The sequence below is a fragment of the Dermatophagoides pteronyssinus genome, unplaced genomic scaffold (genome assembly GCF_027571235.1).
Source record: "Dermatophagoides pteronyssinus isolate colony J.1.1.1.1 unplaced genomic scaffold, Derpt_VIB-CSIC_2022.12 sq0046, whole genome shotgun sequence".
Classification (NCBI taxonomy): domain Eukaryota; kingdom Metazoa; phylum Arthropoda; class Arachnida; order Sarcoptiformes; family Pyroglyphidae; genus Dermatophagoides; species Dermatophagoides pteronyssinus.
The window spans coordinates 1-141,549 of record NW_027461569.1 but is presented as its reverse complement, the minus strand read 5'-3'; the positions used below and the strand labels follow the sequence as shown (position 1 = coordinate 141,549).

Here is a 141,549-nt window from a genome sequence, read left to right as displayed (position 1 = left end):
TTCAATCTGATGATAATGATATTATAAGATGAATGAATTTATTTATAATTGATTTATCCTTTATTATACAACAAACAACAAAAAAAAACTACTTACAATTTTTACATTTACATTTTCGTATCAGTTTTTCATCTTTAACATCATCATGACAATTTTTACAAAACCAAAGTGCTCTATAAGTGGTTTGGTAATTAATAATTAATTTTAAAAGAGAATTTTTTAAAGAAAAATTTAACTAAATGAAAATGAAAATTACCGTTTAACTTCATCGGCACTTTGTGCAATAAAAAATCCTTGCGTATTTTGCTGTATACGAATAGTACATTTTGGATTAATCACAATCTGTGTTTGGCCATCATCATTATTGACTTCAATGGCTAATAATAATAATTTTAATTTAACAAAACAAAGTTCAGTTGCTTGAGCAAATATCATTCCAACAAATGCTGTGCTCAAATTTTCCGTATACATTTCCATACCGGTACCACAAAGATAATCATTTTGCCATTGTGGTGTATCCGGTGACTATGTTCAATCGAAAAAAAGGATTAAGTTTTTCAAAACTTTAACAAAAAAACTAACCGTTTTGAATGAACGCATAGCAAATAGATTGGCCATCATTGTACTGAAGCCAGGTGCCAAACAAGATTGAGCAATAAAACCTAATTTTAATTCGCTAACACAAATAACATCATCACCACGTTTCCAATTCCATGATGGTATGTTCAATAGATAGGCTTTATTATGATATTGCATCAGTTGGATAATGACACGAATATCATCACTATAATTTTTAATGGAAATAACACGCATAATATTTGCTGCATCTTCTGCATCCGGATCTTGACAATATTTATTTGATAATACTAAACATGCATCAGCTTCATGTACTTTAACACGATTCAGATCGATTGGATTCATAACTGAACCTTGAAAAAATGCAACCGTTGTAAAATGTCTTTTAATTAAACCTTCCAATTCAAGATCAGGTGGTTTACGATGTAAAAAAACAACTTCAACATCAACATCTTCACGATCTTCATGTAGAAAATCTTTTAAAAAATGGCTAACACTTTCATATGTGATATGACCACAAACAACGATATGCCTTTTTTTTTGGGAAAAAAATTTGATCAAACAAAATTTCAAACAAAAAAATCTTACTTTTTGGCGGGATTTTTCTGATAATTTCCGGCATATTTAGATGGATGGCCAACTAGTTCGGTTATTTCGGGTACCAATGATGCAAATACGGCCTATTTGATTCAGTCAATTCAATTCAATCAATAACTAATAATCAAAAAACCAAATCATCAATAAACTTACCAAACCGACCAAAATAAATAGAACAATAAATGTACGACCTAAAGTTGTTGTACAATGAATATCACCATATCCGACCTTGAAGAGACGGAATCATCAGAAGAACGAACCAGACCAAACAACAGAATACTTACAGTCGACATGGTAACAATAAGAAAATATACACATTCCCAATAGGAAATAAAATGGCCATTATCAAAATTTAATGGATCACCAGAATTTTCAAGCTAAAAATTTTTTTAAAAAGAAAAGAAAAAAATACATTGAGAAAAAAGCAATTCATTTTGATTTGGATTTGAAAAAAAATAACAAACCAAATGTATAAGACCAGCAGCAGTTAACCAAACCGATACAACAATCGATACTAATTGTGCTAAACGTATTGATGATGATGTTTTCAAAACATTTAAATATTGTAAAATATCTGGAAATGACATTAAACGTAATGCACGTAAAAATCTTAAACCGATCCATGTACGATCAACATAAATCGATACAAATGATGGTGGAATAGTAAAATAATCGACAAATGAATAAAGCTCTAACATGAACCAAAGTTTATCGGAAGCAGCTATAAACTATGTGTTTTTTTGAAAAAAAATTTTTGAAAAAATCTTTCAAATAACCAAAACAAACAAACCAAAAACTTACTCGTATAAAAAAATAGACCATAAAAAAGATGTTTAATGCTAGATCAACTTGTTGTGTTGGATTTTCATTCCATTTTTGACATTTTTCAACACTATCACTGTTGTTTTTTTGTTTGTGTATTTTTTTTGATAGGGGGAGAGGAGTGGCAAAAATATTATTGATGGGGGTGTGTGTGTGCAGACAACAACAACATAAAAAGATAGAAGGAGGGAGAAAAAACACACATATAAGGAGGAGACAAAAACGAAAAACAAATAAAAATGAAAAAAAAGAAGAAAAAGATGATGAAAACAATATATATCTGACATTATTAGTAAAACAATAACAAACAAAACATAATGGATGGGGGATGGAATAAATAAATAAATAAAATGATAATAATAAGCCATACCCAGCACCAGGTGGACCAGTACTGTTATAATCAAATTAAGAATTAATAAGCAAAGAAAGTTTTTCATTCAGGATATGGATGATAATAAATGGTTCAGTAGGTGGAATGTTATAAATAAATTATTTATGACAATGGTCACAATGATAATGATAATGTTTATTTGAAAAATGGGAGAATATTCAAAGTGAATTCGGTGTGGAATGAATGGGGAAAAAAGAAGAAGAAGAAAAAAGTATAGAAAATATTTATTAGTTTGATTTTGTTTTTTTTCCAGATTCAAACTACATGGAAATTATTTATATTAGCTCATTTTTTTCAAAGAAAATTATCATTCAAAATGGATGGGTTGAGGAAAATTAAGAAAGAAAGGAGAAAAACAAATGTATTTTTCATTCACTTACTTGGATGCATCCAAAAAATAAATAACTAATGATGCAATGGATAATAAAAATACTAATACAACTAATATACGTCCAGTTGTTGATTGTCCGGATATTAATTCACCTGCCCAATCTTTTGCTTCGGTCATCCATCCTAATTCTTGTTGTATTAATGGTTGTGAATCGGTAAGACTATGTGATTTGAGATCTTTTAATTCAACCAATGATGATGATGATTGTTGTTGATGTTGTTGTTGATCTAATTGATGATGATCTTTATGTTGACCTTGTTGTTGTTGTTGTTTATTACCGGGACCTTGTCCTCCCGGTTGTTGTTGTAATGATGATGTTGAACCAAATATTACACCAGAAAATATGAATTCAAAAAATCGATATATCAAAACAATAAATATACCGGCTAAAAATGTAAATATACTGGACAATAAAAATGCCCACCATTTACGATCTTTTAAACATGCTGCTTCATCCGGTGAATATGTTGGTAATGGACCAACACGGCCAGGTATTTGGCCATCACGATATAAATCATATTCAGAATAGGCAAGTAGTAACATTTTATTTCAATTTTTGTTGGTGTTTTGTTTGAATAGTTTTTTTCAACGAAAAAAAAGGAAGAACACACACACAAAGATGGCTGTAGAATTTTGTTGTTTTACATTTCTGCAGTTCAAATTAGAATTCTGAATGAATTATTGAGAATTGAATGAAAGGAGAATATTCACAACCAAAAAACAAAACAAAAAAAGACAACCCAAAATACAGGGCGACAAAAAAAATCAAAGATAAGACACATAGATAGATGTAGATGATGATGATGATAAATTTTTTTTTCTCTCTGTTTTTTTTTGTTTTGTTTAATTATTTAACAAACGATATGTCCACCTTGTGATTGATTGAATCAATCAATCAAATGTCCCAGAGAATTGTTGTTGTTGTAGATGTGATGTAGGGGAAGAATTATGAAGAAATCATTTTTGAGCATCAATTGAAATATGAAAAATTTTAAATTTTGGGTAGAAAAATTTCTTCTTTTTTTTTGTGTGGGTAAAAATTTTCCCATTCAAATTAATATCGATCCATTCTGTCTTTTTCTTCTTCTTCTTCTTCATTGATCAAACACAAATTCCATTTCCAACAACATTATTGTTGAAAAAAATTCTGCGAAGAAAAAAAAACAGAAAAAAAAGTTAGGAAATTCATTTTTTTTGAAAGGAGAAAAAAAACTTTTAAAGAAAAATTTCAATGTCATCATAATCATCATTTTCACTACTTTATCATTGTCAATTTGATCATTTGTGCTTGCACTCTTCTTCTTTTTTTTCGGCATTACTATATTTTATCTTGAAATCATTTTGGATCGATAGTTCTATTCTATTGATCGAATCATGGATTCCATTTGTCAACAAAAAAAAGCTTCCAAACAGCAAAAGAAGATATTCTTTTTGAACATCCGATAAATTCAAATAATGTTTAATGAATAGAAAAAAAAGATTGTAATTAATTTTCCTGCAACAACAACAGGCCAAAAACTTGATCGGATATTCTCTAAAGAGGAGGAATTCGTTTTTTCATCAAAATTTATTGATTTTTTTTCTTATCATTCATTCATTCAATGGGGATAAATAAGAGATAATTAAACAATTTCCTAATCAATCGATCAATCGATAAAGTCAAATCAAATAAAAAAATTTGATAAATTTTCTTGGGAAACAGACAATGAATGGAAAGAATTTCCGAAAATTCAATAATCCAATGATAATGATGATTCACTAAAATGAATGTTTTATGTATGGAGAATGCTCAAAACCAATGATGATGATGATGATGATCCTAAAGATAGTAACATTCTCCTTGTTGTTTTTTTTTTTTGTTGTTACTGTTTTCGGTTAGCATCATCATTTTACCACAAATATTCTATTCAATTAAGGCAACCGAAAAAAAAAAATAATATTATGAATATGAAATATGAATGAATACCAAAAATAAATATTCTGGAAAGATAAAAATAAATGATATTTTTTTTTTGTAGAAAAAAACTTGTAACAAAAATGTGAATTTTATCAATTTTTTTTAAACAGAGGTTTTCCCCGATTTGTTTTTTTGATTTGAAATCCATATGGAAATTCAATGATGATGATCGAATCTATCAGATTTTTGTGTTTAGATATTTATTTTATTTTTTTTTTTTTACAAAATACAATTCGATCTATTTTGGTTTGTTTGTTTTCCAATTACTCAATCGATTGATTGATTGATTGATCGTTTGCAAAACAAAAACCAAAGAAATCGATTCAAATCGATGGGATAAACAAAACACAAAAAACATTTGTTTTTGAAAGGATTTTCTCTTTGTTTTTTGTTTGAACAGAATTTGATATCATTCAGCAAAGAGGGGGAAAAGAATTTTCAAATTGGCAATGACAACATGAAAAACATTTCCGGAAAATTTCCAAAATTTCTGAAAAACATCCCTATTTTGTTGTTGTTGTTGAATTTCTAAAAAACTAAAAATCGAATGTTTTTTTTGCTGTTCATGTTTACGTGGGCGTTTTAGTTTTCACTATAAGTGTCATTGTCAAATGAATGAATTCCGAATGACGATGATGATCATAGTTCATACGTCATTATTAACCTCGACCACGATCATCACCATCAATGATTTCGTAGATTTAAGTGAAAAAAACCGAAAATTCAAACGAGGTCAATGATAAAGATGACGATGATGATGATGATAATGGTGGTGGGAAAATTATTATGATATTTATATATTCGGATGCCGAACTAGCACCAGAATATTCTTTATGAAAAAAAAAATTATTATTCTTACCTTTTGAGTATTTGAATAGAATGAAAAAAATGAAAAATAAACCTACGCATAGATTTACCTGAATTTGCAAATGAATTTTTTTCGATTCAGGTGATGCAAATCAGAAAACAAAAATTTTCTCTTTTTCTTGGCAAAGATGTTGATGACGAAACGTTCGATCGAATGTTTGTTTTTTTTTGTGCTCGAACTAACACACAACACACACACACCAACACCGTAGATTGATAATTAAGTCATCGTTATTATCGATATGATGATGATGATGATCGGTAATCGATTAATTGAATTTATTGATTTTTTGTCTGTTTTGGATTCATCGAAACTCAAAATAAGTCACATACACACACTGAAAAACAGAATCAAATATAGCCAACCAACCAACCATTGAAAATTAAATTATTTTGCGATAAAACAAGAAAAAAATCATATTTGAAAATTTGATGATGGAAATTGTTCATTGGAAAATTCATTCATTTAGATTAGATTTTCGGTGAATGATTGAAACTCAAATCATCATTTTATTCAGAAGAAGAAAAGGAAAACATACCGGATATATGATTGGTGAGCAAGAAGAAAAAGGAAAAAATTCCTCAAAAGGATGAATCTTTTTGATGATGATGATGATGAAAATGTTGATGTTTGATAATGATGTCGATGTCGATGATGATGATGATAATAATGGTGATGGTAAAAGACACCAAAACACGCATATAGTGAGAGGAATAGAGAGAGAAAGCAAGGAAGAGAAAAAAGAGAAAAAAAAATCGAACAAACCAACCAAACAAACAAACAGACAGACTCTAGGTCCAAATTCTATACACACACACACACAACATCAGCGAATAAGAATGAGAATTCTGGTTAGACGCAAACAGCAACAATCAATAAGATTCTGTTTTTTTTTTTTTTTTTTTTTGACTAAAGGTAGTGGAATTAAATCATGTGTGTGTGTGTATGGGGAGAGAAACCAAACAATATCCGGGAAAAAGATGAAAAAAAAGGGGATGGAGAATGATATGAAGTTAGTGGTAGTAACAGTAGTAGTGGTATTTTTAGAATATTCTGTCGTAACGACAAAAACAATGTTCCCAATTCTTTAAGGTAGTGGTATTGAAAATAACTATGATCTATATGTAGGAAAGAACTCTGAGAAAAAAGGTGAAATTCTGGATTCTGTTTTGTGTGATGTAATCATCATCATCATCAACCACCAGAAAGAAAAACCCAATTCCAAAATGATTTTTGGGAATTTTTTTTTCTTTCCTCAAGAATTGCATTTTTTTCCATCCATGATAATGGAAAGTTTTATGTTGCGTGATTCTATATTTTATTTTTAAAGAAAAAAAAATTCTTTATATGATTAAAATTATATGATGATGATAACATCCATATAGTACACATTCATATATGGATTCTGGAAACCAAGGAATTCTCTCTCAACATTCTCTCGCTGATGGATCATATAGCGGAACAACATAATATGGTTGTTTGGTAAAATATACCTTTACCAATGTATACCTGAGGTTTGTCGATGAATGTCCTTCAAATTCTATGTTCCACGAATTTTTTCTGGTTTCTGACATAGATATGACCAACAAAACAAAAAAAAAAATATTTCCGTATTTGATTCGAATCGAAAAAATGAAATGGAAATAAAATAATTTCACTATATTGAATTGGTAGAAATCAATCTGTGTGGTTTGTTTGTTTGTTTTGCTGTCTTCCTTGCTTCAATTTTTTTACCATGAAAATCAATAAACAAAACAAAAAAAAATCGTTGTTTTTTTTTGGTTTGGGAATGATAAAAAACAAAAGTGGGCAAAATAATTTGATTAGTTTTTCTGTTAATCTATGTTGATGGTTGATTGACCGACCGAAACGTTTCAGATTTGAATGTCAATTTCGGAAAATTCTTTTTTTGCAAACGTTATTTCGGCTAGTAGGAGGAGCAGAGAGAATATATTGCCCGAATAATATTTTTTCGAATGACTAAATTTGTTGTTACAAGAGATAAATCATTCACGGGAATCATCATCATGATAATGATTCCTGGAATCCGGAGAGAAAGCGAGAGAGATAATGATGATTGTACGGCATACCAAAATACCCCATCATTATGGATGACCAAGAATAAATTTGTTTGGCTGAAATTTTCATCATTCGGCTGAAAAACAATTCTCAAAAATAAACATTTATCAAAATAAGCTGTCAGCATTCCATTTTTTGAGGAAAAAATTTTGAAAAATTGAATTTTTTTCAAAAAAAGAGAAAATGTTCCCGAAACCGGAATTTTCTCGAACAAAAAAAGTTTACCGGGAAACAGAACAATAAAATTCATTTCGAACGCACCGAATTTACATGTTTCAATTTTTTCTCATTATCATTATTATAATCATCATTATCGTTTTTTTTCGGGAAAAATTATTCATCATCAACATTGCATAGAAAAAGTTTTCCGTTCATCATCATTTGTCATTATAATCACCATATTTTAGAATTAAAATGACCATTTTTGCTTTTGTTTTTGTGTTGTTGTCCTGCACAACAAAATACAATTAACATAATTTGATTTTTGTCAAACGAAAAACAAAACAAAACAACAAAAAAAATGTCCTGCATGCATAATAATAAGATTAAATTTTTTGGCCAATTTGAATTTGGAATTTGTTTGCTGTTGTTGTTGAACTTTAACATTTGACGAAATTGATTGGACAATATTTTTGCGAAAACAACATCATCAACGTTAATGGATTTTGATTATTAGGGATACTGCGTGCTTTTATAAGGTTTTCTATATAAAAAAACATTGAAGATTTTCGAATGTCAACTAAACCAAATCAACGAACCACAATCATTGTCGCCCCAAATTGAATCCGAGATCATTGTTGTTGAACAACAACAATGTAGCTAATGATAATCATTAATGATGATCGATTGATCATTATCTCATTCAATCAGATTTTTTTCCCAAGAAATTCGATTCTTTTGGCTTATTATTCTTTTGGTGAGAGTAGGAAGGAGGAAAGGCTTTATTCTTTTCAACACAGTAGCCATAATCGATATTCTCTTTTTTACGCCGAATCAATATTGGCTGTGATAACAAATCACAAAGTCGATACATTTATCATTTAATAATTATCATCATCATTATTATTATCTTCGACTCAATATCATTGATAATGGAATGAGGGTGACATTTCGTCATCAACAAAAAAAACTTGATAACGATAATGATGATGATCGAAGCAAAAAAAACGAAAATTACCGAATCGATTTTTTCTTTTTCAAGTCAATTCAGCAATTTTATTCGAATTCGAAACTATTTCGACCTGATATTGACGGAGTGTGTCTATTTTGACTATAACATAGCGGCGGCTTAAAAGAGCATTGTTATTTTTTTTGTTTTTTGTTCGCGCTACCCATTTGCTGATTTTTGTTTTTGAATTTCAATTTTTTTGAAAGTTTATTTTTTTTAAAACAACGAAAATGTCAATCGGTGTACCAATTAAAGTATTACATGAAGCTGAAGGTCATATTATTACATGTGAAACAATTATGGGTGAAGTTTATCGTGGAAAATTAGTTGAAGCCGAAGATAATATGAATTGTCAGATGTCAAACATAACCGTCACATATCGTGATGGTCGTGTTGCACAATTGGAAAATGTTTTTATTCGTGGTTCGAAAATTCGTTTTCTAATATTGCCGGATATGTTAAAGAATGCACCAATGTTTAAGAAAATGGTCAAAGGTGGTTCCACAGCTAATCGTGGAAAATCGGCTATATTACGTGCACAAGGTAATGATTTTTTTACCTGAATCAATCAATTTAATTAATCTAATTTATTTATAGTGGCACGTGGTCGTGGTCGTGGTACGGTTAATCGAGCACCAATCATCCCAAGACGTTAATCGTTCATTATCGAATCATCATCAAAATAATCCATTTTTTCAAGTAAATTTCATCATAAAATGATTTTTTTTGTATCAATTTTTTTCGTGGTAAAAACACAAACAAAAATAATAATAATAATAATAATCTTATATAAATCAAGAAAAATTAATAATTTCATTGGGTGAATTTTTTTGTTGTTGTTTACTTAGAAAATTGCATCTTATAAATCAAATGGAATCCAAAATTGTTAGGTAAAAGTGGGGTGAATTCTTTTTCTGTTGTTTTCATTTTCCTATGGAAAATTGTCCAAAACAAAAATGTTATTTTTCCAAATTCTGTTGTAAATGTTGTAGAAATTCATAATAACTAAATGCTGATTCATTACGATCATCGTACATATATTGTAGAAATGAATATCGTAATCGGCTATCCTCTCTGTTTAAGAAAAAAAATTAATGAAAATCATCTGATGGTGGACAGAGCTTACCTCAATATATGAAAACTTGGTTTGAATGGTCGATCATTTAATAATTGTTCAATAAATTCATGAATATTTCTTGATGTTTCATTATCCAACAATGGTAATGTTATTAATGGACATTTTTGTTTTCGTTTTACCGGTGTAGTTGTCGTTTTCGCTTGATTATCATCAATATTTGAGGCTACATCTGCCGCTGTTGTTGTTGTTGGTGAATGATCATTACTATTTGTATCAATCGATGTTGTTGGTGATGATGATGATAATAATGGATCATCATTCGTTGTCGTAGTTGTATTCGTTGATGGAAGTTGATTAGGAATAAAACCATTCATTTGAGCATTATGATTATGATTAGAATGATTTAAATTAATATTCAATATTGGTGGTGGTGGTGGTCTGGTCATCATTGTTGTCAAGGCAGGTTGTAATTGTTGTTGTTGTTGCTGTTGTTGATCACCTTCATCCGGTATCTGTGACCATTGTGTTACATTAAAAACATCCGATAAAAATTGTGGATGTACCGATTTACAGATATAAATAAATAAATGATCATATGTATCCAATAGATAAACACCATTTCGATCAATATTAGCAAATGATAATTGTAATGGCATTGGTGATGATTGTTTCAAATCAAATGAATAATGTAATGGATAAAGATGGGGATAGATATAAAGCATTAGATATTTTAATGGCATCGATTTCATTTGTTCCATTGCATAAACACGTTCATCGATACGCGTTGATATGCCTAAACGAAAAGCCGTCTATAATAATGGTAAAATGAAAAGAATTCAAGATTAAAAAAATGAAAAACATCAAAATTACAAAGAAAAACATACATTTTTCAATAATGCCAATGAATATAATGGCAATAAACGTGTATGATATGAAATAAATAACCCTGGATATGGTGGTGTATGTATTAAACGGAATGCACTAATCAGATCAATATTTGCATTGATTAATGCTTCACGTGCATCCTGTATTGATGATTGACATGAACGATCGACAGCCATTTTTGTTAGTAATGATGTTATTGCATTATGATCAGCTGAATCCATTATATCGATTAAATCAGAAACAACAGGTAATGCTATTGTATGTACACGTATACGACGTTCACCAGTTGAATTTGTATATAATAATGCAGCTTGAAAACAAATTTGATTAAAATCACGTAAATCTTCCGAAATACTTAATTGTATTCCATATGCTGAATCGGGATTAACATTTGGCAATGCAATCAAATCGGTTGAACGAACAAAAAAATTTCCATGAAATGTATGTATTGTAATACCACGTGTAGAACGTAAACGCATTACAGCTTCAAAACCGATTGATCTTGTTAGATAATGTTTCATATCTTCTTCAAAACGAATATTCATTGTTGATGATGAATTTGTTGTTGCTGTTGTTGTTCCACCACCAGTACCGGTACCGTAATATTTGATTGAACCTCCACTATATTTGGATATTGCAGCTACTGTGGCCAGATCGGAAAATGATGGTGAAAGATTGAATAAATCGACTGTAATTTGATGTTCCGAACATTCTAATGCTAATTTTTTGAAAAAATCTGTTGCCGGATTCAATAATGGTGTTAATGCTTGATTCGATTGATTCGAATTAATTGTTCGTTGATTTGGATCTTCACGATTCTGTAATACACAACCATCGGATAGATTACCGGCACTTGGCAGACTAGTTTGTATCAATGTTATTCGTCCACCATATGGTGATATTAATTTCACTGCAACTTGTAATGCTGGACCTAATGCTGATTGTTGATCGGCAATTATTTTACCCGATTCATTTCCATTATTCAATGAATTGCATGGAAAATTTGGCAATGTTTCACGTAGAAAATATTCAATCTTATTTCGACATGAATGAAATTTTACCAATAAACAATCGGCATGTGGTAGAAAAACATCTATATTTTGATGAAAAATTAATCAGAGAAAAAAATTCAAGTTTGAAAAAAAAGTATACCATGAATATCAGGCATAACCATATGAACAGGACGATCATCATTTAGATTGAAAAAATGTAATTTCGAATCAAATGCAATAAAACCGATTAATGTTCTTGAATCACCCGGTATCTGATCTAATGATGACAGTAAAGCTGAAGCAAAATTTCTAATATAACCTAATTGTATTGCTGATGATGTACATTCGAATACAAACAAATAAATTGCTGGTTGTGGTGGCCGTACCATATATTCAACACTGGCAACAAATTCAATTGATCCATGATTAAGCTCTGGCCTAGTCATTATATCAATATGTTGACGGCTATGATAATCATAGATGAATTCTTCTGGTACTATTTTAAGAAAAAATGATAAATGAAAACCAAAACAAATCAAATTCAAATCCAGATACAAACCTTCATTAATACGATGACATAGATTACATTGCCAACGTCTTTGATCCAAAAGTCGTACATAAGGATTGATATAAGTACGACATGATCGACAACGTACAATAACCGTATCCTGTATGACGGGAATGTTCTACAACATTGAAAAAAAGAGAAGAGAATTTTATTATTTGAAAAAATCATTTTCATTATTCAAATACGAACCGGATCATCTTTGAATGGATGCAATAAAACACCTAATGGTAAACGTGATTTTTGTAATAATGATGCTGTTTCAGGTATTTTATTCATTGTACAACGCATTACATCTTTATCACAGCTTAAATCATCACGTTTTTGTTGTTGTTGTTGCGGTTGCGATTGTTGTTGACGTTTTTGTTGTATAGCTTTTGTATAGATATCTTTTTCAGCTAAAAGATTTACCGCTTCTAATCGGCTAAACATTTGATTCCAACCTTGATTGACAACCATTGAACCCATTTTTTGTGTTATTTGATCCATTCCTGAATGATTATGATGTTGTTGTTGTTGCATTGATGATGGTGATGGTGGAATTTGCTGATGAGATTGGTTCAAATTTTGATTCGCTGTCGTTGGATATTGAGGATAATGAGATAATGTTGATGCGGGAATCGTAGATGGCTGACGCTGTTGTTGTTGTTGATTATTCATCATCATCATCGATTGAGTAAGACTTCCATATTGTTGTTGTTGTTGTTGCTGCTGCTGCTGTAGAGGTTTTTGTGGAAAAGGATTCGATTGCGGATATTGTTGTTGTTGTTGTTGCTGTGGTTGTTGAGGTTGAAATTGTTGAATATTATTGTTGTTGATAGATGGATATTGGCCACTATTCGTCATCATTGTCGATGATGATGATGATTGTGATTGCGGTGGAAATGCATTCGGATACATCATCTGTGGTGGTGGAAAACGGGACATGTTTGTTTTTGTACTAAGGAGTTTTACGTAAATTACAATTAATTTAGCTTCAAGGTTTTTTTCGACAACAACAAAAATTTAAATAAGAATTGATGAATGAATGAAAATGTGAGAAAAAGAAAATGAATAGAATAAAATTGGTCGAGCAAAAATGAATTCAGTTGAAAATTTTAGAAAAAAAATCCAAATCGAATAATAAACCAAACAGAGTAAAGACACGTTTGCTTCTTTAATTTTTTCCTCCTTCTGCTGCTGCTGCTGCTGTACTCAAATCCAAATTCACAAGTTGAATGTATCATCAAATGATGGAAACACAATAAATTTTTTTTTAATAAAGAGGATGATGATGATAATCGCAATCAAATTTATTTACAAAAAACAAATGAAAAAAGTGAGCATCCAAAAAGGCCATAAGCTAACGTGTATTTCTTGTGTGTGTGTGTTATGTGTCGGCCTTTATAATTTTTTCCATCAACATTCGTCTATTGTAACTTTGATAGGCTCACCAATGTGTATTTGGATCGAAATTTATACAGTAATTCTTTGGAATCAGAAAAAAAAATTTTTTTTGTCAAATTTTATCGTTGTGTAATTTCTGTTCCGAGAAAAAATTGCAAAAAAGGGGTGAAATTTTTTTTCGAAAAAAATTATTTGAATGAAATCGTCGCCATCATTATCATCATCATTATCATCTGTCAATCGATTGGATCGATTTTCACAATTTTTTTTCCGAAAAATATCGATTGTATTGTTTTGTTTTCTTGCTTCAATTTGACAGTATATTTACGTTTTGTTGTTGTTGTTGTTATGTTTTTCAAATGTCAACAAACGACAAATTGATGAAAATTTTCATTTTTTTAAAAAATATTTAATTTGTCATAGTAACCAAATGGAATAAATCAAATTTTACAGGAGAAGAAAAAAAGTGTTGATCTTTTTTTTCAATCAATCAATCGATCAATATTGAATCAATATCGTTGAATTTTTCACTATTCGAATCGAATCGGATGACCACACCTTCACCATCATTATTATTCGGAGAAAGAAAAAAACTGAATTTATTTTAAGAAGCAAATGTATGTATTCGGTTGTATCAATCAGTTTGTTTATTTAATAATAATTTTTCATTATCATCATTGATTTATGATTAGATTTTTTTTTGGCTTGTTTGTTGCTACTCACTATCCTTGTGTGTGTGTGTGAATGTGAGTGTCAAACATTGATTTGGTTCAAGTTCATCATTCGTTGGATTTGATTCTATCGAAAAAAATGGATCGAATAAATGGGATATGGAATTTTCATCTAGATTCATCAAATGAAAATATCCGGCAAATGAAATTCTATTCCACCGTTACCGGTGCTGTTATTCTACATATGTTGATCGGTGCCGTTCAAATGGGTAATATCATCACCTATATAACATCATATATGCGTTTCTATGTTTCAAAAGATAATAATTATGGCCGTAATACATGGATATCATCAGTTATAGTTTTAGCATTCACTATATTCACTATTATCAGTGGCTATATGACTAGAAAAGTTTCATTTCGTGCTGTTATTTTTCTTGGTGCCTTATTGATTACGTAAATATTTTACCTAAAATCATTCAAATCAATTTATTGTTTTTTTTATACCAAAAACAGATTAGGTAATTTTCTTGCATCATTAGCAGTGAATGCATCATTCGAATATCTAGTCGTTACATATGGTTTTATTCAAAATGCTGGCTGTGGTCTTATCTATTCGATTGTTATTGTAACATCAGCAAAATGGAAACCTGAATATCGTGGTTTTATTGCCGGTTTGATTATTGCAATGGATTCAATATCAACATTCATTACAATGGAATTACAAACAATGTATTTTAATCCAGATAATATTCCACCGGATGATCGTGGTTATTTTACCGATCCAGATATTCTTGAACGTGTACCACATTATTTTCGTTTTGTTACCATAATCTACATTATTATGGGTGCCGTTGGTACTTTATTAATGTTTGTTCCACCGGCTGATGTACCACAACCATCACAAATTAATGTTTCACAACAACAAACAACAACAACAGCGATGACTATTAGTGAAACAATCGATAATAATCAATCATCATCAATAATAAATGATGGACCACAAGGTCTTCATCATCGTCATTTACAAGCAAGAAATATTGATGATATTTTATCCAGTTCATCGGGAATTTTTCCATCAAGTTCATTAACCGAAAATCTTATTGAAAATGATTATCTTGGCATTCTGAAAGAACAATTTGATCATGATGAAGAATATCTTTCAAATATAAATGCTAATCGTACAAACAATTCATCCGATAAAGATTTAACCGATATGAATAATGAACGTCGACCAATTGTAAAAAATTATTATGGTGTACGAAAAGCATTACGCACACGTATGGCAATGATTCTATTGATTACGTTCGGTTTGAGTACAAATTCATCATATTTTATAGGAGCCATGGGTAAACCATATGGTCAAACATTCATATCGGATGATCATTTTCTTTCAACAGTAATTGCTTTTGCCAACATTGCCAATTGTTTTGGTTCATTTTTTTGTGGCAAATTATTGGATCGTTTTAAATTCAAACGTACAATGATATTTATCAATTGCCTAGTATCAGCATCATATTTTAGTTTTATATTTTCCTATTATTTTGCTCATAAACTTCTGTACACCATATGGATTATGGTTATCAATTTTGCATCAATAGGTTTTTTCAGTTCACATTTACCTGAAGTTATGAATAAATTTGGTGCCAAACATGCTACAGCCATTTATGGTATCATTCATACTGGCCCGGTAATTTCATCGTTAGCATTGAGTCCTGTTTTTGAATTATTAATCAATTATTATGGATGGTTTCCAACATTTTTAACTGTTGGTTTTCTGAATTTTATCAGTAAGTTATTTTTTAATTTTTGTTTTTTCAAAAATTGACTTTTCATATGTCAAACAGGCATGGTAATCATCATGATTTTCTATCGGGCTCATACGGTCATTTAAAAACACAAAAGGTTCGAAGCTATCAACGATCAATGCACAATATTATTAATAATAATCTAGGGATTTTTTATTTAAAAAAATTTGATTTATTTTAAAATATTTTTAACTCGTTCGCTACCAGCGCTTGAGAAACAAATCTTTAACCACAGCCCATGGAATTTTTTATAATAGAACTTTGAATGGCAATGATTTTAAAACCAACGCATATTTGTAAAAGTAATTATATAAGAAATTTGAAAAAATCTAATTGATAAATAAATGTAAAATCTTAAACGACGAGTATTTGCATTTATGTAAAAACAAAAACGACGCAAATTTGATCAAATGTGAATACAAAAACCAAGCATATTCGATCAAATGTAAAAACAAAAACGACGCAAATTTGATCAAATGTGAATACAAAAACCAAGCATATTCGATCAAATGTAAAAACAAAAACGACGCAAATTTGATCAAATGTGAATACAAAAACCAAGCATATTCGATCAAATGTAAAAACAAAAACGACGCAAATTTGATCAAATGTGAATACAAAAACCAAGCATATTCGATCTAATGTAAAAACAAAAACGACGCAAATTTGATCAAATGTGAATACAAAAACCAAGCATATTCGATCTAATGTAAAAACAAAAACGACGCAAATTTGATCAAATGTGAATACTAAAACCAAGCATATTCGATCTAATGTAAAAACAAAAACGACGCAAATTCGATCAAATGTTAATACTAAAACCAAGCATATTTGCTTAAATGTAAATACAAAAACGACGCATATTTGCGTCGTCGGGTTCAAAATAAAGAACTAAAACGACGCACATATGCGTCGCTGGTAGCGAACCTGTTAAAAACGTATTGCGATAATAAAAATAAATAAATTTTGTTAAATTTCGCGCTGCATCTAAAAAGTCGACTATTTATACATGAGCAACCTTAATCGGTTAATATTGGTGAAATGAATAAAATTTATTTTCGATACTCACGCGGTATTTGTCTTCTTTTGTTTGTTTGAAAGTTCTCTTTTTTTAGTTTTTTTTTGACATTTTTAAAACTTTCAATAATGTCAGACGAATTGGAATTAGCACCACAAAATATTGAACAAGAATTTGATGAAGATGGTAAGCGAATGAATTTTTTTTTTTTGAAATAATTTTCAATCTAACTTAATGTCAATAGAAACTGTAGTGAAAATTAAAGAAAAAGCAACAAAACGTAAAGGACGTGGATTTGATGAAGGTAAATTGAAACCCGAAACATTTCGTTTTGATTTGAATTTTGATTTTCTTGATTTAGAAACGGTAAATCGTGGAAATTATGGCCAATATGAAAGTGTCGAAAGTGAAGGCAATGAACCAGGACCACAAAAATGTAATGAAATCTTTTTTGAATTTATTGTTAATCACATTATTTTATTAATTTTTTTTCAGCTGTCGAAGGTTGGATTCTATTCGTAAGCGGTGTGCACGAAGAAGTTGATGAAGATGATGTTTATCAAAAATTTGCTGAATACGGACAAATAACCAACATACATATCAATCTGGATCGTCGTACCGGTTTCTATAAAGGCTATGCATTAGTTGAATTTGAAACATTTCGTTCAGCAACAGCTGCATTAGAAGCATTAAATGGTTCGGAATTGTATGGACAAAATATATCCGTTTCATGGTGTTTTGTAAAAGGACCACATGGACGTAATTATAAACATAAATAGATCACAATTTCATCATTTAATCATCGAATAATTTTTTCCACAAAACAAAAATTTCTCATCCTTTTTTATTTCATTGAATACAATAATTATAATTATAATAATGCAAAAAAATTCAACCATCATAGACATACGATCAATTTTGATCAGTAAATATAATCGATATATGTTGAAATGGTGTACGTAAATTAGAATGATCAATATATTTCATAAAACGTTGACATTGATAATTACGATAAACAATATTCAGAACATTGTTATTTGGTTCAATTTCTAATACTTGTTCATCGGAATCATCGGTTATATAGGCAATATAACCACCACCTTTTGCTGTTGTTGTTGTTGAATGATGATTATCATCACCACCATGTAGATGACGATAATGATCATCCATTTCATCTTCGTCATCATATTCTTCATCATCCTCATTATCTTCATCTTCGTCTTCGTCGTCTTCATTTTCTTCATCAAATTCAATGTCATCATCATCTTCGCTATCCAATTCAATCAGCTCTGGTTCTTTTATCGAAATTTTATTTGCTTCCGATTTTGATTCATTTTCATTTTGTTTTTCTTCTTCTTTCGGCTTGTTTGTTGGATTATTTGATTCTTTGGCATTATCTGATTTATTTTCTTTTGTTGTAACCGGTTTTTCATCATCATCTTCACTTTTACCATTATCATCATCATCGGAAATATCAATAATTTCTTGATCACCAAATTTTTTCGTACTTTTCGCCTGTAATCTTGGCACATTGAAAAAGAAATCCAAATCCAATGCACGTTCATTAATATCAGGGTTAATATCCGATGATAATGAATAATCACCATGATCCCATTCGATTATTGCACCACGAGTTTTATAATCAAATTTTGTTTTCGTTTCTGATGTCGTTGTTGCTGTTGTTGATGATGATGATGATGAAGTAGATGGTTGTTCTTTTATCAATTGAACATCCTCATCATCATTGTTGTTGTTAGCGTTTCCATTTTGATTTTTTGACGACTTACGTTTGTCAACAAACGTAACACCAGTCATTGTTGTGATTAATTTATAAAAATTTTTTGAATTAATTAATAAATAAAATTCTTTAAGAATATCGGGTAATTTTTGAAAATCTTCATCATGACGAATAATATGATTACGAAAAAATAATGGCCGATAATTTTTATGCCAAAGTTTCCGTACCGATTCGGACGATAATGCCGATTGAATTTGTTCATATTTATCTTCATTTAAAAAATTTTTCAATTGAATCTCGGAATTTCTTTTAAAACTTAAACGAATCTGTTTTTGTATGAAATTTTGTAAAAATATTGGATTTATCCATTGCGGAAAATGTTCGGTCAGATCATCTTCAAGAATTTCACTTTCAGGAAATGTTGGTAATTGTGGATAAAGAAAATGCTGTTCACCAACAATAACATCGTCCGAATGAAACCAACCATTCAATGACCAACGTGGTGATCGATCAGTTAGTATTTCACCGACTTGATGAAATGATGAACGATTTACTTCGAAAAATGCCAATGTATTTGATTTTGGTATTAAACGGGCCGCTATTTCGGATGGTTGCTGATCATATTGTTGTTCATCTTTAGATGATGATGGGGTCGATTCGGTTGCAAATAATTCCAATTGACCACCATCAACATCGGACCATTGTTCATCGACTAGATATAAAATGAATGCAATTTTACGTTGTTCAAGTTGATCATCATGACAAAGGAGATAATCTATAGAAAATTCGAGGGAATTAGATTTTTGTTTACCAAAATAGATCTGTATTACCGTTTTGTTCATATTTTGAAAATGTTAAGGCTACGTTATTGTTTAGCTGTAATCCGGTTAAATTTTCTAAAAATGATTTTACTTTAATCTGAAAAAATTCAACAATATTTTTCAATGATGGATAATTTTTTAAATCACGTGATTGTTGTAATGAATAAAGATCATTCGAACGTCTTTGTAATGGAGTAGTGTTAGCAGCATGAAGAATTTGTGGCAAAATTAGTTGATCATTTTCGATGAAATTATGAAATTGTACAACTTTGAATGGTTTGTTTATGATTGTAGCAGAATGTTCAGATTTTAATTCGGTAGATTCTTTGTAGGATTTTCTCAATTCATCCAATTCGTTCAGAAATAATGAATTCAATTCAATTGAATCAATTTTTATCTCTTCCAATGAATCATTTGATGATGATGATGATGGTATTGGCTGATCAGATTGATTATTTGTTTTTAATTTTTTATTCTCATCACCCGGCTGTTGTTGTTGTTGTTGGTGTTCATCAAGTTTTCTTTTCAAAGTATCGGATGATGATTGATTGTCTTCGTCGTCCATTTCTTTAACACAATAAAATTAACTTTCAACGACGAAGACGACAACAACCAAATATGCGGAATAAATCAATGAATTTTGATTCAGAGAAAAGGAAATATTTACCGATTTTAATTTGATTGAAAATTGAGCGTGGGTGTGCAGCAGCTTTGCTATATCAACATGAAACACTTGTTTAGGTTAAAATTGATTTTTTTTTTGAAATTTAAAAAATTTTATGATTTATATTCGAAAAATGAATGAATGAATTTAAAAATTACAAAAAATTGAAAAATGGAATGATAATGATAATGTATTTTTACAATGAAAAAGATAGTCAAGTTTCAGACAATATTGCTATGATTATGATGATGATGATTATGATCGGATGATGATGATAATTTAGCCTGTATTAAATGGATTTTATCTTCAGAATTTTTCGACCATAAATGATGTGATCGTAAATAAACAATAATCGATACAAATACAATAATCGAACAATAAAATGATGGTACACGTGCACAATAAATAAAGCTTGTTAGATAGATTAGATTCAATGCAAATGCATATATTGTTAACATAATTTTATGTCGACGTATAGCGGCAACTAAACCAACAATTGATAATGCGATTACCGATGAATAAATGACAACATTCATTAGGATTGCCGGTTCTAAATCGAATGAAAAATGATAAAATTAAATTAAAATCATTTGAATTTTTAGAGAAAAACAACACATACCATGTCTTTCCAACATTGAATGTGCACCATTTCGTAATGGTTCCCACATTAATTTAGCGATGGATGAATTTTTACCAATCCAACGTTGATATCTTGAATCTAATTCTTCAAAATCATCGGTCAATCGTTTTAATAATTCCAATATTAGATTTAATTGATAAACAGATATGATGATTAATGAAATGATCGAAATAGTCGCCATCGAACGAATAATATTATATTCGAATGTTTGAAATTGGATGGCCATTTTTTTGAGTTCGTCGAGTTTGTTTGTTTGGTTCGTTTCAAAACAAAATCAAAATAAAATAAAAAATTTCACAAAGTAACAGATTTTCTTGATCAAAATTGGTTCGTCAAAATTATTGATCGACGATGATGGCTTATATATGGGAGAAAAACATAAAAATGGTCAGCCCATTAAAGGAAATTTGTTCGTAAACTACCCTTGTGATGTGATTTGTCAGTAGTGATGATGATAATGATGAAAACTTGATACTTTCAAAGTTTTTTTTTGTTTATCACTTTTTATCAACGTACTAATCATGCTAATCATTGACGCTAGGATATTTTTCTGAAACAAAAATCAATCAATCAATCAAAAGACTTGAATTTGAAAAATTGTGATAATGTGAAAAAATGTGGCCGTATGGATTTGATTTTGATTGATTGATTTATCGATGAGTAATGTACATTTGATGTTTGAAAAAATGTTTCTTTTTTTAGTTAATCGAAATTAGAAATTAGAAGAAAAAAGATGGAAAAAACCCGATGGAACATACTTCCAACTCACCAAAAAGAGGAAAAAACAAAATAATTTGCTTGTTGACGACTTGTTGAGTGGAAATAGATTTTATTTGTTGGCAATGGATCAATTTTGGTATTTTCTTCGAATTCGAATGTCAACAACAACAACGTGAAAAAAATTATTGATTTCATGTGACACTCGTGGGCACCCAAAAGATGATAATTTAAATATTGAAAATATTGATGGTCGTCGTCGTTAAGATCGAACAAAATGATTATCATTAAAGATGAACGAATTTCACCAATTTTCTATCGCTGATGAAATTCGTCATTGGAAAATTATCGATTTGATCATTTATGGTAATTATGCTGATGATTGATTGATTGACAATGTACCAATGTATTTCATCATCATCAATTTAGAAAATCATCTCCCTCTCTTCAAAAGTACATTTTCTTTCTTTTTTTTTCATCGACAACGAAGAAAAACAAATCCTGTTCAAAGGCCAGGATTCATTTTGGCAAACAAATTGATCGATCAATCAAATCAAATCAATATTTTTTGTTCACATTCTAATTATTAATTATTAATTAGGCTTGTTGATTTCGTTTCTTTGACGGCAGCGATGTTGTTATTGTCGTCGTCGTCGTAATTAAATGTGGTAAATAAGATTGTGACGAATTAACGAGGATGATGATGATGATGATGTGACAAATATCAAATTACATCACCATTGAATATCACTAGCAGACTGAATGATTTGACTGGAAAAAACAACAACAACAACGAAAATGAGAAAAATTGAAAACTGAAATTTTTAAAACAAAAAAAAAATTCATTTCAACAACAAAACAACCAGGTTTGTTTTTTTGACGAAATGAATATGTTTTGTCTTGTCTCGTTCTCTTTCATTTGATTTGCACAAGATTGTTCCACCAGCATTGTAACTGAATCCTGCCTTTCTCTCTCTTTCGTTGAATTGAAAAACAAAATTTTCCGGAATTCCTTGGTGGGAAGAAATTTGTTTTGTTTTGTTTTCTAGAAAAAAAATATCATCAAATCATTTTTGATTGATAATAACCAAAAATTTTCTTTTTTTCTTTCTTCATTTTAGGATTTTGTTCAACATGATTGAACATTATCATCATCATCATCATATGGTTGATTGAATCGATTGACAAAATAAACTAACTAACTAACTGACTGCTGCTGCTGCTTGAGTTTAAGATGAAATATTGATATGTCAATAAAATACAAACAAGAGAAAGAAAGAAAATTGGATTTCTTTCTGATATTCAATTTGTCATTGAAGAACGAGGATAATCATCAAATGAAATGAAACAATTTTTCTTTTCTTTTCAAAATCATTAATCAAGGCGTTTACCATCAACGATGATGTGGATGATAATTGTATCAATTTTGTTTTTTTAAATATGGAGATTGATTTTTTCCAATTTTCGAAACAAAAATTTAAATTAATTTTTCTGAAATTCTTTTGTCTTTTTTGTCCGATTGATTGATTGATGGAAAAATAATGATATTTCAGCCCAGTCGGTTGTTTTTTTCAATTTAACCAGCTTTTTGTTGGAAAAATTACTTTTTCTGTTTTGTTTTTAGATTTTTTTTTGGTTTCATTTTCATCACAGACAAAAATATCCACAAAAAAAAATCTTAAACAAACTAAAAATATCTAACCAAACACGGCTTTTCATCAATCATCATCCTGACTATCGATTATTGAGTTTTAAACATCGATTGTCATCGATGATCCAAAGATCGAACGTTTTTAAAATGTTCGAAACCAAAAGAAAAAAGCAAAAACATTCAACACATTCATTGGTGAATTGGTCACGAGAGTCGATGATGATAATGTCAATGTGGATGTGGATGGCCAATATATTTTTGATTAAATCAATTAAAAAATTGTTTTGTTTACATGAAAGTATGCAGTGTGTACTTTTTTTTATTTTTGCTTTTCTCGTTTGTCAATCTTATAGACATGATGATGATTGACGAAATTTGTTTCGTCGCAAGCATCAACCAGCCACGAGATCGATGAATGATCAATAATATCAACATTGAGAGAGCAACAAATGATGATTTATTTTTTTCATCAAAAAAATGTACAATTCTATAGGCCATTGAATTTGGATTTGTTTCGTTTTACCATTATATCATTACTTCATGTGCGGTTTTTTTGACTGTTTCATTTTTTTCCAATTTTGTTGTCATCATTATCATAGCCATATCATCATATTTTTTTCTGTCGTTAATGATGATGATGTGTGACCGAGGCGAAAATAAAATTCATTTTTGACATTTTTTTTCTCTCCAAAAATATATGATTTTTGAGGAAATAAAATATTGTACATTTTTGTCGGTTTGTTTGTTTGATGCCCGTATCGAATATCATCAACATTTGGAAAAATTAATTTTTAATTGTATAATTAATTAAGTTGCCAAGTATAAGGGTCATAATGATTTATAGTTGAGTGAGGTTAGGTTAATGACTATGCCTATGACTATGATTCATAGTTGAGTGAGGTTAGGTTAATGACTATGCCTATGACTATGATTCATAGTTGAGTGAGGTTAGGTTAATGACTATGACTATGCCTATGATTCATAGTTGAGTGAGGTTAGGTTGATGACTATGTCTATGGGTATGATTCATAGTTGAGTGAGGTTAGGTTGATGACTATGTCTATGGGTATGATTCATAGTTGAGTGAGGTTAGGTTAATGACTATGACTAATTAATTAATTATATTTTTTAAAAATTTTCGAATGATTTTTTTTCTAATTTTATTTACTTATTTCAGTAAAATTGTTAAATTTTCTTTATTTTTGTCGCATTATTTACCACTCATTCAAACCGTGATCGATTTGATTTGATTTTCGTATGTGCCGAAATATAAAAATATTATCAACAAAAAGTGTAGAGGGCCAAAATTCAAATTTCTTTCAAACATTAAAACATTTTAACGGTTCAAATCACTTTACATTAACCATCATCATCTTCATATACATTGTTTACCTTGGAAAATTTGAGTTCAACACTATATGAGTGTGTATAGTGAATGTACTAATATAATGAGTATCACGAGTTGAGCGGGTGATTTTATTTTTAAATTTTGAATTTTATTTTTCAAATATTTTCAATCTTTTTGAATTGAACACCATCTAGTGACAAGAATAAGTATCAAGATTATTAGGTATCGATTCTATCGATTAGATTCGTCCTTTATTGGTCAAAGCTCAATGTGTGTTGTTTATCAAACGTTTTTTCGGTTGTTTTTTTCGTTTGACATTTTTTAAAAATTGTGAATAATACCTACCGATAAACAATCATAATCATGGGACGAATTCTAATTAAAGGTGGTGTTTGGCGTAATACTGAAGATGAAATTCTTAAAGCAGCTGTAATGAAATATGGTAAAAATCAATGGTCACGAATAGCATCATTATTACATCGTAAATCGGCAAAACAATGTAAAGCACGTTGGTATGAATGGTTAGATCCAAGTATTAAAAAAACAGAATGGTCAAGAGAAGAGGAAGAAAAATTGATTAATCTGGTACGATTAATGCCAACACAATGGCGTACGATTGCATCGATTGTTGGTCGTACAGCATCACAATGTTTGGAACATTATGAACAATTATTGGATCAGGTGCAGAATAAAGATAAAAATGCAGCAGGTACAAGTTTAGATGATCCAAGAAAATTGAAGCCAGGTGAAATTGATCCAAATCCTGAAACAAAACCAGCACGTCCTGATCCAAAAGATATGGATGAAGATGAATTGGAAATGTTATCCGAAGCACGTGCACGTTTAGCCAATACCCAAGGTAAAAAAGCTAAACGTAAAGCAAGAGAAAAACAATTGGAAGAAGCAAGACGATTGGCACAATTGCAAAAACGACGGGAATTACGTATGGCCGGTATTAATCTTCATATAAGAAATTGGAAACATCGTCGTCATATTGATTATAATGGTGAAGTTCCATTTGAAAAAACAGTACCTGCCGGTTTTCATGATACATCGGATGATTCATATGAACCAGGTGGTTTAGATTTCAAACGTTTACGACAACAACAATTAGAAGGTGAATTACCTTCGGTACGTGAAGAACGTGAACGTAAAAAAGATAAAGAAAAATTAAAAAAGAAAAAAGAGAATGGCATACCATCATCATTGAATATTGATGAAAATGAATTTCAACGACCACGTTCCAAATTAGTATTACCTGAACCGGCAATATCGGATCAAGAAATTGAACAGGTAGTAAAATTAGGACGTGCAAGTGAATTAGCTAAAGATGTTGCCGAAGAAACGGGTAATATTGCATCCGAAACATTATTAGCTGATTATTCGATTACATCATCGGCAGTAAATTCAATACGTACACCAAAAACAGCTGCATTTAGTCGTGATAATATAATGGCTGAAGCAAAAAATTTACTTGCGTTACAAAATGTTGATACACCATTGTTGGGTGGACAAAATGCACCATTAATCGATGTTGGTGGACAAACACCGGCAGGTATTCGAACACCAGCAGGTTTTACAAATATTTCATCTACTGGTGGTGCTACTGGTGCAACACCAAATACAATGATATCAACACCATATCGATCAATAACTTCAGGACCATCATCATCATCTTCGGCAAACAATGATGCTTTAGTTCCATTAGTATCGAATACACCTGGTACTGGTAATATTCAAGATGGTTTTACACCACTTTCAACACCTGTACGTGATAAATTATCAATCAATCCAGAAGAATCATTAGCATTAGAAGCACAACAAGATCCTAAACAATATACCAAAACGGTAAAGGAAAATCTTCGAAAAGCATTTTCGAAATTACCACAACCAAAAAACGAATATGAAATTGTATTGAATAATGATAAATCAATCGATGATGATGATGGTGAAAAAAATCAAGATCAAGATGGTGATGATAATGATAATAAAATGATTATTGATCAAAGTGAAATTGATGCTGAAAGTCGTAAACGTGAACAAGATCGTATAATGAATGAACAAAAATGGACACAAGCTGTACGACGTAATTTACCACGACCATGTGATGTTCGTGCAACATTATCAATAATGCAGCAGCAGCAACAACAACAATCATCAACAGGACCATTATCACAGGCTGAAGATCTTATTCGACAGGAAATGATAAAAATTCTTCATTTTGATGCACTAATGAATCCAACTGATGATCAATTGACATTTGCTGCGATCAAATCAAAAACAGCAAAATCTGAATCGAAAAATTATGAAACACAATTGGCTATGTATTTGGAAAAAAATCCAATCGAACCGATTGAAAATGAATATCTATTGAAAGCAAAACAAATTTTGAATGATGAAATATCTTCATTGAAAAATGGAATGGAACATGATGATAATGATTTATCCGTTGAAGATATGGCAAAAATTTGGGATGAATGTTATTCACAATTATTATATTTACCTGCACAGAATCGTTATACAAAGGCATCGATGGTATCAAAACGTGAACGTATCGAATCGATTGAATCACGTTTAGAACAGAATCGTCGTCATATGACACGTGAAGCAAAAAAAGCAGGTAAAATTGAAAAAAAATTATCCATTCTATTGGGTGGTTATCATCAACGTTCACAAGAAATGTCCAAACAATTTCTTGAATATTGGCAACAAATCGAACAATCACATTTGGAATTATATTCATTCAAAGCATTGAAAGTACGTGAAGATAATGCTATTGAAAAACGTTTAGAACAATTAAAACAAGATGTTAAACGACAAGAAGAACGAGAGAGGTCGCTACAGGCACGTTATGCTGAATTATTAAAACAACATGAAGAATTACAGGAATAACATTAGATTCGTGATTTCGTGATAATCCATATTGACGATAATTCCAAGTCAATCATATTTTCATTTCATTTTGTGATGATTCTTTGTTTTCATTTTTGTCCTAGAATAATATGCATTAAGAAAGAAAAGTAAAAATAAAATTATTATTTCAATTTTCAAATTTTTGTTTTGAATAACATTTGTGTTTCGTTGGGATTTTTGTTTATATTGGCCATCGTCATGTCAGACAACTTTTTGATATGGATGCCAGTAATGATTTTTACCAAAAAAAAGAATCTGGCATAAATTTGTAATGAGTTTGTTTCTCCCAATATTCAAATTGAGTTTGAATCATAAACATACACAAAGATAATATAAACAATCGATGATGATGATGATTGAAATAGCGGTAAAAATAGAAATGTATGGATTATTTTTTTGATGGTAATCATTGTAGGAAAAAAACCACTACCGTTGATGTTGAATTTTTGCATCAAAAAATATTGATCGATTGATCATCATCATGGTAATCATCATTTGATGATTCGATTTGAACATTTCGAACAATTTTTTTTCGAACATAATCGATAAAACCATCCGATACTACTCGTTCATCAGTTTCACAAATATTCGATTTGATTGTCCACTATTTCAACTCGTTCATCATCGATAATGTAATTTTTGAGTTTCCTTTGTTTATTTTTTTTGCAATGTTTCTAATTTTATTTTGATTATTTATTTGATCGACGATGAATACATTCATTACAACAGATACGGAACAACGAACATTTGGATCATCATCATGATGAATCAAATTTCATCACCCAACATCAACAGCGGCAGACAGTGAACGTCAATGATCTTATCAATGATATTTTTTGTTTGTTTGTTTTTTTATTGATGTAATTTGATTCGATTCCACTGTTTGGCATCAAATTTCATAAACATCTGTAAATGTAAATTTAATTAATCCATCAGCATCCGCTGGTTTGTTTTCGTTTTTCTGGTAATTCTGGGTCACAAAAACAACGAAAATGAAAATCGATAGCAATAATTTAAATGAAATTTTGGCCGAATTGGCACCAATGAAAGAGTTAAAATTTTGGCATAATTTTATTGCTAATCTGATGGGTGTATCGACAACAACATCATCATCATCGGATCTGATTACAAATAATGATAATAATCTTCAAGAATTTCCACCCGCATCAGTTTGGTTGAATGAACGAAGGCCGGTAAAACAAAAAGCTATACGAATATCATCACCATTACCAAATACGAAAAAAGAATCACAATCGACAACAATCAAGCCAACAATACCACCAAAACCTAAATTCATTCAAGTAAGTTTTTTGTTTTTTGTTGTTACCTAAATAAAAGGGGCGTATGTATAACGCGTGTTTAATCGTTTTTGTTCTGATGATAATCGTGATCATCACATGTTAATCATTCATTATTTTGACAAATTGCATGCGATTAAATGATTGAAAAATGAATGAATGAAAAATGATTGTTAACCACGAAAATCTAATGATGATGATGATGATGATGAGCAACAAAAACAACGGAAAACCAAAAACGAACCTTTTTTAGTAAAAATAGCTTTTTTTTGGCTCACAAGTTCTGTCGAAACAGATTGTTTTGGTTTTTTTTCATTCGATTCTGGGGATTTGGATTAGAGATTCTTGTTTATTGTTTGTTTGATGATTGACGATAATTGAATTGGACATACCACCAACAGGATTCTATTGAAACACACCTTTTTTCATCCATTCATTCAATCAATCAATTAATTTCTTTTTTTCCAGATTCCGCGACCAATATCGTTACAATATCCAGAGAGAGAAAAAAACCCATCAAAATCTATGCAATAATCACATTATTAAATGTGTTTTTGGTAACAAAAAACAACATAATGATCTGCTACACTCATTGAGTGTACTAAAATTCAATCTGGTTCGGTCTGGTCGGTCTATTGCCCAAATAATGTAATGTTTTTTTTTTTGCATTCAATTCTGCTGTATGTTTCACGGTGGTATGTATTCGCATAGCATCAATATTTATTCGAATGAAAATTAGATTTAAGAATTCTCGATTGAAATTGACTATACACAGAATAATAATGATGATGATGATGATCAAGTCGACGATTCACTATGGTTAGTGTGATGTGCTGTACTGTTTGGGATAATTTACATTGTAATAGATTTCATGCCACCATTATCATCATTATGATGATGATGATGATCTGAAATGGATTTTTTATTGGATTCAATTTTTTTTCGTTGTAACTTAACAAGATTGCTTCATCCAATTCATTCATTCTGACATTCATACACTGTATCGATATATGAAAATTCCTGTTTTTCTGGAACACAACTTAATTGTTTAGCAATTTGACGCGCCCGCAATTTTTATTTTTTTACAATGTTTGCGTGCATTAACTTTTTTGTTGGGAGAAAAACTGTGTTGTATATATGGTGTGTCAATGAATTTGATATGCTTGTCTTTTGGTGATATTTTCTTTCAAATGATATGATTGTTATTGTCGATGCAAACACGTTAGAAACGAAATGTAAAAAACACGCGTGTGAATTTTTCCCAATGATGATGATGATGATTTTTAAATTGATTCGTTATGGAATTATTTCGGTTTTGCCATGATAATACTTTTGGAAATTTTTCCGGAATTTTTTTTTGTTGGCTATAATTTTCCGGAAAATTTTCCCAAAGTGTGTGCACCGACGACGAGATGCATTAATTTTCCCGAAACGATCGATTCAATAAGCACAGCAAGCAAACATTGATAAAATTGAATTAATTTGAATGTGTTTTTTCACTTTCTATTTGCATTCAACAAAACAAAACAAAATCCATATGGTTCATCCGAATAATGATAATTTTATTTACAATTCTCAATTCAATGTAGATTTTCACAAACAAACAAACAACCCAAATAACACATATGAAAAAACACGTGTTATTTCAATGAAAATATCTTTGTCAACCCGCGAAACAATCAAGTTGATTGTATCGTTGGAATTTCAATATGATTTACGAATGAATGTAGCAAACGAAATCACATACACACACTGAATTCTTTTCAATCAATTTGAATGAATGAATAATTTTTCTCTTCTTTATTCTATGTCAATGAACCAAAAATGTTACAGAAAGAAAAATTCATTGACATTATCACAATTTAAAATGAGGAAATTTTTGATGTTATCATCATCATTGATGATGTTGTTAATGACCGTTGTTGGGTTGTTTTTAGCTTAATTCAAAAATAGAATTACAAAGTTTTCTTTTGAAAAAATTTGTAAGAATTTTCAAGGTTTCCGACAATTTTCAAGATTTTCCTCTAGTTCATCATCCTATTGGGGGAAAAATTCTAGGAAATATTTTTCAAAAAAAAGATGAAATTTCTTTGAAAAGAAAATCTGTCGATTGATATTTGTCTTGGTGTTTTTTATTTTTTTTTTCAATTTTATTTTTGGCATTTCGTTTCTTTCGTTTTCGGTTTTTGGCAAGCATCTTGAATTGAAATGAAAGAATTTTTTTTCGTAAATAGAAAAAAAACTGTGTTTTCATCATCATCAAAATAACCATTCATACACAGTCACAGAATAAATATGAAGAATATTCTATAGCAATATGATATGTGTGTGAGTATTGTAGATGTTTGTTTTTTATTATTGATGCTTAGGAATAATAATCGTAAAAAACAATAACATCATTCATTTATTCTGTTTGATTTTTATTTGGTTGCCGCATCATTTCCCGAAACAAAGAAAACGATTTTTCTTTCTTTCTTTTTTACTGCATGTCATTGTTGTTTGATTGTTTGATATCCATCATCATCATCAACAACAGCATCGATTTTTTTTTGAATTCAAACAAACAATCGATATAATCGGTGCCAATTCTAAATTATCATCAGCAAAAAAAATTGTTGATGCGGCGGCGGCTTCGACGTTGATGATCATATGATCGATTATATTGGTAGCACTTTGTTGTTGTTGTTTTGCTCTTGGATTTATTTTTAGTTTTTTCTTTTCTAATCCTTTTTTTCCCGTTTTGTTTTGTTTTTGTCTAATCATTTACTCACTTAATTTACCGAAATAAGACATCATTGAATAACACTTCTACTACAACAAAACCGAATCTATTTCAATATCAGTATTTACCGCCACCACGTGTACGGATAAAATTTGGACGTAAAATAACTAGTAAACGAACTTGGATTCCACCACCACCTCCGCTATTACAACGTATTGAAATTCAACAACCAAAACAACAAGAAAAAGAATCATTTTCCTTACAACCACCATTATATTCAACAATATTTTTACCAACAAATAATCAACAATTTCTTCATTTTAATCATCAACAATATTTTCAGCCAATTAATAATCCAAATCACCAATCAATTGATAATCATTGGTGGTTATATGATCAAAACCCTGAATCAATTATGAGTGCCGAACAACAAGATCCAGATACATTAACACCAACAGTAACAACAGCTACTGAAATATCAACAGAAACTATTACACCAAACGATGATCAAGATGATAATTTAAATATTGATGCGGATAAATCAAATTCCGGCGGTGGTGATAATGTTGATGTTGATGGTAAATCTGCAGTGGAAATTGAATGCAAATCATTCATCGATAACGAACAACAACCAAAATGTGAATCAAAATCAACAGAAACGACACAAACAACAGATAATAATAATAATAAACCACCATTACAACGTAGCCTTTCGGAATCGAATGCCGAGGCAACACCGAAATTGGATGAAAATAATTTTTCATTACAAAAATCATCAAGTCGACCGATATTTACATCATCATCATTTTATGATCCTGAACAGCATCCAACATTGGAAGAACAGGTAAATTTTCTTATTTTAGCTTTCATTCATTCAATATCATTAGAGAACTTTGGATGCTGGCCAAATTCTATTGATAAAAAAGTGTGAAAGTGAGAGAATATATCACACATTGTCATTATCAATGAATTTCGATTCATCAACAGATTTTCTCATTTGATTTGAATTCAGAGTGGGAAAGAACGAGAACAAGAATTTCAAGAAGAGTTTATTTTGTTTGTTTAAATGTTAATTAAAATTAATTGATCATAAAGAAAGAAAGAATTTGAATTTGAATTTGTTTTGCTTGTTAAAATGAAACATTTTTTCTATTTTTTGCAAATGTAAGCAAAAGAATATTCTTTCAAAGTTTCATTCAATGGCCTTTCGTTCATTTGATGATCTAGATTTTTCTTATTCTTTTATCGTTTTTTCATTTCGCCATTGTCATCGGTAATGACAAAAAAACGATTTTTTTAAAAATTCAATTTTGAATAGATTTTCTTTTGGTGGTTTATTAATTTGTTTCAAAATTGACAATGTTTTGATTGTTTGCAAAAACTTTAAAAAGATTTCATCCAGAAAAATAGTCATTCAATCTCAATTGAATTGATTTGGGCGTTGTGAAATGTTTTTTAAAAAAGTTTTTTACACAAAAAAAAACAAATTTGGTGTGGTATTTAAAACATTTAATATGTTTTTTTCTTCTGCAGATTGAAATTCAATTGAAATTTGATTTTTTGTTGTTGTTTTTCAATGTCAAGTTTGTTTGTTTCGTTGTTTTTCCCAATTTGATTTGATTTTGATGACAAAATTCAATTTGCCGTTTTGTTTTTTGTTTTGTTTTGTTATTCTTTCAATTTACCTGTCTATCACCATCATCATTATGTTTTATTAATCAACCTGGTAATAATTTTTTTTTTTGTTGTTGTTGAAAAATTTTCTTATTTCGCTTCGAAAAGAAATGATTGATTGATGATAATGATGACTTAAAGATGGAAAACAAAATTTGAATAGGAAATCTTGGGTGTAAATAGCCTGTGACTATTTTGACCCGACCCATCTTTTTTGGAAAATTGAAACAAAAAATTTAGGCGCCAATTCATCAATCGATTCGATTGTATACATTAAATTTACAACAACAAAAACAACAACAAACAATAAAAAAAAGAGTATGGCATTACATCCTAGTTTTTCTATAGTCTTACTATTAGTTAAAATAGATGATATGGTTGGTTGATTAGTTAGGTACAAACACAGGTAGCCATCATCTAGAGCAGAATGTTGACAGAATTTTTTTTCGTTTTTTTACCTTTGTTTTCCTACCCATTATATAATGATAATAATGATCATCAACCTTGCAAGGTTGATGTCACCATTCACCATTTTTTTTACTATTATGATGATGATAATGATAATCAGGTTCACTGCCTTATCGAAATGGAATGGATGTTTTTTTTTTGTTTTGTTTGTTTGGTTGTTTGGGATATGGATATGGTTCGATGGATCCGAATATTGTTTTTTTGAACGAATGATGATCTCGTTTGTTTGATGCTCCCATCATTCCCAAGAAATAAAAAAGGTACCATCCATGAAGATGATGATGATCATCATCATTATGGATGATGATGATTGGCGTCATGCATTGATGGCTATTGTGACAATCGAAGCGCGATTCCTCTTTTTTTTCTCTCTTCTTCTCTCTATTTCATTTTCCTGTTGTTTTTTGATTTTCATCATATTATAATTCACCATCATCATTTCTTTGGTTTTTCTGGTTCAAACAAAAATGGCTATTTCCACCTGAATTTCCACTGTTGTTTTTTGTTGTTGTTATTGTAGATAATTCATTTTCGGATGTTTTTTTAATTCTCTCAATGTTTGAATGAGAATCAGTATTTCAAGGTAGATTTTTCGTTTTGTTTTGTATGGATGTTTTTTGTTGTTTGAATGTCCATTGTGTTTTTCATTGAATTTTTTTTCCATTATGGTTATCGGTTTTTTGACTTTTCATTCGGGAACAATGTGATACCATGATGATGATGATGTTTTGTTTTGTTCTGTTTTGCTTGTAGAATCCATATTCGATTCTTTTAAATTTGTTTTTGGTTGTTTGTTGGTTGTCATAATTGTATTTTCAATTGACACAATGACGAATGATTAAATTGAAAATTCAATTTGTGATGGATGGGTGGATGGTTGTTTGGTCGGTTTCGGTGGAAATAGAATGAATTTAAACAGGTGATGATTGGATATATTATTAACGATAATAGGTTCAGGTTCAATTGCTTCTTTTTCCAAAAAAAAAAAATATTTTTTCAAATTAAAATTTTAAAAAATTGTTAAAAAATTTCTCAATTTTTTTTTGAAAACACAGGTAAAATTATGTCGTGAAATAGCCAAACAATTAGTATCGGATAAATGTGATAATAATCAAAATAAAGGTAAGTTTTTCCCAAAAATTCAACGGTTTCTCTTTTAAATCACTGATGTTTGCGCTTAAAACAACGGTCATCACAGCCGCCGCCGCATCAATATCTGCTTGACCGTTTAATAATTTAGCAAGAAAAAAATAGGAAAAAATTAGCGAAAGTTAATGATAATGTCATCACACCTGCCTGCTTACCTGGACCCTGTGTGTTTGTTTTTTTTACACTTTAAGATTTGCGGTTGATTCATTCATTTATCTGGACATTCCATGATAATGATGATGACGCACCTTTTTTTCACAACGGCTTTTCCCCAAAAAAACATTTACTTTCAAACGAACAATGTTTCGAAAAACGTTTATTTTCGTAAATTTTCGTTTTTAATTTTTCACTTCATTGATGGCACGTGCCAAGTGAACAAAAAAAAATCGACGAAGCATTCAACCATGGTACGTGCCACACAATGATGCGCTTTGGTACGCACAATGAATAACCCTCGAGCCATTTTCTTTACCCAAAATGATCATCATCAATGTGATCAGTGTGTTATCTTTTTGCGCACGTTTAGCATCTGTTGTTGTTGTTGCCTGTCATCAAACTGATGCTAATTCTGTTCGATAATGATAATGACCTTTTGTTTTTTCATTATTTGCATGTTATGTAACGGTCATTGTAGTGATGCGGTGGTTGTTTTTTTTATGACCCAAAGAAGCATTTGTTTGTTTCAGAGATAAGATTTTTTTTATTAATTTTCTTGTTTTTTTGATTGTGAAAACAAAAAGGACGAAAAATGTTTGAAAAACGTGTTGAAAAATCAATCGAATGGATAACCGAAAATGAAGATTCATTTCAAAATTATATTGCTAATCAAGATGATCATGATTTTCATGAACGGACAATAACGGATGGTTTGTATAAAAAAGTTTTTTTTTGCTGGGTTTTTCAAATTACCAATTTTTTCAACGAACAAACAGGTCCAGTTAATCTACGTCTTGTATTGGATCCAAGACATGTCGATGTAAGTGATTGTTCGATTGATTGATAGCTTTATTTAATTTTAAAAGTTTGGGAAATTTTCCCGGAAAAACCAAATAACTTAACATTGAATTTTTTTTCTTTTTTTCCGAAATATTTTCCTGATTAATAATTTTCTTTTTTTTCCTTTCTTCTTCCTATTTGATCAATTAATTTGCTGAAAACCTTGAATTTTGGTTGAACAATTATCCGTTTCAATTTGGCCAATGACATCCAAAAACAACATTTAATTCCGATTGATAATCAATCGATCAATCAATAAATCGTTAATAACCTTGATTTTTTTAAATGGCAAAACCAAAAACCAATGAAAAAAAGGACATCAACACCGTACAAGGCGTTAACGAACACATAATCATTACACAGGAAACAAATGCACGTGATACTTGTAAAAATATTGTCAATGATTTGACATCACCTGAAGGTAAATTGCATTTGATTTTGATTTTTTTAAAAATTTTTTAAAAATTTTTTCAAATCGGATTTTTATTCAAAAAAAAAAAATATGATAATGTTCTCGACACTGAATGTCATTGAATATTTCATTCATTCATTCATTTTATCCAAAAATTAATTGGATGGATAATGAATGTTTTTGTTTTGTTTTTACCTGAGGATTTACCATTTTTTTTCAATGTTTATCACATTATCTTTGTAATTTTGTTTGTTTGTTTGAAATGGCCATCAATCTTACCAATTTTTTTTCATTACAACTACTACTACAACCGCCCAACTTTCAGCAACAAAAAAATTGTCAGAAATTATTCTCATCATCATCATCATTATTTAATGATAATTTTTTAAAAACTATGATTTCCGGTAATCTTTCTCCTGTAGATTTCTGTAAATGTTTTTTTCTTTTCACTTTGCTGTCTGTTTCGAAAATAATAATGATTTTTATGATTATTTCCGGCTAGCTTTATACAAAAGAATCACACAAGATAATAATCTTACTATCTCTCTCTCTTTCTCTCTGGTCTCTGGGTTACTACTTACTACTACGGTTAAGTCTTTTTCGTTTCTTTCTTCACCCAAACACACACATTCGGTGTATTTTGTTCATTCATTCATGTTTTTTTTATTGTTATTATTATTTTGCGACAATCTGGCTACGCACAGGATGATGTCATCAACGATGATGATGATGATGACAATTAATTAACTTTTTTTGACTAAAGTCTTGAACACGTGTTTTGACTGTGCTAACCTTCTTTCTATTTTTGACCATGTTGAGAGATAGAAAGAGAGAGATTCGGTGAAATGATAAAAACATTTTCGGTTCTGTTTTTCAATTTAGAAAAATGAAAAAAACAATTGATTTTACCTGTGCGCGTGTGTGTTTGAGTAACGGAAACGGATTATTATTATTATACCGGGACAGGTATTCTAATCTAATGAGATGTTTTAGGTCAAACTAAACAACAAAAAAAAATGAATTACCTGAATATATTTTGATGATGACCTGGTTGATGATCAAAATCAAATCAAATCTTGAAAGTGACAAACATTGGTCGTCGTCATTTCTTTTCGTTAAAGTTTATCACTGATGGTGTGTGTGATGCTCTACCTATGTAATTTTCTTTCGTTTTTTTTTGTTCTTGATTGAAACTTAACAACTTCCTTTCAGGTATATAAAGGTCAAATGACAAAAATGAAATGAAAACTGAAATTGGAAAGTTGTTTTCTTTTGGCCAAATTTTATCGAAATTTCGACCTAAAGCAAAAGAAAAACTCTTTTTCAGGGAAAAAAAATTCTCATCATCAACAGGTTCTCATGGTTATCTTTTATTACTACTACTAGACATTCAAATCAATCGATCGATGACAATTTTCTTAAAAATAATCAACAACTACAGGGTGTTAACTTGTTGTTTCAATGGATGATGATTATAGATTTTCATTGAGAAAATCTATAATCATTTTTTTTTGATTATTGATTATCGATCATATTTAAAAAAATTGAACATTTTTCAAACGAACAAAGACGAAGATTGAACAACCTTGGCAATTGGAATTATTATTATCATTTTCTTTTTTTGATTTGGTTTGACCTTTGTCACTTTTTTTCATGATCTCATTTTTTTCTCGGTTGTTCCATCTATGTCATTATTATTTTACTACGGTGTGTACGATGTCCACAGAGGCCATAGGTCAAATTTGATCTATTTTCAATATGAAAAAAAATCAATCATAATACCAGATACAGATGTGATGCTGGTTTATATTTCATACATTTTCATTCATAACTTGTTCATCATCAATACAACCGAAATTAACCTAAATAAAATACGGTAGCCAGCTATTTTGGTGTCCGGTAATTTTCTACTAAATTCATTTTTTTCTATTTTTGTTTTTTGGATTTGATTAATTTCCTTGTCTGTTGTTTTGTTTTTACCTGTACTATTTTTGATTATGACACTTCCTCTTTATTTTTCTACTATTTTCGATCCTCATCATCATCAGACTTATCATTTTTTTGATATCTTTGTCTAGTCCTAGTCTATCAACCTTTGACCTTTTTGTTTTTGTATCGGCTTTTTTGGGTCTTCATCATCATCATCATCTGTTGTTTGTTTGTCGTATTTTCTATGAATAATTATCAATTTGGTTGAATCGAATGTTTTTTGTTTTGTTTTCATGTTACCAAATAGTATATATTTAGTGCCAGCAAGACAATGATGATGGTGGTTGACATTATCTTTACCATTGTACCTCATATGGAGTAATGAAATGAAACAAAACAATGAAAAACGAATATCAATCTCCGGTCATCACTGGCTGTGTGTGTCAATTGTGTTTCGAAAAGTTTGTTGTTTGTTGGTGTAGGTGGTGGTAGAGATTGACAATGATGATGAACTAGTAAGGGAGAGAGAGGGAAAATGTCAAAATGTTGGCATCAATTTGATGACGATTTTCATTTCCTTTTTTTTCGTTGTTTAAATCACATCATCATTTTCTTTGGTCTCTTTTTGTGGCCCCTGCTGCTGCTGCAGTAGCAGCTACTTACTTTTTCTATTTCTTCTTTTTTTCTTCTTCAGGTGTGTAATTGAGTTGTAATCTTTTTTACTGTCTCTTATCAATCTTGACATTTTTTTCCTTGGCTTTCGTTTCGTTGATTATACATTTCCGATCTATCCATCCGTTTCATTTTCTGTTTTGTTTAGGGTTTTTTTCGGCTGTTGTTGACTAATTTTAATTTCCGTTATTATTAACCATAATAATACATAACTATTTTGTTTTGTTTATTTCAATTTTTTACTAGTTTTAAAATAAAAAAAACTTAAATTAATTTTAATTTATATTTTTTCTCTTTTTCACACAAAACACAGTGAATCCAACACGTGGTAAAGCATTATTTACAAAACGTGCACAAAAATCTGAACAATGGATTGTTGATAACAATAATAATAATGATGGAAATTTAACCGATACAATAATCGATGCTGCACGTGATAAATTATTCCGTAATGTTAAACAACAACAACATCAACCAGCATTTTATGGTTATGGCAGTGGTTTTCAACAACAACGATCATCACCACCACAGCAACAACAATATTGGACATCAACATGGCAACAACAACAACAACAATGGTCAACACAATCATCACCGATACCGATGCAATCATTTACAAAATTACAGATTCCTGGTCCAATATTTGCACCGCTATCATCTGCAGCAACAACACCATTATCATTATCACGTCCATCAAGTTCATTATCATTACGTTTACAACAATTTCGTGATTTTAACGCTCGTCCTAAACCATTTTGTCGTGCATATTGATTTTTTTTTGTATGGTGGTGGCGCCTTGAAAATCGGTACAGTTTGATTGATCACAGAATTGGAAATTGCAATCAAAATTCTTGTGCCTGAAAAAAATTTCTTGTCGTTATTGTTCTACCTTGTGTCCTTCATCTTGATTTCTCGATTTCCCAATTCAAGATTCTGTTATTTTTTTTTGTTTGTTTGTCGTTGTCTATTTTGATTTGATGAAAAAATAAATTTCAAATTTTTTTTTTTGACTAACCGAAATTTTTATCGTTATCATTCTCTATCATCATCAACAACAAAATTTCGACCTTTCACATCTGTTGTTACCAAAAAAAAACCAACGACTACCACGATGATAATAATGATGATGATGATGGAACGGTATCTAAAATAATAATAATTTGCTAAACCCTCACGCACACGCGAGGTCATCGTCATTTTTTAAAAAAAGTTCGTTTCGTTTCAGTTTTGTTCCAAAATTGAAATGAAATAAAATTTTTTTCTAAAAAAACGTTACAATGTCTAATGATAAAATTTTCAAATTGAAACAACTATGCTCCATCATCATCATCATCGTCGTCGTCGTTGTTGTTAATTTTACCGCCAGGTAATTACCTATCTACCTACCTATGTAGCTAACCACACGCGAATTGATCACAGGTGGAAAGCGTACAAACTTGCAACGGACAATTTTTCTCCCCCTCCATTTCTCTCTCCCTTGCTGAATAACAATAATAATAATAAAAACTTGCGCAGCAATGTTTCTATTCCGTTTTTTTTTCTCTCTCCCTATTTTTTCGTTCCAAAAATAATGTTGATTGCTGTTGTTGTTTGAAACGATTGCTGGAACATAAAGGTTTATTGACACCGTTGATGATCCGAATACCTTTATGGCTAGTCCATCAGATTATTTTCAACTAATTTTCCAATTGGAAACTAGTAATTATTAACCACTACCATTTTTACTTTTAACCATATACTACTTTTATTCAAGTCATTTATTACTATTATCATATTATTTTTTATTGAAAAAAATAAATAATGATTAATCATTTTGAAAAATACCGATGCTTGTTACATCATCACCATGATCACTATTAACGACAACAACTAAAAATTGGACAAAATGAAGGCGGCAGGTAAGCTAAGAGGACAGCCTCCATCAAAAACCTCGAAGCTAAAATACCACCACCACCACAGCATCATTCTATTTATACGATATACCTGCCTATATTGGGCGTTAATTTTACTTCACACACGCACACACATCTGTTGCACATCCATTGACGATGATAATAATATTGGCCAGGTAGAATTCATCTGAAGCAGAAACGAAAAGAGTCAGACAACCAACCAAAATGCTAACTAAGCTTTGGAGAACAAAAAAAAACTAACCGAACCAGATCCTGATCAGATCTAATTCGGCATTCAGGCAACTGGTGTTTTTGTGTGTATGTGATGTTTGATGTGACACTTGTGTGTTTCATTTGGTTTGGTTTGATTCACTGAGAAAAACCTGTTAACCAGTATTTTTTTTTTTTGTTTTGTTTCTCTTTTTCGTAAAAAGTTTCTATCTCTCTCTCTTTCATCTTGGTGATGTTCTTTTTTTTATTGGAAAAAAAGGTGGAGAATCCAGTATGTTGACAATGTCTTGACAATGGTGACAATTGTTTTTTGGTTTGGTCGATTGTTGTTGTTGTTGGTGAGAAAAAGAGACATTTAAATTTTTGTTGTTGTTGTTATGTTGTTTCATTCATTCATTTGGGCATTTTTGATTCAATCAGTCGAATCAACCATTCGAATCCGATAATAGCAACAACAACTACCGAATGGCGACAATCATCAATTTGATTTGATCCATTGGAGAGCCAGTCAACCAACCAAACCAAATGAAAATCGATTAACGATAATTTTTTTTACCACCAAATCAACCAAAGAAAATAACCAAATTGTGTATGTGTGTGACTCTTTTTTTTCTGGTTGTTTAAATTTTTTTTTGATTTTAATTGATTCTATCGATACCTGATTTCGATGATGATCTCTTTTTTTGTTTTGTTTCCCTGATCACTTCCTTTGACCTCGAAAGTTTTTCATCAATGTCAAATATATTTGTTTCTAATCACGTGTGTTGATACTAACCAACCAAAGAAAAACATCAAAAATGAATGATACATTAATACATTCGGAATATATTACCTCGTATCCTATTGCAGGTTCATCATCATCATCACCATCAGCAACGTCACCATCAACATCGACATCGATATCATCATCATCATCATCGTTGTCATCGACAACAACTTCGGTATCAGCAGCGGCAGCAGCAGCAGCTGCTGCAGCTGCCGCAATGATTGGTTATTCAACCACAACCGGTCATCAATATCATACACATCCGCATCATGTATCGCAACAATTTTCCAATCATCAATCACAATTACATCATCATCATCATTCAAATAATAATAATGATAATAATAATTTGCAACATTTAAATCAAAATGGTCATCATAATCAATATCATTTGAATCATAATGGTGGTCATCATTCACATCATGCATCATACAATGATATAATGAGTCATTCAGATTCGTTATATCATTCACATCAACAACAACTTTTTCAACAACAGCAACAACAACAACCACAAATACAATATCATGGAACAATAATGCATCATCATCCACATCATCCTCATCATAATAATCATAATCATCCAGATCTATTACAACAAGCAACAAATGGTTTATTAGCAAATGAAGCACCTGATCATGGTACATTATTGATGATGAATCAAAATCAAAATAATTTATTAACATTAACATTAAATGGTAATCATAATCATAATAATGCATCAATGTTTTCACATCATCATTTGTTACCATCGTTGCCGCATTCATCATTATCACCGTCATCATCATCTGCATCATCATCAACGACAACAACACTAACAACATTAACCGGGGCAATACCATCAACAACAACATCCACATCGATTCAACAACAGCAATATACACAACTTGATTCACCACAATTAACAACAATTCTAATTACAACTAGTAATGATAATAATAATAATAACGATGATGATAATAATGATAATGATAATCAAACAGCAACAAATATTCATCATCATGGATCATCATCTAAATCTTCATCCACAATAACAACAACAGCAACAACGTCGTCAACAGCAACAACATCATCGACAACAACAATAACGGGAACACCATCAACACCATCACCAGTATCTAGTAAGAAAAAACGTAAGTTAGGGACCTATCGATTAGGGTTAGATTAGGTTAGATTAGAGATGTTTTGTTCGCCTGAAATGGAATGTTGTGGTAAGCATTGAGGGTGGAAAAAAACATCATTTCAATGAGATTAGCATATTATTACTGACCTAGAATCTTTTAGAATATTTCAATTTCAAAATTGTCACTTTTATTTTTGATGTTTTTTTCTTTGATGCATGAAAATGATGATCTTGATGATAATTCGTGTCAAAGATACGGACCATATGATTTTGTTTACCTTACTTTTGTTTTGTTTTGTTTCCTTATTTGAACCAAAAAGAAAAAGAAAACAATGAAGTTAACCAGGCAAATCGTGGTTAACAACAACAACCAATCACGATCATAACACACAACGATGATGCATGACGGTTACGGACGGTTTATCCATCCATCCACACGAATTTCCATTCAATAAAAAAACTTCCTATTTTTTTCACTTTCAATCAGGCCAATGTCAATGACAAATAAGAATTTTATTTTCTGGAAATTTTTTTTCCCTTTTTCAAAAATCAAAATAAAGAATTTTATCAATGTTTTTTTCTCGTTGACCAAGTTAAATGAAAACAAATTGATGATGATCCAGTTTTTTTTCTCTATGTTTATTATCGTAAGGTTTAGTGAAAAAAGGAATCCATGGTTGCGGAACGTTAATCACAGTCATTCAAGAAAGAATTCTATGAAGTTTGTCTATGTGTGTGTGTGTGTGTTCGTCCATCCATTCATCCAGATCTTTGAGCAAAGAGGGAATACGAAAGTGAAAAATCGCCAGTATAGCAGCAGTAAAAGAATTGAAACCATCGTTGTTTTATTTCGATTGAGACATTTATCGATTTTTCCAATTTCGATTTTCGATTTTGGACGATGATTATCGTGATGGTAGAAAGAACGAATTGGTCATTTTTCCGGAAGGAAGGAAATAACATTATCAAAACAAAAATGTGCAGCAGAATCAAAATAATCATTTTTTTTATATTTTTTATTCGAATGGTCAAATTTTATGTTTGCAGTTTTAAAAAATAATCTATAGGAGAAATTCATAAATGAAATGATTCGTAACGAATTGTAATTCTTAGACAGGCCTGAATTGAAATAAAATGAATGAATGAAAAAAAAGGTTTCCTTCACATCACATCATCATTCGTTGAGAAATTTTACAAAAAAATTAGTCATCATCATCCAATGAAATGAACATAACATTTTTTCGTTGTTGTATGTGATACATTGGCGGTACGTTCAAAAAAGAAATTGTCACGTGTCCTGTTATAATTTTATTTTCGAGAAAAAAGAATGAAATACACACAGCAACCAAACACATCAGACGCGTGTCTTATAACAATCATGATGACTTTTTGCTTTGTTGCTCTTTACAAGTCAATTTTTCTTCAGACCTTTAGAACTTTGACATTTTTTTTTGGTCGCTGTTTTCGATCCATCAATGAAAATGGTTGACCTATCACAAAAGGGATCCACAGTTATGTTTCGAAAAGAATTGCAACCGGAAAAAAATTTTCACATTTCACTTTGATTATGATGAACCGAACCAAAAAAGATTCAAAATGAAAGAATAGAATCAATTTCTTTGTTCTTTGCTCAGTTTATTCTCTTGCTCACTGCAAAACATGATGTTTTTCGAATCGATGTTTAATGATTTTCTTTTCTTTTTTTGTTGTTGGTTTGTGTGTTGTCTCCTACCGAGTGAATGAGTAGTGTGTATGTGTGTTTGTTTGAAGTTTATAAATAAGCCAATTTCCGTTCAATTCGTTTGAGTGAATGGATAAATAAGTGGCTTGAATCTAATTCATTCATGTTTTCATTGATTGATAAAGTCATCATCGTTTTGAGAAAATGATAATGATCGTTAGCCAGTTAGTTTGACTGGTTTGGTTTGATTTAGTTGGTTTTTTTCTCTGATCCTTTTGACAATCGGAAATGAATCAATTAAATTCTGTTCTCAAGAATTGATTATTTTGTTCGTTTGACTAAATTTACCCTTTGTGTGTTTGTTTTTCGATGAGGCGTGAGAGAAAGTTTTCCGAAAACAAAAAATCAATTTTTGTCATTTGAAAGCAATTTGAATAGATATGGATGAAATTTTTTTCAATTTTTTCAAATTAATGGTTTTTTTCATCGTTGATGATGATGACAGCCTCTAATTGATTATCGTTTTTCTTTACCAAGAATAAAAAATGATGAAAAACTTATTGAAAAAAATTCTTCTTTTTCAATTATGCTATTTCCCAAGTTATAATTCTGGGTTAACAAAATATTTTCACCAGTTTCCTAAACACAAAAAGTTTCGGGTAATAAATTCCGAGAATAATTCCCAATTGTATGATTGGGAATTGAATCAGAAAAAAAACTTTTTCAATTTTTTCAATTTCAATTTCATTTTTGTTTTCAAACAAACAACAAAAAGAAAAATTTTTCAAATGAAAATTTCAATTTTTTGTTTTGTTGTTTTTTGCCATTTCCATTGAATCCATTGATGGCATCATCTTTGAATTTCTCTACCAAAAAAAAACAACGTTCCAAATGGACCACCCACACCATGTTAATCATCTTCGATGGACCACCATCACTGAAATAATTTCAAAGGTGATATCGATGTAAACTAGATTAGATTCATCACTCAATTGACACCTTGTTTGTTTGTTTGTTTACCGCCGCCGCCAACGTTGAAAATTTTTTCAAAAAAAAATTTACCTGAACCTTGTTTTTATTCAAACAAACGAAAACTCGTTGACAAATTATCACACGCAAACCACACTAATCAACCAGATCAATCATCATAGGTTCCGATCATAATCATTATTGGTAATTTATAACCATTTTTCTTCAACAAGGTTATTATTAAGTAAAAATTTCTTCTTATTTTTTGACCATTACTAAATATACTGATCATGGTAATTACTAACCTTCAAATATAATCATTATAATTATTATTTCTAAGTCGGTTTTTTTACCTACAAAAAAAATTGTGTGTGTCTGGTTTCAATCTGGATTTTTTTCCACAAAACACGTGTGTCCAGCAAATCCAAACAATAACAAAAAAAGTTTCTGGTCTTTATCATCATCGAATCAAATTGAAATAAAATGAACATCATCATCATTAAATTGATTACAACAATGTTTTTTTTTTTCTGTTGGTTGCTGTAATATCTTTTGTGATCAACTAAAAAGGCAATGACATTGATAATAATGATGATTATGATTATGATCCATAGAGAGATCTGAATAATGTTCCTGCAATAATAGTAATTTTTTTTGAACAAAGATTCAGGAACAAGGAGTGGTGGTGTTCAGGTTTCTCTATTGGGAAATAATGATGATGATGATTCCATTTACTTAATGAACAAATCTTATCATCATCATCATTATTTTCATTATCATTATACAACGACTTTGGTAAAATGATGTTTTATTTTTCGCAAAACTATCATTTTTTCCATTCTTTGTGTTTCAACCGGTAAATTTTCATGCTTTTTTTTGTAAATAAAAAAGCTAGGGTCAAGTGAGTCAATCTGTTCGTAATGGAATCCCATTGTTGTGATGATTAGAATATCCAGAATTATTCTGTGACGCCATATTCCATACTATACCTTTACCTTACTACTACTATCATGATGATAATAATCATATTGTATTTTCCATAGTCAAACATATAAACTATGGAGAATCTGTAACAATGATTTTCATTGAATGTATTTCTCTCTTTACCGAATTAATCATCATATTTACCACTACTACCATTACTCGGTTATTATATATTTTTGTGAATTTAATGACAATTCTAAATATCAAAAAGTGAGCAGATTACACTGATGGATGATGATTTAGATGATTGGGATGATGGGAAGATCCATAGATCGTTGCATCCCACATTTTATTTCATTCAGATATACATTACGGACAAAAATTCTACGTTTCCATGACATGTAATGATGATGATACACATATATATCAATTAAACGCATGCGTATTATGCTTAACAATTTTTCAACAACGAAAAATTACAAAGGCGTATTGCACATATGAATGTTATATATAATAATCCACCATCATATTCAATTGGTTTGTTTGAAGTGAAGAGGAAAAAAATCGGTAAATGAGATATTTCATACAGCCAGAATATGAATTCTGAAAATGTTGAAAAATAAAATAGAAGAAAAGAAAATGAAAAAAAGATGCGTCAAACGATCGAATCAGTGAAAGAAATTATTCATCCATTTTTATCCATGAAAAAAACAACCAAACCAAGTTTCAAGAATATTTTTTTCAAAGTTTTTGTTTTCACTATTTTCTTTTCAGTTTGAATTCTTGTCTTTAGAGACACAGAAAAGAACCCGATTATCCTACACCAGTCTGTTTATTGTTGTTGTTGTTGTCCATTCTTCCGCATCTTGAATTTTGTCGATGTTTTTTGTTTGGTGTTTGTCAGTGATGTCAATTTGATGATTTTTTTTGCAAAAAAAAATGAAAGGGGCAATGTTACAAGTCGTTTCACACGATTGACCACCATCACCACCTACACACACAATCATCATCAACATCAGTCAACCAAACCAAACTAAACCAAACACCCGTTACAGGACAACAACCCAGAAATATTTGGTTGAAAACTGTACATTTTCACTTTTTTTTTGGTTCGGCTATTTCAACAGTGACTGACTGGCTGACTAAACCAGAAAACCCCAGAAGATGACAATGAAAAATTCGGACAATTCAATGAGATGAGATGACGTTTTTCCACAAAATCCGACCAACCATTCATCCGTTCATCCAGATCCGATTCGATCCAACGATCACTGTTGATGGTGAATCATTTTGTTGTTCTTTGTTCGGTGTTGAAGAATGCACTAAACCAAATAATTTTGATCATTCAAGCTTTACACGCAGAAAAGGTGATAATCTTACCGCTACTACCCGCCATCAAGACAAATCAGTTGACCATCATTACCAGTGCGTTTTTCTTTTCTTTTTCTGTTTTTGTTCTGATTGAATCGCATCTTTTCGCACCAACTTTCACCGAATGATGATCATGATCATTGAACAAATCAACCGAACCATTCATCCAGACATGTGAATCGATGTGAATCGTTGTGCATCCAATCCAATCCAAAACATTAACCAGCCAGCCATCCATCAAGTTTCAATCCAATTTTCACTTTTTTTCTGATTCAACCGAATTGAACCGAAACAAATTCTTACCCTACATTTTGTTCATTATTATCATCATCCCAGGAAGACAGGTCATCATTTTTTTGAATGACCCTGGTTGATTCTGTGATTCTACAATTTTTTTCCATCTCTCTTATCTTTTACGTTGCAGAATTTTGTTTTTTTTCTTTTCATATTTTTTTTGACTTTGATGTTGTGTGTGTAAATCGATTGATTGAGATAAGAAATTGAATTTGAACAACAAAACGACAAAACATTTATATAACAAAACTAACTGAAACACACGTGATCAATCAAGGTTGAATGATTTTGGATGATGATGGTTTTTTGATCTTTTTTTCTTTGTCCAAAGTTAAAAATAATCAAAAAAAAGCCACGTGTATGTGTGAATTGAACTTGAAAATTTGTCCAATTATCATTATCATCAAACAAAATCATCATTTAATCATAACAAAATTTGTTTCCCAAAAACAAAAACAACAGTAAAAATCATGGATATTTCATTATATCGTTATAATGCATCCATGATGGAATATTATTCTTGTAATTTTTTTTCCTTTTTTTTATAAAAATTGATTTTTTTAAAAAGTTTTTATTTTGGTTGATTTTAAATTTTTTTGTTCTTTTAATTTTCTGTCAATTCAAATAGGCCATGGTGGTGTTAATCAATTGGGCGGTGTATTTGTAAATGGTCGACCATTACCGGATGTTGTTCGTAGTCGAATTGTTGAATTAGCTCATCAAGGTGTACGACCCTGTGATATTTCTCGACAGCTACGTGTATCGCATGGATGTGTTAGTAAAATACTTGGAAGGTAAGTCATTTTGAAATAGATTTTTTTTTCTTATCATTCATCATCTTTAAAACATTGAAAACGCAAACAAAATGTTTGCGTTTCGCATGAAAAAATTCTTAATGTTTTTTGATTTTGTTGCCAAGAATAATAAGAAATTTTTCGCAATTCCTTCTTATTCTGGGCGTTGTCGACAAATTTTTTATCGAGTGAAAGTTTTTTTTTAAAAAAACCAAAAAACTCAATGTTATTTGAAAGAAGCGCATTCACTTTTATCGTCATCATCATCAGAATGGTGGTATAATACTTCACTTGAATGTCCATCCGTGTGTAACCATATCACGTATTTTCTCCCTTTCTCTCTTTTACCCTCTCTACCCCCCAATCTGAATATAGAAGAAGAGAAGGACAATCATTCCATGTTTGAAAAAAATGGAGAATTTTTTTTTGAATTCATAAATTTTATGAATCATAAGCCATAGTGAAACAGAATGAGTTTGTTTAGTTTTTGTTTTTTGTTTGACCATTGTATATAGACTCTATATATTTGCTATATGTTTTGGGTTGTTGTATCAAAACGAAAACAAAAAAAGATAAAAAGATAAAAATTCCAAACCATTCAAACACAGAGAAAAAAGATATAGCTTGATAGATAGTGATCATGGAAATGATGATGATGATAATATTAATAACAAAATTAAGCTAATTTGATTCAATGTTTCCAAAACAAAAATATACATAAAATGTTTTTAGTGAATTGAGTGAATTTTTTCCACATAGAATTCATTTCATGGAAAAAATGAACTTTTGCATTGGCAAGATTTTTGTTTTTGTTTTGATAAATTATTCAATATTTTTGTCCATTAACAACATCTAAAATTCTTTTTTTGAAATTCATTTTTTATCTTACCATAGATATTATGAAACTGGTAGTATAAAGCCGGGTGTAATTGGTGGATCGAAACCAAAAGTAGCAACACCAAAAGTAGTTGATGCTATTGCTAATTATAAAAAATCTAATCCAACAATGTTTGCATGGGAAATACGTGATCGTTTATTGGCTGATGGTATTTGTGATGCTGATAATATACCATCAGTATCAAGTATTAATCGTATTGTCCGGAATAAAGCAGCTGAAAAAGCTAAAAATCATCATCATAATCATCAAAATAATCATCAACATCAAAATGGTAATTCTAATCATTCATCATGCTCATCATCAACAACTGCAACAACAACAACAAACGGAAATTTAAATCTTGTTAATTTAGCAAATTCACCACAATCTGGTTCAATTTCCTCATCAAATGTATCAAGTCCATCAATGATTAGTCCAAATTCAATCAAAACTGATGATTTAGTTAATGGTAGTGGTAATAATAATAATAATGTTGGTGATATTGGTGTTGGAGGTGTTAATAATTCATCATCATCATCGAATCAAACATCGGTAATTGTACAAGCATCATCATCCTCAACATCATCGATAGCCGCATCATCTACTTCTTTATCGGCATCAACAACATCTGCATCATCGTCATCAACAACACCAATGGCAACATACTCAATAAATGGAATTTTGGGCATTGATTCAGTTTCACCTGATTCACATCATCATCCGCATCATCAACATTTACATCATTTACATTCACATCATCAACATCATCCGCATCATCATCATCCACATCACCAACAGCAACAACAACATCATCATCAATTTTTACAGCAACATGCACATCCACAACAACAGCAGCAATCAACACGTTCAATGAAACGTACATTACTTGATCTTGATGGTAAGTTCTCTGATTGATTGAAAGCCAAACAAACAAACACACAAAGCACATTAATATTGTGGTGGAGGTGCTTTGTTGATAATCTTTTTGTTTGATAATATTTTGGTTTGATGATGATAATATCAACAAAAACATAAAATCAAAATTGACAATTCAATTCAATTGGTTGAAAAGTGTGAATATTTTCCCCATAGAGATAAACCTGGATTGAATTGAACTATTTTGATCCAATCAATCATCATATCATGTATCAAATGTATATTGTTGTTGAAATGTTCTGTTTTTTGCTTTCGCTATTTTAAATTAGATTTAATTTTCATTATTTTTCACTTTCATTCTTCTGGTTAGAAAGAATATTGTTACCGAAAACAAAAACAAAAAATAATAATAATAAATTGAAGTGACAAGATTGAATTGAAAAACGATATACGATACAACGAATGAGGAAAATGAGCAATAAAACCGACATTATTACAAATATAAAATAACGATTGGTATTTTGCTAACATTAGGAAAATCCCCAATAGAATCATCATTATTATTGTTTGATATTCGGTAGCAGCTGAATTTTTTTTCCAGTTTGTCATTTGAATGAAATTCGGAAACATCTGATATATATTCTGTGATTTTTCTATTCAGCTCGCTGCGCTAGCTAGCTTGCTCAGTGACATTTTTGTTGTTGTTGTAGAGGGGGAACTTTTAGTAATAACACAGTCTGGTGGTAGTTAGCTACTAGTAATGATGATGATGATCATCATCATCATTATTGATGACATTTTAATGGATTCGACATTTGATTGAAAAAATGAAATAAAATAAAAAAATTCATTGGCTATTTTGACATTGTCATCCAACTCCTCGGCTTCGTATAAATGAAGCCGAAATAGAAGACCCTGCTTGTTCATTTTTTCACAATGAATACTATGTGGTGTTTTGACAATTCAAAAAAAAAAAATATGAACCACATTTGGATAGATGAAATGAACGGGACACGTGTGTGTGTGTGTGTATGTCACAAATCTAGAAATTGAAATCGAAAATGAATTGTTTCTTTGACTCCCAAGAGTCAATTTAGTCATCATCATTTGAATTGAATATGACCTTTTGTATGTTTGTTTGGCTTGATTTTTGGTCCCATTTGGTTGTTTTTGAAAAACATTGAAACAACCGATTTGTTGTTGTATTTGGGAATCACTTATTTTTCTGGGATTTTTTCTCATTTTTTTATTCTTATCATTCCGATTGCAGACAATCAAAACAATACGGTTGCCAATACGAATTCAAATCAATTGAATGGCGTTGCATCATCGTTATCCAATGCTGGATCCGTATCACCAACCAAAATAACGAAAACATCATCATCATCAACAACCAACAATAATAATAATGCCATACATGATGATTCAGGATCCATATTAATTCTTAATGATACGAACAGAGAATCTATAGCATCCGCATCATCATCCACGGCATCATCTACAACAACAGTATCGATGATTGGTTGTCCAAATAAAAAATTATCATCATCAACAACAGCAATATCGCCAACGACAACAACAGCAGATGTGTCCACATCATCATCATCATCATCTGCATCAACAACATTATTACCTCCATTTTCTGTTACAGTTTCAGCTATTTCAGCTGGATCTCAACAACAACAACAAACATTGTCCACATCAGCAACAGCCAATAATAATAATATTGTTCATAGTCAACAACAACATTCGCATCCTCATTCACATCAACAGCAACAACATCCGCATCATTCTCATCATCATTCTCACCAACAGCAACAACAACAATATCAATATTGGACTGTATTAGATGGTGGTGTTGGTGCTCATCATTCACCGGATATGATTAATGAAAATGGTGGAACGACAACAACACCCACGCATCAACAACAGCAACAGTTACTCAATGATCATCAACAACAACAATTATTAATTCCGGTTTCGCAACATCAACAGCAACAACAGCTTTCTCAACAATCTCATCATTCAACTAATGGTATTGGCAGTGGCGGCGGTTGTGTTCCAATTGGAACCGGTGCAATTGCATCGATACCAGGTGGACATCATCATTATGAAACAACAACTTTATATACACCACCAATTGGTAAGTTTGTTTTGGAAAATCCTATTTTTGTTCAAAAAATTGTTGTTGTTGAATTCAATTTTGTTGGACAACAATAACAACCACATCATAATAATCATCACATAAACATCTTCACCTTATTTGTGTCTATCGGCCATTCGATAGTAATTGTCTTCCTTTTCTCTCTCATGAACTTTAACCTTAGACCGCAACACTTATTTTTGTATTTCTTTCAATGAATGAAGCGCCGACCTTGTTTCATTTTTTGTTGTCCGTCTATGATTTAATAATAATGAGAATTCTTGATGCTGATCAGAAGGGTCATTATTGCCAGGTAGAGACCATTTCGACCCTAGTAGTACCTTGATTTTTTTATTTTTCCATTCAGGAAAAATTATATTTTATTTTTGTGAATGAGGAAAAACAAGAGAGACGGATAGAAATTGCTGGCGGCCTTTTGTCGTCGTCGTCATCATCACAATCATCATAATAATCATTGTCGGTGTTGTCTATGATTATCATCATCAACTACCACACTTGCTATATCCACAAAAAGACAATTATAACAAATGCTGGTGTTTATTTTTCCATTTTTTTGCACTTCATTCACAACATTCATTTTTATTTTTTCAATTTCAAAATATCATTTTTACGATAAAATAGTAGACTAGATGTGTGGATAGAAACTCCAGGAAACGAACAATTTTGAATTTCATTTCAATATTTCATTACGAACAAACAACCAATTTCATTCATAGTTTTTCCATTTCTAATTTCAAATTGTCAATTTCAATGATAATGGTTCATTTCAGCCTTCTCTCTCTTTTGATATCCTTGTCTTGCGTTTTTTTATCTTTCTTATTTTCTAAGTTTAAGGATTGATTTTTTTTGGTTAAAATTTGCAATTTCATCTCTATGTCAAATGTAGCTGTTTTAATCTTTTTTGGGGAATCTTATTTTTTCAGTTTTCTTAATTTTCAAAGTCTGTCAATTTTTGTTTGTTGCATAGAAGCTTCTAGCAATAAATTTTTAATTTATGAAAAAAAACTAGCTGATGGCTTTGATTACTTTGAAAGCCAATAATTGTATCGAGGTTACTGATCGGATTGTTGTTGTTGTTGATGTGAATCGATTCAATCGGATCGGAATCATAATTTGATTTTCGTTTTTTGACTGTGTTGATTGATTGATTGATTGGCAATGGCAATGGCCATCATCATTATCATCATCATAATTGTCTTTTATGATTTTTTTTGTTCAAGGAAAATCATTGATAGAAAAGTATTGTTATTGGAATTGAATTTTCTAAATTTTTTTTGCTGTTCGTGGAAAAAATTTCAAAAATGAACTTTTTTAAAAAATTTAATTGTCTTCTTTGTCGGTAAATCAACTTGTGAGGTAGTGTAAGGAACCTTTGATAATTTGTGAACTTTGACCCTTTTTTTCTCTCTAATTCAATTCATTCATTGTGATGATGATGAACCGGTTAGCCAAAAACAAAAAACATAAAAAGGGTTTTCAAGTGTTGTTGTTCTACATTCGATAAAAATCGTGGGAATCGATTATCGATCGATCGATCTATCGACAATCAAAATGTGTCGATGATAATTGATCTTTGCCAATTTTTTGCCCTTCCTAAATAATAACAATAACGATAATTTTCAATTTTGATTCATTCTACAACAAAAAAAAATTCACATTTTCAAAATGAAATTTTGAAAATTAAAAAACAAAAACAATCGAATTGATAATTACAGAATCCCACACACATACACACACATCGAATAGAATATTTAGCCTATTGTTTTGACTTCGACGATGATGATGAGTTCTCACGAATTTGATTTTATCTTTTTTTCAAGAAATTTTTCTTAATTTTTGTTCAACTTAAAAAACTATTGTTTTTGTTTTTGATTGTGTAGTTGTAGTGGCATTGAAAATAGAAGTTCTTTTGGTTACACTTGTAGTAGTGGTAATAATACTAATAGTTGTAAGAGATAGTAGAAAAAAACTAAGCATCTTCTTCTTATTGGATCGATCAATAGTTTATGGTCACGCCTCATTGACTTTTTTCCATCTTTGCAATTGGTCCATGTTCTTTTCTTGTCTTGCTTTCTTATCTTTCTCTCATTCGCTCACATTGTATTTGGCTCCTCCTTTCGACAATGATTCGAGTCGGTTGATTGGCTGATATGGTTGTTGGTGTTTATAAAAACGAGAAATAACCATGATGTTTATGATTGTAAAAGTAAACAGGACAGTATCTGATGATGATAAACTTTTTTCTATTTATCATCATCATCATTTTGAACTTTTGTGTGGGCGCGTTTAAAAAAAAGTAAATTTTTGTTTGTTTGTTTTTTGTGGGTAATCTTTTCCTTTTTTTTTTTGCTATTTATATCTGATGATGATGATTTAGTTTTTGAAAAGTTGAAATGAAAAAATTTTTTCAAAAACCGAACAAACATCATTTGGAAAAGTCAAACGAATGAAAAAGCTAGAATCATTTGAAATTGAAATGAACAAAATTCTATCATGAATTTTTTTTATGAAATCGGTAAATCTCTTGAGGATTTTCATCCTGTATGATGACGATGATGATGTGGGTATATTTTAAATTTGAAAAAATATTTCCATTTGAATTTTCGAACAACAAAAAATGAACGAATGAAAAATCCTGGGGAAAAAACACGCTAGGCAGGGCGCCATTTCTGAATAATCTACCAAGAAGGCAAAGAACACTATTTTAACATCGATAATGTCTTTGTGTGTGCTCACAACAACAACAACCATAATGCACACTGCAAATTGCAAAGTTTTTTCTCTGTCTTTATATTCATTGTATGTTGTAAATCGAAACAGAAAAGAAAAAAGTTCACTTGCCTTTCTCCCAAAACTTGAAATCAAGAACTCACAGTATGGTTGTACAGAATAAACTAACTGAAAAGAATCATTCATATACTACCCAAGTCATAATGATGATGATAATAATAAAATGAACGCATCACTGATCATCATCATCATGTAATGTGTTTGTAGTTTGTGTATGAATATAAAGCAAGACGAGTTTTTTATTTGAATTTGAGTTTGATAGTCAAAGATTCATTATTCCTGTCATTTTTAGAATGTGAATAAAGTTGAGTGAATGAATGAGAGAGAGAGAGAGAGAGAGAGAAAAGGGTTAATAAATAAACGAGGATGCAAACAGCAATGAAAAAAACCGATTTGATTTTCGTTCCGTTTGTTTCCACTATTTCGACTTTCTCCTTTGAAGCTATTTCCTTGATTGCCTTGGATTTTTTTTGGGTGTTGGATTTGATGATGATATTTTTCTTCGATTCCCTACATCGGATGCGGCACAAAGTAACTGTAATTAGCTTTCACTTGTAGTTGTTGTTGTTATTTTATCCATTATTTATAGAGTTTGTTTTTTATGGAAAAATTGAGATTCCTAGTTTGCCTGTTTTTATGAGCTGTGAGCAAAAAAAAGAAAATTGATGTTTCATTTCGTTTGGTTTTGTTGGTGCAAGAGAGAGAAAATTGATTGTAAATTGGCCATTTTATTTTTCTCATCTCTATCTTTCGCAATTGGCAAATTATTTCACTATTTGATTGAATCGATCAATTTGAAATTGAATTCAAGTTCAATTTCGAATCAAAAAAAATCATATAGATCACGGAACTAGATTATCCTGATTATTATTGGCTGTTTGGGTGCTTTCACGATCACATCAAATAATGGGTCATCATCATTGTTTCCAAACAAATTTTCTTCTGAATTATCTCAAAAAAATCCTGTCGAATTTGATTTTTTTTGAGATAATTGTGTGTAACAGCATCGACAACTATTATGCAATTTTCAGCCAAACAAACAAACAAAAAACATGACAGTAAATAATGGCAATTTTGTTCCATTGAACAAACAAAAATAAATAAATAAATCAGGTTAAAATAATAATTATCTTGATATTTTGATTTTCTTTTGGTCATTAATCATTTCAAATGACCTACTACTTTTTGAATTCAATTTAGAATGTTGTTTCGTATGTAATTTTGGATCGATTTGATTCTAAATGTTTCACAGCGATGTTTTTTGTTTGTACTGAGAAAAGGGAGGAGAAACAATAAATGTTTTTTTTTATTTTGGAAAAATCAAATCAAAAATTGTCTCTCTCTTTTTTGTTTGTTGATTATGTTGCAATCACTGTCGGTTTGTACATTTGCCGTTTGTTTATTTGGCGTCATTATTATTAATATTTTATCACTGCTGTTAAATTAAGTATCAATAGTCACGCAATCAAACTATTTCAATGAAAAATAAATAAATAAAACCAATTTTTTGATGACACGCTCGCCCAAGGTAGATCATCGTTTGTTATTGATTTGATTTTAGATTGCGTGCATTTTTGTGAATTCTCACTTGTTGTTGTTGTTGTTTGTCATCCATCAATTTGGTGCAACATAAGTAACCAAAAAAAAGCCGCCTTCATGTATTGAAGAAACTTGATTTTTATTTTCTTAAAAAATCACATTTTTACTAATCGATTCTATTTTGTTTTGATCTATTCAGGTGCAAATACAGCAACCGGTGATTATTATGCAGCCGCTGCATATCATGGTTATTATGCAACATCAAATTATGGTGCAGCAGCAGCAGCAGCTGCCGCTGCGGCTTCTTCTGTATCAACAGTTTCAACAACAACAACATCACCATATTCATCACAACAAGGAAATAATAATAATAATCTTGGTGATTTATCATCACCGAATGGTGGTATTGTCGGTACACCTACAACCAATCAAACGCTTATAAGTATGCTTCTATTTTAACCCTCCTCGCACTTGATTCCAATTGAATTAACTAAATTTGAAATTTTTTTCCAAAAGATCCTTATTATTATAGTGCAGTAAATGTTGCCGCAATTCAACGATCATCCGCATCAGCTTCATCATCATTGACGCCTGCATCTCCGCAATCAATAACCGGATCATTAATGATTGGTAATATTGGTGGCGGTGGACAACAACGTGGACAAACAACAGTTGCACTTTAAACCAAAAACAATTCTCAATTGAAATGAGAAATTCTGCCTCAAAAAAAGTCAAATCAATAAGACACACACATAGGTCAAGGGATCTTTTAAATACATAGCATTTTAAAAATGTCAATTTTCTTTTCTTATCGATTTTGATTGATTGATTGTCAGATTTTTTCATCACCTTACATTTTGATTTAATAACAAAGAAAAACCAACACGCCCATAATGCCCTGTTCTTTTTAATGGCATCGTTTGAAGAGATACCGGTTTAAACATTTTTAATTTTCTTGATTTTTCTTCTGAATTTTCCTACAAAAGTCCAAAAACTATTTACACTCACACACTCTCATATACATACAAGTATCCAGCATCATTTATATAACCAACCAAGTAGCCATATTTAAGAAACGAAAAAAAATCATCATCATCATTGTTGTAAGCCAAAATTTAAATTTAAAAAATTTAACAAACCAAAAAACAACGAAAATGTTAAATTCTGTTCATTTTGTTTTTTCCCTACCGAAAAATACACCAAAATACAAAATGAGCGCCATATTTATTATATGAATTTGTTGTTTTTTCCAAACGAAAAACCAGGGGGAAAAAATTACGAATCACACACTCCCTTAATCATCATCATCATCATTGTCCACTCCCACATCACACAGAAACACCCAATAATTAATTAATTATTTTCTATATTTGAATATTTCAATTCACACTCACTCATCATAGCCATCATGATCGTTGAATGAATTTGGTCATATTGTAAATATTTGAATTTTATCAATGGAGATTTAATCATCATCATTTATGATTATAATAATAATAAAGTTTTGTCCAATTTTCAAAAAAAGTCAAGCCCATTTTGATTTCAATTTGAAAAGCAAAAGGCACCACTCCCATTCGCATTGAATTAATTAATTAATTAATTATTTTTTTTCTTCGCTCTTTGTTATTCAATTAAATTGATTTTGATTTTTGGGAGCCAAACAAAGAAAATCTCAAACAACAATTATGATGACACCCTTTTTGCTGTTGTTGTGTGGTCCTTATCTTTTGAAATATAGTGTAAGGCGTCGCTGTTGTCGTCGTCATGATCAATTTATGTGGCGTCATCATCATTTGTGTGACCCTCACCATTAGTCAGTCAGTTTTTGTTTTGTTGTTTTATAGGAAAAGAAAAACCTGATTGAAAGACATTAGAAATCATCAAATGATGATGATGATCAAAGTTTCAACTTGCTGAGCAAGTTTTTGTTTTGTTTATTCGGGTTTAAATTTCAAGTTTACTTACACAAGCAGACAGTGAACAAACAGAAAACATCAATGATGTTAAGCAGGGCAATAAAGAAATATTTAGAAAAAATCTGATTGGACAACTAATATTTTTTTCAACGTTGGAAATATATAGTTCAAACAAACACCGAAAAAAACATCGTCATCGTCAAATAATTAATCTTTGGTTGAACAATGAAAAAGACTCTATATATTTTTTTCTCGAAAATTTTTTACCATCATATGATAATCTTTTGGTCTAATTTTGTTTGTTCTGTTATGTTTTGCATTAACATTATTATTATATTGTGTGGTCGTTGATGATAATTATCATTAAAATAGGGAAAAAAGATGATCATCATAATCATAATCATCATCAACAACGCCAGCATCAAAATCAACATTTGAAATGATTCTTTTTTGTCGGGCGTCATGGTTCGTTTGATGCTGGTTTTTTTCTTTTCAAACTTTATCTGAAGAAGATGATCATCATTATTATTATTATGATTATCATTTTTAGGAAAAAAAATCAGATTCATCATCATATGGTTAAAAAAGTTTATTTTTTCAAAAAATCTAAAAGTTCAGTTACCATATTTAGCAAAAATCTCTTGCGCAACATGGCCACCATCACCACTATCGATTGTCACTATTGACCGATTGTGATTGTGAGGATGTTTTCTGTTTCTGTTCGCTAGGTTGTCATTGCAAAAAAAAAAATTTCTCATCGAAAAAATTTCACATAAACTTTTTATTTTTCAATTTCAAATTTTTTTCCTTATAACTCTATTTTTAGATATGTTTTCATCATCATCATTATTTGGATTTTGGTTAACAACAACGACAACGAATTGTCATTTGCTGCTTGCAACTTTTTCTCTCTTTTGGTTTCTGGTTTTCAGTTTATGACAATTTGCCAATCTTTTTCTTGAATCATTTTTATTTTCCTGTTAAAAAAATGATGATTATTTTCTTTCTCTCTTGCTTTCTCAATCTCTCCATTTTTTCAAAAATCCACTTGTGTCTTGTTTATGTCAACAGTTCGTTTCGGTTGGCTGATATTGGTTGACACTGGATATTGGGAATAATTTTTTTGATGTTTCAGTTCACACCCCTCCTCCTCCTCTTCCTAAGCAACTAACTGAAAAATTACCTTTGAAAATAAACTTACCTGATGAAGATTCATCATTTAACATTTGAGCGAAAAAAACACTGCTGGTTTTTTTGTCTTCTTCTTTGACAACAAACTTTATTCGATTTGTGATTATGTTTGTTTGTTTGATCAAAAGTTTCTATTTTTGATTATCTCATAAATCAAAACCCACCAGAGAAAAAATTATTTGTTTAAACGATTTTTTTTTCATTTGAATTTCGTTTAATATTTTGTTGTGATTTTTTTTTAATGACAAGTGTTTCTGGAAATAAAACCCAGAAGAATATTCTGTAAAAGATCAGTCTATGTTTGTTTTTCTTGCTAGAGAAAAATCGATTCTTATTACTTTTTTCACTAGCTTAACGTTTTTGATTGAAAATATCGATTCTGACGCGAAAATCAATAAGAATGATAAGTAAACAAAAAAATGAATTTTTCATTCCTCAATTGATTCTTTGATGAAATCATTTTTTGATCATTACCATAAGGTAATCTTCTTGGCCTTCTTGATTGACATTATCATCATGGTAATGATCATAAAAAATATAATGTCTAAAAACAAAAAAAATGAAGATAATCATCATTATCTATTAATAAGTAGTTGTTGTTTTGTAAATCTACAAAGATGAAGAGAGATATATCCTATATCTTTTTATTATTTCCGAAAAAAACAAAATCGACATATGGAAAGCGGGAAAATAATACCTGATGATGATTACATAACATAGTGATGATGATTACTGATGTAACAAATTCAGCATTAATGATAATAATGATGATGAATATTTCGGAATTTGTTAAGGTAATTTCCAAATGCATGTGTTGTGAGGAAAAAAATTTGTTTATGGAAAAGTTTTCTGGAAATTTTCTGGATAAAAATATTTTTTCTTGTACTTAATCCTCATTATGTTGAATGATATTTTTTTCAGTTTGGATTTAGTAAGATAAACATTATTATTATTGTCATCATGAAATTATTGGTCGATTTTTTTTATTACAAATGTCCATTTTTTTCCGCTTCAAAAATTTTTAATTTTTTTCTGGGTTCAAAATGATTATAATGTTTTCTGTTTTTTCGATAATTTTTTTGTATGTGTGTGAATTTTCGGTTTGGTTTTGGGTCAATATTTTCTGTTTTTGTTGTCAATTTTTTGTTTTTTGACAAATTATCATCCACTAAAATAATATCTGGGTTAATAATAATCATTTTTTTCTTCAACGGGGAAAAAGGTCAAACAAAATTTCGGTAGAGAAACCTTTTTTTCTGGTAATAATTATTAGTTTAGTTTAGTTTTTGCAAAAGATAGGACAATAGACGTGGACGTTTGTTTGACACTTTTTTAGTTGAAATCTTGTCATATTTGTAATTGGATTTCTTTTATTTTTACATAAAGTTTCTTTCCTTAAATTCTCAGCTATTGAATAATATCGGTTGCTGTTTTGTTGTTGTTGTCGATGACCTGAATATGAATTTTTGTTTTGCACTCAAAAAAATTAAATAAATAAAGTTTTTGTTGACAAATTATCAGGTCATTTTAAAATTTAGCCCAAAATGAATGATTGATTACATACACTCATTTTGGCATATTTATTTATTTCTTGTTCAATTCAAACGAAAATTGTGTTTTTTGGTTTTTTTCTTGAAAAAAATTATTTTGCCTTACGACTGGAGAAAGGCAAATCTTAAAAAATCTTTGATAAGAGATAAGAATCGCAGAAATTCTAAATTATTTTCAAGAATCAAAAATAAAAATATTCTCCACATTCCAGACAGAAAAACTATTCATTCATTCAAAAGAATGATAAAATAGCATCAGTTTTTGTTGCTAATTCATCCAACCAAATCAAAAACTGAAAAACGATGTTTATTTTAGTTTCACTACTAAGATGTGGTAATGGAAACAAAAAAATTTATCATCCAATGTCATCAATACCACCATTTTACATTTGCTCAGCAAAAAGATAATGAATCCACATCAAAAATTGCTCAATTTTACAATCAGCAGAAAATGATGCTTATTGCAATTAATTAGTCATCATCATCATCATTATCATTTTAATTTTCGTCAGAAAACTACATGCGTAATTTCCATTATTTTTTCAAATTGATGATGCCGATGATAAAATTCAGAAAAAATTGCAAATAAAGCACGACAAAAAACAAGATGTAGATGTAATCTTTTTGAAGAAATTTTAGAAATTTGATAATTTACATATTTTCTATCCAATAACAATAACAAAAATTATGGAAAGTTTCTCTTTCTCTCTCTCTACATAGATTTTATGATAAAATATGCGTCTGACTTGTTTGTTTTGTTTTGTTTGAATCATTTCGGTATGGATGTGAAATTTTTTTTTCATCAACAATAACAATACTGTACAGTGTTTGTGATGTATGTCACCTATACATCATCATCAGCATTGAATTAAACAACAAAAGGAGATATTCAAATAAATGTGATGATGAACAAGGACAAAAGGTGAAAAAAGTTTTTTTTCATCACTATATGAATGAATGAAAACAAACCTGAATCCTTTTTTCATTTTGCTGTATAAACAATAGAATTGATCATAATTCTACATATGATTCAAAGTTTGATGATGAAATATTGTTTAGCCTATAGAAAATCAAATATGACAGATGAATGTATATTGTCTGCGTGTTTGCTTGTGCATTTGTTTTGTTTGATTGAATCAAATGAAAAAAATTTGAATTTTTTAAAATCAAAAAATGAATAAACGAAAAAAAGGGATGCGCTTTGAAAACAGTTCTTTTTTTGACAAAATAAATTCAGGTAGCTCATCACTGAAGAGACTGAGAGATTGAAGAAAAAACTCATCAAAAAGCTTGCGCACACAGGTGTCAAGTGATGATGATTCTCATTCAACCATGTCCACAATCAACCAACAAAAGTTAAGAACTTTGAAAATTATTATTATCATCGTCATCAGTTTTCTAGGGTCTTGAAATTGCATCGGAAATTTACCTATGTGACATCAAGGATAAAAAACAGGTATCATTATTACAGTAGCATCACAATTGAATGATGATCATTACCAGATTTTTGATTTGAATTTCTTCTGCTGTTGAATCATCAACAAAATTAATGATTATTATCAACCCAAACAACAGATGGTTGATGGTGACAATATGGCGTGATTATTATTATTACTATCAAGTCGGATGGTTCATCATGGTTTCTCATCAATTCAAAAATTTGAAACGAAAATTTGATGACATGATGTCATTGCATGTTGTCAATCTTGTTCAGTCATACTGTGGCTTTGAATGAAAATTCCAATCACAAACAGGTAATTATTGATTGATTAATTACCGACCAAAACTAACTAACTAGAGATAGGTTTCTAATTTTTTCCCATTAAAATTCAATGTTTTTGTGTTCAAATCGATAATCAATCAATTTAATCATTGAAAAATAATGATAATTATTAGCTATAAATAATCATCATTGTCTTTTCCTTTAGATTGATTGCACGCAATCTTTTTTTCGGAAATTTTCCATAAATCTGGTTCCATTTGAATTTTTGTTTTGAATTTCTGAGAATAATTCCTGGCCAATCACCAAACCAATAGATAGCATCATAGATGAAAAAGATGATTAGTGTGCACGCCATCGCATAAGTTTGTTGTGAACGGAAATCATCATTATCATTTTGATTTTTGAAAATGAAATATGTTTTGCAACCAAAAAAAACCCACCACCAAAAAACTTGTCATAATAATTCATCTTTTTTGTTATCATTATAATGTTGATGGTGATGTTCATCTGCCATAATCATAATCATCATCAACATCGTTGAGCAACAGGTTTTTTTGATGTGAATTTTCAAAATGAAAAAATTGAAATTTTCGTTCTCTCTCTCTCCACTTTGGAAAACCATCATCACTCCTGAAACAAGAACTGAAAAACAAAAATTTACACTTCGATGAACACGCGTTTTTATTTATCTATTTTTCTTTTTGATATTTTCACTACTGAATTTTTCATTCAATCTTGTCATTGATGAACATTTTCGGAAACAAGTGAATGAAAAATAATAAAGGTAAGCATATTAGGGTCAAAGGTGAAATGATATGTCATATGATTGTTGTTGTGTCACCATCATGTTATTTGATATCATCAATTTTCGGTTACATTGTAATATCGGTGACATTTTTAAGAAAATTCTGTTGTTGTTCATCATTTTTCTTTTGCCAAATATAAAATTATTATCATTATTGTTTCATGTGAAATTTGACAAGTAGCAACAACAACACAAACAAAAGGTCAAAGGTTGTTGTTGTAGTAGTTTTTTTAAGAATGAGAATCCGATCGATCGATCGACCAATCGATCGGTAGTTTTGATTGAAGCAAAAAAAGAAAGAAAAATTGTCTTTCTGGTGAGAGAGAGACACACACAATTATATTTTTTTCATTCATTCATTTCATTTCTTTTCGCACATTGGAATTGGATTTTAGTTTTTTTTCGGGAAAAAAATCCAATTTTTTCAATACGAAATTTTGCCGAAAAACTTTGTATTGAAGAACGAGAGTGTGTGAGCTGTACACATCCACCAACCAACTAACCAATCAATCAATCAATCAAATTTTTTTTACGAAGAAAAATCAAAAGAAAATCATAATGGTCGCCATCATCATCATCGATAGATACATAGGATGAACCTGGTAATTTTCATGCTTACCTGGGATCAAAGCCCACAGAAAGAAAAATAAAAAGAAGATTTTTAGACCATTTTCATTTTGGCCAATTCTCATGACATTTGTGGTAACTGCTAGTTGAACTGGCCAGACTAGAAGACCAGACCAGACCGGAAAACAAGCGAATCACATCATCATCATTGTTATCAATTTTCTTCAATTTTTTGTAGGAAAAAAAATTCAATTGTTTTCACTTGCTGCGCTAGTTGTGGGCGTAGAATTTTTTTTACAACCAAACACATTTAAATTACCGGATGGAATCTTTCGGTGAAGGCTGAGATTCGAAACAACAAAAAAAAATTTGAATGAATGAATTTATGGCGAATGAAGGAAATTTAAATACAGGTAGCAATGAAACAAATAGATAGAAATATTACGTGTGTGTCAGGTGGAAAGATCAAGGGTCATCTTTACTACGTTACTACTACGATTTTCATTCATTTTTTTCGCTACTTGTATTACACATTGAATATAAAAATAAAAAGTAGTTATTATTATGAATCAAAAGAAAGAAAAAGATTTAAATTGAAATGCTTCGGGCAATTCAACGATTGTTGGCAAGATTCTATGAATCTATTGCAGTGATTCTCAACCTTTTTGTTGTCGCGGCACAATTTTAGAATTTTTAAATATATAACAGTTGCATTTTCAGAATTTCGCGGCACACCAAAGTGCCGCGGCACACTGGTTGAGAATCACTGATCTATTGGTTCGTTCATTCATAAAAAACATCAACCACTTCGAGTATTTTTTAAAACTGGGGCCAAAAAAAGAAGGATTTGAATTTCGAAACAGCCAATTTTTTACCACTTTTTAAATGATTAATTTCTTAGTATTTTTTGTTACTGATGTGATGTGTTTGTTGCTATTTTTTTACTTCTCATCAAATATCTTGACATATCTTGAATATGAGACCGACCGAATGAATGAAATCATTGTCCTAAATATCATTGGGTCATTTGAGTTGTGAGAAACAATAAAATTTTCATTTCTGAAATGTGAAAAATCTGATAAACATTTTTTCTGATTTACATCATCAAATAAATCATCAAAACATTTCCAAAAAAAGTAATGTATTTTTAATGCTCACTAGATGGCGTAATCGCATCGCATCGTCTGATTTTTATTTATTTTTCTGATTGAATTTTTTTCCCTTTAATTATTTAGCAGTGATCATTTTGGATTTCGAATTCTAGGAATCTTCAGAATCCGAAATGGAATTAAGAATTTTCTTTATATAATGAGAGAAAAAAGATTTATTGATAATGAACAACAAGAGTTCGCATTTGTTGTTGTCAAATTTCTTATCCTTTCGTTTTTCATTTTTTGTTTGATGAAAAAAAATTTCATTACAGAATTCAAATCACGTCCATTATCATTATCATCATCAAAAAAATGATGTTTACAAAACAACAACCAATGAATTTTTTCAAAATATAAACGTGACAGGATCATCATCATTATTATCAAGTCCATTTAAAGAAATCTTCATTTTCAATTATTACCATTTTTTGGTTTTTTGTTTTTGGGTTTTGATTTTCTTTTCTTTCTTCATCATCCAAACAACAAAAAGACAAAACAGCATATCACACATGGTGAGTGACAATCAAACAAATATAAAGACAAAAGACTTATAAGACCTTGAATGAATGAATGAACAGAAATGAAAATGAAATTGGTCAAACACAACACATCTCTCTCAATATCATAATGAATGACAAGTGAATTGAATAACAATCGTCGTGACAATAATCGGTAATGTGAATTTTTTTTAATTTTTTTAAAAATAAAGATTTTCAATGAATGTTGAACGCACAAAAGCATCACTTCATAAATTTTTAAAAAAATTTTCAATGTCGTTTTTTTGCAAATAGAACCAGCAACGCCACCTGATGTTACGAAATTGAAACTATGGGAATTTTTTTGTTGAAATTTTTACGATATGACTTGATATTATTCTAGAATCTAGATAAAAACTCATAAATACAATTCTTTACTGTCAGGTTTATTTTTTTTATTCGAAACTTTTCCAAAGTCCAATTCGAACGCAATACACGCATACTTGATTGGTTGTTTATTGACAACTTGAATAACAAATATCCGAATATTGGATGCCAATCAAAAAAGATTTCCGAAGAAAGAATCCTTAGTTATTGATGATTTATCCGGAAATATTATTACCATATATGTAAATCGAGAAGAACATTGTGACAAACAACGACAAAAAAGTTTTTTTAGGTCTTCCAATTCATCATCGAGATGGAATAGAGAGAAAGAGAATTAATTGAATTATTACATCAAAGTAGTAGTAATGCTATGATGACAAATTGAATGTATTACTTTTTTTATGGAAAGATTCTAGAGTTCCAGAGGAAATTTCTCCGCAATGTTTGTTTTGTTTCATCAATGCTGACCGCAATTTTCATAGACCAGTCGACCAACAAAAATATTCAATTAACTAAAATGAAGTTTTTTCCCTTGTTTTAAACCCAAAATTGACGGTTAATTAAACCGTGAGAATGTGAAAAACTTTTTTAATTTTTCAACATCCATACGCGGATTCCACTGGAATTTTGATGGTGATGAAATTCTACTTCTCTAGCCAAATGCCAACAGTAATTGAATTCTCACCTTTTCATCATTCCTATAGAAATGAAAATGAAAATATAAAACGGTAAACCAAACAAATGACTGACGGCTATTGGCGGTTTGTTGTTTCGATCAACAACGACAAAAAAAACTCATTATCATTATTGAATTTTTACGGACATTTTCTCCCACTATGTTTGTTTATTTGGACTAATTAAAAACATTATATGCGTGGGTGTATGGATGGATGAATGGATGGATGATGTGAGTAATGCTAATGACAAATATCCATTGCATTGAAATTCTGATTATTCTAACCATGTTTTTTTTTGTCATTTTCCAAATTTATTTATTTCTGTTGCTACCATTATACTGATTAGTAAACTTTGAATATATGAAAAAAAAACTTTTTTCCTTATTTCAACAACAATAATGAATGAAAAAAATCAATTATTCCATTCAAGAATAGATTCTGGCAAGCAAAAATCTACGACAACATTCCAAATTTAGTTGGATAGAAAAATAAAGTATTTCAGCCCAGCAACAAAATGCCAAATAGAAGAAAAAAATTAATTATCATCATTAATTAAAGTTTATCGAACTGGAAAATGAGAAAATGTTTCCAACCAACTATATAGACTTTAATATTGACTTTTAAAAAGTTTTTCAAACAACAGATTCAATAATACACCTTGCCAGTTTTTTCTGGTTAAAGATTTTTTTGTTTGTTGCTGAATTGCTGCCATTTGGTTGAATTTGTTATTTTATTTTGCGATTCAGATGCAAACAAAATAAACATTTTCAATCCCGAAAATTCGTTCAAATAATTGTTTTTTTGTTGTTGCTGTTTGGCAATTTGAACACCACCTTGAACATTAAATCTGCCCACTCGCCAACAAAAGCTGTCATTCTTGTTTTTGACAATTGATGTGTAAATAGGTGTAAATGGAGAATTTAGATTCAAGTGTTCTGGTTTCGTCGAAATCGGAATTTTCGAAAGAAAATCTCCCAAAAATTATTATTCAAAAATTTTGAAAAATGATGTTTACTTTACGGTACTGAAGAAGCATGAAAAAAATCTATTCAAACTTTTTTTAATTTTGTTTTTTTTTTGAAATTCAACCACCAACACTAACTACATCATTGTAAACATCTGCTCATGATGATGATACAGAATTACAGAATTCAGAAACAGAAATTCTATATCTGAAAATGTTTCACTGATGATCAAGATGAAAAAACGACGCATCCACACAAACAAACAAACAAATAAAAAACCTATTCAAACTGAATGCGCCGCCGCTTATAATTTTCAAGTTTAGTTTTAGTTTTTTTATTTCTTTCTGACATCATTATTCACTATCAGTTCAATGGCAAAATACAAAATGAAAAAGAAAATATATTTTGCTTGGATGCTAAATTAATTGAAAGTTCATATATATCGTTCCAAACAGACCAAACAAAAAAAAGACGATTCGGGTCGATTCGTTTTTTTCTTCATTGGGTATTTTTCTACACAATCATTTCGGTTCAGTTTATTTATGGATGTTGTGGAATGAATGACATTTTTCTATGTTTCACTATTTTCATCCTGTGAATTGCCATTCGTCTATTTCAACTCAAATCGACAGCGTAAGGAAAATTGATTGAAATTGAAATTGTGTTCTCGATATAAAAAATAGATTGATTTTCAATTCACAGTTTGTTTTTTCTATTATCGACAATCATGATCAACGATTGATATTGATTGATTGATTTTGTTATCATCCATATTAAGTGTTTAGCATTGTGAATAAATCATCCAACAACAACATCATTATTAATCAGACACCAAACAATATTGCAAAGCAGAAATTGAGGAATGGAATCCAATATATTTCAGGTATCATTCTAAATTATTGATGGATTTTGTTTATGAAATTATTTTCCATTATTTTTCCATTCTCAAATTCCATCGAATCAAAAAATGTTGCAGAATTTTAGAGAAACTAAAAAATTGATTCTTTTTTCGTTCAATCACTGGTTACATAATATTTTATTTTTCGATCAGACTGAAATGTGATTGCATCGAATTTGATTGTTGTTCAATGATGGTTCAATTTGAATGTGTGTGGGTGTTGGTGTTCCACAGAATCAATAAAATGAAGATGATGAATTTTCAATGTTTGCATGTTCGTCGGTCGGTCGATGTCTGCGTTTGTGCGTGGTTGGTAACAATCAAAACAAACAAACAAAAGACAAAATGGAAAAATGGAAAATAAATTCCTATTTGTTTTTCGTTTTTCATTAATATTATGTGTGTACTTGTGTTTTTTTTTATTAGTATTTTATTCAAAGATTCTTTAAGAATTTTTCGACACAAAGAAAAAACAAATAATAAACGAATGAAAGAATATTCTTGAAAGATTTTCTTCTTTTTTATTCGCTGTCAAATTCTATTTTCTATTCATCATTTTGAGAAAACAACATAATTCTTTGTTTGTTTCTTCGGTGTTGAATGAAAAATTATTTTTTCCTGAAAACAATTCTGCAAAATATCAAATTAAATTACAATTTGTCTTTTGTTTTGTTTTGGAAACCGGAGAAAGGAAATATTTAATTTTTTCAAGTTTAAACTAGCCCGGCAATTTCTTTGTTGTCAACAAAAAAAAAGAAGAAATTTTGACAAATGGAATGATGATTTAATTTTTTCTTTCTAAAATTTGCATTTTTAAATCTTGAATGATAAAAAATAAAAATTTAAATTTCCTCGTTCATTTCTGTTATGCGGTAGTTGGTTTGGGTGGAAAATTCCCAAAACGATTGATGTCATCGTCATTATCGAAGTGAATTGAAAAAGATTTCGTTTTTTTGGGTCGTTTCCCGGTATAAATGATGTTCCTGGTTGCTGTCTATTTGAAACTCTTGAAACGTTCATTATTTATTTATTTGATTGCAAGAAAAAAATAACATTTTCTTAATACGTTGATTCATCATTATGTTGGTTGGTTGCTGTTCTTTTTCAACTATGTACACGGATACAAATTGGATGCCAAACCAAAAAAAGCACCAAAAAAACTATAATTGAAGAAATGAAAACGGGGAAAATTTTCTGAGAAAAACTTTGGGGAAGAAATAATCATTGATTCCGTAAATGTTTCTGTAGAAGGAGATTTTTTAGAAAGAAATGTAATGATGCAATCGATTTCATCATATTCGAATAATGAATAAAAGACGTATTGCAAGCAATCAACTCCTTTATTCAACATTATCAACCTACCAATGATGATGATGAGGAACAATGAATATTGCCGCATCATCTTATCAAGAAAAAATTAATTGATGATGTGATCAACAAAAAAAGAAAGAAATTGATCGATATACAATCAAAGAATAATATAAAATTCAAAAAAAGGAAAATTCTTGAATCCCGAAAGGGTTTTGGTGGATGGAAGCGATTATTTTTGATTACATAAGCATGAATTTTTTTCTGGGGCAATTTTCTTATCATCATTATCATCATCTGTAAGGATCATGATCATTATTTTTTTGTTGTTGAAAAAATTCCTTTTTTTCTATCATCATCATAATCATCGACGTCATCGTCATCGTCATTCATTCATTCATTGGATGGATTCAAAAAAAATTTCCAAATGGATGGATGTTTTTTGTATTCGGTGGGATTCTGCCGCACTGGTGATTCATAATAAAGAATTTTATATTTTTGTTGTTGTTCAGTAATGACAGGGTGATTTTGTTGATGTTCTAAGTTCCAAAAGAATAAAAAAACTGATGATTTCAACAATTTTTGTTTTGTTTTGTTTTTTTCCAACACAAAGAAAGAAAGAAAAAGTTTCCGGTAGAAAGAATCTTCTGTGTATATTATCCGAGTATTATTTTCATTTTTCCATTATTATTATCTTTGTGTAACAGAAAACAAAAATACTGGATGTTTATAAAATGCTGATGATGATGAACTTGATGATTTACTTGATGAAAATCTCCTGTCAGAAATTTTAAATTACCAGAAATTTTTCTGATAATTTTCCTTGAAATTTTTTTTACTTATTGGAAAGAAAATTACTTTGAGAAAAAAAATCGATTGATTAATCGAGTAAAGAAACTAACTAACCATATGTTTTCGATCAATTCAGTGAACACGATCAATCAAAAATATGTCTGATAATATCATAGTAATGAGAGCGAATACAAACATTGTGCAAACAAAAAAAAACTTATCTCCTTCTCATTCTTCTCGGAAAATTCTATTTCGATTTTGATGATGTCAAAAAAAGTTTTCCAAAAACAAAAACGAAAAAAAAGAATTCAAATTCGCAGCACGAAAAAAAGAAAACAATGAAATATTTCCTTCATGTGAAGAAATATGTAATTTTCGTTAGAGATTTTTGTTTTTGCACTTCCCAAAAGAATATTCCCGATTGAAATGATCAACGCCTGTCATTATCCAGAATTTTTTTTTGTTTTTTGATTCTATTTACGAGTGAATATTCGGACACAACCAGATGTTTTATTCATTTATTTGCCAGAAAAAAGATTTTCTGTATTTTTCCCTATATTGTTTCTCAACACAAAAATAAAGGAATATTGGTCATCATCCTTTTGATTGGTGAATGTCAAATTTCATTTAATTAACAAATTATCACACCACACAGAGAGAGAAAGAGAATCATATTTCATGTTCACCAGTTGTTTTTATTTGGTTCGAACAAAATTCTTCCATGCGAAAAGAAAAACCAAAACTGGTGATCATTGTTGTTGATAACCACAATTATTTCATGGAATTCTATGTGTGAATTCCATAGCAATATTTTTCTGGCTTTTTGGCTTTCTCTTATCATTATCATGATGATGATGATCATTATTGAATAATCAATAAAAGTGATGATGATTTTCATCAGTTTATTCAACCATTATTATCATTATTATTAATTTATTCTTTTGATAATAATGTTGAATTTGCCTTTATCATGATGATGAGAACATGGTTGATTTAAGCTTAATTAAATTCAAGAATCTATTCTTACTAAAGAATTCTAAATTGAATAATAAATTATGTTATGCAATATTCTAGCATATAAAGATAAATGCCGAACATTGTTTTCTTTAATCCGATAATATTTTTCGGTTAAAATGAAATGAAAAAAATTTTCAAGTGTTCCGCATATACTGATTATTTGTACTTATTTGCCATATGTGGACGGACAATAATTTTTTTGTTCAACAATCGAAACTGTTTGTCCGGATCGATTCATGATTTGATGATGATATAAACAACATTTTCCTTTTCAAAACCGAAAACTAAATAAACACAGAACAAGTATTCGATATATTTGGGAAAAAGGGATTCTATATATTATATTAGGATTTTTATTTCTTTTTTTATTTCGGGATCGATATCTTGATCGACAGCTACAGAAAAATAAAAACAAAAATGGACCAAACAAAAAAAACAAAACAAAGCAATACTCTTGACAGATTTGTAACATTGTTTTGATGATTCAATCATCAAAACAATCGAAATGGAAATTTTTTTTGTTAAAATAAAGTAAATAACATTTTCTGTTCAGCTGACGTTGAATGAAAAAAAGCGAGACCGGAAACATATCAAGTATCGCGAGTATCGATTATATCGTACAAAATATCTATGCTTGTGCTTATATTTTACCATTCTTCTGATCTTGACACTTTTGTTTTGTTTTGTCTGGCTATCGTTTGATAACATTATCACCAACAACAATAACAACAGAGACAACAAACGAATCAAATTTTAATTTTATGAAAAACATTTTATTATTGATCCGCTATGGAAACAATCATCACTAAAATAAGTGTAATTTTTAAATTGAAAATTGAACAGAAAAAACATTTTTTTAAGTGAAAAAAATCACTTTGTGTAAAGTGTGTGATGATTGAACGACGACGACAATAACAACAGCAATTAATAATAATAATAATAAATCATGTTTCCATTCACAATAATGTTAATGCAACCATCCAAATACAAAATACAAAACAAAACAGATGCTAAACTTGAGAATTAATAGAGCACACACACAATATCGAATCGATATCGATCGATTTTTTGTTTGCTTGACATATCTTTTCTATGAAAAACAAAATCGAAACAATCTTTTTTTGTCAAGTTTTTGTTTTGGTTTTTTTCGTAGGATTTTCACAATTAGTTTCAAAACTCATCAATTTTGTTTTTTTTCTCTCCCTCTCTCTCCATGTTTTGATAATAAGTTTCTTTCAAGAATTTCAAAAGATCGATAATAATTTTATTTTGGTTTAGATTCTCTCTTGATTCAAGTGTTTTTTTTTGGGTTGCTCGAGTTTTCTATATGATATGATTTTTCAATTAATTTTAGCATTGAATTTCCATTCATTTTTTCTCGTAGAAAATGACGGAGAAAAAAAAATCTGTAGTTGCTTGCCTTTTCACAAAATTTCAGACCTCGGGGTTCAATTTTTTTTTGAAAGTGGCTTTGAATCGATCGATTTAAAATGAAAAATCTATACCAAAAAAAAACTTGACAACTTATAATTGAAGAATTTATTCGCTGTTCTGGAAAATTTCCAAGCAAAAAATCCCGATTCTACTTCTGTACAATCACACAGAATAATAATAAAAATGGATTCACACAAATGGTGTGAACAGAAAATCAAGAAAAAAAGAACCATAATTATTAAATGTTTGTTACCAACAGTTTTTCTGGCATTTTTAACATGATGATGAATGATGCTGTGATGTTTTAATTTTTTTTATTATTTTTATAAGCAATTTTTGTGTTTGGCGATGTCATAATCAATGATTTATAAATTATAGATGTTGAATTCCGTATGTGGTGAATTGGACCGGATTATCATCCAGATGAAAATGGATTGATGATAATTTTCCAAGAAAAATTTTCCACCCTTTCCTATATTCGGAATCGAGAAAAAAAACAGAAGGAAATTTCCCTTTATCCGATTATATAATTTTTCTTTTTTGAAGTTTTTGTTGTTGTTTCCTATCCTTTCCATAAATCAAGAATGAATGAATTCTTTGAAGCAGAATTTTTTTGCCCACTATAATCATTATCATAAAATTCGTGATATTTTTTGAATTTTTTAAATTTTTTTGCTGTTGAATTTCTTTCACACACAGATTCGAAATCAATATAAACATCATCATCATGATCAACAACAACAACAGCAGCAATTACACGATAATCATCGTAAACAGCGTCAAACACATCAACAATCATCAAAAATGTTTCGTAAATCAAATTTATCGATTCAGAAAAATATTTCCGGTAAATCCGATTCGAATACACAACAGCAACAACGCACGAAAATGAATACCCAGCAAATATCAAATGATCATCAACAGCAACAATCGAAAAAATTAGAAAATGAATCAATAACCATTATGAATAATAATAACAATAATGATTCAATGGATGTATCATCATTCTATCATGAATTAAATATCGATCCAGATCAACAACAAGAATCATTATTACAACGACAATATAATCTATATCGCTATTATCTGAGTCAATATCCGGAATTATTTCAAGAATATTTCCGACAATTACGACAACAACAACAAGCAGAATCGGATAAAGAATCATCCCAACAACCAATTATCGTTGAACAACAAATGCCACAACCATCTCAGATTGATGATAAAACATATCAGATTCAAAAATTGATTAATAATGCTGGTGATAATGAAAATGTTAAAGAAACAACAAAAACAACAACAAATTGTTGTCGTTTATTTTGTCGTTGTTCAAAATGTTGTCCCACAACAAGTGACTCAAGTTGGTCAGATCAATATCAACAGCAACAACAATCGATCAATGATGGTGATTCGCAACAAAAACAACATAATAATGCATTATATTATCTGAATGCAAATGATTTACTTGAAGATGAACGTTATGAACATTTATCACGTGTTATAACACCACCAAATGCATTTCTTAACTCAAAACGAAACAACAATAGCAAATCAAATTCAATGAAAAATGATTATGCTAAAAATCAAATCGAAATTATTGACGGTAATGGTTATAACTTTTATACAAATGCCAATATTGTCAATGATGATCAATCTCAACAACAACAGCAACAATTATTATTGAATACACGATTCTATTCGGATAAACGAACGCAGACTGATTCAGAAGAATTAGTCAATAATGGACTATTGCAATCAAAATCCAAACCTGATACAGAATCGATGGAATTATCTTATCAAAAAGTTAATCATCTAAGTCGAAATCTTAAAAAACAATTATCATTGATTGATACTAAATCCAATCAACAACAACAACAATTGCATCATCAATTATCTGAACCATTAAAAAATCATTATAATCAGCAGTCGAAACAACAACATGGATTTGATGATCATATCTATTATACAATACATGATTCGAATCGAAACAATTCAAATATTGTCTATCCATCTTTATCAACATCATCAACGTCATCATCATCAGCAACGAAACAAATGAATAAAATCAAAAATGGCAATCAAATCATTGCAAACGATAAAATGGCAAATGATAATAATGCCAGTGCTAGCAAAAGTTTCTGGAATCGTGTATCATCATCAAAATCATCATCCGATAAACAATTGAATAAATTGAATGAAAATGCAAAAAAATCAACTGATCAACAACAACCGCATCAACAACAAAAACTAAAAAATTACATTCAAGCAATGTATTTGGAACAGGATAAATTGCCCGAAATTCATTCGAATACGAATAATAATAACACTAATGATGATCTGATACAATGGTCATTGATGGCTGGTGATGATTTTGATGATGATATTTTTGAAATGAATAAACAACCAATAGTTGAACATCGTATTGCAACAACTAAAAATGGTATACCATGTTCCTGTGAACGATGTCGTGAATCACGTGGTAAGAATTTTTTTTTGTTTGAATTTCATTTTTTTCAATCTTGATTTTGTTTCAATAAATAGGAATGAATTTAACCACCGAACTATTACCGATCGATACGCAGATACCATTACAAACAATGGACAATATGGATTCATTTTTTCAGGATAGTTCAATGACTGAATTGATTTGTATGATACAATAAACAAAGTTGAACAATGATTATTTTGAAAAATGTACAATTCTTTGCACCCCATCATCACAATATAACAAGATTATTCAGCCAGTAGTAAAAAATGTATTATTCTTTCATTACGCAATTCTATTTTTCCACAGAAACAAATATTTAATTATGTTGTTATTAAATGTTCATCATCAATTGAATTGAATCAACTATTCTCAAAGTAAGCGAGAGAGAGATGCCAGAAAAACATATTAAAATTATGGATTATTAATTATTATGTTTTTTTTTGCTCATGGAGAAAATTGTTTGTGCAAACACACGACCATTAGACACAATGTTATTGAAGAAAATCTTGAAAGTTGACAATTTTTTTAAACAAACGCTTTATGGCCTCTTCAAAGTACGTTATGATGGTTTCCCCAAATCTGGATTATTTTTTTTAAAACACAGATTTTAATTTTTTTCTTCAAACAAATGAATTTAATTATCATCATTATTATGTTGATTCAACAAGAATTGGAGAAAATTTGCACTTTATTTGCGCTTGCAAATCACATCTGTATTTTATTGTGAATGCAGAAAAAATATATTCTCATTTACATAAGGAAAAAGAAAAAACCAAGGAAAGAAAACTGGCCAAACGATTTTTGGATGCAGATTTCATAAAATCAGAAATTGACTGTTATTATTTTTTTGGCAGGCCGGTTATTATTTCGCCTCATTCAAATCTTATTGAACATCGGCAACATCTTCTTCTTTCATGAAAATAAACATTTAATGATAAGAAGAGTGAGTGAGTGAAAAAAAAATGGAATATATTCAATTCAGGACAATTTTGATATATAGCTAAAAACAATTCTGGTAGGAAATTTTATCCCAATTCGAAAGATAGATTCCAAGATCCAAGAAACAATATAGCAGATGCTTTTGATGATGATGATTTGATTCAATTAGTTGAAACTAAAAAAACAAAAGGAAATGAAAATGAAATAGCAAACATCGTCATCAGGGATGTTTGTTTGTTTGTTTGATTCGAATTGACAACAAACAAACTTTGATTCGGCAAACAATCCAATTTGCTATGCACACCCACAAACAATGTTGAAAATCATTTGTTTGTTTCCCGAAAAAAAAATTGTTGTTAATGTTCAATATGATGGCGTGGAAATTAATCGAGCTGCATTCATCATCAATGTTGTTTGTTGAAAATCGATCGATTGATTGATGTCGAGATGCGAATAAAAAATTTTAAAATTTTTTGTACACAGTATCGCCATCTGTTGATTGAGAAAAATGATTGTTTTTGTTTTTTTATTGAATTTTGAAATGACACTGAAAAAATAATGATGATATTAATAAATTTTTTCAATAATGACGACAATGTCATATCAGTGTTTTGATGAATTTGAAAAACCGGATTCTGAGTGCTTATACGTCATATAATTTACCGAATTAAAAACTACTGATGTTAGCCAAAAATAGCAAAAATTGACGAAACCAAAAAAATCTTGAATCAAAGCCAAAGAAAAGGAAATCATTTTTCGTTTGACTGTGTTGTCTTTTTTCTGTTTGCAAAAATTTCATGAATTTCATTGTTTTCCATTGTTAATTAGAAGAGTTTTGTTCAAAAAAAATCTTGATTCCAATTAACAATGTTGTCATTTTCATTATTCAAATATATATAGGACAATGTCAATGATGTGCGAAAAACATTGAATTTTTGATTCAACAATCAATCAACCATTTTAAAATTGACATTTAAAATATAGAAAATTTTAAAGTTTCAAAAGGGTTTGGTGTTTGATCATCATAACCATCATAATCATTTCGTGTTGTGATCAAACAGTGACGACAAAAATAATCATGACACTTGAGCGAAGTAAGCTTCGTCGTTCAATACCGATGCTGAATGATCTTGATAGTTATCTTTATGAAGATATCCGACGTGTTTTCGTTTTCGGTCGCAATAATGATTCAGTAATATTTATCACTCGAAATGATCATGTTTATTCATATGGTCGTAATAATTGCGGTTATTTAGGTATCGGTAATCATCAAAATAATAATGGTGATTTAATCATTGAACCGCAAAAAATTCATCAATTATGTGGACGAAAAATCCAGGAATTTTCCGCCGGTCGTAATCATTTATTGGCAAGATCAAAAACGGGTAAAATATATTGCTGTGGTAGTAATGAATTTGGTCAGCTCGGTATTAACGAGGAAATAAATATTCCAAAACAAATAGAATCATTAAGTAATGAATTTATAATCGGTATTGCTTGCGGTGCATTTCATTCATTAGCATTAACAAAGCGTGGCCAATTATTTGGTTGGGGTTTCAATTTTTGGGGACAATTAGGTCTAGGTGATAATCATAATCGTTTTCAGCCAACATTATTACGTCGATTAAAGCGAGAAAATATTGTGGAAATAGCTTGTGGCCAACATCATTCAGTGGCATTAACGCGTTCAGGCCATCTGTTTACATGGGGACATAATGCATTCGGACAACTTGGTATTGGTCATCACAATCATCCGAATGATAAACAATTAAATTATTGTAACATTCCAACCAAAGTGATTGATGGCAATGATTTTCGAATCAAACAAGTTACATGTGGACAAAATCACGTCCTTGCTTTAAGTATTGATGGTCAAATGTTAGGATTTGGTTCGAATTATTATGGACAATTAGGCACCGGATCAAGAAGAAATCAATTCAAACCAATTCCCATATATACTCAAGACAAAATCAATGATATTCTTACATCACCATTCAGTAATACATCATTGGCGAGAACCAGAAAAAAACGTAATTCATTAGTATTTGGTAAATGTGGTGATCATTGGTTATTAACACCTATCGATACAAAAATTATTGATGATAATGAACAATCACCATCATCACATTCAATTATATCTAAAGATGAAAATAATAATCCTATTTCAAATCCCATAATGACTAATCATTATTTAATGGACAACAATTCATCGATGCTGACGAAGAAGAAAAATAAATCCAATTCACATGAAATTTTTGCCGAAATCAATCAATCAACAGCACATACAACCAAAGTTGTACGACGATTTAATCACACTAATTTATTCTGGCAGGTTTTATACCTGATGAAAAGTAAACTGCCAAAAATTAAATATCATCATCGTTCCACAACAACAAACGATAATGATGATGATAATGATGATGGTCGTATGGGTCAAAATAGAAACATTGAACCCAAATGGAGTGTTGAAAAATCAAATAATCATCATTCTAATCACAATAATCATCTTCGAATATGATTTAGTAATTTTATTTATTTATTAACAAATTTCATACATTGCAACAAAAAAAATCGTATCTTGACTGCAACTTACAATGTACAAAACTGTTTTTCCAATTTGTTTATTTACTTCTATCACACATTCAATGTTATCATATTGAAGAAAACATTGAAAAAATTAATTTCTGTGAAAAACAAGCAAAAAATCCAATTGACAAATCAATCCAATTAATCCAATATGATTTTGTATCCAAAAATAAAAAGATTTTTTTGCACAAAACAAGAATGATTCATCATTGAAAAACATTGATTTATCATTATCAACATCATCATCAAACATGAAATGTTTGTTTACAAAAATAAAATAATCTTCCTGATACCAATGATTATTATCGTTTTGTTTTTTTTGTTCTGTTTTTATAGCAGCCAATAATAATTAGGCGTTCATATTTTTTCGCCATTAACTGCGTCACTGCATAAATTGATTTCGTCATTGAATTCATTTGAGACAAAAAACTGAAGAAAATTCATTAATTATTTTACACCTGTATAATTGGTGGATGGTAAACGATGATGATCTGCCATCAATTTTTTCGACAAAATTAAGTCGTATTTCTTTCTTTTTTTTGTTGTTGATTTTGGTAATCTTTTTCCTTTTTCGATATTGAGTGATTATCTACTTTCACTTTGTTCTCTATTTGTTTAGGTTTTTTTCGTTCGTTTGTTGATTATCTTTTAGTTTGATCAATTTTTTTTTGGTTGCAATACTTTTTTTGTTGTTATCATCACTCATCGACAACCAATTTTTTGTTTTTCTCTATACCGATTCAATTGTCAATTGGCTTCCTTGAGACACATAAATATCAAAGGTTTATTTTTCTATCGAGAATCCTTATCATATAATTTCTGATAATCTTCTCTTTTTATAGCTAAACTGGTTATTGTAAATGTTTATTCTGTTGATCAAATAAATCTTATCCATTTTTTTCGTTGGATTCACGAATTGGTCATGTAGAGAAAATCCAAAACATAAACATCATCGATTGACAAACATTATCATTTTTTACCAATTCTGATTGCGATTTGTAATCCGCAGCAGCTTCGACGAAATTATCAACGACAACAATGGCTATGGAACATAAAAAACGTATAATTATTCTATCCATTGTTGGAATAATATTGACAGCTATTGGTATAGCATTGTTACCAATTGGACAGAATTTAATTACAACAATTTTACATCAAAAATTGGCAACATTACCAGAAAATCCTGGTTATATTTTATGGCGTGATATGGATCTACCAATTTCTCAAAGTTTTTATCTATTTAATATAACCAATCCAGATGAAACATTAATGGGTGCTAAACCTAAAGTAAAAGAAATTGGTCCATTTGTTTATCGTTTGAACATAACAAAAGGTGAAATTACATTTACTTCAAATCAAACAATTGTTTCTTATTGGGAAAAGAAACAATTCTATTTTCAATCCAATCAATCAGCATATGATTTACAAACACAGGTATTTTTTCGTTTGTTTGTTTTCTGCAAAAATATTTAAAAAAATCTTTTCATTTATAACTAAACTAGGTAACAATCATGAACATACCATTATTAACCGTATATAAAATGTTGGATTCAAACGCTGTGCCCAAATGGTTACGGCCAATCATTCGTGCCATTTTTAATCGTTTGAATTATAATTTTTTCATTACAACAACAGTTGACCAATTATTATTTAGTGGTTATAAAAGTCCTATTCTTTGTGAATTGAGAAAATTCTTGCCCAAGCAAATTCCATCATGTTATTTTTCATTAATGTCCAATCAAAATGATACATGGTTTGGTCCTTATGTTCAATATACTGGTCACAGTAATATTAATCAGCTAACATCCATAATAACATACAATGGTTCGGCAAAACTAAATTATTGGCAAAATGATCAATGTAACGATATTAATGGCACACAAAATGGTGAACTATTTCCACCTCCACAAATTTTTGGCGGCCATAAAATGTATAGATTTTTTCGTCCAGATTTTTGTCGTTCATTTAATCTTACATTGAATGAAACAAATATTCTTAGTGATGTTCATCCATTACGTACCGATCGTTTTCATCTAGATCGACATTCATTTATGAATTCAAAGGATTATCCACCGAATAGTTGTTATCAATCGAAACAAAAATTATCCCAAATCGAAATGGATGAAAAATCAATCAAACAAATGGCTGAACATTTCATCGATAAATTAGAAATAAGTTTGGCTGATGTTTCCTTAAAAAATTGTAAGAGAAAATTTTGTCTTTGTCTATTTTCTAATCAATTTCTTTTGTTCACCTTTGTTAGCCACCGATTCAATCAATGATGATAAAATGAATCAAACGACAACAACAATAAAACCATCAGGTGTTTTTGATTTATCCGCATGTCAACAAGGTGCACCAATATTCATATCATTTCCACATTTTTTCGAAGCATCGGATTATTATCTTGAACACGTTGATGGATTACATCCAAACCGTTCATTGCATCAATCGTATATCGATATTGAACCACAAACAGGTACACCGGTTGATTTTGTTGCACGTGTACAGGTTAATGTTGATGTACAAACAGCACAAACAACACATCAACAAATGCAACCAGTGATGATGCCAACAATGTGGCAAAGTCTAACTATTCATATAACACCCGAGATAGCTCAGACAATTGAAATGCAAACAAAACAACCACGTATTATTGCCTATACAGTTGTATCATTAATCATAATCATTGGTTCGATAATGTTGATTTATTCATTATTTGTATGTATATTATATTATTATCATCGATCATCGTTTTATGATGATGTCCATTCATCATCATCATCATCGGATGACAGACCACTCATTAATAATAAGGATGATGATGATGAACAACAACAACAATCAAATCGACAACAACAAACAATCACAGATAATCATAATGTTGGTGTTGGTGGTGGTAATTATGGAACCATTGATTAACTTTCAAAAGCGACAACATTACATTTCGATTGATTTGAAGTTTCTGTTTGTTTCTATATTCATTATATAAATATTTTGTGATTCTTTATTTTTTTTTCTTGATTTGTTTTCATTCGTTTCATCATCAGGGTTTTTTTAGCATCATTAAAGTTTTTTTTTCAAATTAAATTCGTTAATTTTTTATTGATGAGAAAAGAAATTTAAAATATTTTTTACGACGTATTCAATATGTTGATGGCACAATTTTGTGATAAAATGATCAAATTGGCAAATGAACAAACATTTTTGTTGTTGTTTACTTGAATAATCTGTGACGGAAATAATTTTTTCGTGTGTTTGTTTCTTTTGATTGCACTTGTCATTTCAAACGCTAATCAATATGGATTTTGTTTTTCTTGTTTCTGTTTTGCATAAACAACAAAACAAGGCCGAAAAAACAAAGTTTTACAAGGCTTTTTTATTTCGTGGTTGATAATTCCATGCATGATGTCCATGATTTTCATGATAAACATAAGATGGGAAAACCAAAAAACGAAAAAAAACTGTTACATTTTTCAATGATAATGACAGATTATTTGGGGATTGAAAACTTGTTTATCAACGCATAAACATTACAGAAATGGCGAAATAATTACCGCTATAAAAAAAAAAGAAGTTCAATTACCTTGGCCTTTTTCATCGAAGAAAAAACATTGAAAAAATTCATGGTCAATGTCAATATTGTTTATTTCTTTCTTCTTGTTTATTTTTTTCCGTAATTTAATAATGTCAAATTAAATTATCATTATTGATTTGAATATCCATGATAAAAACATCCAAAGTCGCAAAAGATGAAAGGGGTTGATTACTTGTTTGGTTTTTGTTTTTGTTCAGTGCATTTGATTGGGAAAAAACAATGTTTTTATGTTTGGTTTTTTTTTGTTCCTCGGTGCATTTGATTGATTGAAATTCTTAGAAATTTTTATTTCTTTTGATTTTTCTAGAAAACTATGTTGCTCTACCCTTGAGGTATCTTTTGAATGATGATTGGTTTTTGAATTGAACAATTCATACAGCTACATTTCTTTTTACTTCTTCTTTTTCTTCAAAACCTTGTCATTATCTAATCATTTTAATGATAATGATGATGACGGTAAAAGCAACAAAAAGGAATGTTCTTTTTTTTCCAAACAACAACAACAAAATATTTAAATACAGCCAATGATTTGATTCATTTGTAGATGTTCATTTTTTGTTGATTTTTCATTTTATTTTGTTTTGTTGATGAACGAATCAATCAATCAATTATTTTTACGGAAATGGATAACCATTTGGAATCATCATCATCATCAACATCAAAGCCAATAACATTATATTGGAAAAATCTTTGTTACGATGTTTATGAGTGGCAACAAACGAATGACAATCGTTATTGTTTGAATTATCCAAAGCGTCAGCCAAAATCGATATTGAATTGTTTGAATGGTTCGGTATGTTTGAATAGTTTGAATGCATTATTAGGACCATCAGGCGCTGGTAAAACATCATTCATCAATTGTCTCACCGGTAATATTTCGATTAATGGAAAATTATCCCGTGATACGGAAATCTATTTCAATCAAAAATTATGCTCACCCAAATCAACAAGGAAACAAACTCCATTATTTGGTTTGGTACCACAATTTGTACAGGAAACTATTTTCGGCCGTTTTACTGTTGAAGAAATACTGAAATATTCATTTTGTTTTAAGAATCCATCATATCATCATCAAAATGGTCATCAATTTGACCATCTGGATAATTGTATTCGAACAACAATGAATGAATTAATGTTAGATGAACGAATACGTCGAACAAGATTTGAAAAATGTTCGGGTGGTGAAAAACGTCGCATAGCAATTGCACAGGAATTAATGTCCGATTCAGATTCACGGCCAATGTTTTTGTTTATTGATGAACCAACGACCGGATTAGATAGTGAATCTGCTCTGTTGGTTATTCGTTGTTTGCAACGATTATCAAAAAATAATCCAATCACAGTATTTGTTTCCATTCATTCACCAAGTCAAGCAATATTGAATCATTTTGATAAATTATTCATATTGGCTAAAGGTGGCCTGATGATCTATTCGGGCAGACCAAATTCATTGCCATCATATTTGAAACAAGTAACCGGTATTGAAATGAATGATGATATATCACCGATTGAGAAATATCTGTCCATTGCAAGCAATGGTATCGATGATGATAATGTTAAACAATTAGCCAATAGTGTCATCAATGATCAATATGAATATTCATTGCCAATGAATGACAAACAATCGATGAATTATCAATCAATACCAAATGGACTACCACATTATCGAAAATCGTTTTATTTTCAAGATTTATTCATACAATTCAAACGATTATTACGGCTACTTTTCATTGTTGATGTAAGAGTTTTTATCGGTATAATTATATTGCAAACAATCGGCGCAGCATCATTCATATCGATTGTCGATAAAGATATTCTCGATATAGATGGTTGTGCTTCTTCAGATGTTCTCATGAAAAACATTACCTGTAATGATCATCTAAATGAAGAACGTTTAACATCACTTTTTATTATTTTGCAAACAGTTTTTCTAATCAGTATCATTGGTATATCGACAGGTATATTGGCTATATTATCAATTGGTTATCTTAAAGTTGTGCGTAATGAATATCTAAATGGTAAATTAATTATTTCACTGAATCAAATCTTTCATTCTAATTAATTGAATCCTTTTTCTTTTTTTTTAACTTTTTTCTCTCCGAAAAGGATGGTATAGTTTTACGGTATTAATGATACCATATCATTTAGTACAATTGATAAAATTATCATTATTAATAGTACATCTCACAGTAACAATATATTTGAATGTTGGTTATATTTATATTGATAATTATCAATTCAATTGGTTGCGCTTTGGCAATTTTTTACTATTCTATTTGATAATGTCAATATATTCGCATTCATTTGGCCAGCTTAGTTGTTCATTATTTCCGGAAAATGTGCATGCATCAATACTGATTTGTCAATTGATTATAATCGAAGTAATATTATTGGATTGTTTGCTATTCATAACAAATATTATGAAGAAATCATTCGTATTAATGATGACTGAATGGCTCGGTTTTCGTTATATTGGTGCCGGTTTATTATATGCATTTTTCGGTATTGATCGTTGTGATTATTCCTCCATGCAATATTCATCAACAATGGATAAATTTTTTGTGGATATTGATAATATTTATTGGAATTTATTAATACCATTAGCCAATATTATTATCATACGTTTTATTGGTTTTATCGTTACCTATTTTCATCTAAATCCAACATTATTTCATTGGAAATTTGAATGGAAAAATATTTTAAATATCAATAACAAAAAGATAATATTACAAACCAAGAGAAAAAAATTGATTCCAATCATTAAATCGTCATCGATCAATACTATGGTCACGATTAAAATGGATGATAACAATAACAATGAAGATAATGATGTTGTGGATGATAATAATGATGAATCCATCAAACAAATGAAACAATTCTGTAAAGATCGATATATAATTGGTTGGCGTAATCTGACATTATATGCTAAAGATTCTATTTACGATATTCAACCATCACCAAAATCCTTATCATCAAATAATGATAATGATCGTCAATTAATATTACGCAATCTTGATGGACAAATCAAATTCGGTACATTGAATGCATTGATGGGTAGTTCAGGATCGGGTAAAACATCATTATTAAAAGTATTGAATGGTCATATGAAAACTAAATTGGCTGGATCCACACAATTCTATCTAAGCCGTTTTATACCGATTCGTACATGTTTTATTGCCCAGGAAATATCTGATCATTTAATACCTGGTCTTACTGTACGACAAAGTTTAATTTATGCATCCAAATTGAAAAATTGTCAATTTATCAATCCAACAACAATTCCGGATCATAATCAACGGATAATGAAATTGATGTACGAATTGGATATTATGGATACGGCCGAAACATTAGTACAAAATTGTTCTGGTGGTCAACGTAAACGTTTAGCATTAGCGCTGGAATTAACATCGATTCAGATGCCAAATCTAATCTGTATTGATGAACCAACAAGTGGATTAGATTCCAATTCAAGTCGCTTAGTACTGAAATGTTTAAGAAAATTTTTATCAAATAATCCCCAAATCACAATGATTGTTAGTATACATCAACCAAATACTGAACAATTAATGATGTTTGATCATTGTTATGTCCTAGCATATGATGGTATCTGTATTTATTCAGGTCCACCGAATCAGGTTAAAAATTTTCTACAACAAGAATCGTCACTGACCAATCAATCATTATTGGATGAATTACAATTCCCAATCGAAACATTAATCAAATATTCTTGTACAGGACTAACAAATCCAATTGTACAGAAGTTTGCGGAAAAAACATCGAAAAAAATTCAAAAAATTAATATATCAATTGATACGATACAAATATCTGATGGTATCCCTACTGTACGTAATCGTTTTACCTTTCGTTCAATATGGATTCTATTTGATCGTTCAGCAAAATTATTTCAGCAACATTTATGGTTCAAATATTTGGCCTGTTTATTATTATTTTTTGTTGCCGGTTTATCATTGGTTGGATTTATCGATCCAAATGTTGCCCAATTTGATGGTTGTTTATCATTAATGGATGATGATATCAATGAAATTTGTACAAATCGTACAACAATCGAAAGGCAATATGAAGATATGGCAATGTTTAGTAATGTTAATTATATGATTATAATGTCGGTTGGTTTCATGATATTGATCAGTCCCGAAATGGCTTTTCATTTTGCCATTGATTTACCGCATTTCATGTGTCAGCATGCCAATGGTAAGTGTTTATTTCAAATTTGTTCAAACATTGAAATTATTATCATTTTCATTTGATAGGATGGTACTCATGTGGCACGTATTATATAATGAAATTGATATATGATTCAATCAAAATAATACCATTCATATTGATCTATGTTTATATGATCGATATTTATTCACCTGTTTCAATGAATAATTATTTTGTATGGTATATATTAATATTGCATATGGGTTCAATGGCATTCATAGCCGTTATAAATATGGCAATATTTACATTTCCACGTAATTTGATCAATATATTCATTATTATTATCTGTTTTCTTTGTTTCGATCATTTAATGTGGCATACTGGACCAATATTGCAGGAAATGAATTTTATCGTGAAATTTGTTGAAAAATTTGCCATTCTAAAGCATTTACATAATGCTAATCTATGGCTGGTTTATGGTGGTGAAAGATGTTCATCAATGAACAATCAGATACAGATTATATTGTATATGACGCATATTGAAGATGAATGGCCTCAATTTTTATGGAATTATTTACGCGCAGCAATCAATATTGTTATCTATCATTGTATGGCATTTCTATTGTTTCTTTATAAATCAAATGAATTAATTAATCGTCATGAACGTGCTCAACGTATACAACGATATCGTACAGAACGTTTAAAATGTTAAGGAATTGATTGATTTTTCTATCCATTAACATATCAAAATTGAATGTCTGTAAATTTTTTGCGTCATTTTTTGTAAATAAAAACATTTTTCATTTATTACGATTGAAGGGTGATTTCAATGTATACTGAGCAAAATAATCAATTTTCATGATTACAAAAATCATTGACCAGAAGAAAATGAATATTCAATCAACTTGATGAACAATCATTGAATTGTTGTCATGTCCAAAATATTAACAACACTTTTCATATGATACGATCGCATCAAGATAATCAAATCCATAACATATTTGTTGATGGTTATCATGTTATATTCAATCAGCTGTCATTATTGATTTTGTTTCGATTTAGATCGGTGTTAATCATAATCATCACATAGGCAATATTTTAATTCAATAATGAAAACGGGTTAGACAATGATGAACAGAATAATCGATTCTATCGTCATCATTATTCATTCATTCACTCATTCTCATTCTGTTTTTGTTTTGGACTGCAGAATAACATTTTGATTCATTCAATTATTCTAATGAGATTTATTTATTCATTTACACACTTGACATGTGAGATTTATTGACAAAACACAAAAATGAAGAACAACAAGAAAAGATTCCATAAGTTCTCTTGCTTGCAATTATTCCAAGCTTTTAGGTTTTCGATGATGATGATGATAAAGAATATGTAATGTCAACATTGATTCTTTTATTCAATGAAACTATGGTAATGAATTATATATATTCTCATGTTGACAACATCATTGAATCTGACATGAATCATGTGAATGGAAAATGAACATTTTCTTTTGTTGCCAAACAACAACGATGGCAACAGATTTTGAATGACATGATGATCAAGACCAAAACAACAACAACAACAAATTATAATGACAACAATCTTGAATCGTAAAAGAAAATTTGCATTTTACTTGAAGAAATAACAACAAAGATGACAAAGATAGCCATCAGTAGCAAATTATTTGCAGAGAATATAATGCGAAAAAAGAGAGAAATGTTTTCGAAATTATTCTTTTTTGATTAAAATGCATTGAACTGTATCGAAAATGGAATTCCCTTGCACACAAACACACTTGAATGATGATGATACCCTAATCTATAAAGTGAATGAATTCAAAAAAGAAAATGATCATTAGTTGAAATGAATCACTTTTAGAGAGTGGTTGGTTAGTTAAATGGAAAAATCGATTTAATCGCTGTTCGCTTGGTGATGGTGTTGTGATTAATTTCATCAATTGAATCAAAAAAAAATGTTTACAATTGTTTTCCGATTGCCCAACAAAAAATCAATCACGCTGACCGATTTGGAAAATAAGATTTTCGGCTTGATTAACAATTTTCTGATTTGTTTTTCTGGTTTGTTCATTTCATTCAGTTTACAGAAACTTTTTTCCTATAAAGTTACTCCTTTTTTTGTGAATCTTTTGGAAAGTTTTTCTGTTGATGATGATCCAGTATGGCAATGGGGAACGAAAAATGTTCCCTAAAACATTCAGTTACCAAAAACTTTTTTTCTAGATAAAAAAATGATGATGAGAGAAAATTTTTCAAGCGTAAATCTCTTCTAGCTGAAAAATTGTTTTCATTTCAAACAAAAACGATTTTTTTTTTTGTAAAATCAAAGTAATCATTGAGATAAAGTGTGTGTGTGTTTGTATCATACACACACACCTCTGAACATCATCCGAAAGTGAGAAAAAAATGATAAAATTGAAAAAAATTCAAACAACAAAATGAATGAATTTTTTTAAGTAAAAAAATAGAAACTGTTGTCACTTACGGCTCATTAGGCTAAACGATTTCAATAAACGTGATGTGATGTGATGTGTGATTTGATGTGGCACACGTTTTGGAATTGAATTGAATTTTTCTCCCTTATTTTATTTTTTTAAAAATATTTCATTTTTTATGATGATTTTTTTTAAATTCTCTCCACTCGATATGATGATGAAAAGGAAAAAATGTAATGTTTTTTTTTGTTTGGAAAACAGTTTTTTGACAATAAAGAATAATGATGTCGTCGATTCTGGTGGTGATGAAGAATAATAGAATGACGATAGCGATAACGATAGCGATAACGATAGCGTAAGCTAAAGAGAGACATATTAGATTTAATTCAAAGATTATTCCCGGGGAAATTTCTCGTTGTTGTTGATGATGATAACATTCATATTGATCATGAATAATGTTGCCATCATCATTATCAATTATGCATCCTTCATTCGCTTTGTTTTGCCTCGAATAAAAAAGTGTTACCAAATTTCGAATGAGGATGATAAGAGAATTTTCTTGTGTTAGTGATAAGATTTTTCTTCAATATTCGATTTGAATCGGTTTTTTAAATCATACATTTCCATTCGAAAATTTGTTTGAAAAATTTCTCTAATAATGTCACACGAGTCAACCGAATAAAATCTTTACATTGATCGTATGTGTGTGTTTGATACTACTAACTACATAGGATGATGACATTATTGATCGAACAGCAGTTTTTTGGAAAGAAATTTGTTTCGGTTGTTATTGAAAATATGAACATCGTTGTTGTTGACATAAACATCGGTCAGGTTTCTGAGATTTTCGGTAATTTCCTTTAGTTCCGCACCAACATGCATAACGAATTTGTTGTTGTTTCTTCGGCAAAAAACCGTTGATTTTATGGGAACCGAAAATTTTCGAATCACACACACAGTCAATCAAATAGAAAACTGACAAGAGAATATTCTCTATTCAATCATATGAACCTGGATGAGTTTGTTTTGATGATTTTGAGACTAAATTTCAAGAATTTTTTCAACTTTTCTTGGATCAAATTTCATATTGTTTGTTTTGTTTTTGTTGGAAAAAGCAGATGTTATTTAGAGGAAAATCAAACTTTTGAAATCAAGTTTGATTTTTTTTCTCCATTCCCTTGTGTAATGATTGAATAAATTGGTTCAATCGACCTTAAGAATCAATCTTGTTTCATGAATATTCTTTTCTGCATCCGATTCTTGTCCATTTTTATTCTTGGACTATTTTTATTAGTTTTGATAGCCTATGGCAATCATGATGAATATAAAATAAACATTTCTCTATTCTCTGTTTACAATATTGATTCATATTCAAATGTTTATTTTGGTTATTTGGAAAAAAATCACTAAGATCAATGACCAATAGTAGGTTTAAAATTTCAATTCTGTTTTGACAATATGTATTGGTGGTCTCTTGACGTTCAGATCCATTTGGTCTATCCATATTGAAAACGTCTGTCGTATGAGTGTGTGTGCGGTATGTTTTTTTTTCGTTGTTGAAATCAACTTCCCTCAATCAGTCAACCAACCATTTTAGTTATTTTTGACTTGTTTTTTCTCTGCAAAAGTCAGGATCATAGTGTCCGATTACAACAACATTTTTTTCGTGTTATAATTACAGTAACCAAATGTTAAATGTTTGGAAAAACACGCGTTTTTATGTTCACCCAGTCTTTTCTGATTAACACGTGTAATATAACCGAGAGAATGGAAAACACGCGTCGGCAACCGAGCGCACACACACAATTAATTTGATTTTTGTTTCATCCCTTGAGTTTTATATCGAATGGATCGTATTTCGTTTTGGTTTGGTTTGTTTTGATTATAGAAAACTCTTTGGGGATCGTCGAAAAGCAAGATTTACCAAATTCAAAAATATTGGATTTTTGTTTTGTTTCGAATAATCATTATTGGTTGTTTGCAGCCCAAAAAATGATTAGTCAAAAACAGCAAACAATATTGAGATAAAAATATTTCCTTGTTTTGAATATCGAAATTTTTGCATTGTTTTTTCTGTTTTCTATTAAAAGAAATGATTATGTGTAAATGAATGGAAGAATGACTTAGTGAGCAACGAAAAAATCGATTAAATCGATTAATATTATGAAAAAAATAATCACATCCTTTTGAATCAATGTCTATTGTTTTTTTTCTTTTTTAGTTCGGATGATCCATTATTCATTCATTTTTTGAGCTGGAGGATTTCATTCCGAACAATGAATATATGAATAACGATAGTTTCTTTCTTTTTTCCATTTATTATCCTAGAATATTTTTTCTTTTTTTTTGTACAATATTTTTTTATCATTTTCATATCTCATTATTATTCACAGTTCTAGAATGATGATGTTTTTTCTGTCTCTCTATTCATTATTTCTCTATTCAGGCATATTCCTTGACAATAATCATAAGACAGGATGCGCATACTCTACCACTCGATCAAGTTTATCTTAGCAAATTCCTTCCTTCCTTTCTTTCAATTATTACGCATTGTGTGGGTGAAAACAATAGACAGCAATGATGTGATTTAGTTCCATCCCATTAAGGTGGAGTATAATAATATTCGGCCACTTCTGTGTTTTGTATTTGAAATATTGTATGTTTGTACATACAATCTGTGTGCTGAGTGTAACAATATCGTTCATTTCAAAACAAAAAAAAACAAGCTTGTTATGTCACACTAGCATTGCAAGCCATTGGCCATTGGCTTCGTCCACTAAGTGGACGAAGTCTAGCTTAGTCATAAGGCCAAGTCCAATGCAAGCCAGCCATTTGTTTATGTAAAAAATCAAAAGATCCTTATAAATAAAAAATGCAAGCCATCCATTTTTCGAGCATGCGCATTGAAATAGAAAAAGTGTTTCGTCTCAGCCAGCCAGCCAGCCAGCCAGCCAGCCAGCCAGCCAGTCAGTGTTTTACTTTTTTATGTTATTAGATTTGAATAAAGGAAGAGGGTGGTAGTAGCAGTAATATGGTAGTGTATTTAGTGAGACCAGAATGTTTTTTGGTTTTGTTCATCTGCTGTTGCGCATTCTATTTTGATTATTGCTAAAATCTATGATCAAGATGTTTCGATTCTATAATAACATTACATACGTTACAAATTGGTGATGCCTTTATTCTGTGGATTCTGGTTTTTTTGTTTCCAGAATGAAAATTTTGACCAAAATGCTTGATGATGGAACACATGTCAAATAAACACACACATGGTTCATGCGCATCACATACGTTCATATTCATTTTCGATCCGCACTATATATTTGACGAATGACGTATGTGAATGATGCGGATGTTCAATATTCTTGCTTTCTAACAAATCTTCGGTGATAGGTTAATTTTCCAAAAAAAGAATGAAAGAAAAAGTTATTTCTATGTTAACCACCAATATTTTGTCTGTTTGTGTATTATCGTGTTTATTTATTTGACTAAATTGAAAAAATGGGATGGTACCTTTGATTTTTCGATATGTTTTGGTTGCTTTATTATCATCATCATCATCATCGACGAGAATCATCACCCACAAATCATATTTTGATGAAACTTACAATAAATTCTATTAGTATCTTGGCCTTTTTGTTATGAAAATCATTTGCATCTTGAATTTGTCAATGATTCGTCAATTTATATCGAAATAGAAATTGACAAATTTTCCAATCAATTCGAATAGCCCTGAAAACATTTTCTTCAATTCAAGTTTGTGTGCGACAATATGATTGATTCGATTTTCAATTTCTAACAGTGACAACAATATTTTTCATCATAAGAAAGGTAAATATGTTTTTTCAATAATTTTTTGTTTAAATGTTTGTATTGGATCGAAATTTGGCTACAAATTAGGCTTTCTGATTGCAAGAAATTTTCATGACGCCAAGTTAATGGTTGACAAAAGGGTTTTTCTTGATAATTTTTATCAAATATGAAATGGGTGTGTCTTGTGTCGTTGCCACCCACCCATGTTATCAATTTTAATTATGATTTTAATGTTTACTCGAAATGACATGTGCATCAATGTCACACACCAAAATCATCACATCATAATATTTGAAACATGAGATTTTTGTTTACTTGCGCTTGATTTGTTACTGTTGTTTGTTTGTTGTTGCAGGAACAATTCACCAACAAACCAACATCCATTTCATCAATTTTTTTCTCGCTAAATCTGATGATGATGATTTTGACAACAAATCCATTGACCAAGTGGATATTTTTTCGCTGAATGAATGAAATTGAAATAAAATTAGATTAATCGGATCATTTTTTTGGAGTTTTTGGAGATAGACATAGAGACAGAACGATATATTTCATTCTCCATTTTCGTTATTTTTTGTTCCAGCTAGTTATATGTTTGCTCGAATGAAACACAGATTCAGATCCAACAAATGCAAATCCTAGAATGTCATATTGTCATATTGTTGTTTGTTTGGGCCGTTAACGTGTTAATTGGTTTTTCGCTTTAAAAGGATTTAATTTTTGTTTCACCACCACTACTGTTATTCTCAATTTGACGATCAGTCAGTCAAAATAAATGTAACATGGGGATTTCCTCTCTCGTTATCCTTATTGTCCATTGTGGATCGGCTTCAGTCCTACAGTAGTTTTCATGATTTGATCGTGAAGCGCAGTATGGTTTTTCAGCAACAACAATAGAAATCATTATGACGACAACAAAACAAAATCGCCAGGGTTTATAACCCGATTAATAATAACTATAATTTTTATGTTTTTCGGTTATTTTTCTGTAAATTTTGGTTGTAAGGGTGGTGGGTTACATTTTTTCCGAAATGTAACCATGCCACATATATCGATTGTTGGCTATGGATAGTGTTAATTTGGTTTTAATTGAATGACCAATATGAAGAGAGACAAGAGAGATTTATGATGGGGAACAGTTTTATGGTCAAGCAAGAATTTTGTTTCCTTTCATTTGATTCAACCATATTCCTGAATATAATTCATTTTCATCCCGATTGACATCTGTTATTGCAGACTTGATTTGATTTAGTATCCATACTTGCTGACAATAGAAACCTTACTACAGATGCGACCCAAAATAAAAAATTGTTTCCAAAATGCAGATTCTTTAGTTGCGGTTATTCGGGTTATCAAAAAAATCCTATGATGGTACCCTAGGTTCCAAAAATCTTTACCGCATACCGAGTCTGAACAAAAATTTCTCAAAAAAAATCTTGTTTGAAAATAGAAAATTTGAAACAAATTTTTCTCTTATTGAGTGGTTGAAGTTTATGCTCAAATAATTTTTAAATTACACACTTATTTTTCTCATTCACTCATCTAACACATTAACCACTTATTATCCCTGTTGATGGATTTTTTCTCACTTTCCATTGCCTTTGGATGCATTCATTTTTCATTTATAATTCAATTCAAATTCAATTTTATTCAATTTAATTAAATTATCAAAAAATCATTTGAAAAAGTAACCAAAATTTTGTCATTTGTCATCCATTCAATAATGTGACGTTAAACAGCATGTGACAGTTCTTTCTGCTTGACAATTTGCGGTTGAAACTTTTTTTTGAATTTTGAACAAAATCTTTGACACAATAGCCGAGCATCGTTGTTCAATCTTTATCAATTCAACAACAACATTCATTAGAAAATGTGTTAATTTAATTTATTATCATTGATGTGTGGTTAGTAATGACATAATGATGATCTAATGGTGGTTACAATGTCAAATCGATTTAATTTTTTTCTTGTTTTCTCGTTGACATTTCACAATGACAATGCAAACAAAACGAAATGGAAAAAACCATCATCCATATCATTTGGATTGTGATTTTGATTTGTTCGGTTTTGTTTGGATCATTCATTGTGTTTGGTGAACAATATTAAAAAACAATCTATATTAGTAAGTAAGTGATGACTGCTTCTTCCTTCATCTAGCAAGTACCAGCTAAATACGACAAACAAGATACCAAAAAAAGAGTTTCTTTCAGAAATGATGATGACTTTATACACTGTTGGTACTAATTGTGTTGTTGAATGTTTTTTTCTCGATTTCTTTTCATTCATTCATTTTCTATTGTTACACACAAAAATCATCATTCAAATCCAAAATGCGTATCGTATTATTGTTATTATTTGATTTTATTATGTTTTTTAGCTTGAACATGGTTGTCGTCAGTAGTGGTTAATTCATGTTATATTTTAGCAGAGAAACAACATCACTTGAGAACATCTGTTGGCTTTTCACTCATTTCAACAATAAACATTATATTTGATCACAATCGAGTGGTCGAAAGTGAATGAATCAATCTCAACAAGAAAAAAAATGTTTCAGCCATCATGGTATCAACATTGCAAACCAAAATCTATCCATATCGCATTTGATTTGATTTGATTTTGGCCAGGAATTAATCTGTTGGTTTTGTTTTTTAAAAATTTTCAACTTGAAATTCAAAAAAGAGGCAAGGATGTTTTTTCTTTGTTGAAAAATTCATTTGAAAACATCATCATCATTATCACGACTTGTGACTTTGATGACTTAATTTTGGAAAAAAATTTGTTTCAAGTATTCCCTTGAGTAGTTTTTGTGTGATGCAACATGAAACACTTGTGTGTGTTTTTTGCGAAATCGATGCCCGTTTCCCGTTTCTCGCGTTTTAAATTTCTGTTTCTCTGTTCATAAACACAATGGTTATTGTTTTTTCCACTTGAAAAAACTTTAAAATCGATCCATTTTGTTTTTGCAAAGTTGAAACTTTAAACCAGAAAAATGAGAAAAAACATTTAAGCATCATCATTTGAAAAAATCAAGAGGAGACTGGATCCAAATTCTATCCACTCTCACATTTCATCGAATCGATTTCACATTTTGAATTTTTCTTTTTGAATGTTCAATTTTTTTATTTGGTACCCGGGTTCAATTTTTCCATTCATAAAGATCATTATGAATGAAAATAGCTATTGTTTGTTTGTTTGTTGGATGATTTGAAAATGTTGTTGATGATGATGGAAAGAGTTCATAAATCATTTCAAGTTTTAGTCATTTATTTTTTGTTTACGGAATGGTCGGAATTCTCATCATCATTATCGTTATCGTTGTCGCCATTTTTGGTAAACAGAATCATAAAATGGCTATATGATTCTGTTTAAATTTGAAAATGAAATGATTGATTGAACAATTTTTTTCATTTGTTTGTCCAATTTGATTCGGGATTTTGTTTCATTCATATTTGTGGAGATGTAAAGCAAAACAAATTTATCAAATTGAATTGAATCAATGTTGTTTTGTGAAAGGATCATCATATCTTTGGATTCTTTCTTTGCCATGTTTGATCGATCGATGTGCAAAGCTTTGCTTGGAAATAATTAATTCGTCAGGATAAATTATTAAATTCTTGTCTTGCTCCTTTTCGTGACAGATGAGAAAGGAAAAAAAATCAATTTTTCCACAACAACAATGTTGTCGGTGGTGATAATGATGATGATGATCGTGTTTGCTAAGCTTTCCATTTGAAGAATTAGAAAAAAGCTCTTCATCATCACCGAAAAAACATCTTGATTATCTTTGTGTTGGTCTAATAATTACCTTATTGTGAGAATGTTAGAAAGAGAGATGCTTAGTTCAATGAAATGATGACATCTAAAGATGTTCTTGGATATTATCAGTGAGTAACGAAAAAGTCTTGTCATGTTTTGTTGACATGATTGACAATCAAAACTATCGATTGTCAATATCGCGATTCCGGTTTTCTTGAGTTTCTGGAATGAAAAAAATTCCTAAATGACGACTCTAATCAAATTCATTTTGATTATCATTCATTTCTCACTTGTATAATAAATGGATTGTCATTAAATGGAATGAAGTTTTTTGTTTGTTCAAATGATGATGATGACAATTGGCCTGTGTTGATTGTGATTATGTAATGATGATGTGTAAATATAATATATTTCATTCCTAAAAACAAAATGACAATTTTCATTTTCCTTTTGATCATCATTACAATCGTCATAATGTAATGAAAATTACATTTTTCTCTTTGTTGTTTTCCTGATTCATATTATTTTATTATCATTCATTGGTGATGAACGAATCGAAACAAAAAAGCTAATTTTCTAAATGGCTTTTTTGTTTTGTAGAATGGAAATTCTATTATCCTTCGCGGTCGATTATGATGATTATGATGATGACATTGTCATTATTGTTCATCATCATCATTATTTGCAATTTTTTTCCGTCGTTGTAGTTGTTTGAGATGATTCTGATTCTGGTGTTGAGGATGATGATAAACAAAGCTAATTCAATATTCTAAGTGGTTGTTGCTGGAACTAGAGCATTTATTTATATTTATTTACTTACAACAACAATGCAATATAAATGATATATTTCTTCTCTTCGTTTCAGTTAAATCGATTTAGTCAGTTTATTTTTTATTTTTGCTTTGTTCGGAAAATTGGTTTATAACCGCTTTTTATATTTTTTTCGTGGATCACCTTCCGGGCATTTGAACTGAATTGGAAATCCTGGTTATCAAGTAAACTATAGATAAAATATCAATCCAGATAAACATTTTGTTTGGCTTGGTTGTTTGATATAACAATTTACATAAATTATATGTTGAAAGTTTTTGTTGTTTTTATATGGAAATTTTCCCTTGTTTCTGCCATAATGATGATGACAATTAACAAAACAATAATAATCTTATAAACTCATCATTCGATTTTAATCGATTTTAACAACATTTTCCATTTTCATTTTTTTCGCCCGAAACCAGAAAAAATGAAAAAATTTGATTCTGTTTTCAGTGAAAAAAGTTTTTTGGTCCATTCATTCATTCATCCATCGTGAAATTGGATTATTAATATCACCGTTATATGGATTTCAATCCACAATAACAACCACCACTCATCATCAATGAGACCTCTTGTAAATATTTTCCAAACAAACCAAAAGAAATTTTTGAAACAGAAACCGATTATTATAAGCAATGAGAGTTTCGGATGGAAAAAATTATTCATTTTGCTTGATAATCGGATTTTGAGAAAAACGAAAATCCAATGTGAATCTAGCCACTTGTGATTTTCGAAATTCAACTGCATTGAATGATGATGATGAAAAAATTTTCGATTCCATCGATCCTAAGGGATCAAAAACATTCCCATCATAAATTCTAATCATCCAATGTCCAGATTTTTTATACTTAAAAATTTTTGAAAATTTGTCCATTATTTTATGATGATTTTATGATCACCAGAAACCAAAAAGAAAAAGAAAAAAGAGTAACACATCCTTATGGTATTTTTATCAATTGGAATTTCATTTTTTCATGAATTTCAAATTAAAGAATCAAAACGACAACAGCAAAAATATTTTCGTGTCATGTCATGTTTGCCATTTATTCTGTGTGTTCGCATCGGTTGCAGAATATTTATGGCTGGTTGGTTGTTGTTGGTAGAACATAATTCATTCATTCAATCGATTTGACTTTATGAATAATAATGAGGGTTGCTTGTTTTTTGTTGTTGTCGATTCGATTCAAAACAACCATCACATTGATGCTTGGTGTTTTTTTCTTGATATTTCCCAATAAAATTATTCAGTTTTGTGGTCACGGTTCTTGCCATTATTGTTGTTGTTGTTCGATTTCAAACAGCATCCGAATATTTGAATAAATTTTCAAAATTTTTTTTCTATTTGATGGAAAATTCCCCCAGAAATCCAATGTATTTTTTAAATCTTTGCGGAAAAAAACTATTCCGGAAATCCGTAACATATTTATGGAAACGCCGTTCATAATGATGATTTTATTATAGGACAAGATCGAGAAAAAGAAAATTATTTTCCGTTACGGGAATTGCTTATTTATCAACCATACAATGAACAGATCTCTCTGGTGGTATATTTGCTGAAACCGACACACATTGGTTTCGTTACGGATTATTGGTTTGTCATGCTTGTTTGATGATGGTTCAAACTTACATAAAACATTTTTCGTTTACTGGAAAAAATCCAATTTTTTGCAAAATAAGAACTTTGATTAGATTCAATTCTTGAAGAAGAATCAAAAAAGTTTTTTCGTCGTCGTTGTTGTCGAAACTTTTACTTAAACCCTATAAACATATCGAGAACAATCTATGGAAGAAGAATCGAAAAAGAAGGTCTCATCTGTGCAATCCAATTCTGGTCTTCACTGATGATGACCATAATCCCTGAAAAGTAATATCAAAGTTTTAATACACACTGATACGACAAGCAACCAAGGCAAAAGAAAACTTTTTTTCATTTTCATCAATATCATTCCTGGAACAGATAAATAATCCAAAGATTTATTGTCCAGCGTAGAGAAAAATTGAAAAAATCCCTAAGCAAAGATTGGATGAAATGGAATGATGATTTACACATTATATGAAACATAATTATCCATTTATTAAAATTCCAATTGATTGGTATATTTGTGAGAATTCTGATGAGAATCCAACACAGATGTGTTGTGATATTATAATCCACCCCTAAAAAATCGATGAATGTTTTGACTGTGATTATTACTGTTAAATAAATCTTGTTAGCACGTGATTTGTCACCCAGCTATCTGTCTATCCATCCAAGCATATAGAGAGAAAAAAAATTGAATAATGATCTCTCTATATATATTGATCAATAAACGAAAGAAACATGCTGATTACTTTAAGTAGCTTAATGTTGTTGTTGGCATATTATGATGATATTGAGGCCATAAGCTTCTTACCAAATAATCACATCTATAACGATGTAACTAATATTTAACTATGTTGTTGTTAGTGGTGGTAGTGTTGATTTTGACATTTTTTTTAGTCATCAAATGGCCAATGGCCAACATTATTATGATGAGAAGGAAAATTGAATTAATTTTTTGATAAAATGATTGATGATGAATATGATGATGGTCGAATTGAATTTTAAACATTACTATCATCATTAATGTTTTTTTCATAAGCCGAGCAAATTAATTTTTTTAAACTTTGAGATGTTTATCTTGCCATTAAAAATGATGGTGGGTATTAAGCTAGGGATGTGATGATTCAATGTAATAACAAACCCCAGGGCACGCGTTTGGGCGCGTGTTTCGCAGTCAAGATTTAATCTTTTAATTTTTTTTTCTTCGTTCACAGGTTTTTTCCAACTAAAATCATCATCATCATCAAGATTTGTTGGTTGGTTGAAATAATGATAATGAGTCTGATTACATCATCTGAAACAACAACAACAAATTCAAAATTGAAAATTCGTCCATTAGATCAAACTTGTGAAAATAATTTTAAAAATACAATGATGATGCTGAAAGCGAACAATAATCATTTACCGATTTCGATTCCCTCATCATCTACATCCACATCATCGGCATCAACATCGATAATTCGTCCATTAACCGATTTAATCGATGGCCAAATATTAAATCAGGGCGATATCATTGGACCGATATCAAATCTTTGCAAATGGCTTCGTAATGAATTGGATCGCATTGAACAATGTTTACAGCGATCATCGAAAATATCTTGTTCATCATCGACAATTGTTGAAACGGCAATGTCGAAATTGGAACAAAATCTTGAAATAATCTATTTGAATGAACAATACTATTTGGAAGTTATACGATCATTTCGCTGTTGTCAACAATTTTCAACAATACAATCCACCAATGATAATGGCTTGTTGATGGATGAAAAACCAAAAGCCTGGTTCAATCATTTGATCGAAGAAAGTTTAACAACAACCATACGACCAATACAAACATGGATAAATGGTAAAGAATTATTCGGATGTTTATGGTGCAATCATTTTTCGTTCTATTCAAATCATATGATATTACATATCATGATGGATTGTATGAAACATTTTATCAATATTAGCCATAATAATTTTGCTCATAAAAATGGTTATATTAAATTTAATGAGACTATTGCGGATTCAGCTAATCATCAATTATCATCAACCGAACAACAATGTCGCCGAAAGCAGATACGCAGTTTTGATATTGTATCATTGTTGAATCAAAAGGATCGAAAATCAACATTGGATCATAATGTTGATCAGGATAATGATTATGATTATGATAATCAAGATGCTGATATTGAAGTCGACGTTGAAACATTGGATGAGGATAATTCGGATCAAATGATTAAACCAACAATGATGATGAATATGAATGGACAAAAACAACGTTCGAAACGATCATCATCGATTGTATCGAATCAAAATCGAATACCACCATCACCGTCATTGTCATCAACACTAATTAGTCAACCAATTATTCGTGGTAAATATAATCGCAAATCATCATCAAATAATAAATCGAATGCCAATGTATCATCAACCACGAACAATCAATCGAAAAGTGCATTCAAAAAACTGAAAACAATCAAGGCTGCAAATAAATTGGCGACCACCAATCAATCAACAATTAAATCGAATCAATTTCTATCCAATTTAAATATGACAAATTTTTATAGTCAAATTTCAACCGAACAATCGTCGAATGCTTGTTCCTTTCCATTGGCTAATCTATTTAATAATCAAAATGATTCGCCCATTACTTCCGTAAATTCATCATCAACATCACCGAAACAAATGCAACATCCAATTGGATCAAGTAAATCATCACCGATTTCCGTACAGCCAACAACTTTCGAATCAAACACAACAACAACCGCCGCAATGAATTATTCTTTAGAATCATCTGGTTCAGTTGATTTATCTATCGATTCGTCGTCATCATCATCATACGATTCCCATTCACCGGATTTAGCCGAACGATCATCATCAACATCGGATTATAATAATGTTGGTGATAGAAGCAATAATAAACAAAATGAAAATGATATTGTATCGAATGCTGATGAATCATCATCCTCATCGCTGATACAATTATTACCACAGTCATCGGTGATAAATAATCCATTAATGAATTTACCACCATATTTTATGCCGCCAACAACAACAGCATCGTCAGCAGCAAATAATCCATTAATAACATCATTGTATTTGTTATCACCATCATTGACAGCATTGAGCTATCAGGCAAGTAATGTTTGTGCATATTGTAATCAAGCATTTCGTATGACATCCGATTTGGTTTATCATATGCGTTCGCACCATAAACGTACAAAAGCAGCCGATGATTTAGTGAATAAAAAACGTCGTGATGATCAATTACGTTGCCATATTTGCAATGAAACATTTCGTGAACGACATCATCTTACCCGTCATATGACATCACACCAATAAAATCTTTTCTCAAACAACAATGTTATCGATTTGTAGCATTACTAGTCAAGTATTGTCTCATTTTAATTGTTTATTTATTTGAAAAAAATTATATTTATAACAAATCAATGCAATTGTAGTCAATTTTTGGTGGAAAAATTAAATAAAGTAATGGTTTGTTTTTGAATTCCATTCAACTATTATACCAACGATCAAAATTAGATAATATTGGTTCGATAAACGGACAATCCTCATTGTTTGTTTGATTTGCTATCACTTTGATTGTTGAACTTGATTCAGAATTAATTTTTGGTTCTTGTTGCTGTTGATGATTGATAGAATTGGTCGCAGAAATTGCAATATTCAATGATGATGATGGCAGTTGCTGTTGTGATCCATTTTCAACGACATTGGCCAGAACATTGCCCGAATTGGAATTACTTGAGAGATCTTGATATGATGCATCATCATCATCATTACCATTGTTTTGTTGTTGTTGTTGGCCAAGTTCCAGGAAAACATTGCGTAATGAATAAAGATGATATTTCATTTGTTGGTTTTGTTCTTCCAATGTTTGGCAACGGCGACGATAAAAATCCAGTTCCTGTTGTTTATCAGTATCGATTGTTCGATTATTATCATTCATTTCTTTTCGATTATTTTTCTTCAATATTGCTTCATATCGAAGTAATTGTCTTGTTAACTCAATATTTTCATTCATGGTAGCGGTTAATTTGATTTTTAATTGATCACGATCATCAATCAATCTCATTATAGTTCGATCACGTAAGTGCAACATTTGTTTTAGTGAATCACAATTCGAACATTTTTCTATCGAACGATGTTGATGATTACCGTTGATAATTGTTACATTATCTTCGCTAACATCATCAACCTCCTCGTCATCATCATCATAATCATTTTCGACAACATTTTCTTCCAACCGTATCGAAAGACGTGGATTATTCTGGATGTCAGATTTTAAAAAATGAAAAATTTTGATAATTAATTAAAATTGCAAAACAAACAAACAATAAATAGCCAAACCATATTGTATGTTTGATTCAATAACAAATGAATCGATTGTTTTGGTTTCATCGAGATTGCGCTCATGATTTGTTTTTGATTCGGTTTTGTTCACAATCAAATCCTTTTTTGATGGTTTCCTTGGTGATCATGGAATATTCTTTTGATGACGATGATCAAATCGATAGGAAAAATTGATAAATACCAGGTGAACTACCACTCTCACCTGATGCACACAGCACCTGCAGGCTTTTTTCAACATTCGAAACATTGAGCATATGGCCATCTATCGTTGGAAAAATTCAACAACAAATCTAAGAAAACAGATTCATTTCAAGATTTATCTTTATTATCATCATCATCATTAACAGCCATACGATTTTTAATCAATTTTTTTAACCACCGCACAACACCGATCATGATCAAACAGACACCAAATGCTGCTATAAATGTATAGAAATGTGATATGATTATGAAAAATATTGAACAAAATTGAAGAAGCATTTTCAAGTAACCATTCACGGTATAAACCTCTTCAATCCATAAGAATGGTATGACAGTTGGTTTATGTGGAACATTGGGATGTAAATTTTGATAGAATGGCTGCATTAGATTGAAATTATATTGTAAACGAAATCTTGAATCAACTGTAACACCAAATGTTGGTTCCATTTGTAAATACGATGAATGTCGAAGTAAATCTGGTCGTAATCCACGTACCATACGTGCAAGATTTTTGGTATGTAAAAAATGCACATTTGTTATGACTAACCATTGTTGTTGTTGTTGATCAGATTGACGATAACATCGATTCAAATAGAATCGTCCTTCACAATCGTCATCATCATTATCAATATTATCGGGACAATAACACCAATTATCTGGATAATATTCAAGAGAAAATTGTTTCGAATCCCAACGATAATATTGTGTTTGAATCCAGTCAAATTGGTCATTAGAATCGAACAGAAAACGAAATGATCGACATGCATAACGTGGATCGAAAATATTCACAAACAAATTATCATATTGTTTTGGACCGAAAAATAAACCTTGATTCATTTGGTTGAAATGATTACATGTGGTATGTTGAAAATATTGAAATTCATGTTCATTTTCATAACTATAATATTGATTCAATTTTCTAGCATATCGTTGGCCTGTATACAATTCAATTGGTCCATATTGTTTATTGTGATCGAAAAAACTGAAACCACCACCACCGTCATCATCATCGGTGATATTTTGGTGATTGTCAATGCCCAAAATTTGGCCAACACTTTTTTCAATAATCAATTCATCCTCGATCCTTTTGGTTAGATTTTGATCCATCAATAATGAATTATTGTTATGGGAATTGCCTAGTATTGTCTATGTTGGATGAAAAAAAGATTTTAGTTGAGAGAATTATCATGCATAATATTTACCAATAATGGAAGATTAATTGTTTTGATCATCATCGATAATGGACCAATACTATTTTCTTGATCGAATTCATAATGAAAACTTTCATTGAAACGAATCAATTGATAATTGGATGGCCAATCAATAATGATACGTTGATGTTTAGAATGAAAACAAAATGGTCCAATTTCATTCAAACGAATTGTTTGTTTACCGGTTAAAAATTTCGGTCCATTTTCAATGGAAAACAACCATACATTTATGATGGAATCTGATTGTTGCCAAATATTCATAATCATACCACCACTTGGTTTCAATTTCATGAACCATTCTAGCCATGGATTGAAAACAATTTCATTGAAGCCAAAATAAAACACAATACCAAATAATAGATAAAATATTCCGAATATTACAAGAAAACGTTCAGTCTTTTTCGAACTATAATGTTGAGCCAATTTTGTCATCAACATACGAATTACAATATTACCCATTGATTGAGTGATTGATTTATCTCAATTCAATTATTGATAGATTTGTTTCTTCGCCAAAACAAAAATAAACTCACCAAATAATGGACCATTGTTTCAAGAAGAAAAAAATCGATAAATTTTGTTCGTTTCCAAAGATACCTTTTTATTGACAACAACAAAATCACAGATGAATTTAAAATGTTTCATTTTTTTTAAAAATGGTGGTTCGTTTGTTTCAAAAAACATGCGCATTTTATTAGAAAAAAATTTTGTTTATAAATAAAATAATTTAAAAAATAGTTTAACAAAAATATTACTATTCCTTCTTAATAAAGGATTCGGATATTATCAATTCAAGAAATTTGGTAACATTTTCCTTGTTTTCCAAAAGATTATCAGTAATTTTTGGTAAAACATCTTCAATAGTTATTTCAACAAGTTTGTCATTCATTCCATCAAGTTGATAATTACTAATTAACGGAAGATAGGTGAATAATGTTTGTTCGTTAAGATTTCTTCGTATAAATGATCGACAATGCTTCATTAATCTTTCATCACCATAGCAATTGGCCAAATCGATAAGTTGAGCTATATTGGATTGATTGATTCGAACGTTGCCATTATGCAACATTACTAGATATGCATGATAAACATCATAAGTATAATCTTTGATGATCACTTTATCATTTTCTTGCCAAACACCCGAAAACATTCGACTATAATATTTGGATGACATTTTCAGATGACATTTGGAAGCCAATATGCGTTCATTACCGATAATAAACTCAACATCATAATTATCTGGATTATCCAATAATCCAATAAATGATATTGAATCAGTTGATTCGAATATATCGATTGTTAATGTTAGACCATATGTCATTGGTGATTTGCATAATATTGCCGATGCGGCTGCAAATGATTCCGGTTGATGGTCCACTTTTTTGGGCGATACGAATTCTTCATCTCTCATCATACCCCATACATAATAATTGGATGATTGATCGAAAGCCAATGAAAATAAATCATCATTCTTACAAGCTACACTTTGAACATTTTCAATCGCAATTTTGGTTGGCACTTTTGCATCTTGCTTTTGATCATTGAGAGAACGTTGATAATAACCACATCCAAAAATTTGACCATTCTCCAATAAAAATAACGAATACCATGCTCCGGCCATGATATTTTTGATTGGGCTATCGTTTGAAAATGATACTGGTGAAGGTGTTCTTCGACTACTTTTATTGCCTAGACCTAATTGGCCAAACTTATTCCAGCCCCAGGAACAAATTGTATTGGCATTGGTGAGAGCAAGACAATGTTTAGCTCCACAAGCTATCAATTTAACATTTTTTAAATAAGTGTTGACCAGAACATCATACGATGACAATACATTACCGGTCAATTGACCAAAAAGATTATCACCCAAAGCATAAACAGCGCCATCTCGTCCTAACAATAACAAATGATATTTTCCACATGCTATCATTTCAAAACGATCATTACCGGTGGATATTAATCGAAAAGTATTTTTTGTTCGCCATTTTGAATTGTCATTACTGGCTAGATAAACTAATCCATCGTTAGTTAAAACAACAACAAATTTATCACCGGAATCGATTTGAATGATTTTTTGGCCATCAAAAATATCAATCTCTTGTGGTCGTTTAGAATCATGTTGTAACGATAGCCATTTGCATATTTCATGCCCATAAACATAAGTAGAATGGTTAGTTGTGAATAGAAAACCAATATGATTTCTGAATGCAGATATTTTATAAATATAAACAATTTTTCTAATAAATTTTCGATCGATATCTTTTAAATCATCTTCAAATAATTGGATATCTATACAAGTGTCGATTGGTATTTGTTTCATCGTTTTTTATGGAAAATTCAGTTTGGTTCTGAGCAATGTTCAACAATGATACACAACATACACAAACAAACCATCAAATATATTTGAGCCAAATTATCAAAATCAAAGTATTGTGTGTATGTGCAATAACTACAATAAAAACACAAACAAACCATCAACATTTGATCAATACCATAATGCTTATATTACAGAAAAACTCCCCGATAATGATTAGATTAGATTGCTTGATTGAGTAATTTGTTCCACCGATTGAAACATTGTTTTTAGAAAATAAACACAAATTGAACCCAAAGAAATAGAAAAAGGTTACACTGTGGAAATCAATATGTCAAATCAAACAAGTTGTATACAAGCTCGAAAAATTGAAAAGAAAACATCAACATGCGCAACAGTATGCGCAATACAGCTTGTTTTGTTTTTAATGAAAAAACCTGCGAAAAATTTCATACATTTTTGCTATAGCAACAGCTTCGATAATTAGCTCAACAAGTTTCATATTTTTGAAATCGTATTTAGTTTTGGATCAATTCTGATTGCAGAAAACTGAAAGTTGCTGAGACGAAAACAAAAATTAGATTATTTGAGTAGATCCTTTTGTGATGATGATGTAGATGAATCATAATCATAAAAAGAGACTATTAAAAATGAATTTGATTTTTGGATAATAAATTTGCAATCAAAGCAGAAATGTGTTTGTTTGTCGGCATACCATAATGGTGAACAAATAATAATGATGATCATTTCCAAGTGTAATAATAAAATTGATTTTCTTTGAGATAAGATAGGAAAAAGTGAAGATTAACAAAGAAAAAATTATCAGCTAAGGTTAATAATGACAACTATAAAAGAATTTCAAAAACAAATCTAATGATGATTAATTCATTCAAAATTCAATTATAATTCATTCGGCAAAATTTTCATGCATTTTAACTGGTTTGCATGACAATCCAATCAAAATGATTCGAATAGTGACTGTAAAAAAATTTTCCGGAACAATCAAACAAAACAAAAAACATTATCGTCTATTTAGGCGGTATATTTGTTGTTGTTTGGTTAGTTAGTTATTTCCGTTGTTATTGTTGTTGCTGTTGTTACCAATCATGTTCAACATCAATAAATGTTACCTGTGTCATTTGTCGTTTGGTTAAATTTGTTTGTTGGTTATCATTTGGGTGATCATATTTGATTGTCAACAACACACACTAACATAGGAAAAAAGCCGACAAACACACTTTGAAAGGTAACACACTATTAATTATGTCTATTATTACCAGACAAATAAAAATGAATTTAATGTTTAAATAATTTGTGTGTGGATGCCATCATCGAGCTTCATTCATCATTTGTGATTTTGCTTTGTCAACGTTCGCAACAAACCAACAATTTAAAAAAATTGAAAATGAATTTGAAAATAATATTATCATGGACAGTGGTATTGTTTTTCGTTGTTAATAATGTTTTGGGTCAAATTGGCATTGGTGGTCCATATGGTGGTTATTTTTTCGATCCAAATGATCCGATTGTACAGACGAATTTTGGCCCGGTACGCGGTGAAAAATTTCAACCAGGGCAATCATTTCAAAATAATCGTCCATACGCTAATGGTTTATCCTATGTACAATTTATTGGTATTCCATATGGTGCACCACCGGTCGGTGAAAATCGTTTTCGAGTAAGTTTTTGTTCAAGTGATAAGTTTTTTAATCATTACCCGTTTTGCTTTGGGGCAATAAAGCCACCACATTTTCCACCAATATGGACAAATACATTAGATTGTAGTGGACGTAAACGTATAATGTGTCCACAAGTTTATCAACGGTTTCCCAATATTGCCGGTATACGTGAAGATGAAGATTGTCTCCACTTAAACATCTATATTCCAGTAGTATGTATCAAATTCGATAATCAAAGTAAATTGATAATTGGTTTCTTTCAATCAGGATAATCGTCCAAACACTATACCAGTTTTAGTTTATATACATGGTGGGGAATTTCGTTTCGGTGGCAAAGATTTTTATAAACCAGATCTTCTATTGCAAGCTGGAAATAATGCTGCTAGTCACTTTATAATTGTTACAATCAATTATCGTCTTGGTGTTTTGGGATTTTTATCCACCGATGATTTCAATTGCCCGGGTAATAATGGCATCCGTGACCAGGCATTAGCATTACAATGGATCCATGAAAATATTGCCAAATTTGGTGGAAATCCAGCCAATGTCACCATTATGGGTCATGATGCTGGTGGTGCATCCGTTTCATTTCATCTTTTAAATCAAGGTGTTAACCGTAAGTTAGCTTAAATCTATTCTATTGGTTGATTGGCATTCAAATATTTTCCCAATTTATGAACGAATGAAGAATATTTTAGCAATGCCATATCCATAAGTGGATCTGTTTTTAGTCCATGGGCAATACATGACAATCCTTTAGCACAGGCAAGAGATTTTGCACATCGTTTCAGTTGTGGTTATCGTCAAGATCAAATTGTTGAGTGTTTACGTTATCAAGATTTACGACAATTGATGGCTGTTAATAATGAACGTGATTGGGAACAAAATCGTCAACCGTTTTGGTTTCGTCCGGTTGTTGATCGTAATGTATCGAGTTCAGCATTACTGCGTGATTTTCCATTGAATTTATATAAAAATGGACAATTCAATAAAAAACCATATCTAGTCATTGTAACTGGTCGGGAAGGTAGCCTAGAATATTATCTACAATCAGGTCGCATGCCGCAAGGTAGCACGGCTAATCTTGAACAACAAATATCATTCCTGATACGGCCATATCTAAGGTATTATACAAACGAATTAATTATGGCCGATGCATTCGAATATCGTTATTTTAATCGTACCCAACGAACATTAACAATTCCACAGAATGTATTGAATAATAACCCATCGTTAATACAAAATCAATATACATTGAATAATCAAATCAATACTGGCGGTTATAATCCATTTTCCGTTCAGTCCAATGCCAATTCTAATAATGTTGGTTATACACAACGTGAATTGGATCAGCTATTTTCTGAGGTAATTTTTCCTTATAAATTCTTTTGAATTAATGATAAGTTTTTTTTGGTTAAAAAAGATGCTCGGCGATTTCCTGTTTGTGGGTCCTGTCGATTATGCTGTACGATTGCATTCGGCACAAGCCCAAGCAATGATGTTAGTATTCGATTATGTCGGGCAACGATCATTCGGTATTATACAAAATGATGTTCTACAACAAGTCAACATTGAAACATATGGTGCAACACATTTCAATGACATATTCTATTTATTACCCAATGAATATGATCCATCAGGTTTATCGAATCTGGAATTGAATGTTGCATTACAATATTGCCGTTTTATTGGCGAATTTGTATTGCATGGATTTTCTGCACAAACACGTTATGTATTCTACACAGCAGCATCACCTAATTATCAGATTTTAACACGTACCGGACAATTAATACCACAAAATGCACACAATCAACAAGGATACCGTACAACATTTGTTGATTTTATAAATAATTTTATCTATAAGCTGCAAGATTCGGCCGTAATATTTCCACCATATTTTCCGCAACAAGAATTTAAATCCTATCAACAAGCAACATGGTCACTATTAGGTGTATTGATATTCATATTGATTATTGCCATCATATTGGCCATCATATTGATTGTACGCAAACGTCGTGAACATCAAGAAGACAAGGAACAATATCGCCATGATTCATCACCAACACAGGTTAAAGTCAAACAACGTTTCGATGATTGAAACATTGAGCAATAACATTTTTTCATACTTTTAATCTATTATGCATGTAAATGAATTTTTCCTTTAATAAAATCAAAATAAATAATTCTTTTGTCTCCACCAATAATGGAAAATGATCGTAAACAACAGAATTAACACCTTTCGAACAATGTTGAGGAATTTTTTCAAATAGAAAAGCTATCGCCATCTGTTGGAAAAGTTGTAGAAACAATATGGCCATATTATTGTTTTGCCTTTCCAATAATCCAATGCAAAATCGACGAAAACGTGTGGAACGTATCGAAAAACTCAATCAACGACAATTACCATCAAATGAGATGATACCTGGCCTTAGTTGTTCAAACGATTTTTTCATTCGACAAATTCAAGTTTAATTGATTTTATTACTTTAAATGTATTGTTAATGGATTTTTCTTTAATAAAAATAAAATTAATAACAGAAATGTTAATGAAAAAACGTCATTTTCAATTTCCTATTCAAGAGGATTTTTGTTTATGTTTTGAATTTGGATTCCAATTAAATTTGATTGATTTGTTTTAGGTCAATAGAAAACAACACCGGATAGGAAAGATTGTTTTGAAAAAGACTTTATTCAAGCCAATTTTTTTTCATTATGTTCATCATTGCATCCATCCATCTCATCAATGTTAAATTCACGAAAGTCTTCAATATTTTTCAAACCTTTACGAAAAATTCTTATGGTTGCGCGTATCAACTGGAAAGCCCAATAAATATTAAAGATTTGTATAACAATCAAAAAATAATAGAGAATTATGTAAAGAGCAACATGTTTCATATGAATTAATTGGTGCAAACCAAAATCGAGCGATGTTCTCAGTATGATGAATGGAAAAAGATAAAGACGATTGTAAAACCAGACAAAAATCAATATTGTAAATACCAATGCACGCCATTGATTAATATAATTTTGTATGAGAAATAATTTGATTTTACTCAAACAACGAACAAAATAAAATACTTCGCATATTTCCAACAGATAAATGCCAACAACAACCATACGCTCCATATGTACTATGTATGATATTGCTAATATTGATGTTGCTATTATATGATGAGCGATCATCACCCATGAATCACGATTCCAAACGTCTAAAAATATCAGGTAATATGTTGAATGAATATAGTTGGATATATCCATCACTAACAATAATCGTATTAGAAGATAATTTGATGGGTCAGTATTGGTTGGATTGTTTGTTGTTGTTGGTAGTAATTTGGCTGTATCAAAATAATGATCACCACCATCGTTATGATCGAACAATTGTAAAGATGTTGCAATTTTTCTCGATAACAGCACTGTATTCACATAGAATATCGTATCCCAGATATTGCTGATGAATCTTGGACTATCTCGTTTGTGAAGAAAATCATTTTCGATCAAAAATTTGATCAAATGATTGCATAATCGATAACGAATATTGGAGATGAGCCATACACCTATCAATATCCATGATAATTGTTGCCAATAAAAATGATTATCAATCAATAACTGCTTCACATTATCCGATAAATCCGAAAAGAATGGTTGCATAATTTTTTTCTTAACCAAACTTGAATGTAAAACCAAATAGAGCATAGTATGAACCATTTATTATGTTCCAATATTCTTCCATTAATCGCATCATTTTGTTTGGTTGATTGGTTGATAGATCAAGAACGAATGATGAATGAAAAATGAAATGAAAATTATACAACAAACTGGCATCCGTTTTAGTCATTTGATTGATTGATTTGGTGATAGAACACTATTCAAAACAACATTTTCATCATTTTTCCAACGAAAAAGGGGTTTTTGTTTTGTTTGTGGTCTACCGTCAATCATGGTGGTTAATGGTCATTTTTGGATTCGATTTCGAAATGATAAACAATTATTTACGTCAGGGAATTTTTTTTCATTTTATTTTGTTCGAGGGAAAATATTTGAATAATTTTTGTTTAAGCATGCAGGACGTCAGAAAAAAAGAGTTAATAGAAAAAAAACTGTTTTTGTCGCTATTGGAATAATAAAAGAAAAACAACAAGCACAAGTGAATGAACGAATGGCAATTGATTTGTATTATTTTTGGCAACGAATTTCTCGGACATCCTCCAATTGGTCCAAACCATTACGAAAGATATGAATGATCAATTTGATAAGAATAATGGACCAATAAATATTGAAAAGCTGTATCAATAACAGAATATAATAGACGAATACATAGATAGCAATCGTATCGATCAATATGAGACGATGATAGCCAAAATCGACAGCCGATGCCAAAATGATAAGTGGATATCGATACAATCGATTGTAAATCCAAATGATGAGCATTGAGGAAAATCCAATGAAACGTATTAAGTTTTTCCACCGTTGAATAATGGATAACTGGATTTTGATTGTGCAACGCAGAAAATAAAATACTTCAGATATTTCCAATAGATATATGATTGCTACACCCATCCGATACATTCGAATCGAATGTGATAATATGAACAGTATGATTGCAGCTAAGTGATGCACGATTAACATTGGCGAATCGTAATCCCACTGATGACGATAATTGATTATCAAATGAATTGTTGAATAAATATAATTCGATAAGTCGATTAGGTATAGATATTTTATCATTATTTCAATACCTCCGGTATCATTACTATCCCATAAACGTTCAGGATATTCAAAACATGCCATATCGGTTATTATGAGCCATGATATCAAAAAGGTATGCATATAGAACAGACAATTCCACAGATTATTGCCAAAACGATGATGATCGTGACCATAGATCAGACCATATTCCAATAAAAGATTGACCAGACATTTTTCACACAATAAATGTCGAATGATCATCAACAATATTATACATGACAAAACGGATACCATTTCCATCCAATAATAATCATTTTTTATAAATAGATTTTCAATCGTATCACGAAAATCAATCAAAAATGGCGGTCGAAAATTGTCCCGAATCGTTTCCGGGTAGATGACTGTTAATCCATGATAAGTTGCATTGATTAGATCAACATATTTATGGATTATATTCATTATGACCATGATTGATAATCAACTAATTCCAAACCAAAACCAAACCACAAATGACAACAAATGATGGAACATGTGCAAAAACAATCACGTGTTGACCGAACAAGGTCCATGTTGTTGTTGTTTTATGACTTTTCTTCTTTATCAACAACATGTGTGGTGTGTAAGTGGCTAATGATAAAGATCTTTATTTAGAAAACTCTTGTTTCAAATCAATTTTATTGCTATGTTACTGTGTTATCACTATCAGGTAATGTTTGGACAACGTTTCTCTTTCGTTGTTTCGGTGGTAGTAGTTTATGAAAATTGAAAAATTTCCTAGCTAAACGTTGAACAATATGAAAAATGAAATGTATCAAAAAACGGATAATATGATAGATAGAAAGACCTAGCCAAATACCAAGATGACCACCAATGATGCCAATGAATTCTTCCCTCGATATCCGTGGTCGATGTTGTATAATTTGAAATGGTATGGGTGATATTTTAATCAATACTATTGTATGCGTTTCCGGATTATCATTGATGGGCCAGCCATAGCCGGTCGTCAATACCGGATCAATGCGACCATTCAGTTCGAATATTGTTTGCAAACACTCATCTGGACATTTATTTTCGCAATGATTTTCGGCAGATAAAAATGTGGTATAATTCTGTGAAAGAGGGGAAAAATTAGAAAAAAGTTATTTCAGACAAACTCTGACCTGATAATCATGATCACACATAAATTCGGAATTATCTTCGGCAAACATCCTAGTTGATAGAGCCAAATAATAATTAATGCAACCATCAATGCCATATGAATATTCTTTGATACAAATATTACGACATAAATCTTGGGTACGATAACGGACAAATATGGCATCATCCGCATAATCAATACATTCAGTATTGTATGGTTTGGATAATTTATGGGTAGTTTTCTTGGTAAAACTAACTTCATAATATGAGCTGCGTTGCACTTGTAATGAACGAAAACGACGTTTATTCGGCAGAATATTTGGTGGATGGACCGTAATGGTTGTTGTGCCGAATGAATCGCCAATAAAATCCCATAAATGATTATGCATATTGATTTGCATAACAATATAAGGATTCAATTCAAATTTCATATGCTTCAAGTCGTCTGAATTGAACGGTTCATAATCAAAGTCATTGGAATTATCATCATTATCAATTGGAATCGATTCTGCCATGATGATGGGGTCCGATTGATTGAACAACGCTGACTTGTGATGGCTGTTATGATGATGATGAATATTGAAAAAATCATCAATATCGATTGGTGGCTTATAATGACGCCATTCTGGTTGAACATTTTCCAGATCACTAAAATACATAAAACATTTCCGGCCATCATACACAATGGGCAATGGCTGTTTGATTTTTTCACAATCAAATTCTGTTTGCAATATTGTGGAATTTGCTTTTCTTCGCTGTAATGTTCGAATATTGATGGGACGGAATTTACACCAACGTATCAACTGCTCTAAACGTAGACTATAGTTTTGGATGATGTCTGTACCGTTGAAATCGGTTAGGGCAATATTTTCATAGATACGAAATAATCGATAACGATTGCGGATCGATTCTGTTCGATTTACACGAGGATTATGATGGAATTCATTTAGAAATTCATGATAGGAACGATTAAATCCAATGTAGTTGCCTATAAGTAAAAACAAGAGTTTTTCCGATTAGATAAAATCATCAACTTACTGGCTAGAAATTCGGGTGTAAAAATGGCACGACCACAGATTGTAATACCGGGGAAATCAGTATGATCGGGGCGTTGACGATCGAATTGTATGGTCGTTTCGAATCGAAAATAACCATGTAATACATCGGTTATATTGCAAATACAAAATAATGTTAACAGCAGCATACAAACATAAACTATCAATTCATAACGATTCAATGAAAGAAATTTTTTCCTAAGATTCAACATTGTCGTCTTTGTTGGCAACTACGTCGATGAAAGACTTTCGAGAATTATTATTATTATGGTAAAACTCAGACTTTTAAGAATATTTGCCATGGAAACATTATCGAAAGCAAATGTTCACACCTGTTCAGTTTTTTTGTTTAAATAAATAAAAATGATTTATTTAATAATAGATCCTTCGCTTTTGGATTGGGCAATACATGATTGATTAGTAGTAAATAATAGTAAATAGAAAACAATATGATTATCATTAAAATATTAAGAATAAACGATTAAATTGCTGATAACAATAACCATATACAAATAGAATATTACTAATATAACCTATCAATAACCAGGATTGCCGGCCAAAGATGGCGCCACCGATCGTGAATGAAGCAGAATTGTGAAAATGATTATTATTTGTTTCATCAAATCGATTATCTTGATTGTGATCGTCACGAAATTTGGTCTGAGGCCAAAAAAATAATGATGCTGAAGCGGATGATGACGATGATTGAGCATGATGTCTGCCGGAATAGAACAAACCCGGTGGTGGCGGTGGTAATCGGCCACTATTATCACCATGACTATTTGCACCTTGTTGTTGTTGTGATGACATCCATTGTTTATAGACGAAATCACCACTTTCATCATGTTTGGCCAATGCATTATCTTCGATTTCATCCGGCCAAATAAGTACCGATTTCGATGATGATGATGATGACGATGAACTGGGCGGTGCTGCTACAACCAAATGGGTTATAAATATGATGAATATGATCACAAAATAATTATTAATCACTGAGGATAATGACGAAAAGATGCCAACATTTTCAACTAAAAATAACCAAATTGATTGACCGAACGACGACGATGATGATATTAATCTTGATTTGATGGTCATTGTGGATGAGTGTTGTTGTTTGATCGCTAATTGCATTAAGAAATATTTTTCTATTTTGGTGAAAAATGATCAAGTCAGAATAGAGTATCATTTATGATCGATTATATATCAATTGAATGGATGGTCAGTCAATCAATCTATCTAATATGAATATCATTTTCATGTTTTCACTAGTTCCCAATATGCAAATATTCACTTGATTGGTATGTATTGAGAAAACAAAATAATCTCATCAACCACTAATCAATAATCAAGCAACATCATCCATCATAATTTGATAATGAATGTGTAAACAACATACAACATTATTTATCTCTCACAAATTGATAGCGAAAAATGAACCAAAAACGGAATATTGAAGAGCCACTTTGAGATGATCATGATGAATAATAATGCAGTGTTGAATGTGTGCAGAAAAAAGATGTCGTTGTCATGTGGAAACATCAACATGAATGGAAAGCAAATGGCAGAAGCAAAAAGCACTTTCGGAAATTGTTCACTTTTGCAGGCGAAAATTGTTTGATTTTTTTGTTTAATGTTTTCCTGTTTATCCTGTTGTGGAAAACTGTTTGCATTTCAGCAAAATCAGATCGGATTAAACAAATATAGCAGTGATATTTATCTGATCACCATTGTCTCATCAACAATTTAATTCTTGAAACTTGATTGACACTCGATTGACACGATTTTCATTGATTTTCAATGGTCAAAAATCATTGAGACATTTCAATTGATTTTTTGAAGAGAAAATCAAAATGTAATGTATGTTGTTGTCGAATCTAATTTATTCTGATTTTTGCAACAAAAGTCTGATCTTTTCGTTTTGTTGAATTCAGGAACTATTTAGCGATCAACCAGACACAGAATCAGGAACATTTCTCAACAACAATGATCCCATGATGATAATGATGATTTCTGTTTCGTCGTTTGTTGAATTGAAAATTGCAAAACAAGCCGATGAATGGGATGAAGTCTAGCTTTTGCGAATCGTGAATCAAAAAACGAAACAATTTTTGTTAACAATGACAAAAATGCTAAGAAGATTAATTCACAATTTGATTCGATTCGAGTTGAACAAGCAGAGATTATTATTATTATATAGAGACATTGAATGTTTTTTGCCCAAAATATATATCGAGTAGGGAGAAAAAGCAAATGATAACAATTGAGAAACACAAAGAAGATTAAATAAAGGATGTTTTAAAATTTGTTTTTCTTTCTCGATTTGGACTTTGGGATTGGTTTGTGCAAAAACAAAGTTTCAATCGCAATAATGATGATGATTTTGTTTGGTTTGGTTTGTTTTCAATGGAAATTTTTCTTTTTTCAAAATTTACTTAGTCGTCAAATGAAACATCAATCAGAATTGAGACTGATTGATTGATTGAACTCAAACTTGAATTGTTGTTCGAATGTAAAACACAGGGTTCAGGTAAAATGTAAGCATCAGTCTTGTTTGTTGGGCATAATTTATTCATTAAAATATGTCAAAATCAAAACAATTTTTCTTGACAACTTTTTTCAAAACTTTTCAATTCAAATTTTGTCGACCCTTGTTTTCACACTGCAAAAAACTGGATACGTTTTTTCAAAAAAACCGGTTTGCCGGGAAATAAATTAAAATTTCAACCTCGGGTACCCGATCGACGATGATGACGAATGAAAAAGAAACTGACATGCAATCGACAAAATACAAAAATGGTTTGCATGAATTTGAAAAAGCAGAAAGAAATGGCTGAATTTCCCTCTTCGATTGAATCCCAGAGAATATATAGAGAAATATAGAGAGAATATTTTTTATTCATGCGCACCACACGTTGCGTCAACCAAAACTTTCCCGGTAAAAGTCGTTTGTCGGAATTTCTTTTACTTCCTCTTGTGTGGGTGTGAATCACAGGTGAATCTTAATCGGGCCAATCAAAAAAAACACCCAAAGGGACCAAAAGGAAAAAACACATCATAAAAACAATGACAATGACGATTGGAATTATGTTAATTATGAAATGGAAATTTTTTCGGAAAACAGAAAAAAATATTGAATTTCGTAAAGATTTCCCAAGATATTTTTTCATCGAGACAAACATTCAAATTCTGGGAATATTATCACTTGATTGAAACAAAAACTTTACACTTTCTCGGATTCTCTCTATGGAGACGACAATCATCATCAGCAATGGAAATATTTTTTTGGCAGAAAAAAACTTTGAAATTTTGTAAGATTCTTATCATCTCGGTTTTGTTTCATCAAAATTCCAATTTCGAATTCCGTGTTTGTTGACACTGAACTTTTTTCTTAGTTTATTTCTCTGGTGACAAATGGAATGTCAGCCAGCCAGCAAAACAACGAAAATATTGACGAAAAGAGAAAAACCACAAACAAACAAACATCAAACGACAAGACAAACATCAATTGAATTAAAACCCACCAAACATGTTTTGAATATCATATCATTTCCATTTTCGTTGCTAGCAGAGAAAGAGTGAAAAAACTTGAGCAAATTTTGTTTATTTCATTTCGCCAAATATGGGGAAATTTAGGTTTGATTTGCATACTGGCTGTCAATATTATTTCCCAATAATATTTTCTATTTTGTCGCCATATTTGTTATTCATTCGACAAGAAAATCGATTGATATGATCCAGACAACAACCAAAACAACAACAACAAATTTTCTGTGTCGAATGTTTTGAAACTGAGAAAATTTCCAATTTCAAAATTTAATTGAATTTTTGTTTGTTTTTCAACAAATTTTAATTATTTTTTTCAGAAAACTGAACTCTGTGTGTCTGTGCTCGGTTTGTTTATTTAGTTGATGGTTGAAAAGTAAGCTAAATTATTAGCATTGATTATATAATCAAACTATCAGTGATGAGCATTTCATCCAACCGAAAACATCATCAACTAAATAACTCTCATCAATACGGTGATGAAAACACACATATTGGGAATCAACAGAGAATTGAACGGGAAATGTAATGAAATTTTTGCCAACTTACTCTGATTAAGTTGCCAATAAGTCGGTTATTATCATCCGAATCGGAATCAAAAACGAAAATCAGATTTGAAATTCATTCGGATGGAAAATTAACCCAAAACAAAACATTAAAAAAGATTAGACAGAATTGATCCACAAACAATGTCGCTTTGTCTTTTGTTTCCCCAATTCGAATGTTGTCATCATTCTTTTCTTGATTTTGGTTGATTCATGTTAAACACTGATGATGATGAGAACGAAGAAATAAAGAATCGACAATAACGGTTAAGAAAACTCAATTTCCCTTTTGGTTTTGTTTCTCTCAAAGAATATATTCGTTTGGTTGTTATATAATTCTTACCAAATGATGAATTCAATTCATCATTTCTCATTGATTACTTAAGTTTGTTTTGTTAATTCTTTCCAATCTAGTTTAGTTTCAGATCAAGTTTTTTCGATTGATCAAGCAATTACAAGGTAAGAAAATGGGAGGCCAACAAATCATTATTGGGAATGAAAATCGATTTTGTTTTGTCGACAAAATCAATAAATTATCTGACCAAGAAGGAAAAAATATGATCAAACCGAATGACAACAATTTGAATGGAAAATATTGCAAAATTTCAATTGAATTTTGTTTATTTCATTTTTTATTCATTCAAAAACAGCTCAATTTTCTCGATTGATTGAAAGAAATAAAGAACGAAATTGAATATTTTTTGTCCATTGGTGAATATTCAATAAAATAATAACAATATGAAATGAGATATGCAAGCAAAGAAGGAAAATTCAAAATTGCAAAAAAGATGGAGAAATGATTTGTCAGTGAAATAAGAAAAGTATGAAAGTTTCTCTTGTCTCGAAAGAAATAAAAAAAATTGAAAATCTGGCGCCCAATTGATAAGACGATCGAACCAAATGAACGCCACGTTCTTCAATCAAAATCAAATTCGATAAAAAGGAAAAATTGCTTCGACAACCAAGTAACATTTTTCCTTCGTCGAATAACAAGGACGCTTTTCAGCAAAATAGAAAATATTGAAAATCTTCAAATCCACCTGAGCCAGAAAACTGAAAAGAAATGTTGTTTGTTTGCCCTGAACAAAAACAGAAGGAATTCTGAGAGAGAAAAGAAAATGTTCGATGTTGGGATGGAATGTTTTTAGCATCATTCGAATAATTAATCGAATAATAAGCCAATGCAAGAAACAATGAATTTATCTTTTTCTTTATTTCATTTTAATTGAATGTTTCTTCCACCAGTGCAAATGATCCGTTTCTCAATGAGAAATGAAGCAAAGAAAAATGATTAATTATTTGTTTATGTTTGGTGTTTGTTTCATGATGCTTTACACTGATCGATGTTGAAATGATGAGCATTTTTCGCCATAATTTATAACACAACAAAACAAATTCAATTATCCGCATAGTGAACCCTTATATTTTGAGAAAATGATGAAATGCAATGCCATAATACAATAACCATTTGGTAAAAGCAAAAGGCAATTTATTATACACCAAACCACAATGAAAAACAATGCTTTTTTCCAAATCAATTTGTTGAATTGACATTTGTGTGAAAAGGATACTTTTCAAAATTAATGTTAGTTATTTTCATTTTTATTCCAAACAAGCCAGTGAGTCGTGCTTATAGTTGAGTGAGGTTAGGTTGATGACTATGACTATGACTATGATTCATAGTTGAGTGAGGTTAGGTTGATGACTATGACTATGACTATGACTATGATTCATAGTTGAGTGAGGTTAGGTTGATGACTATGACTATGACTATGACTATGATTCATAGTTGAGTGAGGTTAGGTTGATGACTATGACTATGGCTATGCCCATGATTCATAGTTGAGTGAGGTTAGGTTGATGACTATGACTATGGCTATGCCCATGATTCATAGTTGAGTGAGGTTAGGTTAATGACTATGCCTATGATTCATAGCTGAGTGAGGTTAGGTTGATGACTATGCCTATGACTATGATTCATAGCTGAGTGAGGTTAGGTTGATGACTATGACTATGCCCATGATTCATAGTTGAGTGAGGTTAGGTTGATGACTATGCCTATGACTGTGATTCATAGTTGAGTGAGGTTAGGTTGAGGACTATGACTATGACTATGACTATGATTCATGGTTGAGTGAGGTTAGGTTGAGGACTATGACTATGACTATGACTATGACTATGACTATGATTCATGGTTGAGTGAGGTTAGGTTGATGACTATGACTATGATTTTTCCTAGCGAACAAAACCTCTTCAATAAAAAACAACAACAAACAGATCAAAAATTTGCGCATGCATGTTTCGATATATCGATAGTTGGCAAGATTGCCTAATTCATTTTGGGAAAAAACTTATTTTTTCTTGGTTATTTGAATTGAACGAAAAAAGATTCTATAATCAGCGAGAGACTTTAATTCTGAATGTTTTCTTTTATTTATTTATTTTCCGGTTTCCGGTTATTCATTTGGGGCTATTATCATCATCAGAATAATCAAACAAACAATTTCCAATGATGACGAATTGTAAATGCATTTAACTTTCAGGCAATAAAAAAGTTTTACTTTTCTCTCGCTTGGTTTTTCCGGTTCCGGTTAATATTTGCCAAACGTTTTTCTCCATTCTTGTCATTTAAATTGCTTCATTTGACTTGCAATATCCATATCAATATCAACCAATTTTGTTTGTCGTCAAATGAAACATGATCTGAATATTTATATGGCCAATGAAATGTCTTTTTATTCTATCACATCCACCCCTGCATCCACCTAATCCTCGCATCAAGCGTAGAAATAGCGGAAATTCGATATTCCAATATCAAACCAAATCTGAATCTGAATCTTGTCCATAGTATGGTTTTGTGAATGGTGATGATGATCATCTTATCTTATCTGAACAATCCTATCGATAATCTACCATCATTGATTGATTGATTCGATTCCCATGATGATAATCAATTGTTTGCTGCGTGTGCTTTGTGTTGATCAAAAGTTATAACAATTTTGATGTCCATCGTTATAATCAAATATGAATCCATCATCATCATTATATTCAAATTGCAAATTGAATTTATGAAAATTTTCACTGAAAACCAAAACTTTTATCTTCATCTCTCGCTTTGTCGACAACAAAAAACATAGATTCAATATGTGTGATGACCAAAAAAAAGTGCCAAAAAAATATTTTCGGGCGTCGGACACCATCAACGAAAAAAAACAAGAATAATGGGCACAAAACGAAAACCGATCCAGGAACAAACAAAAACGAAAACCATTATATCGACTATATAGGGAGATAGCCAAATCATTATCAACAACCAAACAATGCTGTTGTGTTGGCCATTGATATTTTATATTTTATTTCGTCAAGCTATTAACTGAATTATCATCATATGACATTTTAATGCTAATCCTCATTCCATTCCATTCGATACATTTTCAAATATCATGGATATTGTGTTGTCGGTCACCTATCGTTCGTTTACGACAATTTCAACATGGAGAGTTTTTTATTTCAGGCGAAATTACCCAAACAAACAACAAAAAAAACCTTAATGAACCATTAACGGTGAATTGAAATTGAGTCGGAATTTGTTCTCCCTCTCCAAAATTACTTGTTTTCTCCTCTGGAAACGGAAAAAATGAAATATTTTTTCCAGACGTCATCTGTGAAGAGAGGTGGCCAAAAGAGTAATGTTTGAAAATTTCCGTTTTTTTGTTGTTGTTTCGAATGATATCCGAACATATTTTGGATCATTCATCAGCAGCAGCAGCCTTATCGTGTGTCATCATCAAATATAAATGAAAAAAAAACAAATTTTTCCCTGAATCTCCCTCACTCTATTCATATAAAAATCATATAAATTATGGTTATCACTATTATCAAGATTCGAGAATGTCTTTTATTTCGGTTTGGTTCAGGGCAATATAATGATAATAAAAAATCCCCGATTGGAAATTGTATGGCATACCAATTTCATTCATAATGCAATGAAAAAAATCATTTATTTTCATTGTCTGTGAGACATACATGATTATCAAGCAAACAATATGGATAAATCTATGATTGAAATATGCTACATCATCATTGACGTCATGATGATGATGATAATGACCATGATTATTTGATTTAATCAGATGTTGGTGGTCATTATTATCATTAAGAAAAGAAACAATCATTATTTTAGGATACCGCAAGTCTTATCCACCATCAGATTCAGAAAATATGAGCCAAAAATAAAATTTTCCGGTCATCCAGGCAGTCATATAAAATATGGAATAGAAAAAAGTTGTCATTTTCCAGACAATCATCTGCATATTGCTCATCATGCTAAGCAATTTTTGTTGCATGAAGAATGGAATAACAATCAAGTTAATCGAATTCGATTATCTAAATTAAATCTTTTTTCTGTTTGATGGCCTGATTTGGTTGTTGTTTGTGGTTGGCCAAGGGTAGTGGTGCATTGTGTGGTGATATTCTTGCCCAATGATTTTGTGGTTACAATATCCAAGATGATGAGATTAGACAAGATCAAAAGATTTTTCAACCAAACCAAATGACAAACCGATCGACCGACCAAGATGACAATAGCTTTCGCTGATTTGACTTGACATAACATTCTCTTCAAATTGTCAAACGAAAAACGAGAATAATAACAACAACAAAAAACAAATTGGTCAATTGCCAATTGCATGCATGTAATTATCCAATATTCCGGATGGACGATCAACGAAAACAACGGCAATAAAGTTTGCAGCTGGAAACCAAATTTCTGAGCTCCAATTTTCATCCAATGCAAACTGGATGTGGTAAGACGGCCAAAAGAAGCCGAAAATTGTATTTATTTGTTGGTAAGAAAATTATTGCCCGTTAATGGTTTGTTTTTCTTTCTCTGTTTTGCCAGTGTTTGGATTGGATCAATTGAGGATTGGGCGTTGTTGTTGGTTAGTAATCATCATTATCATTATCATCAACAACGACAAATGGACAACCCTACTCAACAACAAAACATTATCCATCCAGCTAAATTAAACCGAGAACAAACATGAAAATTGAAACAACTTTCAATCATGATGATCACCATGTTTTGTTGATGAGGAAAGGCATTTATTTGTTGTCATTATTTATGTACCGTTTGGCGTTGTTTGTCATTTGATAATGATGATCGTTTTCACTTCATTGCCCCAGTCAAATTGAATTTATTTTTTCAAACCGAAGAAAAGGTGCTTTACGTGAATAGAATTTAAAATGGAATGATAATTTACGAAAAGAATCTTTCGAAATGTATCGAATGACAATCGATAAATATGATGATGATAATTCAATGATAATTATCACTAATGATGATGACCCATATGGTTCATTATTAACATCATCATCATTACCATGATGATGCCAATGATGATGAGTATAAGCATCATTTGTTTTCCGAAATTCCATGTTTTCATCATTTCCTTTTCGCTTTGCACACTCGCAATGTTTTCAATGGAAAATTGTTTCTAAATGAAATAGGAACCAATCCATCATTTTTCTGGTTGGTTGGCTGGCTGAATGGTTTTCAAATTGTTTTGTTGAAAATTCAGTCTCTCCACATAACAATAACTGCGATAAAAGCAAAAAAATTGAAAATCGTTATCAAATGGACCATACACCAGTTGTGAGAATGAAATTTAATTCTTGAATTTTTTTCGTTTATGGAATGCAATTCAATTGATTTGTTAAGGGGTCAATTTACCCGTGGGGACATTCATTTTATTCTTTACAATTTTTCTAAAATGGATTCTATTTTTCATTTTTCAACATTTTTTCACATTTTCACCAAAAAAAACTGGATAAAAAATCTGTTTTTATTCCTTTAGTTGGTCGGGCTATAAACGATGACAATTTCCCTTTCTTAGTTTGAAAGATGCGAAAAGGAAAGAATTTATTCGATTTAAAAGATTTTTCCGTTCGGAGAAAAATTTGGGTTGCAAGAGGTTGTAGCAGACAAGACAGACATATTTGTCAAACATTTTTGCTTCCATCTCAATTATTACGGTCAATAAATGCTGCTGAATGATAATCGGGAGATTGAGCCAAATTGATTGCCATCATCACTTTTCTAAAATACCCAACAACAATTTCTTCGTCCATTTGTTTGTGGTTGTTTTCAATTCAATTGAATTGGCCAGCAACGATTTTGGTTTAGTCGGTCGGGAAAGATTGGAATTTGAAAAAGCAGACAATTCATATTCACACCAATGTTATGATTCATAGTATTTATAATTTCAACAAAATTTAAAAAACCTTATACCCGGTTTTGTGTAACAAACAAAAGCATGAATATATCACACCAAAAATCATAATTAATAATAAATCTAGGCCACCATCAAGGTATTGAACAAAAACAGAAAAAGCTTTTATGTGTAGATCTCGTGACATATCCATTGATTCATTGCATTTGGGAATTTCTCGAACGATCCGAGAGTCAGGAAAAATGTTTCTTTTCTGTTGTGGAATCTATAATTATGACGAGGAAAATATATTCACCAGCAATATCACAACATAACGCCCAAATTGAGCCACTGATCGATTTTTCCGTATGTAAATGGTCAGTTGTTGATCAGACCACCATGTTCATCATCGATGAAATGAAATGGTGGAACAACCAAAATGATTTATTTGGATGTTTCACTTTGGTTCGTCCTGTTTGTTTGTGTTGTTTCAACAACAACATTAATCGGATCAAACTGAAACCGAATCGTTTTGCTTAGATGATCAATTCCCAAATGCAAATTGAACAAGATTCTTTTGATTGTTGTTGTTTGATGAAATTTGCCAATCATTTTCTGTAATGCATGAATAAGATTATTCAAAATAGATTCAAAATGCAATAATAATACATTATCACCAATAATTATAGAATCATGATGATCATCATTCATTCTCGCTTTACATTGGTGGATGATGAAAAACAATTAGCTAATTATTATTTAATATTAACCCCAACCAAAAATATTTCTCTCAACCACCACTTTCATTTGGCATGACATTTTCGCGGGCTATTTCTGCATGAATGCACCCAGTGTTGTTTTAGCTACCAACAACAACAATGGCTATTGAGAATTGTTTTAGTCGGCGAAATTAGATCTTTGTCTGTTTAATCACAATGTTTTCTCTCGCTCTGGTTTTGTTTGGCGCAAAATTAAAGTCAGTCTCGATTGGCGATGGGCGGTTCATCACCATGCTGGAGAATGACAAATTTCACAACAACCACAACCATCATTATCAACCCTATTGTTGTGTAATTCGTTTGAAAGGAAAATGAAAATGAATGAATGCAACATTGACAATCACACGAATGATTTGAATGGAGCAAATGAAACATAATGAATATGATATGATAGGATGATCACAACATGATGAGAATAAATGATTATTATTTTGGTGAACATGCTAGAATTGGATAATGATTATAATTGCATTCATTCCGATAATGCCACAAATGAAGCAAACACCGTTATTAATATTATTTCAATTCGGTTATCATTTATCAAAACAAGCAGACAAAAACATTGCCAATTCAAAATACAACTAATAAAAGTCGATATGGCCTTGAAGCAATGATGATTGATGATTACCGGGAAAATTTTTTATTTCCCAAAAAAACTTCCTTCACAGGTATTTGTTCCGGAAACTTTTTTCTCTCAACGACAAAATCCATTAATCCATTCATTTTGAAAACAGTTTATTGATTTGCAAAATTCTCACAAGGAAAATTTTGCATTTCATTTTCTATGGAATTTGGTTTTGTTGAAGAAATACTTTGTCACTCAAAATGTCACTCACACACACCCTGTTTGAATTTGAATTGATGAATATCACAGGAGACCTCTTTTCATGAATATTTTATTTCGCTATTGTTTCGTGTGATTGGATCATCATTGAATTTGAATGTGATTTGGCCGTCATCATCATCAGTTCGTTTTCGCTAGGAAAAAATCAAAAATTCTTTTTTTCTGTGTTTGTCAACCATGAATGGAGAAAAAGAAGAGAGAAAAAGATTTAATGTTGTCATTCCAAGATGATGATCTCTGGAGACCTGGACGGAGAATATTCAATTTTTCCAGTCGTTTGGTTGGTTGACATCATCGTTTCGAAAATTTAAATTTCAAAATTTTGTTTCTTATTGAATCACTTCGTCATTCTGTCCATGATGATGATGTGAATTGTTCCATCGGTCATCCACAATCGAAGAAGGTGATTTTACCACTCTTTTTTCGGAAAAACTAGTGGTAATCGTGAGAATGATGATTGTGCAATCAATAAATATGAAAATGTTCCGCATATGCAGTATCATGACAATGATGATGGGTGTGGCAATCAGATAAGAAAAGGAATAAAAGTAACCAAAGTGAAGCGAAATTCAGAAAAAAGGGTGTAACACTGTCCCATGATGATCCAGATCTATTTCGCTTTCGTTCTCGATCTGGGCCACCACCCAATCATAACATTAGAATGGGGGAGAGAATTGGGTGGCAAATAACAATAATATAATGGTAATAATATTAATTAAAACACACAGAGAGAGAATAAGGTTAACATGCAAATTATTATTATGGGCCTAGGTGTGGGTGGATATTTGTTATTAGCATTTTCCACCTGGATCCATTGGTTTTTGTTTGCAGTTGACCTGAATGTTGTTTGTTTCCATAATCGTTGTTTGCTGGGAAGATGATAATAAATATGCAAATCACGATGACGATCAAATCGAATCAAGTTTTTTTTGTTCATGACATTAATTCGGTTAAAGCACTGCTGATATATCATATCCTGATTTTGTTGGGAAAACTTTTTAAAAAGTTGAAAAATCATTTTTTATACCGAAAATGGATTATGAATGGATATTGTATGATGTGATATTACTATGGATCATATTTTCCATTATTTATTCGAAATGAATTTGTCGAGAGCCAATATAGTGTTAGCCCACGGCAATGTCATTTCCATCCATAGTACTTTGTCGGATCTGAATGAAAAACGAATGAAACTAAAAACAATAAAAAAAATAAAGGACATTTTAATTTTAATTTGGTTCATTCCTTTTGAATATTAAATGACAATCAAATTGACAAATTTCATTTTGATGAATATTCACATAGCTTCCAGCAATGATGATGATTATTTAATTTTTTTTTGTTGCTGAATAAAGAATATATTTAACACGGGAGCCATCTAGTGTTGGTGATAGAAAAGGAATTTTTTATGGCAAACGATGCTGATGATTATTTCCATGGTATTTGCATCATCCAATGGATAAGTGTCATGGCAATCGGTGATTGTTGTTGATGCGTTGTTGGCTGAATATGAAAACAAATTGATGAAAATATGGCTGTGAATGATAATCAGTCACGAATATTATGGAAGATAATAATGCTGATCAGTGTAATGGCAACAATGGCAACAACGATCTATGTGGCCATATGGATGAAACAATTCATCGATGATCGTAATTTGAATGGTGTGCCATCATCCAATCCACTGCATTCGGATCAGAATTCTGATCAAGCGGAATTCGATTCATTCGGACGACATCTTGAACCATTATGGCGCGCATTTTTGATTGCAAATCTGGTGGCAATAATGATCTTCTCCCTATACCTACCATTGGCGATCTATTGGAAGCAATATTATGTAATATTAGCATACATAGCATTCATGTTTAATGAGATGATATTGTCGGTGGGTAGCGAATATTTAGCCGTGCCATATCGTTTCGCAACGCTAATCTATCTGATTGGAGCTGTTATGGCACATGGCTATTGTCATCAATTTCGTTTGATGATATTGGAGGAAATGAATGTTATCAAACAATTTAATCGAGAATAAAACATTTCTTTATTATAAAAAGTCAGTGTAATTGAATGACATGATTTGTAAAAAAAGAATGATTTTTTGAGTAGACATTTTCATTTCCAACTTTCAATGGATAAATTATTCATAGACATGGAAATGTCTTGACCCTTTCGAAATCGATTACAGAATTCATTCAAATGTCTACATCGAACAACGGGATGACATCGAATACATTTGTAAAGATGATGACAAATTGGACATGGCTCATGATTCACGATTAACCGATCAAACAATCCTTCTAATTCTTGATATTTGCCCCTTTCTAAAACATTCACCGCATCAAATACGCGAAGTTTTGCCCGAAACATTCGTATCAAATGGCCAAGCGAATTGCATCTACACCAAAGTGGCAATTTATCTCTAATCATTTCGAAATATTTTTGCTGAAATCCTTGGCGAACATTGTATCGTATGTGTAATGCAATGTGAAATACTTCGCGAAAATTTTTCTTATCAGCTGCAGGAGTGGCAATGAAAGTAAATGTATCGATCAGTTTTTTGACAGTCATTTCTCGATCTTGCCATGACAAGTGATTGAAATGTTTGCTTAGAATATCGACAGCATTTGTCAATGATGTTTCATTTTCAATCAATTCATTGGCTTTAGCATTATGGGCAATAGTTTTGCGGAGATGTCCAATCCTCATTTCATAGGACATTTTTGGTTCGAATATGATGAAATGCATCATTTGGGGATAATAATCAAACCAATTATCGTCTCTCAATTCTAGTTGACCAATGTAGTATTCAGCAAGTAACCAATCAATATGATCAGGTTCATTATCATTATCAATATCATCATTTTCAATGGGCTTTTCGGTTGGTTTGATTTCATTTTGATTGCTAGTCCTTTTCTCTTTCGAATCATCAATAATGGGTGAACCGTTGAGAAATTTAGCCAATCGATGTGCTTGTGAATTGAAACGTTCGTATAATTCTTCTTCGAATAGGAAATCATCATCGGCTAAATCCCGATTGTATTTGCGAATCTGTTCGATTAGATTTCGTATTTCCTTTTTTTCCTCCACAATTTCCTCTCCATGGCCATCAATAAAACTATTGAAATAATCATTGAATTTTCGTAAAGCAATTTTACGTTTGCGATGTGTTTCTTGAGGTGTAGCCATTGATAGAATCTAAACCAAGTTGAAAACAAACCAAAACACCAAAGAAAAACCATCTGCTCATCATCCACTTCAAAGCATAATCGATCGAAAGCAGAATATCAACTCAACAACGCTTGCGCGCAAGGAACCGTTCAAAAAGAACGTTTCCAAAAAAAGTTGCAATTTCCAAGAAATAAAAAACGTTTTGAAAATCAATTTGTTTGATCGCGATAATCATGTAAATTGGAAATCAGATCAAGGTGCATGTTCGTGATCATTGAGCTTATCAAATCCAAAATTCAAACTAAAAACAAACGGAAATTATTTGGAAAAATAGTTACTAATTTTTTCTTGCAAATTTCAATGAGGACGATCCAAATCATTCAATATATAAAGCAAACCAAACGTTTCGCATTTTGAAAATCAAAAATGATGATTTGTTCAAAGATAATCATCCATTGGTTAATTTGCTTAATAGTGGTGGTGGCAATATCATCAGCACAACAACATCGATGCTCAAACAATTATCAAGTGGTCCAAGGTGGTTTTGGTTGCAACAACAGAAGCAGTCGTAGACTTTTTAGCGATACGCCATCGCATCGTATTGTAACATTGCTAAATGGTGCACGCGTTCGCGGTAAACTCCAAACGAGTATCGGAAAGCGTGAAATGTATTTCTATAAATCACTACGTTATGCTGAAGTTTTCCATCGATTTGGTCTAGCCGAAATGGCACGACCATGGTTGGGTATTTATGATGCGACATTCAGTCGTGGTGGTTGTCCACAAGGCTTCCCGTTCATATCGAGAATTGAAGATTGTCTGCACCTGAATATCTGGCAACCAGTTGATGATGTTGATAAATTGAAACCAGTTATAGTTTATCTTTACGGTAGTGGATTTCATTTGGCAAATATCAACCTTATTGGCACAACTGTATTCGATGGCAGTCATTTGGCTGATACAGGCGACATGATTGTTGTCACTGTTCAATCACGTTTAGGAGCATTTGGTTTTCTTTATGCTGGTACGGATCGTGCACCAGGCAATCAGGGTGTTCATGATTTGGTTCTCTCTTTACGTTGGATTCAGGAGAATATTGAACGCTTTGGTGGAGATCCGCGCAATGTAACCGTATTTGGTGTATCATCCGGTTCGATGAGTATATCGGCCATGATATTATCACCATTAGCCAAAGGGCTCTTTCAACGAGCAATTATGAGATCCGGTTCAGTTAGTGAGTTTCTACCATTTTCACCGGAAAATTCATTGAAAAAATCATTACAATTTGCAGAAAGAATGAAATGCCCAACCGATAATATGGATGGAATGGTGGATTGTTTGCAAAACAAAACCGTTGAAGAATTAACATTCAAAACATTATCAATTGATTTGCCATCGATATTCGAAGGGAAAAAAATGTTTATTATGTTTGGCGATAAAGCGGGTATTCTGCCAGATCGACCAAGCAAAATGCTGGCTGAAGGAATCTACAATGCAGTTGATTTGATAAGTGGTTTTTCCTATGGCGAACTGGGTACAATAACAGCATATATTCTGCCGGAGCTTATAAATGGTTATCGTCAATTTAGCTTTGATGATGTTCAAAGATTATTTCTTAAAATATTAAAGGAATTACAAGTGCCACCTGATTTGATTGAACCTGTATTTGATTTTTATACGAAAAATCTTCGTGAATATCCATCGAATCAAGAATTACGACGTGCACTGGTTGATTTAGTATCGGATGGTGTAATTAGTTGTCCCACATATCTATTCACTCTGAAATATGCTGGAATGTTAGCCCGAAATGAATCGAATGTGAATAATGTTTATTTGTATCGTTTCGACCATTTTTCGCCGTATATGATGCTTGCATTATGTTTTCATTGGATGGGTCCTTGTCATGCAGTTGATGTACCAATCATGATTGGCTGGGCTGCAGATCCCTCATTATATCAGATTTTATTCAAGAACAGTGATAGAAAAATAAGCAAACAAATGATGAAAGTGTGGACCAATTTCGCCAAATATGGTCAACCGGGCAATTATTTGGATGGATTGGAGTGGCCACAATTTCGATCGTTAGGGAGACGGTTGGGTAATAATAAAACTGTTATGGCATGGAAACAAATGATTATCGAACAACCATATCGTATAACAGTCAATTCGAATCTGGATAGATGTCTATTCTGGGAACCGGTTCTATTCCCAGATGATCCTTATGATCATTATCACCGATGATTATTTGATTGAATGATTAGCAATAATTTATAACAATTTTACTCGCAATTGATTTGTATGATTTGTATGACTTTGAAACTGAAATTGTGTGTGCTTCATTACACGTAACTATTTTTATTTTGATTGTGTGTGTTGTTGCTCAGGTGAACGGCCATTTCGATGCGATTTCAGTGATTGTGGCAAATCATTTACGCGCAACGAAGAACTGGCCAGACATCGTCGTATTCATACCGGAATACGTCCCTATCAATGTGGATCTTGTCCAAAACGTTTTGGTCGTAAAGATCATCTAAACAAACATGAACGTATCCACCTTCGTGGTCGTCAAGTTTGGCCTGCGACTGATTGGCACGTTTCTCAACCGCGATCAAATTCATTTGCGAATGAATAAAGCAACTTTGTTCAATGTTGATATTTTGATTGTTATGTGACATTGCATTTTGAAAATTGAAAAAATGAAATAAATAAATTCCATCAGTCGAATATGATTGTTTGGAAGAAAAACATTGTTAGTTGCTATGAATTGTGAAATGTATTAGAAAATGAATTGTGGCCTAATTGACAACAATACAAACCAAAACATTCATTAAATGAATTTCGAAGTCGAACTTGGTGATTTTTTGGTTTCGATTGAAAAATGTCAAAGTGGACATTGAACATTGGTATTTGTCTGATGTGGATGATTGTGATTGAAACATGGATTGTAATGACACAAAGAACGGATCAATACCTTCCAGAACCATATGCAAAAGATGTGAGTATTGATTTGAAAAGGAAAAATGAATGAATAATGAATGTTGCATTTTACAAAACAAAGACAATCTGCCAAAGTTTCCAGCAAAATAGTGGTAGCAATTTGAATATACTGGCAATTGGAATAACGAGGGATGGATATTTAAGATTGATAACCAAGAATAACCTAAGTTATGTTGTGCCAGCTTATGCACTGGATACGATAAATAAAAAATTACATCTTATAAGTTGGCCCCAACCACTCCACCTCCAATATCCACAATTTATCCAATTTTATGAGCCTATTAAGAAATTCAACTTTCAAGTATGGTTTATGTTTGATCAAGAAAGTGATTGGATTTGTGTAGCAACTGATTACACTCAAACTCAAGGTGCCTTCAATTATGATATCAAGCTTAGAAGTGCAATAAAAGGATGGAACTATTCTGAAGCTGATTCAATTGTAATTTCAACAAGCCAACCATGCCTATTATATGCAATACATCAACAAACAACAAGTCTTCGAATTCGTCGTTGGCATAGTAAGAAACCAATAAGGCAAATTTCGACAAAATTACTTAAAACTAGTTATGGATCAATCATTTGTTTTGATGAATCCGGTAACAATATCACCATAGTACGGAATGAAGATGAGTCTTCATATTGTATCAAGCCTGTTCAATGGCCAATATTGACAGGTTTTGTTGCTAATGGAAGCTTTTATCTATTTGGTCATTCCTATGTCTATGTATTTGAGGAAAATGCCTATAATAATCCCAGAAAAATATATCCGTTTCAACAAATTAGGTATGATTCTTTCTTCCGCTGTATCGCCACTATCAATGAAAATGCAACTTGCCCAAAAAATTGTAAGTAATATTCAAACTCATTTTGATTGCTGGCTCAAATCAATTATTTTTTGTCAAGATTTATGTTGGGTAATTTTAGTGATAATAATGTTAATGGTGATATTAATGATGATAATATGGTCAATATTCTTCACTTGTCGTCGTCGTCGTGCTCGTCAACAATCAATGATAGCTGAAAAAACAATGAATAGTAAATATATTTTCTCAAAATTATCGACCAAAAGAAGTAAGGCTTCCAGTTTACAAAATGGCACTGCCCAACCACCTGTTATGGCGGACAATCAAGCAGCATCTTCCACTGGATCAAGTTGTGTGGATAGTAATATGATTAGCAACACTAGTGCCAGTCGATCAAAACGTTCATCGAAACGATCGCCAAGCAGTCGTGCTAAATCAACCTGATCCGGCCTTGGATAACATTTTGATAGCAATAATATTATTAAGTAGTCTAATAAACCATTATTTATTGTTTATTGTTTTATTGCTTAATGAGTGTATGTATGGGGATAGAACATGACTTATCGTTGATTGTTGGAATGAATGGATCAATTTTATCAATTTTTCACAGAGGATTTTCGAAAATTCTTTGTTTTGATCATCCTGTCGTTTATGAAGAACGCCAAAGAGCTCAGCGTTGAAAAGAGCATGTTGAAAAGGAAAGTTGTCAATTGTCAACTTGACTTTGCAGCGTGAGCACGTTGTCAGACTCATGATGAAAGAGAACATGTTTTTGTTATGCATCAAATAAAGAATTCTGTTTTGTGTGATTATTCTGTTGCGAATTAATTGTGATACGAATAATTGAATGTTTGTTAATTAGAAGTTTATTGATAAGTTTTCCCAAAAAAAGTTTTTGTGAATTTTCCTTTTGATTTACATTTCATCATCGATTCAGTTTCAATTTGTTTTGAGTAAAATTTTCTAAAAAATGAAAATGCATTCTCCAAAAAATAAAGACGATGAAATTATCTTGTTACAAATCCCACTGATTAATTGTGACCCGAATTAATGTTAACTAAAAACTTTCAATAAGTTTTCCAAAAAAATGTTTTTTTTTCCTAAATTTTCCTTTTTGTGTTCATGATGCGCATTTCATCATCGACTCATTTTTTTCGAACAAAATTTCTGAAAAGTGCAAAATCATTCCCCCAAAAGTGAACACTGCGCATATTGTTTACATTTCATCACTCGCTCTTTGTTTGTGGTTATCAACAATCAACGTGGAATTATCCGAATATTTTCTGGCTTTGGATCAAACAAATGGTTCTTTGTCGTATTCCAAGTGATATTGTCTGCTGATTGTATTGTTGACTATGAAATATCATAACGTAGTAGACAAAGTGGATAACATATAAGCCCGGCAGTGCTCGCGCCTCGATTCAATGAATTCGAAATGCGTTTGGGGCAGAATATTGCCTACATGACCACTGCCGGGTGTTTGCTATGGAATTGATATATATCACTATCAACAATGAACGAATCAGCAGAAGAATATCAAAGGAAACGACAAAAGAATGCCAATATGGAAAGCAATGGTGCACAAGTGGACAGAATAAAACAATTCTTCAACTGGAATCACGAACCTTTAACTGAGCAAAGCAGACGCAGATAAGTAATTGTTAATTGTTATTTCTCTTTTTCGTGACTTTTCATAACTATGCATACGAAATCTCCGCATCTTATTAGGGGAGGGAAGGTTCGTGAGCTGCTTTCGCTCAGGGGGGTTAGGGGAGTTAGGTTAGGTTAGGGAGGTTAGGTTAGGTTAGGGAGTTAGGTTAGGTTAGGTTAGGTTAGGTTAGGTTAGGTTAGGTTAGGTTTAGGTTAGGTTAGGTTAGGTTAGGTTAGGTTAGGTTAGGTTAGGTTAGGTTAGGTTAGGTTTTTTTTTTTTTTTTTTTTTTTTTCGGTTTAAAAGAACGGAATTTTATTGACTTTACTGTTATTTTATCCTTGGCAGTGGCCAAGGTTGGCATATCAAATTACAATGTTTTATCAATTGGTGTATTATCTTGTAAAAGCAAAATATATAAGAGAATGAAAAAAGGAGAAAAGAAAAAAAAGAAGTAAAAGAGTAAAAGAAAAAGTCTATTTAGTATAATTTGTTTTGCAAAATTTATTAATTGTATCTTGTTTTTTATTGTTATCATGATAGACTACGAGCGGCTGTGTACGATGGAGATTGGGCAACAATTGGCAGGATCAATCATCATGTGGTTCTTTCGGTAGGATGGACAGCATAATTATCAATGAAAGCACAGGAAATACAGATAGCATGGATCAGGAATACATTGGGAGGATTATCTGGTTATAGGCTGGAGGACTGGGATCGGGATGTATAGCTATAGATTACGATATACCTTACCAATAGCTCTCTGGAGCATTCTCTGGTATATTGGACAATGATGATCTAGTGCTCCGTGTGGCTCTGTCTGTTGTTGTTTTACCATATTGCAGTTGCAGCATGTCGGCGGTTTTGCTTTGTTTGGGCATTTTTCAAATTCATGATTACCTGCGCAATGTGAGCATGTGGATACTTTAGATGGACACTTAGTTGAGATATGATTAAAGCCCATGCATTTATAACATTGTGTGAGAGGGTTCATGTCCTCTGCATGGATGGTTTCCCAGTCCAGCATGACCTGTCCCCCCATATCACTAATAATGGTATCTCTAATCGCTGGATGGACTTGAATAGCAATATTGACTAACTCCTTTGGACGTTTCCGATTGGTTTTTAAAAAGCGTGGGATGATCAGGTCTTGGACACCAATACCCAATTCATCCACTCGATTTGCAATTAGGTGATTGAAGTTTTCATTGATTGAGCTAATGTGTCCTTATTGGTTTTGATATGAGCACCTTTAAGAAATATCAAAGGATTGTTGGACTTTGGCTCTTCTGCTTTTAGGGTTTTAACTTTGGCAATGGTTTGAACAAATTGATCTTTCAATGTTTGGTCGCTAAAATTTATTTTGACTTTTCCATTGGAAAGTTTAACACACTTAGATGGAAAAATTGGAGCACTAGTTGGATCTAATTTGGCTTTTAGTTCACTGATGGTTTTGTTTGTATCAATATTGTCTTTATCTGATAGGCTGACAACTGTTGCAAACAAAGGCTTGATTGGTTGAGGAGCAGTTTGTTGACTAGGCACAACACTTTGTTGGAGAATTTGTGCAAATGTATTTGGTTGTTTTGTTTTGACCTCAGCTGATTGTTGAAACATATGTTGTAAGTTAGGTTAGGTTAGGTTAGGTTAGGTTAGGTTAGGTTAGGTTAGGTTAGGTTAGGTTAGGTTAGGTTAGGTTAGGTTAGGTTAGGCTAGGCTAGGCCAGGCTAGGCCAGGCCAGGCCAGGCCAGGCCAGGCCAGGCCAGGCCAGGCCAGGCCAGGCCAGGCCAGGCCAGGCCAGGGCCAGGCCAGGCCAGGCCAGGCCAGGCCAGGCCAGGCCAGGCCAGGCCAGGCCAGGCCAGGCCAGGCCAGGCCAGGCCAGGCCAGGCCAGGCCAGGCCAGGCCAGGCCAGGCCAGGCCAGGCCAGGCCAGGCCAGGCCAGGCCAGGCCAGGCCAGGCCAGGCCAGGCCAGGCCAGGCCAGGCCAGGCCAGGCCAGGCCAGGCCAGGCCAGGCCAGGCCAGGCCAGGCCAGGCCAGGCCAGGCCAGGCCAGGCCAGGCCAGGCCAGGCCAGGCCAGGCCAGGCCAGGCCAGGCCAGGCCAGGCCAGGCCAGGCCAGGCCAGGCCAGGCCAGGCCAGGCCAGGCCAGGCCAGGCCAGGCCAGGCCAGGCCAGGCCAGGCCAGGCCAGGCCAGGCCAGGCCAGGCCAGGCCAGGCCAGGCCAGGCCAGGCCAGGCCAGGCCAGGCCAGGCCAGGCCAGGCCAGGCCAGGCCAGGCCAGGCCAGGCCAGGCCAGGCCAGGCCAGGCCAGGCCAGGCCAGGCCAGGCCAGGCCAGGCCAGGCCAGGCCAGGCCAGGCCAGGCCAGGCCAGGCCAGGCCAGGCCAGGCCAGGCCAGGCCAGGCCAGGCCAGGCCAGGCCAGGCCAGGCCAGGCCAGGCCAGGCCAGGCCAGGCCAGGCCAGGCCAGGCCAGGCCAGGCCAGGCCAGGCCAGGCCAGGCCAGGCCAGGCCAGGCCAGGCCAGGCCAGGGCCAGGCCAGGCCAGGCCAGGCCAGGCCAGGCCAGGCCAGGCCAGGCCAGGCCAGGCCAGGCCAGGCCAGGCCAGGCCAGGCCAGGCCAGGCCAGGCCAGGCCAGGCCAGGCCAGGCCAGGCCAGGCCAGGCCAGGCCAGGCCAGGCCAGGCCAGGCCAGGCCAGGCCAGGCCAGGCCAGGCCAGGCCAGGCCAGGCCAGGCCAGGCCAGGCCAGGCCAGGCCAGGCCAGGCCAGGCCAGGCCAGGCCAGGCCAGGCCAGGCCAGGCCAGGCCAGGCCAGGCCAGGCCAGGCCAGGCCAGGCCAGGCCAGGCCAGGCCAGGCCAGGCCAGGCCAGGCCAGGCCAGGCCAGGCCAGGCCAGGCCAGGCCAGGCCAGGCCAGGCCAGGCCAGGCCAGGCCAGGCCAGGCCAGGCCAGGCCAGGCCAGGCCAGGCCAGGCCAGGCCAGGCCAGGCCAGGCCAGGCCAGGCCAGGCCAGGCCAGGCCAGGCCAGGCCAGGCCAGGCCAGGCCAGGCCAGGCCAGGCCAGGCCAGGCCAGGCCAGGCCAGGCCAGGCCAGGCCAGGCCAGGCCAGGCCAGGCCAGGCCAGGCCAGGCCAGGCCAGGCCAGGCCAGGCCAGGCCAGGCCAGGCCAGGCCAGGCCAGGCCAGGCCAGGCCAGGCCAGGCCAGGCCAGGCCAGGCCAGGCCAGGCCAGGCCAGGCCAGGCCAGGCCAGGCCAGGCCAGGCCAGGCCAGGCCAGGCCAGGCCAGGCCAGGCCAGGCCAGGCCAGGCCAGGCCAGGCCAGGCCAGGCCAGGCCAGGCCAGGCCAGGCCAGGCCAGGCCAGGCCAGGCCAGGCCAGGCCAGGCCAGGCCAGGCCAGGCCAGGCCAGGCCAGGCCAGGCCAGGCCAGGCCAGGCCAGGCCAGGCCAGGCCAGGCCAGGCCAGGCCAGGCCAGGCCAGGCCAGGCCAGGCCAGGCCAGGCCAGGCCAGGCCAGGCCAGGCCAGGCCAGGCCAGGCCAGGCCAGGCCAGGCCAGGCCAGGCCAGGCCAGGGCCAGGCCAGGCCAGGCCAGGCCAGGCCAGGCCAGGCCAGGCCAGGCCAGGCCAGGCCAGGCCAGGCCAGGCCAGGCCAGGCCAGGCCAGGCCAGGCCAGGCCAGGCCAGGCCAGGCCAGGCCAGGCCAGGCCAGGCCAGGCCAGGCCAGGCCAGGCCAGGCCAGGCCAGGCCAGGCCAGGCCAGGCCAGGCCAGGCCAGGCCAGGCCAGGCCAGGCCAGGCCAGGCCAGCCAGGCCAGGCCAGGCCAGGCCAGGCCAGGCCAGGCCAGGCCAGGCCAGGCCAGGCCAGGCCAGGCCAGGCCAGGCCAGGCCAGGCCAGGCCAGGCCAGGCCAGGCCAGGCCAGGCCAGGCCAGGCCAGGCCAGGCCAGGCCAGGCCAGGCCAGGCCAGGCCAGGCCAGGCCAGGCCAGGCCAGGCCAG

The 141,549-nt window shown here is 31.5% G+C and overlaps 25 protein-coding genes and 1 long non-coding RNA gene across 46 annotated transcripts in view; 15 read left to right on the top strand and 11 right to left on the bottom strand.

Moving 5' to 3' along the window:
* slo (calcium-activated potassium channel slo) overlaps positions 1–6,410 on the bottom strand; it is a 10,911-nt gene extending 4,501 nt beyond the window's left edge. For 2 of the 8 annotated variants that reach the window (XM_027346489.2, XM_075824065.1), the window contains exons 1-11: positions 5,594–6,410; positions 2,767–3,924; positions 2,366–2,386; positions 1,975–2,071; positions 1,638–1,901; positions 1,458–1,550; positions 1,327–1,401; positions 1,165–1,256; positions 583–1,108; positions 257–525; positions 97–173 (exon numbers count right to left, since the gene is read on the bottom strand). In XM_027346489.2, the coding sequence (XP_027202290.2) occupies positions 97–173; positions 257–525; positions 583–1,108; positions 1,165–1,256; positions 1,327–1,401; positions 1,458–1,550; positions 1,638–1,901; positions 1,975–2,071; positions 2,366–2,386; positions 2,767–3,320 (2,068 nt within the window). In that variant the 5' untranslated portion in view covers positions 3,321–3,924; positions 5,594–6,410. The remainder of the gene's footprint in view (positions 1–96; positions 174–256; positions 526–582; positions 1,109–1,164; positions 1,257–1,326; positions 1,402–1,457; positions 1,551–1,637; positions 1,902–1,974; positions 2,072–2,365; positions 2,387–2,766; positions 3,925–5,593) is intronic. The other 6 variants (XM_027346494.2, XM_027346495.2, XM_075824063.1 and 3 more) reach the window with 5 other exon arrangements.
* Positions 6,411–9,015: 2,605 nt separating this feature from the next.
* LOC113796259 (protein transport protein Sec24A-like) lies at positions 9,016–13,788 on the bottom strand. Its single transcript, XM_027346497.2, has 6 exons — positions 12,562–13,788; positions 12,364–12,490; positions 11,965–12,300; positions 10,812–11,905; positions 9,976–10,736; positions 9,016–9,923 (listed from the first exon to the last, which is right to left on the bottom strand). Exons 1-6 carry the CDS (start codon positions 13,294–13,296, stop codon positions 9,809–9,811), a joined length of 3,168 nt encoding a protein of 1,055 aa, XP_027202298.1. The 5' UTR covers positions 13,297–13,788; the 3' UTR covers positions 9,016–9,808.
* SmD3 (small ribonucleoprotein particle protein SmD3) lies at positions 9,080–9,674 on the top strand. The gene is made up of 2 exons (XM_027346515.2): positions 9,080–9,392; positions 9,447–9,674. The coding sequence occupies exons 1-2, from the start codon at positions 9,080–9,082 to the stop codon at positions 9,503–9,505; spliced, it is 372 nt and encodes a 123-aa protein (XP_027202316.1). The 3' UTR covers positions 9,506–9,674.
* Positions 13,789–13,938: 150 nt separating the features above from the next.
* Positions 13,939–16,596, top strand: LOC113796224 (uncharacterized). Its single transcript, XM_027346450.2, has 4 exons — positions 13,939–14,372; positions 14,448–14,882; positions 14,943–16,216; positions 16,274–16,596. The coding sequence occupies exons 2-4, from the start codon at positions 14,566–14,568 to the stop codon at positions 16,318–16,320; spliced, it is 1,638 nt and encodes a 545-aa protein (XP_027202251.1). The 5' UTR covers positions 13,939–14,372; positions 14,448–14,565; the 3' UTR covers positions 16,321–16,596.
* Positions 16,597–17,296: 700 nt separating this feature from the next.
* Positions 17,297–18,288, top strand: tsu (40S ribosomal protein S12 homolog tsunagi). 2 transcript variants are annotated; one of them, XM_027346454.2, is made up of 4 exons: positions 17,297–17,438; positions 17,497–17,556; positions 17,614–17,688; positions 17,748–18,288. In XM_027346454.2, the coding sequence occupies exons 1-4, from the start codon at positions 17,381–17,383 to the stop codon at positions 18,029–18,031; spliced, it is 477 nt and encodes a 158-aa protein (XP_027202255.1). In that variant the 5' UTR covers positions 17,297–17,380; the 3' UTR covers positions 18,032–18,288. The 2 variants fall into 2 exon arrangements, with proteins under 2 accessions (XP_027202255.1, XP_027202254.2); XM_027346453.2 differs by having other exon boundaries at positions 17,497–17,688.
* LOC113796223 (prolyl 3-hydroxylase OGFOD1-like) lies at positions 17,310–20,514 on the bottom strand. The gene is made up of 2 exons (XM_027346449.2): positions 19,821–20,514; positions 17,310–19,765 (listed from the first exon to the last, which is right to left on the bottom strand). Exons 1-2 carry the CDS (start codon positions 20,374–20,376, stop codon positions 18,165–18,167), a joined length of 2,157 nt encoding a protein of 718 aa, XP_027202250.1. The 5' UTR covers positions 20,377–20,514; the 3' UTR covers positions 17,310–18,164.
* A 45-nt stretch (positions 20,515–20,559) lies between these two features.
* Positions 20,560–21,566, bottom strand: LOC113796226 (uncharacterized). Its single transcript, XM_027346452.2, has 2 exons — positions 21,095–21,566; positions 20,560–21,025 (listed from the first exon to the last, which is right to left on the bottom strand). Exons 1-2 carry the CDS (start codon positions 21,339–21,341, stop codon positions 20,697–20,699), a joined length of 576 nt encoding a protein of 191 aa, XP_027202253.1. The 5' UTR covers positions 21,342–21,566; the 3' UTR covers positions 20,560–20,696.
* A 166-nt stretch (positions 21,567–21,732) lies between these two features.
* Positions 21,733–23,781, top strand: LOC142646072 (uncharacterized). The gene is made up of 3 exons (XR_012847083.1): positions 21,733–22,198; positions 22,262–22,698; positions 22,954–23,781. It is a non-coding gene; the product is annotated as an uncharacterized LOC142646072 (long non-coding RNA).
* A 1,293-nt stretch (positions 23,782–25,074) lies between these two features.
* Cdc5 (cell division cycle protein 21) lies at positions 25,075–27,883 on the top strand. Its single transcript, XM_027346456.2, has one exon. It carries the CDS (start codon positions 25,195–25,197, stop codon positions 27,721–27,723), a length of 2,529 nt encoding a protein of 842 aa, XP_027202257.1. The 5' UTR covers positions 25,075–25,194; the 3' UTR covers positions 27,724–27,883.
* Positions 27,884–28,220: 337 nt separating this feature from the next.
* Positions 28,221–40,084, top strand: LOC113796229 (uncharacterized). Of its 2 annotated transcripts, XM_027346457.2 has the most exons (8): positions 28,221–28,376; positions 28,474–29,045; positions 31,832–32,608; positions 34,962–35,028; positions 35,796–35,921; positions 35,988–36,031; positions 36,367–36,472; positions 39,378–40,084. In XM_027346457.2, the coding sequence occupies exons 2-8, from the start codon at positions 28,737–28,739 to the stop codon at positions 39,833–39,835; spliced, it is 1,887 nt and encodes a 628-aa protein (XP_027202258.1). In that variant the 5' UTR covers positions 28,221–28,376; positions 28,474–28,736; the 3' UTR covers positions 39,836–40,084. The 2 variants fall into 2 exon arrangements, with proteins under 2 accessions (XP_027202258.1, XP_075680181.1); XM_075824066.1 differs by lacking the exons at positions 28,221–28,376; positions 28,474–29,045 and adding an exon at positions 31,350–31,370.
* Positions 40,085–41,263: 1,179 nt separating this feature from the next.
* LOC113796245 (uncharacterized) lies at positions 41,264–58,609 on the top strand. 2 transcript variants are annotated; one of them, XM_075824053.1, is made up of 6 exons: positions 41,264–43,086; positions 48,944–49,109; positions 50,004–50,884; positions 52,133–53,005; positions 57,555–57,797; positions 57,872–58,609. In XM_075824053.1, exons 1-6 carry the CDS (start codon positions 41,985–41,987, stop codon positions 58,036–58,038), a joined length of 3,432 nt encoding a protein of 1,143 aa, XP_075680168.1. In that variant the 5' UTR covers positions 41,264–41,984; the 3' UTR covers positions 58,039–58,609. The 2 variants fall into 2 exon arrangements, with proteins under 2 accessions (XP_075680168.1, XP_075680169.1); XM_075824054.1 differs by having other exon boundaries at positions 41,268–43,074.
* A 1,106-nt stretch (positions 58,610–59,715) lies between these two features.
* LOC113796255 (uncharacterized) lies at positions 59,716–76,895 on the top strand. 10 transcript variants are annotated; one of them, XM_027346485.2, is made up of 4 exons: positions 63,174–63,468; positions 63,588–63,766; positions 74,912–76,691; positions 76,754–76,895. In XM_027346485.2, exons 2-4 carry the CDS (start codon positions 63,707–63,709, stop codon positions 76,873–76,875), a joined length of 1,962 nt encoding a protein of 653 aa, XP_027202286.2. In that variant the 5' UTR covers positions 63,174–63,468; positions 63,588–63,706; the 3' UTR covers positions 76,876–76,895. The 10 variants fall into 10 exon arrangements, with proteins under 10 accessions (XP_075680191.1, XP_027202286.2, XP_075680192.1 ...); XM_075824077.1 differs by lacking the exons at positions 63,174–63,468; positions 63,588–63,766 and adding exons at positions 66,617–66,770; positions 66,837–66,930; XM_075824076.1 differs by lacking the exons at positions 63,174–63,468; positions 63,588–63,766 and adding an exon at positions 59,716–59,736.
* A 1,548-nt stretch (positions 76,896–78,443) lies between these two features.
* On the top strand, positions 78,444–80,424 carry LOC113796279 (RCC1 and BTB domain-containing protein 1-like). The gene has a single exon (XM_027346518.2). The coding sequence runs from the start codon at positions 78,718–78,720 to the stop codon at positions 80,155–80,157; it is 1,440 nt and encodes a 479-aa protein (XP_027202319.2). The 5' UTR covers positions 78,444–78,717; the 3' UTR covers positions 80,158–80,424.
* Positions 80,425–80,821: 397 nt separating this feature from the next.
* Positions 80,822–83,315, top strand: LOC113796232 (lysosome membrane protein 2-like). Its single transcript, XM_027346461.2, has 4 exons — positions 80,822–81,007; positions 81,068–81,659; positions 81,728–82,427; positions 82,489–83,315. Exons 2-4 carry the CDS (start codon positions 81,264–81,266, stop codon positions 83,145–83,147), a joined length of 1,755 nt encoding a protein of 584 aa, XP_027202262.2. The 5' UTR covers positions 80,822–81,007; positions 81,068–81,263; the 3' UTR covers positions 83,148–83,315.
* A 1,022-nt stretch (positions 83,316–84,337) lies between these two features.
* Positions 84,338–88,795, top strand: LOC113796233 (uncharacterized). Its single transcript, XM_027346462.2, has 3 exons — positions 84,338–85,841; positions 85,930–88,035; positions 88,095–88,795. Exons 1-3 carry the CDS (start codon positions 84,446–84,448, stop codon positions 88,697–88,699), a joined length of 4,107 nt encoding a protein of 1,368 aa, XP_027202263.2. The 5' UTR covers positions 84,338–84,445; the 3' UTR covers positions 88,700–88,795.
* Positions 88,796–94,158: 5,363 nt separating this feature from the next.
* Positions 94,159–103,896, top strand: LOC113796236 (uncharacterized). 2 transcript variants are annotated; one of them, XM_027346464.2, is made up of 2 exons: positions 94,159–94,270; positions 101,618–103,896. In XM_027346464.2, the coding sequence occupies exon 2, from the start codon at positions 101,673–101,675 to the stop codon at positions 103,728–103,730; it is 2,058 nt and encodes a 685-aa protein (XP_027202265.2). In that variant the 5' UTR covers positions 94,159–94,270; positions 101,618–101,672; the 3' UTR covers positions 103,731–103,896. The 2 variants fall into 2 exon arrangements, with proteins under 2 accessions (XP_027202265.2, XP_075680171.1); XM_075824056.1 differs by lacking the exon at positions 94,159–94,270 and adding an exon at positions 101,433–101,532.
* On the bottom strand, positions 103,769–104,978 carry LOC113796241 (uncharacterized). Its single transcript, XM_027346470.2, has 2 exons — positions 104,757–104,978; positions 103,769–104,676 (listed from the first exon to the last, which is right to left on the bottom strand). The coding sequence occupies exons 1-2, from the start codon at positions 104,820–104,822 to the stop codon at positions 103,903–103,905; spliced, it is 840 nt and encodes a 279-aa protein (XP_027202271.1). The 5' UTR covers positions 104,823–104,978; the 3' UTR covers positions 103,769–103,902.
* A 90-nt stretch (positions 104,979–105,068) lies between these two features.
* On the bottom strand, positions 105,069–106,630 carry LOC113796247 (sensory neuron membrane protein 2-like). The gene is made up of 2 exons (XM_075824059.1): positions 106,163–106,630; positions 105,069–106,106 (listed from the first exon to the last, which is right to left on the bottom strand). Exons 1-2 carry the CDS (start codon positions 106,628–106,630, stop codon positions 105,069–105,071), a joined length of 1,506 nt encoding a protein of 501 aa, XP_075680174.1.
* A 251-nt stretch (positions 106,631–106,881) lies between these two features.
* On the bottom strand, positions 106,882–108,839 carry LOC113796238 (RCC1 and BTB domain-containing protein 2-like). Its single transcript, XM_075824057.1, has 2 exons — positions 108,681–108,839; positions 106,882–108,620 (listed from the first exon to the last, which is right to left on the bottom strand). Exon 2 carries the CDS (start codon positions 108,489–108,491, stop codon positions 106,926–106,928), a length of 1,566 nt encoding a protein of 521 aa, XP_075680172.1. The 5' UTR covers positions 108,492–108,620; positions 108,681–108,839; the 3' UTR covers positions 106,882–106,925.
* Positions 108,840–109,652: 813 nt separating this feature from the next.
* On the top strand, positions 109,653–112,347 carry LOC113796234 (esterase-5B-like). Its single transcript, XM_027346463.2, has 5 exons — positions 109,653–110,163; positions 110,227–110,376; positions 110,432–110,780; positions 110,853–111,529; positions 111,588–112,347. The coding sequence occupies exons 1-5, from the start codon at positions 109,891–109,893 to the stop codon at positions 112,260–112,262; spliced, it is 2,124 nt and encodes a 707-aa protein (XP_027202264.2). The 5' UTR covers positions 109,653–109,890; the 3' UTR covers positions 112,263–112,347.
* Positions 112,348–112,646: 299 nt separating this feature from the next.
* LOC113796242 (ceramide synthase 1-like) lies at positions 112,647–114,315 on the bottom strand. Its single transcript, XM_075824061.1, has one exon. The coding sequence runs from the start codon at positions 113,870–113,872 to the stop codon at positions 112,856–112,858; it is 1,017 nt and encodes a 338-aa protein (XP_075680176.1). The 5' UTR covers positions 113,873–114,315; the 3' UTR covers positions 112,647–112,855.
* LOC113796244 (uncharacterized) lies at positions 114,162–115,462 on the bottom strand. The gene has a single exon (XM_027346472.2). The coding sequence runs from the start codon at positions 115,319–115,321 to the stop codon at positions 114,341–114,343; it is 981 nt and encodes a 326-aa protein (XP_027202273.2). The 5' UTR covers positions 115,322–115,462; the 3' UTR covers positions 114,162–114,340.
* A 47-nt stretch (positions 115,463–115,509) lies between these two features.
* Positions 115,510–117,372, bottom strand: LOC113796237 (uncharacterized). Its single transcript, XM_027346465.2, has 3 exons — positions 117,029–117,372; positions 116,014–116,978; positions 115,510–115,962 (listed from the first exon to the last, which is right to left on the bottom strand). Exons 1-3 carry the CDS (start codon positions 117,255–117,257, stop codon positions 115,534–115,536), a joined length of 1,623 nt encoding a protein of 540 aa, XP_027202266.2. The 5' UTR covers positions 117,258–117,372; the 3' UTR covers positions 115,510–115,533.
* Positions 117,373–117,433: 61 nt separating this feature from the next.
* LOC113796243 (uncharacterized) lies at positions 117,434–119,846 on the bottom strand. Its single transcript, XM_075824062.1, has one exon. The coding sequence runs from the start codon at positions 118,174–118,176 to the stop codon at positions 117,505–117,507; it is 672 nt and encodes a 223-aa protein (XP_075680177.1). The 5' UTR covers positions 118,177–119,846; the 3' UTR covers positions 117,434–117,504.
* A 12,440-nt stretch (positions 119,847–132,286) lies between these two features.
* LOC113796239 (fatty acyl-CoA hydrolase precursor, medium chain-like) lies at positions 132,287–134,427 on the top strand. The gene is made up of 2 exons (XM_027346468.2): positions 132,287–133,367; positions 133,425–134,427. Exons 1-2 carry the CDS (start codon positions 132,560–132,562, stop codon positions 134,372–134,374), a joined length of 1,758 nt encoding a protein of 585 aa, XP_027202269.2. The 5' UTR covers positions 132,287–132,559; the 3' UTR covers positions 134,375–134,427.
* Positions 134,428–134,860: 433 nt separating this feature from the next.
* Positions 134,861–136,448, top strand: LOC113796248 (uncharacterized). Its single transcript, XM_075824060.1, has 3 exons — positions 134,861–135,128; positions 135,192–135,975; positions 136,034–136,448. Exons 1-3 carry the CDS (start codon positions 135,012–135,014, stop codon positions 136,375–136,377), a joined length of 1,245 nt encoding a protein of 414 aa, XP_075680175.1. The 5' UTR covers positions 134,861–135,011; the 3' UTR covers positions 136,378–136,448.
* The last annotated feature ends 5,101 nt before the right edge of the window (positions 136,449–141,549 follow it).

Coding starts and splice junctions, on each gene's coding strand:
- SmD3 (XM_027346515.2), top strand. CDS start 9,080: ATGTCAATCGGTGTACCAATTAAAGTATTACATGAAGCTGAAGGTCAT. Junction 9,393..9,446: donor GGCTATATTACGTGCACAAG/GTAATGATTTTT, acceptor ATTTATTTATAG/TGGCACGTGGTCGTGGTCGT.
- LOC113796259 (XM_027346497.2), bottom strand. CDS start 13,296: ATGTCCCGTTTTCCACCACCACAGATGATGTATCCGAATGCATTTCCA. Junction 10,737..10,811: donor CATTGGCATTATTGAAAAAT/GTATGTTTTTCT, acceptor CCATTATTATAG/ACGGCTTTTCGTTTAGGCAT. Junction 9,924..9,975: donor CCAAGTTTTCATATATTGAG/GTAAGCTCTGTC, acceptor TTTCTTAAACAG/AGAGGATAGCCGATTACGAT.
- LOC113796224 (XM_027346450.2), top strand. CDS start 14,566: ATGGATCGAATAAATGGGATATGGAATTTTCATCTAGATTCATCAAAT. Junction 14,883..14,942: donor CTTGGTGCCTTATTGATTAC/GTAAATATTTTA, acceptor TACCAAAAACAG/ATTAGGTAATTTTCTTGCAT. Junction 16,217..16,273: donor TGGTTTTCTGAATTTTATCA/GTAAGTTATTTT, acceptor TATGTCAAACAG/GCATGGTAATCATCATGATT.
- tsu (XM_027346453.2), top strand. CDS start 17,381: ATGTCAGACGAATTGGAATTAGCACCACAAAATATTGAACAAGAATTT. Junction 17,439..17,496: donor ACAAGAATTTGATGAAGATG/GTAAGCGAATGA, acceptor TAATGTCAATAG/AAACTGTAGTGAAAATTAAA. Junction 17,689..17,747: donor TGAACCAGGACCACAAAAAT/GTAATGAAATCT, acceptor ATTTTTTTTCAG/CTGTCGAAGGTTGGATTCTA.
- LOC113796223 (XM_027346449.2), bottom strand. CDS start 20,376: ATGGACGACGAAGACAATCAATCATCATCCGATACTTTGAAAAGAAAA. Junction 19,766..19,820: donor TTCAAAATATGAACAAAACG/GTAATACAGATC, acceptor AATTTTCTATAG/ATTATCTCCTTTGTCATGAT.
- LOC113796226 (XM_027346452.2), bottom strand. CDS start 21,341: ATGGCCATCCAATTTCAAACATTCGAATATAATATTATTCGTTCGATG. Junction 21,026..21,094: donor TTCAATGTTGGAAAGACATG/GTATGTGTTGTT, acceptor CATTCGATTTAG/AACCGGCAATCCTAATGAAT.
- Cdc5 (XM_027346456.2), top strand. CDS start 25,195: ATGGGACGAATTCTAATTAAAGGTGGTGTTTGGCGTAATACTGAAGAT.
- LOC113796229 (XM_027346457.2), top strand. CDS start 28,737: ATGAAAATCGATAGCAATAATTTAAATGAAATTTTGGCCGAATTGGCA. Junction 35,029..35,795: donor TGATAATAATCAAAATAAAG/GTAAGTTTTTCC, acceptor GAAAACAAAAAG/GACGAAAAATGTTTGAAAAA. Junction 35,922..35,987: donor TGAACGGACAATAACGGATG/GTTTGTATAAAA, acceptor ACGAACAAACAG/GTCCAGTTAATCTACGTCTT.
- LOC113796245 (XM_075824053.1), top strand. CDS start 41,985: ATGAATGATACATTAATACATTCGGAATATATTACCTCGTATCCTATT. Junction 49,110..50,003: donor GTTAGTAAAATACTTGGAAG/GTAAGTCATTTT, acceptor ATCTTACCATAG/ATATTATGAAACTGGTAGTA. Junction 57,798..57,871: donor AACCAATCAAACGCTTATAA/GTATGCTTCTAT, acceptor TTTTTCCAAAAG/ATCCTTATTATTATAGTGCA.
- LOC113796255 (XM_027346485.2), top strand. CDS start 63,707: ATGTTGTCAATCTTGTTCAGTCATACTGTGGCTTTGAATGAAAATTCC. Junction 63,767..74,911: donor AAAATTCCAATCACAAACAG/GTAATTATTGAT, acceptor TTTCACACACAG/ATTCGAAATCAATATAAACA. Junction 76,692..76,753: donor ACGATGTCGTGAATCACGTG/GTAAGAATTTTT, acceptor TTCAATAAATAG/GAATGAATTTAACCACCGAA.
- LOC113796279 (XM_027346518.2), top strand. CDS start 78,718: ATGACACTTGAGCGAAGTAAGCTTCGTCGTTCAATACCGATGCTGAAT.
- LOC113796232 (XM_027346461.2), top strand. CDS start 81,264: ATGGCTATGGAACATAAAAAACGTATAATTATTCTATCCATTGTTGGA. Junction 81,660..81,727: donor CATATGATTTACAAACACAG/GTATTTTTTCGT, acceptor TAACTAAACTAG/GTAACAATCATGAACATACC. Junction 82,428..82,488: donor TGATGTTTCCTTAAAAAATT/GTAAGAGAAAAT, acceptor CACCTTTGTTAG/CCACCGATTCAATCAATGAT.
- LOC113796233 (XM_027346462.2), top strand. CDS start 84,446: ATGGATAACCATTTGGAATCATCATCATCATCAACATCAAAGCCAATA. Junction 85,842..85,929: donor GCGTAATGAATATCTAAATG/GTAAATTAATTA, acceptor CTCTCCGAAAAG/GATGGTATAGTTTTACGGTA. Junction 88,036..88,094: donor CATGTGTCAGCATGCCAATG/GTAAGTGTTTAT, acceptor TTCATTTGATAG/GATGGTACTCATGTGGCACG.
- LOC113796241 (XM_027346470.2), bottom strand. CDS start 104,822: ATGAGCGCAATCTCGATGAAACCAAAACAATCGATTCATTTGTTATTG. Junction 104,677..104,756: donor TGAATCAAACATACAATATG/GTTTGGCTATTT, acceptor TCTGACATCCAG/AATAATCCACGTCTTTCGAT.
- LOC113796247 (XM_075824059.1), bottom strand. CDS start 106,630: ATGGGTAATATTGTAATTCGTATGTTGATGACAAAATTGGCTCAACAT. Junction 106,107..106,162: donor CAATTAATCTTCCATTATTG/GTAAATATTATG, acceptor CATCCAACATAG/ACAATACTAGGCAATTCCCA.
- LOC113796238 (XM_075824057.1), bottom strand. CDS start 108,491: ATGAAACAAATACCAATCGACACTTGTATAGATATCCAATTATTTGAA.
- LOC113796234 (XM_027346463.2), top strand. CDS start 109,891: ATGAATTTGAAAATAATATTATCATGGACAGTGGTATTGTTTTTCGTT. Junction 110,781..110,852: donor TTTAAATCAAGGTGTTAACC/GTAAGTTAGCTT, acceptor GAACGAATGAAG/AATATTTTAGCAATGCCATA. Junction 111,530..111,587: donor TGGATCAGCTATTTTCTGAG/GTAATTTTTCCT, acceptor TGGTTAAAAAAG/ATGCTCGGCGATTTCCTGTT.
- LOC113796242 (XM_075824061.1), bottom strand. CDS start 113,872: ATGGTTCATACTATGCTCTATTTGGTTTTACATTCAAGTTTGGTTAAG.
- LOC113796244 (XM_027346472.2), bottom strand. CDS start 115,321: ATGGTCATAATGAATATAATCCATAAATATGTTGATCTAATCAATGCA.
- LOC113796237 (XM_027346465.2), bottom strand. CDS start 117,257: ATGTTGAATCTTAGGAAAAAATTTCTTTCATTGAATCGTTATGAATTG. Junction 116,979..117,028: donor TACACCCGAATTTCTAGCCA/GTAAGTTGATGA, acceptor TTTTACTTATAG/GCAACTACATTGGATTTAAT. Junction 115,963..116,013: donor TGTGTGATCATGATTATCAG/GTCAGAGTTTGT, acceptor CCTCTTTCACAG/AATTATACCACATTTTTATC.
- LOC113796243 (XM_075824062.1), bottom strand. CDS start 118,176: ATGCAATTAGCGATCAAACAACAACACTCATCCACAATGACCATCAAA.
- LOC113796239 (XM_027346468.2), top strand. CDS start 132,560: ATGATGATTTGTTCAAAGATAATCATCCATTGGTTAATTTGCTTAATA. Junction 133,368..133,424: donor TATGAGATCCGGTTCAGTTA/GTGAGTTTCTAC, acceptor TACAATTTGCAG/AAAGAATGAAATGCCCAACC.
- LOC113796248 (XM_075824060.1), top strand. CDS start 135,012: ATGTCAAAGTGGACATTGAACATTGGTATTTGTCTGATGTGGATGATT. Junction 135,129..135,191: donor CAGAACCATATGCAAAAGAT/GTGAGTATTGAT, acceptor TACAAAACAAAG/ACAATCTGCCAAAGTTTCCA. Junction 135,976..136,033: donor TGCAACTTGCCCAAAAAATT/GTAAGTAATATT, acceptor TTTTTTGTCAAG/ATTTATGTTGGGTAATTTTA.